We start from the raw sequence: 101056 nt of genomic DNA on the forward strand, positions 1-101056 counted from the left end.
TAGTAAATAACCCATAACCGTTGATTGAAAAATAGTTAATTGAAAAGTGTTAATCAACGGCGTCAATAACAATAAAATAAAATAAATAATAATCATCTAATAATATGTTCTATAGTATGTCTATGAATCAATGAATCGTACTTACTACTTAGTACCTATCGACGATTGGTGTTTATTACTTATTAATCAAAAAAATAAAATACAATTTCCGAAAAAAAAAATATAAAAATCAAATATAACGTTATTTTTTTTTTGATATTTCCGGTTTTGTTGAATTGTCCGGGTTTTATAAAAAAAAAGGTTACCGTTACACGTTACACCTTAATTGAACTTGGTGGTTATCGGTAATTGTTAACCGCTTCTCAAAATTTAAACTTACAAACCGGGAAGCAGTTACCAGACCCAAAATTGGTCATGGTAACTGGTTTCAATCCCTGGACTGTAAAGACTAGCCTCGATTCTCGAATTTAAGTATTGAAAAAAAAGATGCATACGCAACAAGTTCCGGGCCCTATAAAAATAGTCATAAATATTACAGTTCATGAATTGTATTGTATTGATGAATGAAAGTCTTGTTTAAAATCAAAATACTATTATTATGAAGTATTCTGAAGTTAATTATTTATAAATTATAATAACACTATAATAAACATAATGTGTTTATTTTCTATATACATAATCGTAAAAAAAAAATAAGTATAATAATAAATAATAATATATATTGTACACTATTTATGTTCCTAAATTACAATGATTAGACGGCGTTGTGGATAGGCTACAATAAGGTTACTGCATGATGTAGATTAAATATTATCGAGGGCTCAATCGCCTCAATCTGAGATTGACAATCTTCAAGTGCTAAATACATAATATATTATAATATTATATAAATAATAATATAGTAATATATATGTTTAAATTGTGTCTACCTAGTAGAATATCTATATGCAGTTGGAACTGAGGACGAATCTTTTTTTTTGATACATTTTGATTATTTTTATAATATAGATTTTAGAGGATTAATATACATAGTCATAGTGACATACAATTAATATACTATGGAAGAAATACAGACTACTTTTTTGATGAAAGATGCTCTTATGAATCATTTACATTAGTATTTACTATTTAATGTTATTATAATATTATAAAAACTAAACATTTTAAATATTTTATTTACAACTACACGTCATGTAGTTGTGGAATGCGTGTGATAACTGATAAATCTACACAATTTTTGACAAAACTACTAAAGGATAAAAGAAATTAAAAGTCCCAGTATTGCTGTTAAATTAAGTTTAATTAGATTATGTATATTTTAAATTAGTTGGTTTATATATTTTAGTTGATCAAGATGTATTCTATATTAATTTTCAATTTTGTGAGTATTATACCATTTAAATGTTTATAATAAAAAAATACGGACAAGTGGATACCTCTCTGCTGTATAGTAGTTGTCGAGCATGTCATTGTAAATTGTAATAGATGTTATATACTTTAATTCAATGATAAATCATTGCATAGTTGCATACAAACAACGATTCTGAACAGAGGCGTTGTGTCATCCAAGCATACTTGTATAAATAATCAAATTTAATAATTAGAAAAAATTTAATAAAAATCAAAAATTAGTTAGATGTACATTGTACACCGTTGAAATTCGGGCCATATATAACAATTTTATCAGTATTTATTGTGTGTAGGCATATTATTTCATTTGATTTATGCGGTGGTTTTCTAAAGGCAACTTAATAGTATACCTAAAATATCTTTTCTATGATGATTTGTTAGTTGTTATTAATTATTACATTACAACTATTATATTATATTAAATTAAATTAATTGTATTATAGATTGATATATGGTAACCGTCTGTAATAGGGTCATAGGGATAGGATATTTAAGCATTCATGTGTTCAAAAATAATAAAAACATACTTAAACTATTATTAACTAATATTATGCAAGATACAATTTAATTAGAAATTATAATTCAAAATTTTACATTCAGAAGGCTTTGTTTGCACTTTGCATTACAATATTGATTAATCCATAATGTCAATAATAAAAATGTATTTAGTAAACCTTAATAATATTAATTATTAAAATGGTTTACAATAGTTATATTATATTATATATAAATGTCATAAACTATGTCATTTAAAAATATTTAAATAAAATATAACAGCATTATCTACAAGGAAAATGTAATACAAAGTAAGTATAATTAAATAATAAAATAAAATTGATTTATTATCATCACAGAATAATAAATCATATTATATCTAAAACATTTTTAGGCAGAAGATTAAGATCTGTATCATCTTCCATTTCTTGGTCATTAATTTCTATTTTTATTTTTATTTCTGGTACTTCTTCATTCTCTTCATCGTCAACACTTAAACTAGCCATTTCTTCCATAAGATGAGGATCAATTTTTAAAATCTATCAAGTACAGATATTAAATAAATGTTTAGCATGTTTTAATTACTGTTAGCAAATTACTTACCCCATCAGGATTTAACGTTTCATACTGATGTTTTAATGTTTGCAGTTCAAAATCACTTGAGCTACAAGCTGCCTTTAATTCATTCAACAATACAATTTCATTACGCAGATCATTGTAATTTTGGCATATGTCTTCAGTTGGAATGGGATTTAATTCTAAAAAAAAAAAAAATTATAATATTATAATATTATTTTAAATTAATTGTAATACTTACTAATTTTTAGTGACTCCAGAGCCTGTTCAACATTTTTGACTTTTTTTTGACTAACATTAGCTGGTATTTTCATTCTTTGTGAACGAGTAGACACACCACTATTTTTAATATCCGGAAATTTAATAGTAGTAGCTTCAAAGTTCTAAAAATGAATATCTTAGTAAAATTATAAGTTTACGAATAAATTAATTATTAAACATTACATTTGGATCAACTCGGGTTGGCCTGACTGGAACAGTAACGCGTTTACGGTGATGAGTTGTTTTTTTGTCAATTTTCAAACTTTTCCGACTATCATTTTGTTTATCAACAGCACTTATTAATTTTTGAAGATCTTGTGTCTTACGGTCTCTATCACGTTTCCGTGCTTCAATCTTACGCATTTCTTGTATTAACATTTGTTCCTCCTCTATCTAAACATTATCAATTGAAATATTATAAATATATGCGCAAAACCGTACAATGCTATTGTATGTTAATAAATACTTGTTTAGGAGTTCTACTATAAAGCCTTTCAAGTTGTTGTTTTCTACGAGTTTCATGTTCGGCATCATACATTTTCGATTCATTGACACTCCCTCCTCTAATCTAAATTAATAGAAACAAATTATTGGTGAACATGATTCAAAAATAATTTTAGACAACCTTTGTCAGCGTATTACAAACTGAATAATATCTATCTTTCAGATCTTCAGTAGATCGCTTAACAGCCTTCTCATATTCTCCAAGGTTCCATCTAGCCTGAATGATTATAAAACGTAAATCAAACCATTCACACATGTCAAAAAGACGATCAGTCTCTTCTTGAGTCCATGTTTCCGACACTAAGTGTTCTTTATATTCAATATCTGTGTACTTGGGTATTTCTATTTTCTATTTAACAATAATAATATATGTATACATTGAGTAAACTGTAAACGAACAATAATTCAATCTTTACAAATAATACCTTATTAAACTTAGCAAATGGGTACTCTTTACCCTCATCGGCAACTCTCCGCCAATGAGAAAAAGAAACATTATCTGTCCGAGCTGGGTTGGTAAAAGGAGCCCATACCCAAGGACGAACACGTCGCATACCCAATCTAGCTTTTTGGAGCTTATAAGTAGGACCTAAACAATTAAATGTAGACAGTTAACATTACGTAGTAAAATCGATTAAATAAAATAAAACAATTACCAGTTTCGGTTTCAATAACAGGTGGCACATCCTTCTTATCATTATACAGTAAGGCAAACACCTCACGAGCCATTCCTTCTGGTCTACGGGTCTGACGATTACCTGACGGTAGTGAGATTTTCTTCTTGTGTGTACCAAGTATGTCTTCTTTAGATACCTGAGGAGTGGGTCCCCTTTCTATGTCCATAATATCACGAATATCTTCAGTCATCTTGAACGATTTCAATTGGCAAATGTCAAAATATAAAAACTAAGAAGTAGTCAGTACTGTAGTACTATAGTAGTTACTATAAAGTATAAATTATAATTTGTATTATGATATTGTTTGTTTAGTATTTACTATTTACAAACTTTGTATTTTAAATTTTGTAATAATATCAATTCTGTGATTATAAAAAGTTTATCTAAGACCATGAATGTTGTACCAATTGTACCATAGAATATTCTGTGACCATACCACATGATACCATACCATATGATAATCATAGATAATATATTATCTATGATGATAATACGATAATAACTATCTACTAATTAAACTATTACAAATTACAATTAAAGTATATTTTGTCAAACATTTTTTTTTAATTTGACAATTTGTTTGGTATTCAGTAGTTATCACTCTCAAATTTGACACTTGACGTTCAAAATAATAAAATACACTTTATAAAAGTGGCTACTAGCTATACAATTATTATTTAATATTTATTTATATTCCACAAGTCTAACCACTTCAACAATACTGTTCGATTTGTTATTTGTTTTTACGAAATCATAATTTCGTTATTTAACTAAAATACTACGATAGAATAATTCTGTGATACTACCATATAAACATATACAATTATTATAAACCGTCAAATTTGATTTTTTAAAACCATATTTTATATTATATATTTTAATAATGACAGAAATGCACGACCCCGACTTACAAACTAAATCAAGACGTGGTATGTAAAATGTACATATTATATGTTTGTACTTTGTAGTAATCAAATTTAATTATTTACATTATTTTATGTTTGTTTTGTTTCAAAATAAGCCACTGGAATTTTGTCAGAAAATCTTCATTTTGTTGCAAACGAACCATCCTTGGCGTTTTATCGACTTCAAGAACATGTACGGAAATCTGTACCTCCCATGATAGAAAAACGAGTACAAGTTCAAAAACTTCATAAGGAGTTACAGGGGCACTATTATGATGTGGAATATGCGATAGGGTAATAATACATTTTTTCACTTTTAGATTAATTTATAATATTATATTTTTATGACTTATATTATGCATTGATTTTGTAAATTAGAGCTATCAATTCGATTAAGAACTGCGAAGAACCATTGAACAATATTCAAGAACAACTTAAAAATGCTTTATTCCTTAGTCAACAAATCAAGTATGAGCATACTAGGCGGTGAGTCACATTCCAGTTAAAAATATTCATATTTTAAAATGTCAAGTAGGTACTTCTCCAAAGTGTATACTTATACTTATAGGTACTTACAAGTACAACATTCAATGCATGCTTTTATAAAGATTATTTTATGATTTGATTTTGCTTTATTATGATTATCGAGACATCTAGGCATATGTTTTTTTATATGTATATTATAATATTATGTAGATTGAAAACTTCTCAAATAGACAATGATGCACCGTCCAAGCCTAATAAAAATGTACCAGTATGATCGTTTATATAGCGTGTGCTTACTGTAGATCTATCTGGTAAGACATTTCTAGTTGGATGTCGATATTCAACCTTGAGCTTATTGTTGATTTTTTCTTAGAATTACATATTATTCTGTTTTAATAATTGTATTTATTTTTTTTGATATTTTAGCGGGAAATCTAAAAAAGATTCTATGTATAAACGGCTATCTGCACACTTGACTACCACTCTAGACCTACCTGAATTACCAGAAGCTATCAGAGATACTGCCAATAAAGTAGAATCTATGGTGAACAGTGCACGACATTCTAATATATATTAATAGAGCTGTAAGTCTTTGTCATCTACTCATATGTAATAATAGTATTACAAATTTGTAATATTAAGTGTTTAGTAATAATAATAATAAATATGGTAACATAGGTACTGACTATATTTATAGTTATCATAGTCCTAAATATATATGTAGTGCTAGAAGAAACTAGTAAAAAAATTGCCATAACAATAATAATTTTTCGCTGTAGCAGTAATTATTCATAAAGGTTAGATAATAGTATTCGATGGTTCATAATTATTTTTATATTACTGCATTAATTTTATTAGAGAATATACAATCTATACCCATATGCATAATGAGAATATGTGCTACATCATATTAAAAAAGATATGAATAGGGTGAGGGAAGAAACCATCCAGTGATAGCACTTCCTAATTTGTGTAACTAAATATTTTTTTAAATTATTATTGCATTGATTCATAATAAATATTTATAAAATCTATATAAAAAAAAAAATTCAGCTTTTAAAAAGTAATTTTTATAAAATTATGTATATTATTTAAAAAGAGTATAAGGCTGTATAGTAGTAACACCTTTTATCAATTATGAACGTTTCTTATTCAAAAGCGAATTTCACACTGAACACTTGCGTTTAAAAATAAAATCACACAAATCAGTTGAGTACTTGGGTAGAACTTCAGATATAGCTGATCAAATAAATTGTTTTAAATATTTACACACAGGTAAATATATATGTGGAAATTTGAGGCATTTTTTGATCATTTATTAAAAATGTATGTACATTGGGAGCAAATTAAATCACTGTAAAAATTCTATAGTGCGATACCAAATAATTTTTTATAGATCTTTAGATATTATATTGTAAAATCAGTGTATACATTTATTTTACTGAAAATATTCAACAGTTTTATATATTACACTTTTTGTAAAGTTCTAATCATACTAAACATTACACAACAATACAGTTTATGGTCTAATATAAATGTATTGACTGAATCTGTCATTAAAATTTTGTTTATTTTGAAAGTTGGCTTTACTACACAATACATTTGTTTTTATTCTATCTTGTTTATTATAATTGTTAAGCTGCCTTAAAGTTAAATTAGTAGCTAATCCATGTAAACCATTGTTAGAATTGCAACATTGTTTTTTTTTTTAAATAAAAGATTGATAAACAAAAAAAAAAACTAAATAGACTTGTTTTCTTTATTTCAATGCGATTACTAATTTTTAACTTTTCAGTGTCAAACAAAAAATTAATTCATTATATTAAAACTAAACTAAACCATGACATCATAATCACAATCACCAAAAAACAGTATGAGTAAAAACTAAAATACATTTTTTTCGTATAAAATAATATTAAGTTATTATTTTTTTTTTTATCAAATATTAATCATTAATTTCATTATTAATTTACTGAAATTCATTACACAGTGTAGTCAATGACCTATCAGTTATTTGTTCTACAATAGATACCATAGGTTCTACGGAACATTAACTAGATTGAATCTATTTTATTCTTATATAATTTACTAAAAAAATTGAAAGTACCTCACGTGTTAGACTTAAAATTGGATTTATAGACTGTATAATGGTGTAACACGTAGTGGATAGTTGTCAATTACCCATTGAATGGCAATTGACATTAGACATCAATGAACAATGATTAATTATTAAGTCTATTTAAGTCTCTAATATAAATTAAGATTTTTTTGATACAATATCATCGAAATTACGATTTGATAGATATAATGTACATGTTTAGTAGAGGCATAGAACAATAGTAGAGGGAAGTTAATAAATAATGCGCACACTGTAATCTTCTACATGATCCAATACTAAAGTAGTGGTCTTATATCATTAGATGATATAGAATAATATATCATAAACAACTTCAGTAAATTAAAGAGATATTCCACTGTTCCAGTAAGTTCTGACAATTTTATAATTTTTTAATAATAAAATATAAAATACTCTACTGCTGAACATCATAATTCTCTCGGTAAAGATGATAAAAAAATATATAAATATAAAATACAGCGTTATATCAATGTACTTTGATTTGGAACTAGTGATGGTAAATTGCTATTTATTTAGCAATAGGTAAAAGCTATATTATATATCATATATATTGCTTCTGCTATTTGGAACTAATTTCACCAGGGTGAGCAATCCACTTGTGGTGAATTGGATAATATAGCACTTGGTATATTTACAGACGTGGCTCAAACTAAACTTTTCCAAAGTCGCGGGTCGAGTAGTTTTTGAGTCTTTAATAGCTACAACAAGCATAGGGATATTAAATCAGTGTGCCGTTAGTTTTGATTGAGCATTGCATACTCGAACAGAATTTAGTTTGCTTTCCCTTCGGACAGTGGCTTGTCTGTACTCTGTTTCAGACGAACAGGCTGGAGCAGTGTGTACTCGGTCGGTTTTCAGTCTTACTTCCCGTTACTTGTCTGTTACAGACAAATTGGCTTGAGCAGTGGCAGTGCATGTGTGAACGGTTACCATTTTTGCTTCCCGTTGCTCATTTGTTTCAGACGAGTTTGCTTGAGTAAGGCGTACTCGAACCACTTCCAGTGTTATTCCCTTTCCTCGTTTGTTTTTAAAGCTAGTTTTGCTCTTGATGCCTTCTTCCGTTTTGCTTGTGGTGTATATCGACCAATCGCTGTTCGTTTGGGTGGCATAATTGACTAATGCTAAATTCAATATCAAAAGTCAAAACACGATTAAACTTCGCCCCAAAAAATACGAACACACAACAGAATACCTAATGGATGACATAGAAACAATAACTACTTCATGGATGGAGTAACCATATTCTGTGGTAGTGTACTATATTATACTATTACTATATTATAGTGTGGTGCAACTAATTATTAAGTAATAACTTAGAAACCTCAAGTTTCAAGTCAAATTTTAATCTGTTGAGCGTTGTAATTTGTAATGTGTTGTAATATTGTGCTATCAGTAATCAGCATGATGTTTTATTAATATCCTTATACAGCTGATATATAATTATATTTTAAATAACCAGTATCATAATGAACCGATTATAGATCATCACAATTTAAGATAATATACTTAATACCTTTATGAATAGCGGTATATGCCGTACATTGCTAAATTTAGCCATGTAGGGGTATATCTAGAAGGTATATTATCTTAAATCGTGTTATGATATATAGCCATATAGGTGTAAAATAATTAGTTCTAAATGACACATATTGTTGACATCAAGCACTAGTAATTAATTTTTTCAGCTGTTTTGTGCAGTCACTTTGTAAATCAATTATTTATCAAACGGAAATTCTGAAAGCCGTTTATTTATATATTTATTATTTAGAATGTTTTTGTCAATATATACATATATAAATACTTTTAAGTTTAAATTACCAATATTTGACTTGAACTTTCTTAAGACTGAGAAAGGAACTTACTTTTCCTTCTACGATTGTCAGTAACTACATAGGGCACTGGAGTGACTCTACATGCGTGACATGTTGGTTATTTTTCTCAAACTTTGATTTACCCCTAAATAATTTTTACGTAACACAATTTATTGTCTTAGGTATATTTTTAAATTTTTATATTTATTTCTACTAATTATAATAGTATTTACAATATATAGCTGATGGCCACCATTTAGATAAACTAAAAAATATTTTATATTTCTGTGCCAAAACTAAATGTATGTGTGAGCCATCCTAAATGAGTTGAAAAATAAGCTACTAACACTATCAGAGTTTCAAGTAATATATTATAATGATGTAACTAGATTGTCCACACCAAAACTTATTGCAATCGCGATCCTCGTTGTGTCCGCTGCGGCCAAAGTCACCTCTCTGAACTCTGTGAAAAATCAAGGGACACCCCGGCATCCTGCGCTCTCTGTGGGGAAGCACACCCTGCAAACTATAAGGGATGCATCAAACACAAAACTCTGCTGCGATCAAGAAACTCCAAATTCAAGAACCTCGCCCAAACCAACTACTATCAACACTCAAGCAACCCATCTACCACCAGCCATGTTAACCTCACCAGTTCGGACATCTCTCGGCAGACCAACCCTAACCTTGTACAAACCAGTTCGGCCACCCAACAGAACTCCTTCGCCAGCGCAACTAAAGGTAAAACCCAATCCCCTATTAACGACTCCCCTCCCGAAAACCCTCTCTCAAATCAACTGACATCATTCATTCATGAGCTCCAATCACTCATCACACCTCTAATAACCCTCTTCTCCTCTCTCATCAATAAATTAGTTGTTACCAATGACTCTGAATTCTAATCTAAACTCTCCCCTGTCCATAATCTCCTGGAACGCCAATAGTCTTTCCAAACATAAGCACGAATTCCAATGCTTTCTCGAAGCTAAAAATATCGACATCGCCCTTATCTCCGAAACGCACTTTACCCCCACATCTCACTCAAAAATATTTGGATATCAAGTTTATCATACTTGCCATCCGGACGGTACTGCCCACGCTGGTACCGCTATCTACATTAAAAACAATTTATCCCATCATCAATTAGCACCACACTCTGAACCCTACTTACAAGCCACTACAATCCAAGTCAACTTTGTCAACTCTACCCCCATTGCCGTTTCTGCAATCTACTGTCCCCCTGGACCCAAAATTTCGTCTGTCGATTTTCAAACCTTTTTTTCCACCTTAGGTCAAAAATTCATAGTTGGAGGTGATTTCAACTCAAAACACCCCTACTGGGGAAACCGCTCCGCTAATACCAGTGGCCGTGCACTTAAATCTGTCTTAGACACTATGAACTACTCAGTAATATCCCCCCCTTCTCCTACTTACTGGCCTTCTCACTGTAACAGACTTCCTGATATCCTTGATATATTCGTTTCCAAAATTCCAAACCACATACACTCAACCATATCAAACTTAAACGATCTCTCCTCTGACCACACCCCAATTTATCTTGAGGTGGGTGCCTGGGCTACTAAACAAATTAAACCTTCCCTTACTTCTGGCAGAGTAAACTGGCCTAAATTCAAAAAATTAGTAACCGACAACATAAACCTTAAACCCTCCCTAAAAACTACCTCTGAGATCGACAGCGCTATCCTTTCCTTAACTTCCACTATTCAAAATTCTGTCTCCGCTGCCTCGAGTAACCATCCTCCGCCCCGGAATAATACTAATATTCCTGCCCATATCATGCTCTTACTCGCCGATAAACGCAGAGCCAGAACCCAATGGCATAGATTTAAATACCCATCGGACAAAGCAACGTTTAATTATCTGAAAAATAAACTAAACAAAGCTATTCATAAACTCAAAAACGAAAGCTATCAAAACTACATCCAAAACCTCTCAACTAAAGACTCATCTTTATGGAAGGCCACTAAAAAATTAATCCATCACAAGCTACCATCCCCCCCACTCCGTATGCCAAACAATTCGTGGGCCTCCTCTGACTCCGATAAAGCCAGCATTTTCGCCGAACACTTAGCTAACGTCTTCAAACCACATAATATCATCCCAAATAAAATTCATACTCTAAATATTACTAGATTTCTTGAATCCCCTCTCCCCATGGCCCTCCCTGCCAAACATACTAGCCCGGGTGAAATTCAATACATCATCCGCAAACTCCCAACCAAAAAAGCCCCTGGGCACGACCTAATAAGCAACTTAGTTGTCAAACACCTCCCTGAAAAATCTATCATTATCCTACTTTCCTACAGCCTGGAAACATTCAAACATAATCCAAATTCTAAAACCGGACAAACCGCCTGATATCCCGTCTTCCTATAGACCAATCTCTCTCCTCCCCACATTCGCAAAAAATTTTGAAAAAATACTCCTCAAAAGGCTTCTTCCACTATCGGACAAACTCAACATCATCCCAAACCACCAATTTGGATTCAGGTCCAAGCACTCCACCATCCACCAACTCCACCGCACTGTCGACTTAATCTCTACCAGCATGGAATCAAAACTTTACTGTGCGGCTGTACTCCTTGACGTGGCTCAGGCCTTCGACAAGGTGTGGCATGAAGGACTTCTCTTCAAAATCAAAAAATTCCTCCCTGCCCCCTACTACCTTCTCTTAAATCATACCTCGAAAATCGCACCTTCTGTGTCCGCGTTAACAACAGCTACTCATCAAACTTCCAAATACTAGCTGGAGTCCCTCAAGGAAGTGACATAGCTCCCTTCTTATACTCTATATTCGCCCACGACACTCCGACCTCTCCCCATACATCACTGGGTACATATGCTGACGACACGATAATCCTGGCTTCAAACCATGACCCCCAGGTAGTATCTCTCCGGCTACAAAATCATCTTAACTCGATTCAACTATGGTCAAACCGCTGGAAGATCAAAATTAATGAAGCTAAATCATCCTTTATCACTTTCTCTCTTAGACCAGGGGACTGCCCCTCTGTATCGTTTAATAATAATCAAATCCCAATCACCCCGACAATAAGATACCTAGGTTTGATCTTTGACAGGCGCCTCACATGGGCCCAACACCTTAAAATAAAAAGAAAAACAGTCAACTCCAGACTCCATTTACTCCGCCCACTTCTTAGATCCAAGACATCATTAAAAAATAAACTATTAATATACAAAACCATCATCAGACCGGTTTGGTCCTATGGCATCCAGATTTGGGGCTCTGCCAAACCCTCCAACACGAGAACAATCCAGGCATTCCAGTCTATCTGTCTGAGGCAAATTGTCTCTGCTCCATGGTTTATCACAAATAACAATCTCCACAAAGATCTAAATATTCCATCGCTCTCTCAATCAACAAAGTCTCACTACGTCTCCTTTCATTCCAAGTTAATCCAACACTACAATCCATTAATAAAACGCTTATCTTCTCTAACAATCCCTGATAACCCCCAGAGACGTTTAAAACGCTCCTGGCCTAGAGACCTTCTAATTTAATCTGTCGGGTGGCACTACTGAGTGCCCTCCCCTATCTGTTATTCTCGACATGTAAATACCTTTATCTAAATTACTTATTGTACCAAATTGTATAGATTGTAATTATATTTTAAATAAAAAAAAAAAAAAAAAAAAATAAAAAAACTAGATTGTAAACAGTTCAGTAGTTTCTGAGTATATAGAGGACAAAGAAAAATTAGTATTGTATATATAAATTGGTTGATGACAGTTTTTAATATTCCAAAATATGTGTATAATCGACAACCGTGCTCTGCATTACATGCTCAAAGCTGCAAATAATAATAATTATTATGTCTTGGGCCATTCAACCACCTTACTTATGTATCTGTTAAGTGTTAACTATTTTATGTAATTTTTGCACCCGGTTTTCTCTGAATAATAACGGTTGCATCTAAAAATCACACACTTATGATTTTGACCCCAAAAAGGTCAGTAGACAAAAAACCGCACACTTTATTGGTTCACTGTATAGCAAAATACCGCACAATATTTGTAGTGTCCAATAACAGAATAGATAGAATAAGATACTAAATAATAATCATGCTAACACGTTTTAAATCTTTAGTCGCCACTCGTCATTAGTCGGTCTTGTGTTTAGTTTTATGATGTACCAATTTAATGGTTAAAATGTATGCGATTTTTAGAGCGTTTCCATTTAAATATTTTAAATTATAATGGTTGTTAAAATCATTGATAATAATAAAGGAGGCAAGTGTTTAGTACTTGACACAATTATGTTAAGTACAAACCATTATTAGAGTGCATAATAGTAAAAATGTTGAGGAGAATTTTTAAAATAAACTGTTCATTTTACATTTTTTTAAATTGTAAATAGTTTTTATTTTTGAATGAATATAAATAATAAATAATAGATTATACATCATTATGAAATGTGCGATTTTTGTATACAACAATTTAAAAACGCACAGTTTTAACATATATTAAATGTGTGCAGTTTTAAATTACCAAAAGTGTGTGGTTTTCGGGGTCAACGACAAAAACTAGGTTATTGTAACAATAAACAATAACCTACTTATTGTACCTAACTACTACTTCTTACATAGTACATACACTCATACCATATCTGTTATAATATGTAAAATTGCCAATTGGCGTATGATAAACAATAGTAATAATATTGCCAAATAAAGAAATCAGTTGGACTCAGAAGTAATTGAAACTTACTTTTAATAGAAATAATTTATGTTAATTTTATAACTTAGGGAATGACAATGAAAAATAAATAGTAGGCAATAAAAATTGAATGTTCAGTACATTATGAATATGGAACAAACAAACTTGTGTTCTTATATTTAGTGTTTCTTCTTTTTGTTCTGTACAATGGGCTGTTTGAGCAATGAACTGGAATTGTATGTCTTTTGAGAAACATTATAAATATTGTACAGGGCGAATAAAGAAAACAGCAGACTGAAAAATATAAATACATAAATATTAATCAATATTGTGTTATTAATTGTTAATAGTTATTACAATACAAATCTGAGTATTAACTTGCAGAAAAATGAGAAATACAAGATATGCATTAGAATTAGAAAATAGAGAGAATAAATTGTTGGAGGGAGGCGTGGTTCTACTTCTAATTTGGCAATTTATTATATGAATAAATACATTTTAAAATAGAAAATACTTTGTAAATCAAGTCAGAATTTTAATTAATTAACATGAATAAATTTAATAAGAAACAAGTAGGTAAATATGTTAAAAATGTCTTAGGAGCTGAAATTTAATTAGCCCATCTTCGTAGTAAAATGTATAAAAATATTATTATTAGATATAAATAAATCATAATATTTACCCAGTTGTAGCGCATACTCTGTGTATAGAGACACATGTGAAAAAAGTGAACAATAATGACAATATAACTGAAAAAAAAAATCAAATGTTTTAATTAGGAATAAAAATATTTAAAACAAAAAAATCATTTGTTATTATCTAATATTTAAATAAATCACTTAGAATATGCCATAGACATAGCTGATATATTCAGCTATAGTATTGATTTAATATATATATATTTTTCAAATCATATAAGAATACATAACCTATATATAATTTAATATTCAATTGACTATTTATCGTGTAACTTATTTGTTCTAAATTTCTACTTACTTTCTGGAAATAAACTAGCTTGATATCCTTCTCCCAAAAGTAATGTCATTAGATTACTTACAGCCTGAAAATCACATAGTAAAGGAAAAATAATGACAACTTGTTACATGTAAAAAAGGTTATAATACATGCATACTAAGTATTTATTATTATTTTTATTTATGAATAATCTTTAAAATTGTGGGGAGGTATGTTATGATTAATTTCTTTTATATTTGTTGGTATAGAGAAAAATGTTTATATTTTTTTTTCCTTTGGCCCTAATGCATTCGTTTATCTTAGACAAGATCTACTCATTTACATAGGCGCAACTAGGGTTAAAATTCTGGGGGGGCTAGCAAACTATTTATTAAAAATAACCTATAGGAGGCTTATATCTAAATCAATAAACAATATTTTTGGGGAGGCTAAGCCCCCCTAGTTACCCCAATGCTCATTAACTTATTTGCTAATTAATTTTCAAATATGTAGGTAGTAAGTTCACCTTACACAATAATGGCAATCGCTTGGCTACTAGCTTAACTCTAAATCAATTAGGTATTGCTTGTACTTTTTTATTTACTTAAAACTGATAAATTTATTGCTAGGAAATAATTATTTATTTACTATTATTGACTATTAGTCTTAAATGGAACCAAGTAACAAACATGTTGTGGCGGTCAAACAATTTTGTCAAGGGTGGGGGAGAGGATATGGCTGTTTTTTAAACATGCACTATTTGATTGTAAAAAATATCATTTATGATTAATGGTTATCAGATCTTAAACATTGAAAAAGTCATCACCACCACCCCTTTTGACCACCATTGCGAACATGTTAAATGAGTAAGAGATTGTGTAAGTACCTACTTATAAAATGTGTAAACAATAAAGGATACAGTCAAGGATAGCGTAAACAACACTGAGCCAAGAAAACCAGTACCTATGACCAACACTGAACTAGACGTCAACCATTTGCTGTTGAGCTGCATGACCGAGAACAGTGACAATGCTAATAGCGTTGATATAAGGAACGACATGCCGGTGGAAACAGCTGAAAATAAAAAGCAAGATTTAAGACTGCATTGATTGTTATTTTCATTGTGGCTACTGGCTAAGATTAAACGTTAGACTCCAGACGGTTGTCTCTATCAATTTGCATGTTCCGAAATCAACCATAACTATATAAAATCAGATTTACCCATCGCGCTTTATTTTGTTCAAGTTTTGATTACGTAGAGAGGTAAAAGTCGGTGCGTCAACTTAGAATAACAATTTGACGTCACTCAAAGATCGGTGTCTTAATAAAAACTAAAGAAAATTGAAGACGCCAATTTTTTTTTATTCCTCTTGTTTTTTTAAATTTTTGTCAAAACAACATAAGTCGCCGTGTACGGTGTATGTGTACTCGACACTCGTATGCTGTGCGTAACGTTTTGATTTGCCGGGCAATATAATGATTCGAAAATGATGGCCTCGTCGGCAACCGGCGTCACCACTCGCTACTCGCCAGAATGGCAAAATATGCCAATTGCCAGATTTTAGATTCTATATAGAATCGAATTTGCGATAACGTAAAACAATAGCATCCTTATATTATAATTTTTATTCGCATCGAACTCGGTAATGTTGGTTACACTGCGAAATTCCTCACTCTATGTGTTTTTGTCGTATATATATATATAAGAAAATAATGATATGTTGACACAAATTATTACTATAATTACGTTATCAATAGACAAATTCCATCAATATACGAATACGATAGATATTTCGCGTAATTGTTATTCTTTTAATCGTTTCTTGGTTCTTCTAGTTATTCTTTTTTTTCTTGCCTTTCATAATTATGATTGTGGCGTAGATTCTGTACGTTTCTATTACCTTTTTGTAGTTTACGTGTTAAGTATACTCTGAAATTCTTGTCGAATCGCATTTGTTTGAAAATACTAATTAATACTACGATAAGGTAACTTAAGACTATATATTTATAGTAACAGTCATTTAGGTATAAAAACTCAAAAATGTACATTAACCAACCGTGATGATTGACATTATGAATTACGACACAATAACGGTAATCAGTTCTGTTTGCAAAGCAATCCTTCAGTATTGTGCCAACTCGCATCCGTTTGAAGAGCGTACACTCGCCCTTGATCAACCAGTCAAGATTGGACGTCTGTTGGCTAAAGCCAAAGTAAGTCCTCACAATGGGATTTTTGATTGTAAAGTCTTGTCAAGAAACCACGCCCTGCTATGGCATGAAAATGGAAAATTTTTTTTACAAGACACAAAAAGTAGTAACGGTACGTTTGTTAACAACCACAGACTCAGTAAAAGTGGTGAAGAGTCTAAACCACAAGAAGTGTTTAGTGGAGATGTGGTGCAGTTCGGTGTTGACGTGATTGAAAACTCTAAAAACATATCTCACGGCTGTATTACAGCTGTATTAAAGTTATTTCATGCTGACGGTACAGAGGCTAAATCTAACCCTGTCGAAAATTTTATTAGTGATGTATCTACTCAAGATTTATACACCATAGATGCTTATATACGAGATGCAATGCACAGGGAAGCAAATTTAGAAAACAAATTATTTAACTTGGAAAGGCTGTTATCCAACATAATTGGGGAAACAGATAATAGTTGGAAAGCCCTCGTTGCTGAGGATCGTTTATTATCCAAAATTGAATTTTTAGAAAATCAACTGCAGTACTACAAAAAGGATCACGGGGAAGATGAAATGAAACAGGAAATATGTGATTTAAAACAATATAAATATTCATACCAAGGAATGGCTAAAGATTGTTTAAAAAAAGAAATGGAAGAAAAATTGAAACTGATGCAAAAATGTCAAGAATTAGAAAATCTGTTGAAACATTCCATAACTGAACAAAGTGCGTTGATGAAACATTTGAATGATGCACAAGATGAAATCAAAGAAGTGTGTTCTAAGTTAAATACAGAAGTTGCTAATCATGAAAATTGTATGAAAGAATTTGATGCATCAAAAGAATTACATGTAACCGAATTAAAAACCCTACAAGAATCAAAAAATGAAATAGAAATGAGCTTTAATAATAAATGCGAAGAAATCGAAAGATTACGAGCAGAAATAGCTAAAATGAATTATGAGATCAATACACGCAATGTACTTCTTTTGACCTTACAAAATGAACATGAGCTTACTGAAGATATTTCTCTTAATAAGTACTTTAATAATATAATGTCTTATATTGTACATATATTACAAGATCGTCAGACATATCTAAATCAAATGAACTCCCTACAAAGTCAAATGCAAAAACACATAAAACAAAAAGCTGACTTAGAAAATCAAGTATGCCAGTTACAGACAGAACTTGATCTTAATCATGAATTGTTAGTGAACTGTACCAAGATTAAAAATGTTAATGAAACAGATAATACAGATCCTGATCAACTAAAAATGATTATATTGAATGATGATAGTTTAAAAAATATTGAAGTTATATCTAAAGACATTGAGATTCAGACAGATTTTTATAAACAGAAATCTGATGTCATTGAATTTAGACTATCTGAAGCAAAAGATGTACTGCTGGACTGTATAACTAATTTGGATGATCAAGAATCCACTATTAAACATCTTAAAAAAGAGATTTCTTGTAAAGATATTGTACTATTGTTGATGTCTGAATATTTATGTCAGGTATCAAGTATTGACTCTAATAATATACAAAATGTGCCAGACATACTACAAAAAAATCTTTGCTCTTTTAGTAACTCAAAAGGTCTTGACCATAGTTTAGATGTTTTAAAAGTATCTCAAATTGAGAGTTTAAATACATCCCAAATACAAAAAAATTATATTGTGAACGAAGTCTTGACACAAGAAATCAGCTCTGATACAGTGGACACTAAAGAAGATTCAGTATTTGACCAAAATGAATTAGAACAAATTCGTAATGAATATGATTTATGTCTAACAGAAAAAAATAATCTGAAATATGAATTAGAGCAAATCACATTGAGATGCAGAGAGTTAGAACAAACTCCAAATTTCCACTTGTTTTTCGCGTTACCAGCAATAGTATTATTTTTAGTCTTAGTAATTAGATTTTATTCTTATTTATCCTATTTAACAGGAACATCCGAATAAGTGCAATTAACAATATTATTTATAATTTTATTGTTATTAGTTTTAGAACTGAAATGATTTTTGAGCTCAGGTATTATTGAATATGAAAAAATTGAATTCTATAAACTACCGTCATAAAGAAAAGTTTATATTAAATTATAAATATCCAAGTATATCAAAATAAATCTTAGTTAAAAACAATAACACAATTTTATCAACTGTGAAGCTGGGTCACATATCTTTTAAAATAATTAAATTTATCCTCCAGCTTTCTGTTATATTTGCCATTAGTAGTTATGTATTTTTTTTAATAATTATAAACTGATATTATATGATATTAACTGATATAATATGTGATTCCATCCATATAATATATTTTTTGAAATTATACATGTTTTTTTTACTTAAACTTTAAAGATAAAATATATATATACATATATATATTTATACGTTAATGCTTATTGGTTTTTTCATAAGACATTAATTAATATCCTTACATTTTCAAAGCTATGAAAGTATTAAAATTTATTTTTATTTTTTACATTAATTGTTTAACATTTTGTTATAATTTTCTTAGCTTTTCGTTGTTTTTGTTGTTCCCTTATGCAAAATTGATCTATGAACTTTCTATCCTATTATTATGACGCTAAATTATATTTATTATTTTTAAATAATTGAGTTTTATAGTCTAAGATCTGTAATAGTTTAACCTAAGAATTTTTAAAACTATTTAACTAATATAAACATGAAATATTGTATTGCATTAAATTACTTTTAAATTAAATATTGATTTACTACAATATTTAAGTCCTAGTGATTTCTGTTAGTATCAATACATTTTTAATTATTCAAGATTGTTTTATAAGTATGCGTAATGTAAAATGTGTTATAAAACCATGTAGTGTGTGTAAATTCTATTCTCAAAAATGCTGGGTTATTTCGAAGGCAGGAATACTATTGAATTTTATTTCAGTACTTTTTTTTTAATATTTATTCATCTAATACATTTATATTGCCACATTGTTTTTTTTTTTTTTAATAACTTGTATTTAATGGAAATTATGTACTTGTTGACTGAACCATCGAAATACAATTAATACTGTAAAAATCTATATGTTATAGTTAATGTTGTATGTTATTGAATTATTATAAACATAAATCATTGTAGTCATTAATTATTATTGTTGTAATTTTTAAACAAAAAATAGTACGATTATTAAATTATTATCTATATTGTTCTTTTTTATTCAAATGTTTGTTTCTTTTATTAACTTTATATGTCGACAATCATTTTTGAAACGGAATGTCCTTTCAATAGAAGGTAATCATTAACAGTGATATAATCAATTGTCAGGATATCAAACCAAGGATAACATACAACATTTAATATGTGAAAAATCTTTATGTACAATTTGGTGGAGGTGTTTTTTAGTATTTATATGCAATTTCATCAGGTGTGGTTTGATTCCCTGATGATTGTATATGAGAACATGTTTTGTTAAATGAACAAAAATAAATATATATTAAATCACCAAACAACATTTTTATTTTTCAGTCTTTAATGATGGAATCATTGGATCAGTTAACTATAAATAATTTAGAAGTCATGGATGTAGATAGAGATTCTATTAATAGTAGTGTAATGAACATTGACAGGAACAAAATTGAAGCTATTCCTAAAACTAATCAAGTACTGACAAACGCATGTAAAAATTGAATTATAAATAATATGCAAATGTATGTATATTTTTTGTAGCCTATAGAATTGCAAGATCTAACGGGTTTAACTGTTTATGATGTGAATCATTTTGAACAAGAAGTTTTACAACAAGTTACCAATGATGTATTGGATAGTAAAACTGTTTTTAACACTGGTGAGGTTCCTACAATAACCTTAGGAGCTTTGGGAATTGAAGAAACTGAATATGAACGTAAAATTAGGACAGGAGAAATGACACCATTTGGTTCAACAGATGTTTCACAAAAAAAGTCTAAAAGGTATAATATTATTGTTGTAATGTAGATCATTGCTGTTCATATAATATTTGAAATATTTTTAAAAAATGTATTTGGATCTGACAACTTTCAGCTCTGAAGATATGTTGGAAAAGTATTTGGTATCTCAATCTAAACTTTCATCAATGATTCACAAACCTAAAATTAAATCATCCATTACAAAAAAAGAATTGAAAATAAATATAGAAAGAAAAGAACCAAAGTCAAAAGAATCGGGGAGTGAATATTTTCCATCAACAGATTCTGGTAAATAAAAAATCCATAGTCTATAGTATTATATTTAAATGTAATACAATTATACCTGCATACTATTTAATAATTTAATATTTAATATTATTTTCAATTTAAGAAAATGAATCATCTACCCCGGTTAAAATTAAAAATAAAAAACGATCAAATTATCACAAAAAAATATGTAATCAATATTCAGATGACGATTATAATGATGGTTCTGATGATGAGTATTTCGAACCTAGACGTTGTTCAAGTACATAATTAGAATAATCTCTAATTGGTTTTAATTTTGTATTCAGAACAAAAATTCCTATAACATACACAACATTTTTTTTCAAGGTCAGTACAAATCATCTGATGATGGAATAGAAGAAAACTATGAGTATCGATTGAGAGAGTACGAAAAGAATAATCCTGAAATAGCCACTGATAATGAAGATATATTTCACGCTATTGATGGAGATTATTTTAAAGTGCCAAAAGAAATTTGGGAAAAATTATACAAGTAAATGATTTATATTGAGCTGCATAACATGATCTATAATTATTTATGTATGAAATATTGTTGTTGTTATTAGATACCAAAAAATTGGCATAAAATGGTTATGGGAATTACATCAACAAGGTTCTGGTGGTATATTAGGAGATGAAATGGGATTAGGCAAAACCATACAAATGATTGTGTTTTTTGGTGCTCTGTATTGGAGTCGTTTAAAAGATAAAATAACTGGTATACGTGGCTTAGGCCCTAGTTTAATTGTTTGTCCTGCAACTTTAATGCATCAGTGGGTTGACGAATTCCATAAATGGTGTCCACCTATACGTGTTGTTGTTTTACATGAAACTGGAGCTTATAAAGGTAGGCAATTTTCAATTACATTAGAATAAAAATATATATTTATGGTCCCTTAGAAAATATCTAGAAGTATAAGCCCATTAATTTAATAATTTGATTTGTAGGTATTGAAATGTAAGAACTTGAACACTGAATTATTATTTAATACCTACTTGTTAACTGTTTGTCATCACTAGAGCGTGGATTTGCATTTGCATATTTATTCTAGTTGATCGTATATATGCTAAGTGAGCACAAAATTTGTTTCATGGCGTATAGATTTAAAGAAATGAAACTTTTTTAGTGCGTATGTTCGCATGTTTCCACACTTACCCATTTTTTTTTTATTTTAAGGGCTTATTTTAAAATTTTAATTGCATATTTCATCTTTTAGTGCATATTTCAATGTTTTTTACGTTTTTTTTATTAATTTTTGAAATATATACTATATTGTCATTATATATTTATAGTTTCGATTAATATCAAAATAAATTAATAGGCATAAATGGTTTTCCCAAAAATGGCCTTAGATCAATAATCAGTGAAATAAAATATCTATACCAAGATAAGGAAGACCATTTACCATTGAGATTATTTCTGTAATTATTTAGTTTCCATCATAATTACTTAATATATTGTTTTAATTAAATGTACAAAAAATAAATATTTTTTATTTTTCATGCATATTTCAACATTTTAGTGCATAGTTTTATGCATATTTAAGATTTTTAGCGCATATTTGGTTGGTTTTTAACGCATGTAAATCCTCGCTCTATTCATCACTAATCATTATCTATTTTTACACTTATTAATTTTGGATTTAGGAAAACCAGGGGACTTAATTAAAGAAGTATGGTCTAGTAAAGGAGTTTTAATTACCACTTATAATGGTTTGCTCCAACATATCAATAATTTGTTAAAAAATAATTGGCACTATGTTATTTTAGACGAAGGACATAAAATTAGAAACCCTGATTCTAAAGTAAGTACATTTAATCTTTGCTCTTCATTTTATTAATAAAAATTTTTAAACTTTGTATCATAATTATATAATATTTTCTGTAGGGAAACAAATTTAGTTATTTATTTGATATTAAATACTATTCAATATGAATGTATAGTTAGATATTTGAAGAAAATAATATTTTATAGATAACTGTAGCGGCAAAACAATTGAAATCTAGTCATAGAATCATTATATCTGGTTCACCCATTCAAAACCATTTGAAGGAATTATGGTCGCTGTTTGATTTTATTTTTCCTAGCAAACTTGGGACTTTACCTGCATTTATTAAAAGCTTTGCTGTACCAATTACTCACGGAGGTTATGCAAATGCTACTGAATTACAAGTACATTTTTTTAATTCATTCACTTAAAGAATTATACATTTTTTGATTAATCAATTACATCATTGCATATAAATTAGATAACTACAGCTTATAAATGTGCCACAATACTTAAAGACACAATAAGTCCATATCTTTTAAGACGTATGAAAGCTGATATTCAATCACATATATCTCTACCAGACAAAAATGAGCAAGTACTGTTTTGTCGTTTAACCGAAGAACAAAAAACAATGTATCGAGGATATCTTGAACATTCAGATATAATATCTGAAATAATGAATGGAAGTTGTAAAGTCTTTGTTGGCATATCTCGATTAAGGACAATCTGCAACCACCCTGATATTTTCCAGACCAATTTAGTAAAATATATATATATTTACTATAATGTATAGTATTGATTTTTTTTTATTAATTTTTATTATTTTTAGGAAACTGGGGCTTTTGGTTATTGGAAAAAATCTGGTAAAATGATTGTAGTTGAAGCTTTATTAAAGATGTGGAAAAAACAAGGTCATCGGGTGCTGCTCTTTACTCAAAGTGTAAAAGTAAGATACAATATGTCCATAACAAAATTATTACCTTACTATGTATTCATTTAACTATATTTGCTCGTTTTAAGATGCTTAACATTTTTCAAAAATTTATTATTGAGCAAAATTACTCATATTTGAAACTAGAAGGAGCAACATCCATTGGTTCCCGTCAACCTATTATTAACAAATTCAATAAAGTAACACATTTTTTTAAAAATACTTTTTTCTTAATAAAATATAACAAATATCATTCTTTTTTTAGGACCCTTCTATATTTGTTATGATTTTGACTACAAAAGTTGGTGGATTAGGCGTTAACCTTATTGGAGCTGATCGTGTGATTATATTTGATCCAGATTGGAATCCAGCCACTGATTTACAAGCTAGAGAAAGAGCTTGGAGAATTGGACAGACAAATTCAGTCACTATTTATAGATTACTTACTGCTGGAACTATAGAAGAAAAGGTATATTAATTTTTAGCAAACAAAAATTGTATGTAAATTTTTACTACCTATATTATTTTATATTTTAGATATATCATCGTCAGATCTTCAAACAGTTTTTAAGCAATAAAGTATTAGTAGATCCTAAACAACGGCGCTTTTTCAAGTCAAATTATTTGTATGAACTTTTCACACTTCAAGATGTGGATGATAATGGTGTGGTAGAAACAACAGATTTATTTGCTGGAACAGGCTCGGAAGTAATTCAATTATGAATTATTTAATATTTCTTGGACATATTTTATGGACAATTTTATTTTTCTAGATCAATTTAAAAAAAATGATAACAGCTCGGCGTGAAAGAAAAAAGTCTAAAAAAAAATCTTCAACCTGTTCATTTTCTGATGACAAAATCGAAGCTATGAAACAAAAAGCACGAGAACTTAGTAAAATGATTGGTCAAAATTCAAAAACAGTTATAAATCAACAAAGAACACCATCAGAAATGTGTATTAATAGTGAACATTGTGCTGATGCTGATATTATTAACCCAACTCAAAAGGATACTGAAACATCTAAAAATAATGATAAACCTTTTACTTTTGCGAATAATGAGAGTTTAAATATTCCATCTTGTAGCAAAAGTGCAATAGAAAATACATCACCTGAAATGATACAAGCACCAAACCCTGCCTTTAAAAGAACAAAAAGTAAATATTTGCATTCCAAACACAAAAAACCTAAAATACCATATTTAGTGAAATGTGATGTTTATCAAGAAGAACATTTTGATGATCTTACATCCAAAAAACAAGATGATTACGTTCTTGAAAAGTTATTCAACAAATCAGGTAGGTTTTATTAAATAATTATGTATGACAATTTACTTTTCCAAAAAATAAATAATATAATATAATTTTTATTTAATAAAGGTGTAAAAGCAGCGATGAGGCATGATAAAATTATGGAATCTTCAAAATCTGATTATGTTATAATTGAAAACGAAGCTCAAAAATTAGCGAAAAAAGCAATCGAAGATCTTGAAGCATCCCGTGCTCAGTGTTGGGAGTCAGGATCTGGTAGGTTAAACTGGACTGGCAATCAAGGAACAGTTAGACCTAAATTATTTAACAATACAGAAACTAAGTAAGCAAACTATTTTGTTAACTTTTTCAAAATGATTTTCATTAATCTATATTTACATTATTATTATTTACCTACATACCAACATCATGTAGTTATAATTATCAAGTTTTGTTTTTTTTTTTTTTTTAATGTTAGTGATGAATCAAGTAGTCCATCAATACTTTCCTTAATGAAAAAGCGTAATGGCTTCGTTGAAGCCACACAACGAGAAATTCAGATGTTAAACAGTATTAGAGAATATTTGTTAGATAACAATCAAAGTGTGAATACTGATCAAATAGTAAACCAATTCAGAAATAAATACTCAGCTGAAGATACACCACTCTTCAAGTCATTGTTAAGTGAAGTTTGCACATTCAACAGGTGCCCTGATAAAACTGGTGTTTGGACATTGAAACCAAAATATTGTTAAGCCATTAAAATTAAGTACAAACAATATTTATTTTACTATTAAAGTATACCAAAACAAACAATTTTTAACTGTTACTTTGTTATATATTTATTTTAATTACCTATCCTCGCACGTTTACTTTTTCAAAATTTGTTTGAGGATAATTATTTTATTCAATGTGTCATTATTTAGGTACTTAAATTAATGATATAATCATGGTATAATCGACTGTCTAATATGTACAGTAATACTGTACCTTGCAATATTTGTAACAATGTCAATTCAAGTTTATTAAATAATTTAGGTACCTTATTAGTATGTATTAATTTTAAGATACTATTGCTAGATTTCATGAACAATCACTGAACATTTATTGAACTAATAGTGAGCTAATGGTTCCTTAAACATTATTTAGTGGCCCATGATTGGTCCATTAAATGAATCAATTTGTCATGCAACTCGACATATATTATATTGTTAAATATATTACATTTTATTAGCATTTTTTTTAAATATAATGTAAATTATTATTATAAATTAGTATGAAATAAATAAAAGTTTTATTGTTAAACATATTTTTCTTAATTCATATTAAATATAAACTATATTTTGTAGAGTTAATTGGGTATTGATTTTTTATGTTAAGTCGAATATCAATTTTTTCGAGTTGTGTCTCGGTCGAAACTATTCAAGTACTTGAGAATTGTCAAGTAACCTAACTCATTAAACTTAAGTAAATTACTACAATAATAATATGTTGATAAGCTGAGAATCTATAATGATTTTTATTATAAAATAAAGAGCACTTTATAGAATGATCTCTTTACTATTTTGAGTCTTTCATTGTAAAGTGTAAACTTAAATGATTCTTATTACTTAATTTTTATTTTATTATGTTGTCCCAACTGATGGTGGAGGAGGGTCTTTGTGTTTGTTAATTATAATAGTATTAATACCTACTTCTAATCTCTAAATTATTAATTTAATTTACATGCCAAAAACTATTTCTTGTTAATCTGTATATTCTAGCATCCACTTCTCCAGAAATGAAATTGATTAATAATTACCTATCGATTACCTATAATACATAACAAATTAAAACAATTAAAAAAATAACAAATAATCAGAATACAACTGTTTAAAATTGCCATAGTGGTGTTCTTTTTAATGGGTTTTACATTGACAATATTAATGTTATAATTTTTATTTTTTTTATTTCGTACCAAAAACTTTAAAAACTCCATTCTATGTCTCAGATAAATCCCTCCACTCTGATCTAAAAATATCTACAGTCGTTGGAATTATCGAAACTACATTACAAATGCTTCAATAATCTATTATATCGTCACCCCAATCCACTTATATCTCAACTAGCATCCATATCCATACCTGCATACCTTCATTATCACGGTAATCCCCAAAAAAAGGCAGTGGTGTCGTGACCGGCTCACATGAGTATATAATTCATTTTTTGTAAAATGTAATTGAAGTGCATAAGTTAGCTATTAAAACTACCTATCTATTGACGAAATAGTAAATACCTCCACTAGGCGGTATCTTCACTGTGTTTCCTGTGTACTTAAAAAATATTATCAAATAAGCTTATTGCTAAACTTTGAGCGCTCGCACGGACAATTAAAATCAAAAACATCCCTCGACTTGTTATGTAAAACCACCATGGGTGAGTGTTGGAATTATTTTTGCACCATCATTTTTAAAACGTTAATTTACCTAGATTAAAAAAAAAAATTTTAATTTTTTAAACTTAAGCTCGGTAAACTTTAAGCGTTGTATAGTTGCGTAGAATAGGTACATTGCTGATTACAAAGATTTCTATAAAAGTACATACGATTTATCAATAGACCGTATAGGTATTGAGTATAATATATAAGTTCTATGGATTTATCATAGTAAATAATATATTTTATAATAATATCTAAGGCAATCGTCAATTGTGGACATTCGTCGGAGACGACTAACAATTCTAATAATTTCAGTGAACAAAAAAATAATAAGCCAGTTCGTTAAGCCGTATATATTATGATTATAATGTAAGTTTTAACACAAACTCGCACATTTCATTATGATCAGGTTTTTTCATAAAATACTTCGATACTTTCAAGTTTAAGTTCGGAGCGAAATGAAGATGGATGAAGTCATGAAGATAGCTGTTTCTTCGGCGACGGCGGCACTCTAGCTAGGTTTTACCGGAAGAGTCGATGTTTACGCGTAAGTTTGTTTTCATATTATTACTATTTTATATTTACTTTAAGACTTGATTAAATATTTATTGCCACGGACAATCTGTTAACTGGGTGACGTAGAAGCGTTTATAAGTTTAAATAGTTTAGTCCTAAAAGCGCAATGTATAAAATACGCGAGACCGAACAGTCAAAAGGCCGCGGCCGTCTTCGTTTCACCACGCCAAGTTTAATACGTACTTACCTATTTGCATATACTATACGCCGGGTATCGCCTTAGGTTTGCGCGAAGTTTTTAAAACAATATAATGTTATCAATCTTTATATTTTATATACATAAATACATAATTGTATTTTAATAGCATACTTCCACCTTTTTTAGTGTAGTTTATACCCTAGATGGCTTTATATAGGTATTAAATGTTTTGCAATTATATATTTTACTATTATTATTATATTTTTCATTATAATATAATATAACAATACACTTTTTTTTTTTATTTATTTGTAGTAATCTACAATCTATACATGTTTTTAGTGTAATAAGTAGGTTTGATGAGTGACAAGTAAGAATGATATGTATATAGTAAGATTAGGGAAGTTACCCAATGGTAACACTCTATCAAACAATACACTTTAAATTAAATTAGTTGTTATAATCAAGACAGCCTGCAGTCTTAAAACAAACTCTTTTCTAGACGTTTTCAAAACGGATTATGCTTAAAAAAATTGCACAGTTGTCGTAGCACTCAGTTGCTAGATCAACCCGTGTGTCATAAAATTGGAATTATTCTTGTTTTTTTAAATAATTTTTTCGAAAAATATAATATGTAATATGTATAGCTCATACAATTAAGAATTTATAGTTAATATAAATGCGGATGTTTATACTTCATAGATATTTTTTATTGAAATAATTTAATTAAACAATCGCCCATCACTATAGTACCTATCAATTTTATTATATTATACGTGTAAAATCACCGGTACAAGGTGCAGACTGCATTTTAAAAATTAAAACATAAAATAGTGTTGTAGTAGAAGCTGGAAACTGTAGTTTATTCTAATTTATAATCCAATAATTAATGTAATCGGGTATGTAACTATTAAATTCATCATTGAATGATTATTCAGAGATCACTTTGGGATAAATGCTAAACGTATAAATGTAAATTAGACTAAGAATAATTAAAAAAAATTTGTGAAAAGAACAAGATTACCTATACTGCTAATATTTAAGTCTTAATTATTATTAACAAATAAATACAAATAATATATATTTTAATAGCTTTTTATTATTAACATTCAGTGTAAATAGTTTCTGATCGACTTATATGCAAGTACTTTCTATAAAATAATTATTCACATAAAAATATCCTAACAATTTAATGCAAGGATTCTCATAAATTGATCTTACAGCATCTTACAGCATCTTACACCAAAAATACACGTGTACATCATTTATGCACTACACCTACCAAATTAAAATTGTACAACATTTTAGTTCCCTATTATGGTGTAGGTACTAATACAAACAATTAATTATTATTTGAAAACACAATTTCGTGTACCTATTATTATTTACTAAATATACCTACAACTAAACTAAAAATAAACATATGATTACATTCTGAGTGCCTATAACAGGGGTCGGCAATTAATTTATATGTCGGGCCAGATATTTAAAAAAAAAAAATTTCGAGGGCCAAAAAAATCTTAAACATAATTTTATCATTAATGTATTTATTTTTGTATTAAAAACACATTTTAAGACAAAGTATTTAATATTTAATTATTTATAAAGTAATATATTATTACTGCGGCACGTTCAACAACAACACAGATAATGATAAATCGCTATTATTGTCTCAGCGCCAAAATAAAATCGATTTCAATATTGGTTTAATTTTTGTTATGAAGGGCGGGGGAGTGATGCATAGGATATATAGGAAAATGAAGAAAATTTTTGGCGGTCCATTTTTTTTTTCTTCCGCGGGCCGGACATGGCCCGCGGGCCGCCTATTGCCGACCCCTGGCCTATAATATAATATTATATATGAAAATTGAATTTTTATTACAAATACTTATCGTTTACACAGACCACAAGAAAAAATAATTTAAAAAATTTAAAAATTAATGAACACACTGTAAAATTAATACAGTCATCGATCTGCTCAGAATCTAAAATATATCCCATACATTTAAAATTAACATTATAAATCATTATTATTAATTTTGTATTCAGCAGTATTCGGAGAAAATTATAGACTTGGAATTTTACAATCTAGTTGGTATTATAGTCGGTACTGTAAATTTGATGCATTTACTGAGTATACCTTTATGTTAACTCTAAAATCCAGTAATCACATTTTTATTAATTTAATGATTCATAAAATACAATATGCTCGTACTTCTGATATCTATTCACCTTCTTAGTCAATAATTAAATTAATAAACGAAAATAGTAATTTAAATAGTATCTATATCATATTATTATAATTCAAATTCAAAATTATAAACCATTTTGGTTTATTGCCATATCAAATTTCAATGAACAAATTGTTCCTTAACACGGAACTCTTTGATATAAAAAGTTCCATTATATTATATCCGTGGATTCATCAAATTGACGTAGGTACTAATAGTATAATATCTATCATTTATATTCTATGGCAAATCTCAAATTGGTACTTTATAACGACTTTCATAAAATACAATATAACATTAATGACTTCTATAACTATATAATGATGAATTCAATGTTTATCTCATAGTAGTATATATTGCTATAATTTATTATTAATTGAAATAGTAAAAAGGTTTTATCATGGTGCATTTTGACCCTGGGTATAATTTATAAGATCCTTTTAAATTGTATCTATTCAATAAGAAGCATTTGTTACATTGTATCGCAATATTTTTAACTCTTCCTCAAAATAAATTTTGTATTTGTTGTTATACAATATACTAATATTCATTCACAATATAAATTATTGACTGTCCGAATTAACCAGATGTCCGGACTACCGAAGACCGAATTAGCAAGATTCTACTGTATATTATGTTTTTAAAGATGTATATTTTATAAGTATTGTACATAATATATTCATTACTAAACTTAATCTTTTGAATTATGAATCATAAAACGATTAAATTGTGAACAGTTTCACTTATAATATTGTTAAGTTAGGTACAATTATTAATTTATTAATCAAAATAATTAAAGTCTATATGGTTTATATTTAGATATAATGTAAACCATTTAAGCCTAAAATAAATCATTTATACATAATAAATAACTGAAAATATATTGTACTGATATAGGTATAGGTACAGAAATATGGAGATACCTAACACGAGTAGGAAAATATCTAAATGTTTTAGTAATTACAAAAAAAAAATAAATATTAATAATTTTAAAATTGTATCGTTTAATATTAGGATTTTATTAATACTAAGATTTTATTAATATTAGGATTTTATTAATATTGATATTTTATTAATATTTGGATTTTATTAATATTAATATTTTAATATAAAATATTAATTGATATTTTTATTAAATTTTTTTATTGATTTTTTATTCAATTTTTTTTTATCAATTTCTTATATTATTTTTTATAACATTTTTATCAATTTTTTTAAAATCATTATTTATAACATTTTTATTGATTTTTTTATCAATTTTTCTTATAGATTTTTATCAATTTTTTATAACCTTTACCAGAGGATCACCACGAAATGGTGCTTGACGTACCTTATTACCTATTTCATCAACGTGAATGTAGCAACGTCGCATTTAATATTCTATGCCCAAACGTATTGCTAAAAATGTATAATATATTAATATGCTCAATTGTGCCTTACCGCATAAAATACCTCCATCATGGACCTCACAGCAAGGGTGATGCATACTTGCAAGTTGCAGCTATAACTAGGGACGTGCATAGGTGAATTTTATGACCTATGTGCAAAATTTAATCTCTGAGATATAACAGAGAAATCCCATTGAATCATGAGAGGTTGTGTTTTTGTGCTCAATGACCACCCAGAGATGTCACTGGCACGCTTAATGCCCAGTCTCGCGAAGTTCTGCATGCGATGTCGCATTGTAACTTCCATGCGCAATCAGGTTGAGATTCATGGGATGGGACTACCCATTTTCATCACACTGACTCCGCATAGAGTGCACATGCAAAGTGAATATCCAGAAAAAAAAAACAGGAATTACCAATTTCAGCAGATTTGTACCTGATACCCCTAAATTATTTGACCTACGCCTAACTTATTGGGACACGCTACTGAGATCTCAATTGTATTGTAGTGTATTTAGAGTAGAATAATCGGTTTTTGTGATGTATATGCGACTTCTCAGAGAGTTAAATGATTAATAATTAAACCATGTAACTTCTATATTAAGTCACACAAGTATTATCTTGGGGATTTTTTACCGCGAGTTCTTTGGGACATCAACAATTAATTATAATTATATGCAGTCTATTTTATGGTACACGGAAGTTCAGATGTGCACTTACATTTTACATCACTTTGGGACGTAGCATAGATGTAAACCTTGCGTTATTGATCATAGGGATGTACGATCGTACCTAACAACGGAGGTTAACTTGAGACATTGGCAACATTTTAAAACTGTAAGGCCGGGGCTATACACGGCGTATTCCGCAGCGTTTTCCATCGAATTAAAAACGCATTGGTTTAAATCGGAGCAGCTATACACGATGGGTGTAATACGTAAGTCGACCGGCGTTTTTTGCTGCCGCGGAAAATGCGTCGTGTATAGCTGCTCCGATTTTAACAAATGCGTTTTTAATTCGACGGAAAACGCTACGGACAACGCTGTGGAATACGCCGTGTATAGCCCCGGTCTAAGTCTATATAGATTTGTTCCTACCTGTACCTACATATTTTTAAAGAAACTATCCAATTATCGAGCGGGGATCATGAATATGAATATAGGTTTTCTCCTACAACCCAACTTATAATAAATATAGGTACCTTATTGGTACCTTCCTATTTAAAATTAAGCTCTCATCCCAGCACGGACAACAACGTTTAATCAAAATTATAAAACGGTCGGGTCTATAGTGCACCATGAGCTGCAAAGAAAGGAAAAACTAGACACGCCCCATGTAAAAACAGGTAATCTTTAATCAATTGTAAAGGTATACTTCGGTATACGTCTCGGCGATATAGTATGTCGAATTATCTTCACGCCTATAGGGTAGGATAAAGTATAGTATTAATTATTATTTATTGCATTGAATTGTAAGCCATAAAAAAAGCAAAATCGAAATGTACGATACCTAACGTTGTATAAATGCAGTAATTGTAAAATATAAGCCCTAACCCCTAACCAAAAGCACCACCAAAGATCTAATAAACGAAGCCCAAAAATGTATACTCTCATCATGGCAAAACCTCTGGGACGACACTCCAACCAGTAACAAACTAAGGAACATCAAAAAGACAGTTACAAAATGGCCATATCCTGAAAATGCTTCTAGGAGAGAACAAATAACTATCAACAGAGCTAGAATAGGCCACTCCAATATCACCCAATGCTACTTAATCACCAAGGAACCTAAACCAATGTGCGACGCATGCAACATCCCCCTTAAATTGAACACATAATCATCAAATGCCCCAAATACACATCTGCACGTCATCTTCTCAACAATTCTACTACACTCGAAGAAGCCCTCAATCTAACCAACAGAACTAATATTGTCAGTTTTTTTAAATTAATTGGTTTAGTCGATAGATTATAATTCTCCTGTATATAACATATGTTTCTTCTTCTCGCTCTATTATTGTATAATTACTTTTAATTTGTAAATAACACTAGGCTAATAATCTATGTAATTGAAGCCTTAACCAATAATACAAAAAAAAAATAATAATATTCTTATGATTTAATACAAACAAAAAAAAATCAAATTATTTTCGGATACCTATAGTGTGAATTGACAATTATTGTCCTTTTATATCGTGGTGTCCTTTAGGCTATAGACATAGTTAAAAATAAAACAATTTGGGCCCAGTTAAAATGTATAGGAATGATTTAATTGTATAAATTAGGGCCCTGTCAACACATGAAATTGTTATCGCCTAAAAAACTGCTCTCTAATATTATAGAAACATAATTTTAGCATTCCCCCTGAATTTCATCTCTAGTTGCACCAATAACAATCATCGCACCCTTTAAAATGATCAATAATATGCATATTAGAAATTAGAATTGATATATTAGAATGGTATACCTATACTTATATAAGTGAAAAACATTAGGTCCTCAATTACTCGCGTATAATATAACATCCGATTATCCGAATATTTGTTCAGATGCAATTATAAGCAAACGAGGGACACTTTTTATATTATACGGGTCCTACGTGTATTATTATTTATAATAGCCGTTTAATAAAAAAAACTAAATTAAATATAATATATTATGTAAATGTCATATTATATTGTTCTGTGGTTAAACATCATAGGTACCTACGTACTGAACTCTAGCGCAACTAATAACTATAATATAACATGAATGTATGATTAATAACTACCTACCTACTATCATGACCTATTGAAATAATTTAAATTATAATCTCACTTGTACAATATTATATTATGTAGCCATGTAGGTACTGTTTCAGTGTTTTTGTACAATTATACCTAGATAAATATATAATAGTATAGGTACGGTATGTATCTATAATATACATAATAAATGATCTCTAATATTTTTGAACGGATTTCCTGTAATAAACTATAACTATTAAAATATATAACTATAGGCTAGCTAATATTATACGTGTTTAAAAATGTTAAGTTACCTACGAACAAACAAAAACTAATAGAAATATTCATGAATATATCACTTGGAATTATACGTGGTACCAATAGCATTTTAAATTCGCGTGCGGCAATCCAGAGGCTCATTTGATAAATTTGGTGCTATGAAATATGAACACAATATTATATAGGTTAAATACCTATATACGATTATAATATCAGAGTATCAGACACAGTAGCGTCGTCTATTCGAGTTGTGTTCATAGGTTAGGTTAGGTTTAACCTAACCTTGTCCATCAAATATCTACAACAGTGCCGGTGCCTATATATAATATACAGCGTATACAGTAAAAAAAAAACGTCCTGATTTGTTAGACTTGTACCAAAAATACTATAGATTATATGCTACTATATGTATTTGCTTGTACCTATAAACCAAACCAAGTAGACTATCAAAAAATGCCATTTATAAAATACCATTTTATTAAATCATTTTTAAAAATTATATCTCTCAAGTGGCGGACCTAATTTTCGATACACCGATCGACTGATTTTTCGGTAGTTGTCTATGACCCAATTGGTAATTTTAAGCGGGTTGATACCAATACCCTGGGTTATCATCTCCTTCAGGTATTCCTGTTAAGTTTGGGGACGATATTGGTAAACTTGAGCTTTGAGATACCCCAGGGAAATTTGGTGAACGTGGTGGCTATCCAATATATGTCTGTAAGAAATCTGTAAATAATAAATATATGTATTTTTTAGGTATAATACATTTTTTAAAAATCTGTATTTTAATAAATGCATTAAATAAAATAATAAATAGCAGGAGGTTAGTCACCCTGTGTAACATTTCAAACCTTGATTTTAAACCATAACCCGCCAGTATAGGCAGTGATAAAAAAATTTGATGCGATGACTACAGTCTATTAATTATATACCATACTCTTATAAAATACAATATATACCATATATGGTCATGCTCCCATGTGCAGTCGACGTACCTACACTTACGTATTTATTATTTTACTAATGTATTAAATAACACAACGGTGCTGCGTATAGCATAATAAATAATATTGTATATAGGTACCTATTATATTACATAATATGTGTATTGTATACATATTTTGTATAGGTACCAGTATTCCTATATATTAATGAAAATAATATTATTTGCCAAATCCGCTGTCAAATTGGACGTATGGCCAAACGGCGGGTATAATACGGCCGTTACTGGGAACTTTATAAATAGAGAGCAATAATGATCATGTCGGGCGATTTTCACGCGCGTCTCTACATTGCCAAACAACGCGGCTATAACTTTTGACGTGTGCATGTGTATAGTACATTAGTACCTATAGTAGTTGTAGTACTGTGGTAGTGGTATGGCTGTGACAAAGTATAATACAACTTTTCTTCACGATTTACATTTTGTTTTTGTTTTTTAACGCACGCCTCGCACGTATTTTTATCACTATATTATTCCTAAATACTCACGGCTATTGTCTTCGAGTTGCGACCGCGTTAAGTATTGTTCAACAATAGAATATTAGGTATTAGGAACTCACCGAAAATGCTTTAATCGCGAGGTTGCATCTGAAAACTGTACACTTATGATTTCGACCACAAAAGGGTAGGTAGACAAAAACCGCACACTTTATCGGTTAATTGTACAGTAAAATACCGTACAACGTTTTTAAGGTCAAGTAACAGAATAGATAAGATATAAGATATACTGTATAAATGTATAATAATCATGCTCACACGTTTTAAGCCTTTAGTCACCAATCGCCATTAGTCGGTCTTGTGTATAGTTTTATGATATACCTATAGACTACATAGTGGTTAAAACGTAGGTACCTACGTGATTTTTAGCGTTTTCATTTAAATGTCAAAACTTTAAAAACAATAATGTAGGTATATTGAAATTATTAATAGTAATAAAGGGGACAAGTGTTTAGTATAAAACATTTGAAATGTATAAATGGGTAATGTTGGTAAGAATAAATTTAAAAAAAAAAAAACTGAATATTTTATGTTTTTAAATTTTTTTTCAATTATAATATCTTAAATGTATATATAAAAAATAAAAAGTCCTGACTGATTGACTAATAATCAATGCACAACTATGATAGCTAGCGACTTGAAATTTTCCGAGTATGATTGTATTATACTATAGTCTAGGCGTACAATATAAGATAGGATTTTGAATAATTTTAATTTTAATGAATTAAAATGGGCGAAAAAAATTTTTTTTTGTTATTTGGTTACAGATAATAAAAAATAATTAATTGAATATAATTTTAGACCTGTATTTTACATCAAAATTACTGCGTTAAAAATGTTTAGTTGAGATAAATAAGACGACATAAATAAACGAACATTAATTATGTTATGATAAATCATAAATGTGTTAAAAATCAAAGTTAAACTTAAATATATTTTTTTTTAAGTTTTGAACCACTATAGTTACTTTGTATAATGATGGTCCTTATAGCCCCTCCACTCCACACAAAAAAAAATCACAAAAATCAACCAAATGTCTGTCTATTATAATCTAATGTCTAAACACATCAAGACTCAAGAGCCTAACATTTGACTTAACCATTGATTTATAGCTGCATATTTTATTTATTATATATGCCATGCAGGGGTGTATTTGAGAGTTCATCTATAAAGAAGAGGATTTTAAAATGGTCGTACATATGACATATCAATATTTTGTTTATAATACAGATATTAACAATGATAAGTCTAATTAGTAGATAATTAAAATATAGATATATATATCGCGTACTAATAAAACGAGTAAACAATATAGGCAATAATATGTTATATGCCATTTTTTTTTTATCATCTATGTTTTTAATCTAACAAATTAATACAACTGCAACTTAACTATAGTACATTAACTTAAGATTAAGATTAGGTGAATCTTAATATATGGGGAGTTAAGAACTAAAGAACTTAAGAACAGGTTTTAAGAAGGATGCACTAATTATGAGGGAGTAAAAGAAGCAAAGTGAAAACTGAAAAGTTGTAAGTTAAATATTTTAATTCAAAACAATAAAGGAAATACTATTTCAGTACATTGTGTAGAAATTAGAAACTTAAAAAGTCTGAATAATTATCCAGGGCTTATTTTTGTAAAAATGAATGCCCAGCGCCATATCATTGCTTCAAAGTACTAAGTAGTTATAATTGAGTCTCACAAATTTCAATATTAATACAATAAAAGTCCATTATTTTAGATCACGACTCACCCATATTATACTCTAGGCTTGATAAATAAAGATTATATGCTAAACATAATTTCATACAAATTAAATGTTATCAAAATTACTATGGATTAAAATATAGTTAAAAATATATTAAAAAATAAAATTATCAACGTAAATCTGTTCGAAATAAAAAGCTCTTAGAAGGAGGGGGTTGTTCCCATTGCACCACTTTTTAAAATGTTGTCAACAGTACCACCTACCTAATATTAATTTTCATTTACTTTAATGCTAAACTATTATGTTTTTTCCTTATTTTATGACTATATGAGGCTAATTATAAAAGAAACCAAGGTCAAATTCCCAAGGTTATGAGTTATGACTTATGAGGGATGGGGTACTGCCCAAATACGCCACTGATAAGTGACAGGGCTACAGTAGGTAGATCAACAATTTAAACATGGTATAATTAAAATGTTTGGTTGATCTGTGAAAATTGTATAATATTTAATTTTTTGAATGAATGTGCACAATATTTTAGCTTTTTTTTGAATATTATATACTATACATTACCTATTACATAATTTCAATTATAAAAAAAAGGTTACTAGGAACTTGGATACCTAAGTATATTACGTTCAAAACTAACTATTGTACATATATGACTATAATATAAACATAAATATGTTATTGCAGGCATAAATTATTTAGAAAATATACTGCACACACATCTAAAATGTAATTAAAACAAAACTGGCAGTCATTTCAAAAGAATACTCTTAATAAGTACCAAGTACGTCTAGTATAAAACTGGATTTATACATATTATTATAATAGTAGATAAATTATAAATTACAGTATGGATAAAGTTATTGCCACATTTTAAATATTTCTTCACTTTTTCATTTATAAATTATAAATCCATAATAAACGAAGTAATTATAAATTTAATGAAACTCGTTTTAAAGTTATATTTTTAAAGATGTATTATGTTCAGTCGAGACATGTAAGTTGTTACAATATGGCATAAGAATAACAAAAATTTTATATTTTATGAAACCATAAAATTATATTTATGATTTACAGTATGTTAGAAAACTTAGAAAAACTACTTATTAAAACGTTTTTTGACATATATTGTTTGCCTTAAATGTTTTTTACTTTTGTTCTTCATCTACTTTTACACGAAGAAAAAAAAATACTGGCTGGTCGCCTAGTACTGTTGTATTTAGTATTTACAACAGACAAATACACGAGTATTCAAATAAAGAACATCATTTTTCTTTTGTGTAAACGTACCTACGTAGGTATCCTAAATAGATTATTTTGGCAAAAACACGTAAAATATATACCTTAAGTGAAAAATGAACAATGATGTTTCTGGTTATAACATTTAATCAAACCCATCTGAAATACGTTGTGGTGCCTATTAATAATTTACACAGTTATAAGCGTTAGAATCTGAGTAAGGATTTTTTTGGAGCCGTACGCGGTTCGCCCAACAAACGTGCGTTTGACAAAAAAAACTCATCAGAGTAAAACAAATAGCTTAATTCTACATCTCAGAATCTTACTTGTTGAATACAGTATACGAATAATAATATATTTGTTGTTAATAATAATTAATCAATAAAATATTGGTAAATAATGAGTTTTTAGTACCGGGAACTTTAAGATATAGAAGGTAAGTACCTAATTTAATAGGTAACTTAATCATAGGTTAGGTTACCCATGTACCTAATATAGATGTTTAAGTGACAGTTTAGATACATATTATTATATAAGTACCAGAAATTGTATTTATATAATATAGGTACTTATAAGTTATATAATATATTGTTATATACTATTAAATATCAGAATACTTGAATATATTGTATTAGGCAAAATTTAATTTGTGTGGATTATTTCGCATAAGCCGTATATTAAAATATAGGTACCTAGGTACTCCATTATGTGTAGGAATACCCGAATACGTATCATTGTGTTACGATTCTATAATTTACTGACTTAGTGTTACATATTTGTATTGTATTTCACTATTTCTATAACTTTTAAAAAATATATTATAATTTATTATCTCATGTGTTTCCGGCTAATTTAATTTAAAATGTAAACACTATAAACAAAATTTACTGTAGGTACACAACAATACCATGATTTATGATAGACCGAATCGTTTTAAATATTTAACGATTCAAATCAAAATATTAGTAGAAAGAGCGTAGGTATAAACTATAACTATAGGTATATGTAACATGTATTATATTGAATGTATGTAATATAAATACAAAAATTAGAAATTTTTTTTTTTGAAAATATTGTTTAACACAATAAATTACACAAACATACTTATTAGTTATTACTATTACAGTTGGACAACAAACTACTTTAAATTGAAACTCATATTTATTTATGTACCGAACTATTTATGTAGTAAATGTAATTTTTACTTACATTATTATATTTTTATCTCGTCAAATTGTTTAGTTAATATATGATTTTTTAAAGAAGAAAATTAAAATTGTATGTTCTATAATAAGACAAATCTATAATTCATGCCACCAAGCAAGCACGGATTGTAAATATTATGTAATACATGTATTAAACATTTTAATTTAATTAAATTCAATTTAAATTTAACTGTTCTATAGTTCATACAATGCCATTTTGGTTAACCTTATTTTTTAGTGTTTTACAATTTTCAGACGTTTATGATACGCATTATCTACTCTTTTGAGTTTATTATTTGATTCTATTGTCATGGTTGAAATGTGTAACGCGATTTTTAAGTAATGCGGATAATTAAATGTTGTAAACTATAATATGCACCTAATAACAGTAACAAAGTTCATTTTGTCATGTAGCAGTTGTTGGTATTAGGTATTGGAGTACAACTGTTACGGATGGGTGGATTAAATAAAATTATAATTCTACAAACGAAAAAATTCGGGATGATCCCACATTTGTAACATGAATAAAATGTATATGGCATAAAGTGTATTTTACTATTATCTGTTCAAAGGTCGTCTATTTAAAAACGTTATTGCCATTTGCCATATTATAACGCCGAACAAAAACTTTTGTTTGACTAAAAATCATACATAATATTTATTATTTTATTAGAAAACGAATCCATCTAAATATTCTTATAATTTTATATAATTTGTGTAATACATTTAAAGAATGTACGATGACAGAACAGATTTTCTATTGAATGAAAAAGGTGTCCGTTTACATAACTTCTGCACATTTTTATATCAAAATCTTATAGTTATTAGGGACGATTTTAATAATACTCATATTTTCTAATAATAATATTTTTAAATATTGCACAATAATATACTGATAATACTAAAAACGAATTGAAGAACACTCCACTATATTATGCTACAACTTACAAAACTAGTTAAGTTGTATTATTTTTTAAAATTATTATAAACTTGAATTATTGTAATTCTAAAATTTGCGAACTTATTATGATACATTTTATATGCAAGTCTAAAAAATCCATTGTTAACTTAAAGTAACTGAACCTATTTATGAGAAAATAAAATTAGAATTCTTCGGTTAAGAAGATCCTGAAGCAAATGACAATCCGAAATTAAAAATAAACTTATATAAATGCAATGTTCCATATATATATATAATTGAGAAACTATGAGGTTGTGTACCTACGTTTAATGAATTCTCTGCTATTGTTCTGAATTAATAATATATTGTGTATGCAATGAGTATTGGTTTTCTTTTAACAGAATTGATTGCTTTGTTCAATACATGGAAAAACAATATATAGAAAGAATTTTGTGTTACTTTTAGGAACTTCAATCGCTAGTAAAAAATATATGTATGGCTTTACGCTAAGCTTTTTTTTTATTTTCAGGAATTAAATTTTTGGAGAATCTTTTATTACATTTTCAAACTTGAGGTGTTAAATTAAAAAGATGTTATACATGTATTACCTACAAAATAAAATGCTATTGATAAATTTCAAAATAATAAAATTGTAACTATTAATATGATTAAAAAAAAAAATTGTGACGGTATTTTTTACATTATTTAATTGAAATATGAATACATAATGCGAAGCCATGTATTTAATTTTTAAGATTTTTAAAACAAAAAATTAATCATACATGAATTGAAAAATATTCAAAAATTGTAAACATCTATAATTAATATTAAATACCACAAAATATTTTAAACATTATATTATGTATAATATGTAGTATAAATTATGTGAATATAAATATTTGGTGGAAACTTAAAGTTTAAATTTAAGTATTCATTTTTGAATTACGACAAAAAACAAATATATTATTTTGAAAAATCAGTTTGCTTAAAAATTAAAAATGCCTATTTTTCAATAATTTTTTTTTTCCTAGATTATTTTTAAATGTGTTGGGACATTTTTTACTTTTGACCTCTACCGATTAGATCCGATATTTTTCTACTATTAAAGTATTAACCACCCTTGAAACATCATTCTAATTAGGCACTCTTAAAGATACAAAATATACAACTATATTATAGTATTTACCTATTTACATAATATTATCGCATTTATTATATTAAATAATAATATTATACATACCTACCAACACCAACCTCATTATAACATAGTGTATAATATAATCAATATAATGATAAACATGATGAAAAATTAATAAACATCATAAGAGTAAGTAAATATTTAAAAATATCAAAAAGGAAATCACTCCTCGTGTCCACAAATATCGGTTTTAGGTGCATAAAAATATCACCCTTTGTGCACCAAATAGGCTATAGAGCTATGTTTATATAAGTATAAACTCGATGTGGAAATATTATAGGTTTTATGTATATATACGGTGAACGTAAAATTGCATGGCTTAGTTCCAATTTGTATTTAACATTTATTGGTTTTATTTAAATATACCAGTTTACGTAATTCACAAACTTTTCACGCCGGCCGATGGTCCACCGAACAGCCGTGGTCAAAAGAACCAAAACAATAAAGCGTTTCAACATCTTATCGTATCGGTGAGAGTTAAACTAGAAATCAATGTATCAAGTATAAACCGCCAAACTACACGTGATTATGATATTTACGATACTCGTACAATATTGTGCAAATATTATACAATGTGAATTAAAATAATGTATAGGTACCAATACCAATTGGTTATTATCAGCAATCCAACGATATAATCTATACACAGTCGAGTCTCATTAATTAAAATCTTAAGGGGAATAAAACTAAATTTTACTTTTGTATTTTTCAAATTATATAATACCTCAATTTAAAAACACATTAAGGGGCAATACAAAATTCGAGTTATTGAGATTCGACTGCATCTATACTATCAATACATATTATATGACCCAAGGTACATAACAGTCGGTGCCGTTACAACTATTTTGGCAACATAAGTTACCGCCCCCTCCTGTATACTTACCTACCACCTTTTACAAAATAAACCATCATTATTATTAATGTTATTTTTTTTCATCCTGTCAAGAAAATCCAAAAATGTTTTAGTTACGAGTGTAATACCTATTATAAAATAAAAGATATTATGGACAGGTGCTTTTATTATGTGTTTGTGTTAATGAAAACTTGAGAAATATATTGTTTTCAAACGATGCATTATTATTCATCGACATTTTTAACATTTCGATTGGCCATTATAATATTATAATGTTAAATATTTGTTTTCATAGAACCAACCCATTTAATTTTCAAAAATTCTACAATATACATAAGATAGATGATTCCCATCGCTTTTACTCTAAAATGCCACTGATATTTTTCTCTCTGCAGTACCTATCTATTCACGTTTTTTGAACCAGCTACGCACCTATCTATACCTACATGGCTACATATTAAAGGATAGTAATACAGACACACGGTAGTGGGGGTAGGTATAACATACATAGCATATACATGCCTATATATTATATTGCCTTATCATTAATTTAACCGAATCATTTCTTTAGCATTCGAAACAACCAGAAACGGTACACGATGATCTAAAAGTAATGTACCTACCTAATTATAATAATACATGATTTTTCAAATACGAAAAAAAAACTAAAAAAATCGGCTGTGGTGTATCAATACGAATAATATCAATTATACTTTGGTTGTATTCTGCGTCATTGCAAATCATTATAGGTTCTATTATATTAGTATACATACATTTTAAGCATCTATATCTTATAGTATACCTATCACCTATGATATATGCATATTAATATGTTATTAAGTTCTGTACTATAGAGTACAGACTGTAATTTATTATTAATTAATATTGGGGTGAATGATGAGTGATTTAGCGAGTACTACCTAAATCCTCGAATATGCCTCACTATAATATATTTGGGCATAATACATTTCAATTATACGTTTTAATCGATGTAATCGGAATAATCCGTGGAGGCACATAGTAATTTTTTATACTATCATAGTATAAAAATAATAGAACAGAATAATATAGTGATGAACGATAACGGCCGTGGTTCATATTATTGTGATGATATATATTATTATCTAAGTATCTAACTTTCAACCGAAACGTCTCCGTAATGTAAACTAATAATACAACTTATGCGCTCGCTTCTTTGCAGAAACTGCAGCTTTGGGATCTTCCGCATCGGTTACAATTTTGTACGTCACTAAATTTGGCTGAATAGACGTATTATGCAATTATGAATTATTATAATAATGTGATGCACACCTATACCGGGTTAGGTGGAGGCGTCTCTTGGCACTCTCACACACACACACATATTATTATACTCGGAGCATTGACATGTGCATATACCAAATATAATAGACCATTTATAAATTACTAATACACTGCAGAAAAGAAAATAGCAAGTACTATATTATTATGTTATATTTGTCGCGTTTTCCCTGAAAAATGATTTTCCGGTACCTCGTGCCAATATTATACTCAGTATTTGTTTGGACCACTATACAGTTATTCGCTTAGGTAATATCTATATAACATAAATGAGACACATCCTCTATATTTTTTTTTAGTTCTTTGAAATTTACGAGGAGTTTCTTTATTTTCTTGGTACATTTATATCATTCATGTAACACGTGTTGTAAATATTTTTTTAATATATGATTTGAAGTCATTATTGTTACAAAATTCACAACACAACATTTTTGAAGAAAATATTATAATTTTTTTTTAAGTTTTAACATTTTAAATTGCAGTTGTTGATTGATTTATTATAGAAAAAATGTTATTAAACAAATTTGAATCTTATATGCATTCTAGGAACTTATGTATCTTTAGTTGCACAAACAAAAGGCAATATATGTATATTATTATGTATGGTTACTAGTTAGAGTAACAATAACATTTAAAATATTGATAAGTGGCGTGTCATGTTGTTACATAACTTTGAGGGGGGCTATGGAAAGATCGTCTACCCTTGGTGGAGTTAGGAATTTGTTTTTTCATTATATATTTATAATTGTATCAATAGATATAATATTAACTTAAGTATTTAAAAATTCACTATCTCTTACTTCGGTAACGCCACTTGGTGATGATGATGCAAATTTATTTGCCTATTCAATGTAAGATTTATTTTAAAAATAATTAAGCCCTCCCAAAGTTCGATTAAATAGTCCACCAGACTCCTCTACAAAAGGTAACACATATTATATCCGTTACAAATATAATATAAAATAAAACATAATAATTTATATTGTATATCATAAACTCATAACAGTACTCGTGTAATACGTATTAAAAATTTATATATATTATTTATATATTATTAAATAGGTATTAAACACACTATATTTAGGTACCTATACCTAATACTTACTATGTATAATTATAATAATAATATATTTCGTACGATCTGGGCTGGCTCTATTCCCCCCCCCCCCCACACCAGTCGGGCGGGCGCGCGCACACTCTCGCACGCACATGTATATACGGGGGTCGACGCCGCCGCCGCCGATGTTAGCCGTCGGCTGCTGCGCGAATCCGTCGCCGCGCGTTATTAGTGCACGTTAATCTCGGGTCGACGGTCTTGTTAATCCGTTCGTCACGTCGCGTGTACACATCACACACACACATACACACACACGGTCATGATGTTTTAGAATTTCGCGACGTCAAACAATAATAATAATAATAAGAAGAAACCGTTTATTTTTTATTATTATCGCTTTATGAATTATTATTATTTTTTGTCGCGATGAACGGCCGGAAGAAGACGTCGTGTCCGTCGTCGTAGTGCGGTGTCACGGCTGCAATAATATACATTAATAATAATAATAATAATAACAATAATTATAATTATTTTTATTACGATATAGTTCGCCGTCTAAGTACCAACGTGTAGTGCGTTCACGTGCGTGCGTGCCAGTTTGTGCGTGTGCGCGAGCGCTCCCCGACCGCCGCGTGCAGTGTGAATCGCGCGTGGAGGCGGACCCGCCGCGCCGGGACCGCGGTAAATGCTCGTGGCCGCGGTCGGCCACCGGTTGCCGGATGTCGACGCCATGGGAACAGCTGATCAGCTCGACGATGACGCCGACCACCGCGGTGGCGGTCAAGCTGGCCGTCACGGACGAGCCGCCGGAACCGACGGATCCTAACGGCACCGTGCTACCCGGCGGTTCGGCGGCATCCGCCAGCACAGCTGGTGGCATATTCGGCACCCTGCACAGGCACATACCCATACTGTCCAGGCTGTCCAACAAGTCCGACAAGGCGCACTGCAGGTTAGTAGGTAACTACATACCTAGCACGTTCCCATTGCACGTAACCCTCCCCCACAACCTAACCCCTTCGCGAAACTTATTATTATCCTTTTCCCTTCTCCGGTTTTGGTTTGATTTGACGAAATACCGTACCTATCCACAGTCGTTCTATTATTATGCTTTATGGAGAAACTTTTATTTTTCTATGTATGATTTTTTCTGGTTCAGTTTAAAACCCTAATGATTTTATCGTCGCCCTCTCATTTATTCAAGGGCTCTTTTACCGGTTTCAAATCTCATCCTCACATTTTAACTCTAACCTTCATTAGCGTGGGGGGGGGAGTTAAAATGTTTGATCATAAACAAGGCTGTGGTTTTCTGGTTGCAAAACTGCAACTATTAGGTTACGGGTTTTTGGGGTTCATTAATTTGGCGTTTTAATTCACACCGCAATTCAATAAAAACTTATAAAAAAAAATATGTAAATTTAACCATAAAGATAAACTCTTAATATTACTGTAAGGTATATAAAGGTTTATTGAACCCCCACAGTACCCACATTATTGAATGTTAAAATATTTTTTATAAAGTTACATTAAAATCCTAAAACGAGTTAATCTTTCTGATGAATCAAATCTATAAAAAATTAAAAAACAATAAATAATAATATGACCATATGAGTTTCAATATTCGTCATGACTGATGAGTAACGATGAATCATTATGTACCTTTATGTATTATTTATTAATTTATATTTATATTACTCGTCTTTGTATTACTTATTTTCTTTTATACAGTAATACTGTCTAATAAAATACCTAACATTAATACATAAAAATTTAAATAATGAATAAATATTTATTTAATCTACGAAACATTGTGTAATGGTGCAAAAAAACGATAGTGGTTAGTTTTAAAGCTGGCGCATATAGCTGTAAAACAATTTCGGTGTTACATATTTTGAACAGTATATCGTTTATAATAATTAATACTTATTAATATTATATGCATTTCATAAATCCTCGAGCGATATATTTTTTTTGCCATACTGCAAAATTGTGATGATAGATGTATTATATTATAGTGATTGATTTGCGTCAAGTGAATTGCGATTTGATAGTTAAATCATGCAGATTGTAAAACCGGAAACTTGTCTAACCGTCACTATGGTGTGTGATGTAATTTACTAAAACACGATGACAGTGATAGTGTTGCATTACAATGAATCTAACGCTCTCCCCTTTTTTTATATTATCAAATAACACCTATACTGTAATGGTTTATATAATTTAAGATATTTTATTGATCCTCAACTAGAGAAGTGTATTATTTTGTAAGCCAACAATAATATGTGCTTCAGTTACAAACTATCGGTACTCGGTTTACAGGTTAGTTGTAGCTTGTAGTTATATTTAAAATCAAACAAATTGTCAACAGCCAATAATACAACCTATAATACATTATATGAACCATGGAAATATTATATAAAATCGTTTTAAATCAATTTAATAACCGATAACTAATAATAAATGGTACCATAATTGTATTCAATCCATCAGCTAGAATATTGTTCACTTAACATTTTGATTTAATTTGAATATACAAAATGATACGTGTGCAATTTTTATGTTTATAGTACCTAAGTACCTTTCTACGTTTAAAAATTTAAGTACAGATTTTCCGTGTTCATAGTACAGCGGGGTTTCCTTTGAATAGCTCTTTTTTTTTTACAGGGACCACAATGCTAATCATTTCTTTACCGTTACAATTTAAACATATTATGTACTGCAGATGAAGAAAGTAATTTTAGATTCGAATTAATTTTTTATTGAATTTGAAAGAATCATCTTCCGTGTTTCATAATAATAATTGACTTCTGGACGACCTAGGGTATAATAACATTATGTCTATAAGGTGAATATTACGAATTCCGTTGTGACGTTGATTTATTGTGTATTGTTTTTTTATTATTATTATTATTTATTAGTAGTAAACTCATTAAATTTTAAATTCGTTTTTCAGACAACGTACAATTTATATAATAGGTATACATGAACCTGTAGTAAAGACTTCATTGTTTTTTTTTATATGTACCTACCTACTTTTTATCTTTATTTTTTTTTGAAAACGTCCAAAGTATAAATTTCAGTGACATTAATGATGTGTAAAATATATGAATTTTACATAACGCGTTTCTTGATTTTACAGGTCATTGACACATGTTAGTGCCTATACGCGGTTTTCAGTTAAAAACATTAATTTTTTGCTTGGAGAAATAATAAAATTGACACAAAAATGTACACATAATACAATCTTCTATAGTATGTGGTTGATATAAAAAGTGATTATCTTAAGCAGAACACTCATTATATATAATCCTATATATTTTTGAATTTTTGGAATAAATAATTTTGTGTAATTATTACGTTTATGTATAGGTATATTAATTTTTTTTTGCATGTTCATGGTGATTTTTTTATTTTTTTATTATATTACATGTCAAGTTAACTTATATTTTTTGTTTTATAATATTCTGAAACAAAAAAAAATATATTAATTATCACAATCATATACAAAATAATAACATTTTATTTTATTATTTTCAAAAATACAATGTTTACCAAAAATGCATGTTATTATAAGTACTTAAATTTTTTTAAATATTTGTCTTTTTTTAAAACACCAACAAAAGACTTCTGTTTTTAAAATTATCACTTTATTTATGATTGTAGGTACTTATGTAATAAAATAATAACTTCTCAAATTTTATTATAATATACCTATTATACGTTCATGTTTTATTTAAATTGTATCCAACAATACTTCAAAATTCTTTATCCAAGCCGTGTTGTACCATATTATTAAATTATTTTCATACCTAACTGTATATCATTTTTATTTAATTCTTTTTTTTTTACTATTCCTAGTTGTTTCACATTTAGGTTATAACTTATAATTCCACACCACAATTATCTTAACCGTGGTCTTTTATTTTGGAGCAAACCATGTATCATGACATCTCTTTTTTTATTATAAACTAATTTACTATATAATACGAATAATGTCTCTATAAATACATAAACGTATACTGTAAAACACATTTTAATAAGTAATAAATGAAAATCACGACACGCGTGAATTATATAGTATAACTAACCGAATGGGTACCATATATATATGATATGTAGTATTATATACTATATAGGTATCTAATAATTGTGGGACTCAGGCATAAATAGAATATTATGTCGGATACATAATTTGATATACATCATAACGATGTCCTCAAACAATAGTTCTTTATTAGGTTACACAATTATAAATGATTATGTTACATGCGGCGATACATCTCCGTTTTTCGGTAGGTCGAACGTTAGATCGGATCCTTAAATTTAAAACGTAAGTTATAAGTTATCTAATGCTGCTATTAGTTAACAAAAAGAATAAAATAATATTATTAGTTATCACGGCTTTTATAAATTAGGTAGGTATAGTACGCATGATATTTAAATAGGAAAAAAAAACACGCAATAATTTACACTGACTATATACTGACAACACTGACAAATTTGTAAATATAAGATTTCAGAATATTATTATAAACCCTTAAAAATTTAACAAACTTACAATTAATTAACTATAAGTAAGAACTACATTCGTATATTGTTCACATTGGCTTTATAAACGGGTAATTTTAAGAAATTATAGCTGCAAATTATTTTAAATTGTAAAATGAAAAAATAATTACTATAGTAGTCATTAAGTTTCAATTTAATTACTTCTTTAAATAATGAATACCTTTTTATCATCCTTTTATTTCATGAGGACTATATCGAATTCATTAGATAATAGAAAGTACTTACATAATTTGGTTTCAATTACAGTGCCTAATGAATAATGATTAGGGTTATTAATTATTGATATTTGATGTCGGTAAACATCTTTTTATACTCGTACATATTGCTAGGTAATAAATAATAATATAACAATAATATTATTGAACTAAAATATTTGTCCTCCCTCATTGTAGAAAATAAGAAATCGTTTATTATATTTTTTTCACAAAATACTATACGGAAATAAAAAATGTACAACTTAAAAGTTTAATTGTGTAATAATAACTTGATCAAGTTTCAAAAATAATAAATTTAGGTATAAAACAATTCATAAATTAGTTTAACTGTTGAAGTCTAAGTATTAAAAACATTAAAATTATTATAATATTGTAAAAAAAAAATTATATGATTTTTCGTTGGATAACATCAAGAATAAAAGTAGGTAACCTTAAATTTAAAACTGTCATTTAAGATTTCTAACCTACTAGCTAACCTTATAGTTTATATTTAGAATCTACTTACTTGATTAAACGAAAAACATGATTTATCGGAAAGAGATACAGTTACTAGACATAGTATATACTGTTGTGTGTAGTCTAGACATTGTAATAGTTAGGTACCTAACGTATAAAATGTTTAGTATTTATTAGTATATGCTTTCAAATCGATAAGTTCTATTTATTTTACAAGATTATAGAAATGTTACCGAAAATTTGAATGTATTTGAATTTGAATTTCGACTCTTTTATGATGTACCTACAACAATAACTGTGCGTTTGGGTTCAAAAATATATTGCTTTTATTTATCGTGCTAATAACTGATTGCTATAATGTCAGTTGCAGTCTAAAAACGTAAGTGTATGTTGCACACAGTGGCATATTTACAGAGGGATAGTCAAGGGGATCAATCCCCCCTATAGGCTGTATATAATATGCAACATTTTTCGGAGTCCTAATATGTAGCCTCTACTTTTAAAAGCGGGGCTACTGGATAAAATCATATCCCCCCCCCCCCCCCCCGCCCCCATGACAAATACCTAAACATGCAACTGGTTGCACAGTGAATTTGCAGATCAACACTTCCTCGTTACCAAACAAACCGCAAAAGGTCATACTCATACACCTCATAATTAATAGAACGAGAAAAGACGTCAATCTCAAATAACATATTTTTAAACAATTAAATAATTTAATATTCATACGTATATTTACTTATTACAATATGTGATGGCAAATACGATTGAATATATTACAATATAACATAGGTACCTATTATATTATAATAATATGTTATTGTAGACTTTGCTCTTTCCGATAGCGCTTTGTGGTTAATAAAAAATAATCAACTATTGGACTACCTATTGTATTGGCGGTCAATATGTATATAGTGCCAATTATATATTTAATCTGAGCTACGAAAAAATAGATTTTTTTATCACCATTGTCTACATTTTATTAGGTATGCATAATATACTATTGATAATCCGGTCACTGAAAATATTTAAGTATACGTTTCATATACCGATTTTCCACGTACATGAATAAAATATGACAGTTGATAATGTGATAATAATTATTATATACCTACCAGTTTACGATTTCTAATTAGTAATTTCGTTCTCTTGTCTATACGACCCATTGCATGGTTTCGGTTTTGTTTTCAAACGCATAAGTTTGTTTTTTATTTACATTTTTTAACGACTGCTGCAGTTGTTTCCTCGCTCTATTAGTCGTTACATTACAGACTGCAGAGTTATAATAAAATTACCATACGTCATATTATTATTACATGTATATTCCTTGTGACAAACGTATCACACTAATGAGTAATTTGTGTCAAAACGATCGCCCCACGTAATGATCGCACAAAACCCATTCGCCATTGCTACGCATAGTTAATTTTCTATTCGATAAGTCAAGTGCTGAAATAAGTATACAACTTTCCAGTATTAAGCAATAATGCGCCAATTATAAGATCGATATTTTGTTAAAAATGTTATTACAATTGATTGTAATTATATGGTAAAGTTTGACAGATTGACATGTAGTTTATAGTGAGTTGCTATAATATTGTCATTGACTTTTTAAATATGACAAATTAGAACGTTTTGTGCAGGTCTCCATCAAAAAAATTAAATCCAGTTCAGTGGCCCACCAATGTGCCACCCACCATCATTATAGTGTAATTTCAGCTGCAGAATTACAACAATTATATAGGTATATACTATATAGGTATGTTACAAAAATACAAAATATACGATCAACTTTTATACTATATAATAATTGTCAGATGTAAATTATACGTAGGTTGCTAAGAAAAAAAGAAATGGCTCCTCGTAGGCTTTTGAAAACGTGTGAGGTTTTCCGGAATCACAAAATTTAAAAAACAAAATAATATTAGGCTATAGGTTAGCTACGTGGCGAGGGCATTCATTAAACGTTTTTTAACGATGCTGGCATTAATATGGCGTATAGATAGATAAAATTATTAATTTCCATTCTATTACAATTATAACTTTAATATTCTTTATTAAATGTATATTTTTTAAATACCAAATTATTTATTATTTATTTTTAATGCTATATTATTTTTCAATTACCTAAGAAATTATTTTGAATTTGTAAAATTAAGTACACCAAAACAGTGGCGTAGCCAGGGGTGGCTAAGGGGGCTATAGCTTCCCTCTCATTGACCGTGTTGACCTTAGAATTTTATCAAGATTAATAAAAAAATAAAAAGTGTTAATAAAATACATATTGTATTTGTATACTTAGCCCCCCCTCCTCTACAAAATTCCTGGCTACGCCACTGCACCAAAATATTATACTTATTTATTCACCTGCTCTAAAATTATTTTTACCCTCCCAAATAAAATTTGTTGGGCCATGGCCCACTGGTCTGTATGGCTAAATTCAATCTCATCACCCACCCCCTTGTCAATGACAAGTTGTCATGGTCACACAAGAAACAAATTTTCACTACAAACTTTTAAGTTACCCTTTTGTTGGTGACTGGAAAATGTAAATAATCAGTTTTCATTATTTCATACATACAAAATTCATCAATATTGATTTAAAATTTTAACCAAATATAATCTAATAAAACAATTTATTCAAAAACGTTCAAAATATAATATATAATATTAAAAATTGTCAACTAACATTATTATAAATTATTCATGGGGAATCGACTTTAGGTCTATTAGTATATGAGATATAAATAATTACAGTTTAGATGAGCGGAGTAGTGGACATAAATTTCGCAGAGTAACCCCGTACCACTCAACTCCGCTAATCTAAACATTAAATACTTATAACGCATAATTAAATACTCACAATAAATTTGATTTTTATGTATCGAAAAACGTAGAAAAATATCCTGCTTTGGAATATGAAATTAAAACTCTATGTTGTCATAAAAAAAAAATTTAAAAAATTAGAAGAATTAAAAATATTTAAAAATAGAATTTTTTAATAACAAAGTTGTTTTGTAAACGACTTGAAACTACGTAAAAAAAATATTTTCAAAAACAATTACACTTTTTGAAATAATGAGTGTTCAGTTTTAAATGAGTCTCCCTGTATAGTCTCCCTCGGGTAAACACAAAGTTTAAAAACTAAAAGGGCTATACCTACTTTTAGTCATATATTCATAATAGAGACCAACCCACCCACGCAAAAAAATCTCAGGTGGGGCTAAAGCCCAATCAGCCCTACCCATGCGCACGCCTATAATGATACATCATACATATAGGTAGTAGGTACGCGTCGATCTGTATTCTGTAATATCTTATAACAAACGAAAATAGGGCTACAATAATTATGTGTTACGTAAGTATTTTGTTTTTTTCTTGCCTAATCGTCGACAGACGATACTATAATTTATGGTAAACGGGTATTATAGCAATATAGCCTATAGGCACCTACTACTTGTTAGTTAATATTATACTTAATACGTGCGTATTGTTTATATTAAACTGAATACAACGAGCAATCGCGGATAATGATTATAGGTTTGCCGTCAAGTCACACAACAGCAACGATTAAGGAACATAAAAAAAAAATTGAAATAATGTATTTATACGATCAATCACGAGTTTATTTTATTTTAAATACCTACGTCGTGTTACGGCGTGCGTGTCACTTTCAATCATTGCCGTGCCCGCTGCAGTTAGATTGTTTATACAGGGTGATTTGCCAAGCAAGCTCACCCTCAGTTTATCCTTTAATAATGGCATAATCCATGAATTTAAATTCACATTTATTTAATTTTTAGTGAGTAACCTTATAAATAATAGAAAAAGTTAAAAACCATAATATATTCATTTACACATAGATTGTTTATGATTTTTAAGGATTATCGTGTGGCGATATAACAACACTCATCCATTGTTGTAAATTGTTGAATCCATAGTTTATTTATTTGATAGGTACATCAAAATGTATTTTATGTATCAAAATACAAATTCAAACGAGTATAAATTTTTATGTATCAAGGATAATAGTCCACAATAATAGGTTTATAAGCTTATATAATAATGGGGGCTAATAGCTATAGTTATGCATAAAATATAACTAGATTTATCTACCGGATACATATATTTTACATTTTAGTCTGGTACCTATACATATTACATACGTAAAATAATTATATTCGTTAGACAATGTTTATAAATAATAAAATGCAAATAGATTAATATTGATGACTATAATTTTGAATTTTCAAATCATAATAGTCCCTATATTTTCTAAACATATTATCATCGACTATTATTATTAGTAAATGGACATTGTATAAGCTCAGAAACTACTCAATTGCATTTCGATTAACGTACATTTTCAATGAAAAAAATTACATCTGCTTAACAATTATTCTTAGTAAAAAGGAATGTTCTCATTTGAAAAAAAGAAGTATGCATTCTTAAATGTCATAAAAAAATCTAAGTATTTGAAAAATGGTCTTTTGTATAAAATGTTAAATTGAAAAAAAAATAGAACTTTCCTATGCACAATATATAAATGATAAAATAGGGTTGATCGTGCTTGGTTAATCACCCTGTATCTATAATATAAAAACAGTTGAACACTATCATTATAATTATGTATACGTATTTAAATAATCCAACCCAGGAAAAACGAGAGTATCTGAGGAATCTATACATATACAAGAATAGCTATTTTGTTTATAATCATTATAAAAGAGGCGTTTGTTACTTGTTATGTAATCCGTAAGGTACCTAATATTATATTTAATATTAACATATATATTATATACCTAAGTATATATAATACAGGTATTTGAATATTTGATGATGAATTCCTTGTGATTTGTAATGTGCAATTATGGATATTTTTTCTTCTGGTTTTTTTTTTGTTTTTTACATCCAGTGTGATAATCAAAGAGGATACGTACAATTATTATTACAATGTGCATCCAGTGTTCTAACCATGCGCATTCGCGACGAATGTCAAACATAGTACCTATACAATTATATAGCGTGTAGGTATAATGGTATATATATTAAAGGTACTAGTGTACTACCTAAGTAATTCATATAATATTTATAAATATTACAGTCTTGTTAAGAATACTTTTCAAATATATTTAGAATACTATCTTTTAAAAGTGTTTAAATAAAAATACAAATACCTTTTGAAAATATTCAAGATACTTAAACAAATACTTTTTTTTAAGTTCAATAACATAAATCTTATCTTAAAGTTGTTAACTATACTACCACCCATTTTTTTTTTTCGGACGCCTGTTTGGCAGAATTTATTTTTGGGCACCTGTAGGTTTCTGCCATGCCTGGTTGGGGGATGGCGGTCTCACCGACTAGACAGTTGCCTGCCCAGAGAGCGATGCTACCCATGGCTGGGATTCGAACCGGCGATGGTGCGCATTACAGCCGACGCCGTAGTCCGCTCGGCCACTCCGTCCCCATTAAGAGGACGCTACACCCTATAATGTGCTGTCTCCGTCTTACAAATGTACAATATAGCAAAAACTGTTTTGCACGGTAAAGAACCGAGAAAGCTACAGTCATAAATAAGAAACGAAATTTTCACCACATAAAAAGGAGAACTTAAGCTGTGTAATATCATTTTTATTTTTTTGATATCACATACAAAAATAATTCTCATTGCTTCAAAGTCCATTATTGTTTGTGTTTTTTTAAACTTTAATAACTTTCTTTGAAGTTCCGATATTGAAAAAATAAAAACGATATTGCACAGCCAAAGTACTCCTTTTTATGTGGTGAAAAGGTCGTTTCTTGGTTATAACTGTAGCCTTCTCGGTTCTTTCCCATGCCAAAACAGTTTTTGCTATATGTTTTAAATTGGTAAGACGGAAACAACACATGTGGGTGTAGAGTCCTCTCAAATAAGAAGAAAGACTATTTAAAGATTCAAGATAAAAGCCTATCTAACCAGTGGTGGTCACTGGTCAGTGTCTCGTATGCCATGGTAATGTGAGTGAGGAGCTGACGGGGGTTTCAGTGATCAGTAATTCTGTTATCTGCTTGTATTTTGGCGAAATATTAGTTATAAACTCACTAAAGTTAGAACAATTATAAAATAATATTATATAAATAAAATTTAAAATTTTCTATTCCGAAATATTGGTAGTTGGAATTTGGAGTAGACTACTACAATGATAAAAGTATTTAGGATTCTAGAATAAAAATACAAACAAAAAGTATTTTTTAAGTATTTAAAAATTTTAAATATTGGTCAAAAAGTATTTGAATTTCGAAGATTTTTTTTAATGCTTTTCGCAGAATTTTGGTTCAGTATAGGAACCTGCGGCAAATATAATTGGTAGTTAAGATTTAAGAAATACCTACTTGTGCTGCCAAAATAATGTTCAGTCAGTCGAACTTTAATATTCTTTTAAATCATTATCCATTCACTGTAGGTACTTATGTCTTATACTTGTATACAAGTCACAATACATCACAGCGATTCGTGCCAAAAATAAAATTATTCAATTGAATACGATACAAAATAGTAATCGCAGTAATCACTCAAATTGTTCTTGTTTTCCTTACATCGACTTGATTGTAAGTTTCGGTTCTAGCACGCACATCGGTAAGATTAAAATAGGTTGGCGAGTAAAATATATTTTTAATTCGGTACAATTATTTTACAAATTACGTTTTTATAATCAACTTGTTTTTTTGTTGGTTATACATTTTTTTTTAGTAGCTATGTTGTTTTTTATTTTAATTAATTATCTATTATCTCGAGTAAAAGAAAATATTTTTCTACATACGTTGAATATTATCATTGAATTACTTGGCTATATAACCTAATAGCCAAAAGGTATATATTTATATTTAACAAAAGGTCCTTGGTCTTGTTTGTAGAAACTTATTACAGATAACCAAGTCCGTATTTACAAATGTTTGTACAAAGAAATATTGTTCATTCAGTATCAGTTCTTCCGTCGATTTCGCCACATATATATTGTGTTCCATCGTTAATTTATGCATAGGTACCTACAGTTAATTACAGTTAATTAGTGTCTAGTGCCCAGTCTAATGATTGATGTTGAAAAAAATGGTAAATGAAATTTCTTGAGACATGGATGGGACTCGGTGAGTTTAAAACACGTATTTTTTGTTTTAATTATTTCAATATAATATTTTATAAACGCGAATATAAAACAAAAATTCAACATTTTTTCTAGCAAAAATTTGAACTGTCCGTCAATTTTATGTTCTCTATAAGATGATTACTTGTTGAAGCACCTACACTAATCCACGGTGTTTTGTGTAGTATGCACTCGTCGTAAAATAGTTCATTATAATACTTACTAGCTATTAGAACACATTGTAATAAATATATATTTAAAAACTGTACTTAATTTTTGAGTGGTTGCAATAAAAAAATTACAGGAATTATCATTAAGACCATATAAATGTTTGTTTAAAAGTCATTATTTTCTGGTTTCAGAAATGTGGATCACGTCAAGTGTAATGGACAATCTCAACCAATGTGAGTCCGCTTTCAATTGTTTTGCGCATTTTGTCTGTATTGTCTTATGCTTGAAAATTATAAATTATGTAGGTACGACTGGCGTATTTTCTTGTTGCCTATAAATATGTCTTATTTTAACTTTTCTGCTGTTGGAGTTACAGAATATGCAAGCTCATTTGCAATTGCTATATTTTTTTAAAAGCTTTAACATTTGATAATGCATAAATTACACTTGTAGTGACAAATTTTAGCTCATTAATGATACGTTGTAAACACTATTGTAGGTTTGCCATATTTAAGGTTATGGTTAATTAACTCAAATTTAAAATTAAATTAAAATTTTTATTTGTAAAGCAAGTGACAATTTCACAAAAAATGTAATAAATCAAAAAAATAAACGATTTGTAGGTAAAAGGCATTAATTACAAAATATTTATACTTACTGATGCAAGCCATTTGACAACTTAAAAATAATACCACTTGTTTGTAGACTAGGTAGGTACGTTATTTGAGTCATGAAATTTGTACTACTTATTGACCAATATTCGCATTCGCATGTTATCACTTATCTATTTTTTATATTCTATTGTGTACCTATATTTTATCGTATCAATAATTTTTTTATAGGTATTTTATGTACCTTTTTTTGATACTAATTTACTACCTATTTATTATTATTTGTTCTATAACATTTTGTAGTTGTTTTATTATTTTTGTAAATTTTGTGATATACATTTAAGTACATGTATATCAATTGGAATAGATTTATAGTAATATATAAAACTGTATACATATTTGATTGGATTTTTGGATTTTATTTTGAAACCATTAACTGCGTAATTATTTACACATTATATTTTTAAAATATTGGAATATTACTATTAAATAATGAAGTATTTTTTTTGCCAATCTATTTCAGCGTCGAAATAGTTATTAATTTGCAATGCCATTTGCGCGATAAGTACTTCTATAAGTACTTTCTATACCTATGTGTTATGATTCCACGGTGCTAATCTTATAGGAGTGGCTCAATGTATTTCTTAAGCCTATAGTGTATACACATATATGTTCTAATTATAAACCTCATATCAATGAAGTTTTCACAAATACTAAACTTTTTAGTAGATTTTAAATTTTAAAAAAATATGCGTTTAATAAAATGTTGACAATTTAAAGTAAAATGGATAGACATTTTGAGTTATTGATAAATAATAATATTTTGTACAACTTTTTTAGTTTCAAATTTTTGTTATTATTCCGATGGAAGATGTTATTGTTTGTACCATAATTATAATATTTAATATTCGATCTAATATAACTTTATATCGATGTATCGTTCATGATTTTTTGCTACATTTTTTTTTCTGGTAATAAAATTACCTGTTTACAAAAACCATCATAGCATACAATTTTATCCATAAAATGTGATTTGGAGTTTAATAAACAATCATTTAAATTATTTGTTTAAAGAAAGGCAATTATATAATGTAGGTATTTATGACGTTTATGTACCTCTACCTATACTGCTGTAATATATAAAATTTAATTTCTATATTAAGTATTATAAACATTGTATTGCGAAACGTTAATAAAATTATTGATGACTATTATTAATGATCTTTTTCTCTTAAACTCAAATTCATATGCATATACGGTGCAGAACATAAATGCTCATACGCAGATGTGCGTGATAAAATTTTGTTGACCTTGGCATTGGCGTTCAATTGAACAAAGTTTAAAGAGGAGAGGAAAATGCAATATAATATTATTACATATTACCCTTTTTATTGGATTTTAATCATGTTGTATTTATGTTCATAAATCATAATAATTTCTTAGTAGGTGATGCAAAATTATTGATCGTTAAAAATTAATATCATGATAATAAAAAGAAATTTAAAATTAATGTAATCGTCAGTTGATAAATGTAAGGTTTCTTCATTATTGTTCAATTAATATAATATATTAATTGTAATGATTAATTTTAATGATAAATTATAATAAAATTACAATATATATTAAAATTAAAACGTGGTTATAAAATATTAAATTCTATACCTACAATAATTATATATCTGTAGCTTTAACAATAAGTACATGCGTACAATATCACAATAGGTAGGTACAATTGTATACAAGTGTGCAATTTATACAAATGTGTGCTACAAATTGATATGGCGCATTAGACAAACTTGAAAAGTAAACTTTAGTATTATTACAAGTTATAACTCATTGGACAGGATATGTACTTTATTTTAAATATTTATTTGTAGGCACTTTGATTTATATCTATATAAAATATATAAATAATATAATACCTTCTCTAAAAATGCGATTTGTGTCGTAGGTACCTAAACAGTTTTTATCTGAAAATAATCTCTTATAATGAAAACTGCATAGTACATAACGTTCAACATTGTAAAACTATTACTAGGTACACAATTTCCATTTTAAATCGGGACATTAAATTCAAATTTTGATCAAAATATACTGTATAGAACATATTATAATTCGTTCAAAATCTGCACTGTAGCTTTGCCAAGACACCGCAGTTCGTTTGAGTAGGTATGTTACTATTAATACAAACAAAGTGAATATAATAATAATATTAAAATTGTACAATGATATTCGATAAGTTAGTATTCAAAAGTCAAAACCGATATACTGTACCTCATAAAATAATACCTACTCAGTTGTAGGTACTATAATAGTCTACAGGTAGGTAAACAGTTCTGTTCGAGGGATCAATGATTATTTGTTAATATTTAAACGGCCTAGAATGATTAGAAATTACAATAATATAAAATTACATTGTTGCAATATTATGCACAACCTAATCTAGTGAAACGTGACTAGGTTTGCATTGTTCTATTTTCTGTGATATTAGAAAAGGCCGCCAAAGTTCATATTAAAATATATATTTTTGTATTTTAAACATAGGTACGTAAAATATTAAAATATTAACTATTTTAGTTTAATTTAAAATAAATGTGATAGTTAATTAATAGGGTTTATATTATATATATTATAATACTTAATAAAATGTGAGTGTCAAATTATTTATTTATTTTTCTTGATTAACTTTCTAAAGCGATGTCAATATCTACGTATTATGATAATACAATTTACAATAATTCTATACATCGCAGGACGCGATCAAATTTTGCGTAACGAAACCGATAGACACGTAGGCACGTAGCCATGAATCTTTTTTTGGGGGTGCTTAAGTTTTTAACTTAAATATAATACCATGCACCATGATTACACATTTTCCATTGTAGTCATTTAAATAATATATTAAACATGAAATAGAACAGACTACATATTTTGTGGAAATCTGAAACATATAGTACATAAATTATATATCTACAGGCATACATATATGTTCTGATCATGGGGGGGGGGGGGTCTCGCGGTAATCGGGTAATGTTACACTGCAGTCGATTTTGAGTTTTGACGATGACCCTTTATAATATTATTATATTATGCGTATGTGGTCGGTATATTATTATATTGTATACAACACAAATAAATAAGATTTCTAGTGTGAAATGAACTAATGAATAGAGTGGTATACGCCCGCGAAAAACAGGTAACCGATAAATGGGAAAACGAAAAAAATCCGACCACGTGCCGAAGGGACGTAGTCATAGGCATGTTCCGTAACTTATATCAGTGGTCTCCAACCTTTTCCAACACGTGAGCCACAATAAAAATGTTTAAGTATCTGGTGATCTACCACTGTTTGTTCGGGTATACTATTCATTATATTACCTATAACATGCAGCATAATAATAAATTGTATGATAATGTTCATCTATCGTTATTCATTCTCCATCGGAAAATCGCATATGGTTTCCTTCACTAATAAAATATATACCTACTTTACTTTGCATATAATATAGCGTAAATGTGTGTTATTCAAGTGTTAAACTTCATAAGATTACGAACGTGATCAACAGATATTGGTAAAATTAATTTTTAATTAGATCAACCAATATTTCTCTAAATATCGATCAGTCTATCGCCATCGATTGGTTGGCGTCCCCTGACCTATATGGACGCCGCAGTGACGGTTAATACAACGACCACATTCTTATAAAATCTCAATAATTTAGTCATACACTATTATTAACCTTATAACCTTAGAGATGGGTAAATTGTACCGATATTTTTTTTACTCGGTACTGTTTACAAAATCGAGTAACCCCTAATTGCAATTGTTTTCATGTGCGCAATCAGTGATGTGGTGAACGGGGTAATCGAGAGGTGATTATTTGATTATTTAAATATTTGGTTCACGAGTAGAGGTACTGCAGGTGAACGTGTAACACTGTAACATTCCAAATAATATTATCTAGCTACTTAAAATAAAAATAATAGAATAATATTACGCTTGTATTAATATATATTTTATAATAGCAACATAATATTGCTTTTCATTGGTGCACTATGGTCATCCACTGATGCAAAAAATTATAAAATATCATTGAAACAAAAACATCATACATACCAAAAAAATTTTTAAAAAAATGTACCAAACGTTTTTTTAACGGTAAGCGTAATACTCCCAACACCAGGTATTATATATTATCATGGTATACCTACATAATATTATATTATGTAACGAAAACACGAAATTCATTTGATATTCGTCATCTGTCAAAGGTGGGTTTTATAGAATTTTTTTTCTACTGTTTTCGAGGTTCCGCGGACGCCCGCGCGATGGAACAGACGATCATTGGTCCGGCTGTAGCTGCAGTAGACGGGCGCCGCGGACGTTTCCCGATTACGTTTCGTGCCCGAAATATATATTTTTATTTGCGTCTTGCACGAGTATACTATAATATATATATATATTCATACAGAGTGGTCCATTTGACTGACTGTCACTAATTCTCTCAGTGACTTTGAAAGATTAATAATTGTATATTATAAGTATTTATGAAACGGAAACTGCAGTAGAACAGTAGATATATATATACCTGTACCAACCTACATTTCTAAAAATATTGATGTTTAAATATCGAATAGTTTTTTTTTATTCAAAATAGCATTTGAAGTTCAGATTAACTAACCACACATTTTACTGCGGGTATACCTGCACTTACCGTTTTATACTTCACTCGTTTAAGAGTTAAGCTATGCAATATATATTATAATATTAGGTATATTATCATAACAAAAAAGAAAACTATATTTGTCCGGCATATTTACACAAGTCACCTTCTTCTGTAAGTAAGTCTTCTGATATCAAGAACGCGGGTTGTTTAAAAAAATAATTTTAGACTTATAGTAAAAAATAATAAGTTTTTCATCAAATTGCATATTATATATTGCATAGTTTTGTTTAAATAAGTACTTCAATCTTATTCAACAGTATAATAATATGACAATGTATTTTCTTTTCACTACAATGCATAACGCAAATATCTTTCACTCACTATGACGAACTTGTGAGGTTTTTAAATATAAAATTGGTGATTAGTTCTGAATGGTTGTTTCATGAGTTGAGAATCTAGTGATACACTGATACTGCAGTTTTTCAGTTGTATTGGTATCTTTTGTTAATCAATATATAATAAGTGACTTCAAGGCTCTACAAGCTAGGAGATTCATAATGATGAATTATTTGGAATCTAACGATCCATTGTGCCTTTAAGTTCTGTATTAAAGTCCTTATCTATAGTAAGGTCCAAATTAGAATACGGGTCCATGATTTGAAACCCTTATCAGAAAGTTGAGCACTTTAAGATATGTCTTATACGCCGTGTTCTAAAACGGAAATTTGGCAGGTCGGAATTCTTATGATAGCTTCGACGTTAATATGCTATCGAATTTGAATTGGCCAATTTAGAGTTAAGAAAGGCAATTTATGTGTTATGGACTTATAATCTTTTGAATGGTAAAATTAAAATAGAGTTTGCTCTGAAGCCTTAGGGCTTATACCAATTAATGTTCCAAAGTGTTCCCTACGTTCTCTTACATTGTTCTATATATACCTTCACATTTTTGTAGCGGTACTTATGGGCTAAAGTCACCAACTAATAGATCTCTTGCGACAAGTTAAAAAATATTTTGATTTTTCTATGATTCTGAAACCAAGTTAAGGTCACACATTTTTTTGTTGATATAAGGTAAAATTTGTAATTTTTTTAAAATTTTTTTTCAATGTTATAAATTTTAGTGTTTTTTTACTGTACTGGTTGCCTTCTTCGGCGTTATTCTCACATAATAAACAAATAAATACAATCGCTTCATAGAATAAAATCGATTCTAGACAGCTTAACGGATCACTCCGTACAACACTATTATAATAATATATTGTATATTATTATTGTGGATTTATACGCGTGACACATTGTGTGCATGTGTACAGTATAGGTCTATGCCGCATCGTGCAATATACATATTATAAGCGCGTGCAGTGGGTGAGAACGGAGTGTGTGTGTGTGTGTGGTTGTATATAGTGTCGGAGGAGGGGTGTTTTGTCGGCCGAGGGAGAGGGGAGGTGTTGTTGGGCGAGAGAAGTAGTCGCACAGAGTCCTCTGGCCGCCGTCCAGGATATGCGCGACATTGCGTGCGTCACAGGCTGTCTCGTTTGTCCCGTTTCCGAAAGCCAAGAGTCTCGAAATTATAACAATTTGGCAACCGGCGCGGTGCTATATAACGAAGCGACTGCTGCTGCAGTATAACAGTGTACAGTGGGCCTATATCGGATTGTAGGTTAATCATAAATCGAGTGTTGAACGTGAACTAGGTCGACCCCCCTTTGATGTGCTCCTTGCATATTATTATTATTATTATTATTATTATTATTATTACTATTTAAGTCGGTGCGAGACAAAATAAATAAGAAAAAACGCCTGACGTTTATGCGAATATGTGTAATTGCAATATGTGTGCACATTATTATTATTACGATGTGTGCAGACTGCAGAACGTCTCGTGAAAAATGCGCGTGCATCGCATATATTATATTGTGCACTCACAACTCGAATTTATCGTTTTTCATAATTTGTAATTATTACGTACACCGCGGTGACGTACAAAACATGGTGATGAACGCGAGTTTCGATATAAAATAAAAGTTGCTCCTTTCGTCGGGACGACTATGATGGCTTCTATATACTATATAGGGCTAGTGCAGCAGGTATCTTATCTAATGGTATATCGTGGACATTTTCGCGGTATTTGGAAAATATAATAACCTTTTTTTAAACACTGCCACTCTTGAAATCAATATTGAACATGATATTACACAAGATAATATCACACTATCAACGCAATCGATTATATAAAGAGGTTCAACCCTATATTCGAGTCAACGAGCATAATAATTAATAAACGTGTTACAATTTTTCTTCCGTTATAATAATATATTGACCATCCATACGACCATAGTATGTTAATGGCTACATTGTACATTTTTAATATATTTATTTGTATTTATGTATTGTACGCTGGACTTTTGAAGACCACGACACGCCAACGACGTCTGATTGACCGCATGTAGACACGTAGACACACGCAAAAGATTCACGTGTCCAACGGATAACGTGCAGACTACGAATGGTTTTGAAACACTACATAGGTGATAGTCGATAGGTATAATTTTATGTTTTATACTGACGAATATAATATCTACGAAATTCAAATTGGTATATTATAATATTATCAGCATTCGATTTTTCAATAAAAATTTACGATTCGTTGATGTAACATTTTGAAATTTTAACGAAATATATTTTATTTTTTTGAATTCCCGTTTAATTACTCCATCATACCATGTTTAATGGGCGAACTCGCTACAGTTTCATATTATAATCATATGCCTACCTTCGACATTGTGATAAGATTAAGTATGCCCTTTCACTTCGTTTTTTATAAAAATATTTTTTTCTAGCACCTATAATTTATAGTTTATAAGTTACAAGCCGTAACTATAATATATCACTACAATTTATATATTTTATACATAGTTTCAACAATTTTAAATCTCGTCAACACGAGCAGTATGATATTATTCAGTTAAAAGCATTCTCATCTGATCTACTGGGAATACCGGATGAGTAACGAGTGATACACTGGAAAGTCAATACATTTTAGAGAAATACCGAGTAATAAAATAATTTCCTATTGAATCATTGCGAGAAAATGTGATATACATTTTAAGTATTTAACACGAATAGATAATATTGTATTAAAATGTATGGACTTTTAATTGCAATGAAATAGATAACAGTTACTTTTAATAACGTCCATAAGTTTTTTTTTTATAATATAATTAATAGTGATTACTAGTAAAAATGTACGATGGTTAATAAATACTTTTAATTCTCCTAAGTATAAGCGAGTACACAAATTATTTAAATGTTTTAAATGCAAAAGTATACTATATTTTTAAAATATTTTTTATACTCATTATGTACTACATGATGTATACAACTGTCAATTAATTATTATACTTTATACTAATTTTTTTTTTTATTAAAAATATTTAATTACAATCTATACAATAAGTAATTTTGATTTAAGATATTTACATAGCGAGACTGACAGATAACTGATAAGGGAGGGCACTCAGTAGTGTCACCTGACAGATTAAATTAGGAGGCCATGATCGTTTAAGACGTCTCTGGGGTTTATCAGGGATTGTAAAAGAAGATAGGAGTTTTATTAATGGATTGTTGTGATGGATTAACTTAGATTACTTTTTATTAATTTAAAAATTATTTATTTTACACTTTTGACCTGTAAGCTCCTAGCTCCTAAAGATATCTTGTATATATTTCACTATAAGCAGTCAGTATATTATTGCACTTTACATTTTATTTTAATATTACCTATAGTATTTTTTAAACAAAAGCATATAAAAAAGAAACACTTTGTTGCCGTCCAATTAGGTTATGATGTAGGTTAGTAATATTCCTATATAGGCAATAAAATAACAGACCAGACCACGATTATTAAAATTCCATTGGTATAAATTTCACATATTGGTGAGACAGTATCTGACCCAAACTAGAACAGAACTTTCTATTCTTCTTGAAAAGTTTTCAAATTAATATAATATTATATAGTTCTAAATTTACATTAGGTTAAACACATTTCGTATGGTGATCGTTTCTGTAATTTCCGTGACGTGAAAATTTATGTTTGTGAATGAATTGAATACTTTCCACTTATTGATGGATAGCATTGTGACATATCGCATATCGCATACATACATAATAGTATAATACATTATACAAAACATGTTATAAATATATTATATAGTACTATAGTAAGTACTAGGTATTTATTTGTTATTTTATAAATAGCTCGTTTTATCATAAGGGAATAATCTACGAAATTAGCGTCTACTGATATAGGTACCTAGCATAATTTTAATTTAAAGAATTATACAGACGTGTCATGGGTAGTTTAACTTAGATTTAATATTTAATTAATGTTATTTTTAGAATATTTTCATTAAATGAAAAAATAAAACTATATGTAACATCAGATAAGTATTAAATAGAAATTTGTAAATGTAGGTATTCTGTAGAAAATGTTATAATATCTTTTACAAATCTTATGATATTGCGATCATTACATAATCGCGTCTAATCGTCTTCGAGAATAAAATCCTTATTTATTTATTAAAATAACACTAAATATAATAAATTAATCGATTATGTATGTATTTAAAAATAAAATAATTGTAAAGTGATTATAATTACAATATTTGACCAACAAATGAACTATAATATATACATATCCGATATCGTGCGCACAGTAAAACGTTTTCCAAGTTCTATTAAAACATAGAATTTAGTCTATAGAATAATTAACACATGGGTTTGTTATTCTTGCCTATTTTTTCCATGGACTTTTCCAATATTTATTTTAGACTTTATATTATTTATGAAATCAATTTAAAATTATTTTAAAAAGATTGAATGGAATTGGTTTTGTTTTGTTTCGTGACAGAGGGACAGGGTTTAACACTTTTGGTGTGGTAGCTTCTTAAATGTATTATTTATAAATTATAATATACCTAAGCACCAATGACGTAAGAGGTAATAAAATGTATTAGAATTTATTCAAAGACCTATGCTTCTAAAAATGTTTTACATTAACTTTGTTATTGCCTAAAAAAATATACATTAAGTATCATGTATGTTAAAATAAATGTGTGTTTAGCTAGGTACATACAAACATCACATAATTTAATATTTTAAGTTCTATAGATTATCTAGGTAAACCGTATATATACATACAAGTATATAGAAGTATAGAATACACTGTACATGTTTATTTAATATTAAATTAAATGGTTTTTTGACTATGCAAAATGTGTGTAAGCGTACCAATTCATAATTTTTAACCTATTTCGTGCAATATTTTGATAGTATACATATTATATGTTACCATAAAATATTATAATAGGTACATAATATTGAAAAACCATACTTTTATTCTAAATGATAAATGCGATCATGTTCGTGCATAGTATTATATTTAAATCGACAAGATTAATATTACACAAAATAAATTATCAATTTTTGTATTAATGTAAAAATGTAAAAGCTGTTACATTATTAAAAAATGACTTTAACCCGTTTAAGCCACTAAAAGTAATACATTTTCGCAATGAGGAAAAAAATAAGAGATATTTCAAAAAATGGAAATTATCAAACCCATGCAACGGTCATTAATGCGTCATTCATCGATAGTTTCCTTATTTATTTATATTATGTCTGTTAATATTACATAATTTAGCTTATTCATCAAATATTATTGTTATCATTTTATTTATTAGTATATAAGAGTGTGAGGATGATTAAAAATATGACTTATATACAATAAATTGAATTATTCGTTCAAAAATATAAACAAACTATAACGATTGTTTTATAGAATACAGATTATAATTTAAATAATATTTTAAACAATTATTTATAATTTAAAATGTATCTATAAAACAAAATGTCTGCAAATAAATTTCATGAAAAAAAAATGTTCAATGTGACAATATTGCGACTAAATCGGATGATTAAAAATTAAAGTGAAATGTGCGTTATTTAATATTTTATAATAATTAACTTTATTTTAACTTGTTATAAATAATAGAGCAACAAAAGTATACCGATAGGTATTTTGTATTTAATACCCAAAACACTCTTACTTTGTACTTACGCAATATGTTAAGATAAGGTAAATTACTTCACCAGAAATTTAACATTTTCATTTTTTACTCATGACATAATGAGTTCGTTGGGTCTTACTCAAATAAATATAATGTAACTGTCTCGGTTCATTTAAAATTGTAAAGCAATTTAGTATGTTTTCATTACACGCAACCTTTTAAACATATTTAAAAATATACTTACTCTCATCTTATGTAAAAAAATAAGAACTCAGATAAAATAAAAGTGACAGTTTTGTCAATGTCCTTGTGAAGTCTCATAAATGATTAACATATGATTTCATTTGAACGGACCGTGGGAGGACAAATTAATATTTTATGGAACTGGATTATTAGTTTGTATATAAACTATTGAAAACGTGGGAAAATGTTGTTCATAACGTGGGCAAATTACCAATAAAATTTATGTATATTATGTTCTTTATTAAATTATATCGGTTTCAATAAAAACATTAAAAATGTGTATTGTTTACTTTGTCAAAAAGTTAATTATAATGTTCATAATTTAGTTTACCTTATCTCAAAAAGAATATCACCTAAATAAATAATAGTTATTAACGCGCTTGTTAACGTCTTCTTGTATGAGAAAGGTAGCGAAAACATCTGATTAATAAAAAATAATAATATATTTGTATTTAAACTTTTTTTTTAATTAAGCTTCATAATAATATAACAAACTATAAAGCAGTCGTTGAATAAAGTATTGACTTGTTGAATAATAGTTTTAAAGGTAATTTAATAAAGATCCAATGGGTAGTATGATATTTAAGTTTAAATAATATTATTTTTGAGCGTCTATTAACTATTTCGTTGTAATATTCTATAGTCTTTAATAAAGTGGTCTATGTGTTCGATTAAATTGTAATTTTAATAAAACATATTTTTGGTATTGACAGGTACAGACAACCAAGATTCAGCTCTAGAAGGCAGTACAGAAGAGTAGTATTCAAACACGGTGAATGTAATGTTGTTCAAGGAAAAGTAGCTAAAAGAAGAAGAAAATATTTACAGGTGAATAATTTTTAAATTTTAAATACAATTTAATAACTTTATTATTATAGAATATAGCCTATAGAGTAAAGGTAGATAATATTGGTTTATATATCACATCATTCGTTTTAGTAAATTTATCTAAACGTTTTTCTAGTAAAGAAATTTGAAACATAATTTTCAATTCTAATTTAGAACAAATTTAATTTGAAATCATTGTACACTTGCACCATAGAACTTTACTTACCAATGATATACATATTTTTTATAACCAATATAGTTAAAGGTGTAAACATTTACGTAAATAATTAAAAATACCAAGTAAAATATACATTGCATTATAATATGCTAATTAATTTGGTTAGAAAAAATAATAAATAGGTAATTAATGTGATAGGTATGTAATTTATAGTATAAAGGTGCATAATTATTAATACCTGTTGTATTTTTTAATTACATTTTTCTTATTTATATTTGTGTTCCAAATAAAATAATGCTAGTAAAATGTGTTACTATATAATTATAGTTTATATATTAAAAACGTGTCTCCAATTGAAATTGTGCTATAGTAACCTGTTGATTTGTTAAAAAAATGTTCAACAATTTTACATCACTCCGTTTGTTATATCTAATAATTTTATTATATTTAATATGCATTAATCTATAGTATATAACAAACAAATTGAATTTTTAATTCCATATTACACTGAGCAGTGAGTACGTATGAAATATGTGACTTCGATTATATATAAAATATATGTTCAACATTGATCTAAATCAGTAATCACTATCAAAAAACAAAAACGCATTCACTTGATTCATTATCAATTCTGAACCCTAATACATAATGAACTGTAATAATAAATCATATTAGGTACCTATATTGTATAATATAATGGTACATATATATTGCCTATTACTATTATTTATTATTTTCTTTTATCAAAAAAACGTTAAAATAGTTCATTTAACATTAAACATAAATATTATTTTATGTAAACGCCTATATACATGCCTTCATAAGTGCATAGACAAACTACACGAAACTTGCGAAAGTTGTGGAAATGAGTATAGGAAAATGCGGGTTTAAGTGATCTTTGATGGGAATTATTTTTGAATGCGTTGTTTTAACATTCAGCTTTTTAGCACAAACGTACCTAACATACCCGTCCTAATAGCCCACACCGAGTACCCTGACCCTCATAGTTTTTATTTTTAATTATATAATATAAAAAACATTTAATGTCTTCCGACTGAGTACGCTGTGTGCCGTGCACTGCTCACCAATTTCCTTGTCATCTTAGTGTCTAAATCACTAGCCTATTTTTAGTGTTGACATCGCACACTATTTTTTAAATGTATTTTTTTTACCAGCCTGCTGTCACTGCTGTATTTGAAATCTAGAGCGTGACAATGGCCGAGTGTAATAAAAAAAATCATTTTATCTCGTCAAACCTCTACAAAATGAAACCAACAAGTACCCACATAATTTAAAGCACACACAGAATAATGTATCAAAAGAGTCAATATATTATTATTCCACTCTAAATCGTTTTTAGATTGACGCGATGGAAAATAAATTTCTTAACTGTATAATATGATTGTGATGGCGGTATCCCAATATTTATACCTAACACTAACACATATTACCATAATTTGCCGTTATTCACGTATACGTTTTTAGAAGAACTTACGTTTCGTTTGTATAGGCGAATAGTAAATATACATATAGATATAATAAACATTAGTTAGGTATATATCTTTATATATTATTCAGGCGCTATGTGGGATTTTAAAATTAAAATTACCTATTTAATTATTGTGTTGGATCTGCAGCTTTCTCTTGACACTCACAACTTTGTAACGTAGGCACAAAATAATTTATCACCGTTCATTAAAACCAAAATGGCACGTTCAGAAATAATGTTGGGCACTGATGACTGATTTGTATTACACAAAATCAAGGAAGAGATATTTTGGTTCATCTTATAAATTTACTTATAGTTTTTAACGGAGGAAGTATTTTAGATATATTGGTTTTACTTTAATGCGTAATTTTTTTCACTCAAACCCTTTACTGTGATTACATTAATAAATTGAAGTTTAATAAAAATAAATATTTCATTAAAATAAATTTAGCTTAAAATAAAAAATGTAAAAGAACAGCTGTTTAAAATGCAGTATCAACGTTATAATAAATGGATACTATTTAATTGAATATATAAATTGTGTTCATTGCGCATTGCATATTATTGTTTTAAAACAACAGTTTGCTTGTTCATATTGTGCACTTATAATAGTGACAAAAATTATTTCTATGACATTTTTCTATGCTCCCACGGGTTCACCTTGAACGCAAATAGTTATGCTTAATATAAATTACATAATCTATAACTTACTACAAGATACTATTTTCAAATTATTTATTAATAGGATAATCACTTTTAATACTTTTAAAAATGTATTATTCTAGTTTTAAAAATTAAAAATTTCTATTAAAAAAATATTCTTCACGCTGTATGATTGTATTCTATACGCCGCTTGATTACGCATTTTTATATTATTATAATTACGAGTAATAGATAGTATTATACAATATTATATTGTAACATTTTATTTGAAGTTAATTGATTGATTTGCTCGTTACAAAATAATATGTTTGATGATGTTTACATGAATATATTTTTTTTTATATTTTTCTAGGACATATTTACGACACTCGTCGATGCTCAATGGCGATGGACGTTGTTAGTGTTTTCAATGAACTTCATGCTCAGCTGGTTAGGGTTTGCCATCGTATGGTGGCTGATCGCACTAAACCACGGCGATTTGGAATTCTCGGTAAGGGATAATAACTCAACGTGGGTACCATGTGTTCGAGAAATGTATTCTTTCACCTCGTGCTTTCTGTTCAGCGTCGAAACTCAGCACACAATAGGTAAAAATCTAAACCGTATTGTTTGGACGGATATGGACGATGATGATATGCTATTTTTTTCATCGTTTGCCTTAAAACCTTGCGATTTTTTTTTGCATATAATTGAGACTATAATATAAAGCCCACCAACGTACACGACCGTTACCGTTCTGTGATGATGGTCTTGACATCCGACAAACACAATAATTATAATAATAATAATAATAATAATAATAATTTGTCTGTAATACCAACTTGTGCTGTATATATTATCAGGTTATGGTTCCAAACACACGACCGAAGAATGTCCTGAAGCAATATTCATTATGTGTCTACAGAGCATAGTAGGCGTTATGATCCAGGCATTTATGGTGGGCGTGGTGTTCGCCAAGTTGTCCAGGCCGAAAAAGCGCACGCAAACGCTGTTGTTCAGCAGAAACGCTGTGATCTGCCAAAGGGATGGCATTCTGTGTCTCATGTTCCGCGTGGGTGACATGAGAAAATCTCACATTATCGAGGCACACGTCAGGGCGCAGCTAATAAAGAAAAAAGTAAGTATATCCATATCAAAAATGTTGCAACTTGCAGCAGACAACGACCCAAACGATTTGCATCATGAAATACTATGGAAATACGCACGGCTATACAATTATATTATTATACTCCAAAATATTATTGTCTACGGACAATTTTAGGAATGCGAATTAAATACAGAAAAACCTACTTATATAATAGAATTGGTGCTCGGTATCAGCTGATTTTTTTCGTCATAAAGGAGTTTTCGTTATCGAGATGCTAAAATATACGTGCGGACCTGGTTACATTATTGTTTATACACTTATACAGGACTAACGGGACTGATTGTTATTTTCCGTTGTAAGGAAATGTCCGTGTCTTATAGGGGGTTCGTTATAAGGAGATTGTATTGCGCATATATATTATATAGATGTAATAATACATTATAGGTAACATTAAATATTCTACACCATAATATATGATCAAATATGATCAATTGCCGAATTGCCCACTAATTTGAATTATTGTACTAGATGACAATAGAAGGTGAGCTATTACCGTTCCATCAACAGGAACTTAAAGTCGGTGGTGATGGTGAAGAGGACAGGATATTCTTCATATGGCCTACGACTATTGTTCACAAAATAACTCCACAGTCGCCGCTGTACATGCTTTCGGCTGCTGATTTCCTACAACAGAAGTTTGAAATTGTCGTCGTCCTAGAAGGTAACTATACTGCTAAGACAAATATAACCAGCCGATTAGAATACTTTTTCAATTTTAGTAAATCCAATTTTAGGAGCAACATTTTTCTTGTTATTGCACAAAGATAATATTAAAACTAAAATAAATCAATTTCCTATTTATAGAATATTAAATTTCATTTTGATCAATGTAATTACAGACGGTTTTTGATAGTTAGTAAAATCCATACATATCTGAAACCTTAAACAAGTATTATGTGCCTATTACATTTTTGTTTTATAAAGGCTTATACTATAATTATAATTAACTCTGTCGAACGGAAAAAAGTTCGAGACATCGAGCTTTATCGTAATGGTAATTATTTCAAGTGATTTCATTGAGTTCAAAAATGTCATATACCTCCTCATATACAATTTAAGATACCTATTGATGTTCGACCTAATAAGAATCTACTATATACTTTATTTTATTTTTAAATTTGCAATTAATGATTTTATTGCAAATATTCTAAACTTTATTAAATTTAAACTATATTTCAACTCCATACATTTAAAAACACGTTCAACACTTTATCATCGAATTCCATTAAATATGTAAACATTTCAACAAAAAAAATTATAATAAAAAGTAAAAGATACACAAACACAATACTTAATTAACTAACTACCAAAAAGATTTAATTTAGATCATAAACACTTTTAATGTAAATTCAAGAATGCAGATACATTATGTAAATTTATCACTAACTTACACAATTGTACTAAATAGGTACTGTTTTTATGTGCTGTCAATTAATTGCAATACATCAATAACTAATACTTCTTCTAAGTACACAAATAATTATGACATTTTTTAAAACAACAGTTGATTATTTCTTAAACCATTTATTAAATTTTACAGGAGTAATAGAATCCACGGGAATGACAACACAAGCTAGGTCATCGTACCTGCCAAATGAAATACTTTGGGGACATAGGTTTGATACATTAGTGTCATTCAAAAAAGAAACTGGTGAACACGAAGTGGATTATAGTTTATTCAATAATACGTATGTTGTAGACACGCCGCTTTGCAGTGCACACGATCTGAAAAAGCTCATTTCGCTTCGGGCTCATACTGGTAAAATTGACGATTCGTTTTTAGAAAAAAAGCAAAAAATTAACCTCTTCCTACAGCTTTTTAACGTACCCATAAACTACGTAACATGAGATGCATTTTATTTCATTTTCTATCATTATATCTTTTTCAAAAATATAGAGTTTGTAAATTTTTTTTTTAAAACCAATTATTTAAAAATACATAATATATTTCATAAACAGTTATCGTGCAAACATATTTTAAACATTCCAATACAGAGTAATCACGATAAGTTAACGGATAAGTAACCTACCTACATAAATATATTAGGTGAACATAATACGTATAATATCGAAAGAATAATGTAAGTGTTATTTTTTCATACGAATGCGTTTGTTTTAAGAGTATAATACTATATACCTATATTTTATGTAGGTATATATTTATCTTGATCGTTTGAATCAAAATACTTTTTATATACAGCATTATAGCCATATAGATAATGTAATTAACTATAAAAAACATTAATTATTTTTAATTATGACAATATTATCATATTTCATAAGTATACTGAAGTAATATTATGATACCTATCATATTTATTGATTTAACCAAATAATTACATATATAGTTTTAGATATATAAATCTTTATCTTCACACACTAAAACATAATTATTCCTTTATACAAGCTATTATAAAATTAACCAATTAATTTTGTGTACTTTCAAATATTCTAGAAAGTTAAAATTACATTGTACGTATTTTAATATTTCATCACTAATAATAAGTGATGTATAATATGTTTGTTTGCTTGTTAAAGCTATATGTTTTTAAACTATTTGATACAAGTATTTTACTATAATATTTTTGTTTCAATGAATAAATAAATACTAATTAACAATAAACTTTTAAAATAACTTTTATTTTGTTATTATTTTTTTAATTCTTAATTGTTAAGAATATAATATGTTATTCATTCTTATATTTAATAAAATATTAACTATCTATATGACTATATATACTTTCACATATTATATTTCTTATATTTGTGCAATCACGATATATATGTACAATAATAAAGTGCCTATACCTCTAAAATATAATATTACACGATATTATTAAATTTATGTATTCCATTACTGGACTATCGAAACTTCCTTATAATAACTATAGTGGTAATTTTGTGTTAATGCTGCATGATTTCATCTGAACGAAAAATATTCGAATATGCGATCCTTATTAGAAACTGTCATTGTCGGTTTACTTTCAGAAATGCACCATATGCAACCCCTGCAAGACCACTCCACCAACTACAGCGACCCGTCGGACAGTACTTCCGGGTCTAGGAATTACAAGCCCCGTAGTGAACTACACGACAAGCAATTGTCCACCAGTGACCTGATGATGGCCCAACTGGAGCCGTTCCTCATAAAACCCGGCGAACTGCCCGGGCCAGAATCATTCCTGTGACGATTAATGATCTACAACGATCATTTGCTGCCACCTAAGCTGAACACCGGAACCACCATCGTTTCGTAATAAGCAGGGGCATCCCAATCATCTTCCACTCCCAAAAATTATTGTGATCTTCTTAGACGTTATTGATTATTATAATATTTATTGTACTTTGGTTTTTAATAAAATTAGTTTAATTTGATGTCATGGTTCTAATGTGATATCAGTTAGAAACGTACTCTCGTTGTATAAATATTATTATCTACAAACGGGTTACTTTCATTGACTGGAAGGTCCTAAATCTCAATGCTCCTTCTTGTAGTTTTCACTTGGTACATTTTTTAAATTTTCCATACGTTATCCTTATTATATATGCATTTAAATTTTAAAAACAGATCAATCCAAATGTATGTTTAAAAAATATATTAATAAACACATTTTTAAAGATTTTTCGTTTATTTTTGGTAACTGATACGAATTTATCATAAAATGAGTAGTTCTGCAATTTAACTGTACTTAAAATAACTAGATACACACATCATACATAATTAAATGTGATAGCATCAAACTTTTTTTTTAAACTAACTATTTAGACATTTTACATTTGTGTAAATTATTGTAAGCTAACCTACATTGTGCAATGAATGTGGTTTTGTAAATTGTTATAAAGCCTGAATTTCCCAAAAATACTAGAAAAATTTAAAAAAAAATGCATTTATGTATTAAAATAAAAATTAAATTTAGGGTTTATTCAAATACAGTTCAGTGTGGACAAATGAACAATAATTGTTTTTTTTTTAAATTAGTATATATTATGATAATTTCCAATCTGTAAAATTAAAAACAATATCTAAGTAAATATTCGGTGTGGATTATAAAAATTAGATAACGCGTAAAAAAGGGGTGTCCAGTGATACAACACTTTATTGAGCTTGACTATCCTATATTATAATAGTATGAAAAATATTGAATACAAATCAAAAACATTACTTTGCTAGTCTGTTTTTAGCATCTTGCAACATTTGTATATAACACTGAAGCTTTCTCATTTAACATCGACTAAATTGTTTTCGACTTCATACTAAATATTATACTTTATAATATAAGATACACCTTATTCCCACTACCTCAAAATATGTGTCCCCAAATCCTTAACATAATTCAAATAATTTTAATTATAAGAAAATTTATTGATGTTTTACAGTACACAATTATTGTTTTTAATATTTTACGCATTGTTAATAGTTTTGTGTTATTTTTAAAATAGTTCAATACATTTCAAACCATTAAAAATATAATTTGGTGTATTATGCAATCGATTACTGAATGCTGAGCGTAGAGCATATATGATCACAGAAAAATGTCATACTTTTCCTGATAGGTATTAGTTGATTAACACTTAAATTTTAAAAATTAATTTGTATTTATATGTTTATAAATTATACTAATTTTCGACTGATTACATAACGAATTCCTATGTTTAAAATCAAAATCTACAAACATTATTGAGCAATTACTAAAATTGAGCATGATGTAATTGTAACCTATTGTATTTAATTTATTTTGAATAAAAGACATAATTTAAATTTCCTGAAGATTTTATTTTATATAATGGCATTTTGCAGATATTAGTACCTACATGACGTATTGACGTAACGTACTGCAGTCTGCAGTGCTGGCCGTTGTGATTATAATTCTTTTTTTTCTCTAGATAAATAGACACCATTAATTAATATAACGTAGGTTATAACCAAAATGTATGTAAATACTAATAATATACGACTGCATTTATATTTATCTAGATAAATATGGAAATAAATATTTGTTCTATATAGTTAAAAGTTAAGTATTTAAGATTCCTATAACTAGTAATTTAGTTAAAACATGCAGGATGTTATCGGCATTCGACAATGATAGTAATTGGACATTTTCATGAAGTATAGGCAAAAATGAAATTACCTGCTGTACCTATGTAAAAAATGGTAATAACTATAAATTCATTGTGATCAATAGCTTATCATCTTTATAGCCAATGTGATAATAAAAGAGCAAATATTTTTTATATAAATTAAATTAACTATTATTCAAATAATCAAATGTATTTGCACTCAGCATGCTACACAGCGGTGGAGTATTTAGGATTATGGCGCCCCACCCCCACGTACAAACATAATGAAGTGTGGTGCCCCATTTCAATGAACATTTAACATTATATAGACGTAATATTATTGGCAGTGGTGAATTGTGGCCTAATCCCTAATCCCTAATCCTAGTTGGGGCCCGGGTTTATGAGATGTACGTTCAAACGCTTAATAATGCTGTAACATAATAATAAATTGCCACTAAATAATATTATCAGCCTATTAGCGTTACCCCGGAGACACCACGGGGAAGTCGATGAGTCGTCTTTCAACAATTTATTATTTTTACTATAGGTTTTTTGTTTTTACTATTTATGTTTTTTTTCCGATGAAGGCACAACGATATTATGGCCGAAAGAAATCGCATTCTCGACCAACTTGATGATTTGGAGAAAGATGGGGCATTTTGTAATGAGAAAATTGTTGAAGATATTGGAAAATTACAGAAGGACTTAGGCCCGATTTCACCAACACAGTTAATCACGGTTAACGCTTAATCGGCTGATAACAGATATTTAACCAGCCAAATTCGGCCGATTAAAACTCCGGTTAACTTTAACCGTGATTAACTGTGTTGGTGAAATCGGCCCTTAGAAAGTAAATTATGTTTACGTAAACATCAAAGTAGGACTTGAAAAAAAAATTTTATTATGGTGTAAATTATGTGAAAAAAATACCAGCAATTATTATTTTCTAGATACTCATTGTTTTTACTTTTAAAGTTAGGAATCACCCAGTACCTATAGATAGTATTATTTTTATATCTACTGCAATTGTACAATCGTGCTACAATCTGACGATAGTTCCCAAAGACAGATATAAACAAATAATAATATTATGTTCGTTTAAATAATTATTTGTGATCCTTCCGGATTGGTTAGCGAGGCGCGATCTCACGGTCAATAAATGTTGGTAGTTGGCTAGTCACAATATTAAATACATGAGTGAGCCACAATACTGCACGAGTGCAACACTCCGATCACGTCAAATTGTTTACTGTTTCATCATAAATGATTTAATCTAAATTACGGTGTGTAATAATTAATATTACCTATAATATGTAGACAATAAAATAAATACATTTTAGATTCTGAGCGAAGCGATGAATGTATTGATTTTACAATGATGTGTGTTTTTTTTTTTATTTTTGTGTCTGTCATCACCTTTTAGGACAGTAAAAGTGCTTGGATTTTCTTCAACAGTAACTTTTCTGATAGGAAAATGAATCTACTTGGTACCTTGGGGGGTCAAAGGTACAAATTTTCCAGTAGTTTTCAAAAGCAACGTGAAAAACCAAAGAAAAATTAAGGAAAAACGGGAATTTTTACGCAAAATCTGTTTTCGAGAAAATCGATTTTGGTTTTTGGTGTAACTCTTAAACAAATGACCGTAGGGACATGAAAGTTTGACTGAATGCTTATAATTGCATTTCCTATACACCATAACATTTTCAAAATATTTTGACTTATTTTGAGTTGTTTACGGACATTGTCAATTTCCATTTTTTTTATTTTTTTTTCTATAAATATCAATACAATTTTATCTGTTGAGTAAAAAAGCTTGAAAATTAAATAGAAGGCACCTAGGTTATTGTTTCAAAGGCAGATGAAAAAAATTAAAAATCCTTAGTCACAGTTTTTATTTATAAGCATTTAAAGTTAAAATTTTGACAAAATACGGAAAAATCACGAAAATTAGAAAAATTATTTTGAGTTGAGAATTCATAAAAAATTTTCTTTTTAAATCTAAGATTTGAAAATGTAATATAAGATTACTCATAAGTTTGTCACCTTTATCAAAAAAAAAATGTCTAGAAGAAACTTAAATTAAATTTTTATGAGCATCTGAAATTTATATTTTTACAACATTTGATATTTACTTGATTTCTCATGTAACAATTTTCTTATTTTATTGTAATTAAAAAACGAATGACTGTAGATACTTGAAAATTTCACTGAATGTTTATATTAGCATTTTCTATACACCATAAAATTTTGAAAATATTTTGACTCTTTTTGAGCTGTTTACGGACATTGTCAGTTTTCAATTTTTTTAGTTTTTTTTTCTATAAATATCAATAAATTTTTATTTGTTTGGTAAAAAAGCGTGAAAATTTAATATAAGGCTCCTGATATATCGTTCTAATAGCAGTTGAAAAATATTAAAAATACATAGGCACAATTTTTTTTTTATAAGCATTTAAAGTTCAAATTTTGACAACATTTATCAAAATTATAATTTATTAATTATTTTGTAGTTAAAAATTTATACATTTTTAACTTTTATGGCTAAGGATTGAAAATTTAAAACAAGGCTCCACGTAAATAGGTTATATATAAATTACTTTATTTACAATAATACCATCAAATATACTTGGTAAAATCATAGGCTGACTGACCGTTTTCGCTCAGAATCGTTTTTCTTATACAATGATATTATATCATTGAATTCAAATTTAACACCATCCATTACAGTGACCCACTTGTAACCTACTGTACAGCAGAGTGACATCCACTTATCCACCTTTTTTTTAGTTTTTTTTTTCTATAAATATCAATAAAATTTTATTTGTTGGGTAAAAAAGCGTGAATATTTAATATATAAGGCTCCTGATATATCGTTCTAATAGCAGTTGAAAAATATTAAAAATACATAGGCAACATTTTTTTTTTATAAGCATTTAAAGTTCAAATTTTGACAACATTTATCAAATTTATAATTTATTAATTATTTTGTAGTTAAAAATGTATAAAATGTTTAACTTTTATGGCTAAGGATTGAAAATTTAAAACAAGGTTCCGCGTAAATAGGTTATATATAAATTACTTTATTTACATAATAGTATCATATGTATTTTACCACAAAACAATAACATCGCTATTTAAAATAAATTTGCATGTATATTTGATGATACTATTGTAAATAAAGTAATTTATATATAACCTATATACGTGGAGCCTTGTTTTAAATTTTCAATCCTTAGCCATAAAAGTTAAACATTTTATACATTTTTAACTACAAAATAATTAATAAATTATAAATGTACAATAAAGTGCACTTTACCAACCCCCTCACGATTTAAATTTTTTTTTCAAACCACTTTTTTATGCTTAAAACGATGGTGTAAATTTATTTTACCGGAAACTATTATTTTAGAAGTTATAGCCAAAGTTGTCGATTTTACGTTTATATGTGCTTGCGCACAACGCTACTTGACTGTCACGTGCAATGCCTATAATAAATTAAAATTTTTTTTTACGTATTTTAACAAATTGGGACATAGTCATTTTTTAATATAATACAATGTTTTCGAAGCCGGCCAGAGTAGAGATATAGTTTAGGTCACCCGTTGAGTAAGCTTAGATATAGTATATATAGGTTAATAGGTAACCATCATTAGCCTGTCATCTACCTGAAGATAATTGTTTTTTAACAACATTATTTAATTCCGAAGCCTACCCAAAGTAGTTTTACATAGCAAATCGGAGGATATTTTCGATTTTTTAGTCCGAGCGCAGCACAGCGAACGATCGCCAACGCTAGCAGATTGTGTGCTTTTTAGTTTTTAACAACTTTGTTTAATTCCGAGGCTTACCCAAGGTGGTTTTACACAACAAATCGAAGCATATTTTAGATTTTTTTGTTAAAAAACGTAAAAAAAATTAACACCATTGTTTTAAGCATAAAAAACATTTGAAAATCGTAAGGAAGTTGGTGAAGTGCATTTGTTCCAAAGTATTTTTATTGTTTTGACAATGGTTGTACTTTTTGATAATAATTTAAAAATATTTCTACATTGGTGAATTTTGTAACATAAAAAATGAACTTTTCTTCATGTCTAAAAAAAAATAGGTCCCACAATTTATTACAAAGTCTGGACACGCCTATGTTACCTAGTAAATAGTGATTCAAGTAGTTGAAATAATAATTTATATTTACATAGTAGCCTATATAGGTAGTAGGTATTTACATATTATATAGTAGGAGGTATAGTACTTACATGGCTACATCATGGTTTAACAATAATTGTGATGTACCTATGCAACTATATATTCGTTTTAATAAATTAAAAGCGCAAACTGATCTGAGCCAACACAAAACCTATTACCTACCCACTACCCATCAATAATCTAATTTTCTAATTATATTAGGTAAAATAGAATTAATACTACTGAAAATGTATAATTTATATTAAAATACACGTTTGAAATTCTTTACTGCAGGTGTAAAAAGTTACTTTTATTTGGTTTCACAAAACTATAAAAGTACCTACTGCTAAATTAATAGTATTACAATTTATATGCTTCATTTACTCATGACTCATAGGTATTCTCAAAGTTTAAAAATAAACGACTTGAATATTTATAAACTGATAACTCAATAAATACTAATCCACTATAATATAAATCCATTATTGAATAATGTTAATAAAGTAATTCAGCCTAACGTTCAAACTTGATTAGCAAACCTAAATTTTACCAATTTAATAATAAATACCTATACATTTTAAATTTCAGGTTTTTAACAATTATTTTTTTTAAACGGACTACTTTATATTAGTCACTATACATTAGGTAGTCAGTATAAAACACATAAATTAAAAATTAAAAAATCACAATTTCCATTTTAATTTCAAATTAAAAGTTGTTTAATTACATATATACCTACCATAATATACTGTAATGCATTAATACAGTAGGTGCCTACATATACTATATAGGTACCATATATTGGTAAACCTTCCTATAACTGATGCCGTTTTTAGCCTAAGCCTCAAGCTGGTTTTAAACTGTTGGCACTATAAATCACGCATTCACAACTAACATATTATGACACCTCTATAAAAAATAATAATATTAGTTATTAGTTATTGGTTTATACTTTTTTATTAAATAAATGTATAAAACCAAGTTATACTATCTTATAGTTATAGATGGCTTAAGCTAATATTATCTTTGAAATATATACGTGTATTGTGTACATATTTTTTTTATCGATTTTTGTCAATTTTCGATCGAATTTGTTATATCTATATATAGTATCTATACCTACAGTTTAAATCCTTATACCTATAATTCCATATTATGTACAATCAATTTAATTTTTCCCAAATAATTTATTATATAGTATCGGAAGACAAAATATGTCGGGCAACTTATAATAATTATTACTGTTAATATTAATACTTCGTCGTCGTCGTCGTCGTAAAGAAACCGTGTCAACACCGTTAAATTGGCCTCGACTGGCCGGTAGAAAGGTTGGCAGCAAACACGCCACCGGAAGATGACCAGACGCATTAGCGCGCGCTAAAGCAACTGTAGTGTGTTGTTTTCATTAAACCTAGCGCCATAACGTCTGCGACAAACGCGTGTATTTTGTGCTTCACATGAAAACCAGGTCACACCGTCCGTCTTATACTCGTATTGCCCGTGTACGGTATGTATTGGCAATTGATATTTTGTTACCTTCGGTAAAAATATTATTATCGTCTACAGCATACGCACGACGATTTCCTTTGAAATATCGATTTTTATCGCTATATGATAACATATGCTCGATGGAGTAGAAGAGGGCCTTACCCGATAAAATGATAACATTTCAATGTCTACGATACTATAAAATATACGATTTGATCATGCAAAACAATACAATATTATTAAGTATTGACGACTTTATTCATAGGTAGGTACGAAATCTGTATTAAATTCGGTATTAATGATGTCCCTAATTTCCGATTGTACAAGAATACGATGTACAAGTAATTTAAAATTTTTTTATCGATAGGACGGTAATAATAATTGTCGATAAAAATTATTTTTCAGAATCAAACTAAACGAAAATTGAATACAAGATTCCTCTTGAATAGTTATTGATTATTGTTGGAATTATAAAATTTGGACGTAAATCCACAATTTTTTTTTAATGAGTGAAATTTTAATGTTGACGAAATTGGATATTTATGCGTAAACTCACGGTTACCATCAAATAATTGAGTAAAATACAATAAAATATAGACTAGTAATATAGGCTGATAGGTCGTCTTCGCATAGAATCGTTTTTTGAATGCAATAAGTATTATTAATTAATAATTATTAATATTAAGCTAGTCGCGAAGGCCGACTGCAAGTTGATGGCGTCCAACGGTCGGCAGGCATTGGACGAGTTGGCCGCGTGGCAATTGTAAACTCCGCTAGAATACCGGTTAGAATGTTAGATAAAAAAGTAATGAAAAGGTCTAATGTAAACTTCACCAGTTTTATTTTCTTACCAGTAATGGGTATATGGAAACTCCGTCAGTATTAAGGCCTTGTTTGTTTTGTTAAACTAAATAAAATTTAAAATCTCAACCAAATAAACTCAAAAAATGAAAATGAAAAAAAATGATGGTGTGAGAACGCATATATAGTTTAAATAATGGATTTATATTAGACTTAATAGTTAGAATGTCCACAAATTTATATGGTAGGTATTACATAATTTTATAGTTCACAGTTCAAAATATTATAACATAACATAATAACATACCTAGTACCTACATATTTTATAATTAATACAATTATCTATCATGATTTGTTGACGTAATTCACATTAAAATTTGTATGATTTGTTCAGACAATTATTATTTTTATTTTGAAGTGTTATATACTTTTAATTTTTCGACGTATACGCATACCTAACTATTATTTAATAAAGACGATACTGTTACATGATTTGCTTCACTGGCGGAAATTAAACGAACCAAATTTTACCTGCTTTTTTCCCTGGCGGAGTTTACACTGAAAAAAAAGCTACTTGAGGCGTAGTTTACTTGAACCTGGGCCGCGGCAGTCGTGGTATCACGACTGTATCAGTTGATTTCGATGAGTACCCGTTTATACCCGTTAACCGACGAGACGATCGACCGTCCACGATCGTGCAGTTCGTTTATGCTAAACGAGACATTGTGTGCGTACAACAACCGACAGCCTACAGCACACCTCTCCACTAACCATCTACACAGCTGATTAGCCTGCAATCCCAAACACTTGCTGCTTGGCCCTTCCCGTTTGACGTTTTCGACGAATTACGTCCTCCCCTCAGCCATCACAAAATTCCCTCGACCCTTTAATAATAACATTTTCCCGGGCCCTATGATTCATATAGGCTATGACAAAGTCTCCGCTCTACCCGCCACTAAAATTCGCTTTCTGCCCAACACCGAAACCAACTCTCCGATAGTCTCATATCCGAAGTCATGGCTGATCGGTTAATTGTCAAATCGACCTCGTGTTCCATCGTCGAGCCGACTTCACGTCATGTCACCGACTCGGTTTGACCAGTGAAAGACGCCGGGATGACGTAGCCATCGTGTGCGACAGTAGCCCATAAGAAACTTGAAGTTGGTTCTACGAAGGCGGCATAAAAGCCGACGACGAGGTGCTCAGTTAGATGTTCCCGACCAACAGTCCTCGAACGCGTTAGTTCTGCTAGGTAATCAAGTGCAATGTCCAGGATGCAAGTGACTTACGGCCACTATATAGTTATAATTCAATTGTATTGAGGCTTTGCCAATAGATTGATAAACGCTGGGAAGCTTATTAAAACCGCATTATATAACCTATTGTAAGTACCTTCTCCTTCTATACATAGTATGATTAGTTCGTTAAATTATTATTTTGTTTGTCTATATTATATTAAAAACGTTTGTTGAAAATATAGTAGATTTGATTTAGTCAAACAAGATAGTATTATTTTCTTTTCACCCTATTTTTAAGTTACTCCCTACAACTTTTGATCATATGATGCACAAGATAAAAATACTTTTTTTAAAAACTTTACAATAAATCATTTGATATATTCTATCCAAAGACTAAAAATTATGTGCAGAATATAACGACCTTTATGTGCAATATAAAAGTGAAAACCGTTATCATCTTTCATCTTTTTTATTTTCAATTCATATTACTCTGCCCTAACATTGATGATGGAAAAATTATGTTTTCCACGTGTAATAACTATCAAATACTTTTGGATAATAGGCACCAAGTGCGTGGTAGCTTCAGGGATCAAGTACAACAGCTCAGCCTCAACGCACCACCCGTTGTATTTATAATTTTTTTAAATTAACACATTATCTTTATATTATACTACACTATAAAGTCAAAATAATTAGATTATATAACTAAAGTAAATATAGAAAATTAAAACACCACTATGCACTTACTTATTATTATAATAGCGTTCATAATATCAATAAAACTCAAATTCAACATAATATTATACCATAAAGTATATACTTTTAAATTGCTAGTAAAATGCTTGTAAATTATAAATTATAATAAAGTAAAAATTAAAATTGTAAGTGTGAAATTGTATTATATGTATACACATAATTTAAATCATTTGTATTTGAGTATTTAATTACATTTTACCTTGGGCGTCCAATGTACATTGATTTTTGAAATCTCGGCACCTATATGTCAAATACTTAAATGAATAGGGCCAGGATTTAATTTAAATAAAAACTATCAAAATATGATTTGAAAATAGCCAAAAATGCCTTTTGACCGTATTACTGCCCTGCTAAGCAAAAGTTCCGTAACTAGAAAATAAAATGAGTAGATTATTTGGCATCTGATAGGTATACTTTGTGTGTACACCAATATTATACACATAATTTTGTAGAAAAAATACCCATGAAATTACATTAAACAGGCTATAAACACAATTATCGATCTTTGGAAATACCATAAGTATCAAACTAACAAAAAAAAGTTAACAGTAGATACTAAGTATAAGAACGAAGAACGCCATATTATCTTACATGAACCAAGCATAAACGATGTAAATATTTTACCTACGGCGTTTTGGCTTAACATCTCCATTATCTACCAAGTTACCAAAAGTTTTATCGTTATTGGATTATTGCTAAGCGTTAAATATTTTCTATATTTTTTCTGTATTAACGACATTGTAAATTAATAGTTTCTAAATTGTTAACTTCATTATTATTTGGAAAGTTTATTATTTTGTTATGTGCAATACGTTAAGATATTTTATTTTAGTAAATAAATGTACAGATGATTTATAATTATTAAGAAATAATACCGTAAAATTAAAAAAAACTACCTTGGGCCGCCACTATGTACCTATAAGTAACAATTGCCGGCTACCATAAGATTTAAAAAGTATAAGGTTGACCATTAAAATAAAACTGCAATAGGACTTAACATTTTTATGATATAATGACATTGTGTTACTCTAACTACATTGCAAAAATATCAAAAACCTTTATTCAGATATTTTTTTTCAACAAGGTTTGATTTGTTATTTTTATTTAATTTGACTAAATGTTTAGTTTAAGGTTAGGTTTAATTTGTTATTAAATATTAATTGATGTGTAAAAAGTTAATTTAAAACTATTTAATTATAATATTTATATCATGAAAAAATCCAGTTTTTTGAATAGATATGTATAGTGTCTCTTTTTACATAATACACACGCATGCATAATATGGCTATTCAAATTACTCCTTCCTGAGTTTTAAGATTTACAGTCCATATGGAGTTTAAAAGTCGTATATACTGTATGAAGAACATAGGTATAAATATATAATGGGGGCTATGATGATTTGAAAATTATAGTAACCAATAAAAATGTTTTAGTTTTTAATAATTGTCAGAGTATTAATGTATAATATTAAGTACCTATACATATTAGATTATAATATATTAGTACATCTACTTATATTCAAGCCATATAAACCATTTATAAACCATTATTAAAGATTTTTATCTTAAGTACATACAGTTTAATAAAGTTCATTCAAATTTGATTTGATAATATCAGTAATCTACAGTAATCGACTTTTCTGGTATAATTCGAAAAAACTAAGTTAATATTACCATGGGGTACTCTTTAGTCCTTAAATTGTATAAAAATTCTAAAAATATGTTATTTCAAGTAGGTATAAAATTGTATATACGCACCTAGGTACTTATACTTATAAGCTACTTTATAAGCTACTTTATAAATTCCAAAAATCAGAACTAGAATAAATTCATTATAAATAGAGGATAAAATATGGGAGTGAGCATGAATGGTTAATTAACCTCTACATAATTATTAACAGCCATAAACAATAATTTAAGTATTATATTAGAATGTATTTACTACCAATCACCATAATAATATGTAGGTATACAGGTATTGGCAGTATAAGTAATACATAAGTACTAATAATAGTAGGTGCCTGCTTAATATAATAATATATAAACTATATGATGACCTACCTAAATCTATAAAACATAATATTATATTCAATAAGCATGTGTGATATAAGGTATGTAATCGTCAGACGTTTAGAAATGTTACTTAAATAGATTTTTTTTTAATATTTTTATTTGACATATTAAACAATCTATACAAAATATTAACTCAATAAGTTTATAATATGATAAGACTACTACATAACACGAAAGATATGATTAAAGTAGCCACCCATTAGTGACTCTTGGTTAGTTTATTATTTTTTAATAATTATTGTTATATTTTTAAAGATGTTAGATGTTTAAGTTTTGCAAAAGGTCACGGCCCTCTATTCCTTTTTAACCTGCGGTTAGGATTTCCTACTTAATTAGATAAATAGTCAAATTATACCTAATATATGAGTTATACCTAATTTGTTTTTAATTCTTTAATTCTTTCAATTTCTATTACTTTAAATAATTTAAATGTTGTAAATTAAAAATTAGTCTAACAATTATGTGATAATTATAACAATTTTATAAACTATTCAACCATATAATAATTAATAGCATACAATGTAGTATGTGGTCATGTGGGACATTAATAACAATTTTCTCAGCCCATTATACCTACTGAGATAACTGTTAATACATTCTTTGTCGGCAAACATTTTTCTTAGTTCTTATATATTACCTCTTATAATATGCCTATATAGAGAAGCAAAATAGTTTCCATCATATATTTTTAAAATGTGGCTAGATAAAATTATAGCTGGACAATTATTTGTTTTTGTAGTTTAATTATAATATGAGTTTGTAATAAATTTATATTATGGTTGTTATGGATTAAAAATAATTTTATAATAACTACAATTAATAGGTATAGTCTGTAACCATTACATTGTCTAGTTAACAAGGTAATTTTTATATTAGGAATATAAATTGTATAGATATACTAGCCGACCCGTCACAGCTTCGCCCGTGATTGGTTGTTTATTTTGTTTTCGGACAATGATATGTATAATTTTTTATTTAAAATTTATCGTTTAATGTGATCTGCAAGTGAATATAAAAAACGGTTAATGAAAACGTATTGAAATGTTTCTAACGGTATTAATGGTATTAATTTTTATAGTACTTCATTACCCGTAAAAAAACGCAAATCTTAAAAAAATTATGATTGTTAATCTACTTTTGAGTGTAACATGCTGCAGCCTGCAGTAAGTGCAACTCAACCACCCTGGTAGGCAATCCGACTACGTCGGATCGCGGACAAAGAGCAACTCTTTCACCAATCACCTTGGTAGGCAATTTTCAATAATTCGAATTGATGCAAGCTTGTACTTGATCTGCCCAAATGGCAACCGATAATAAACAAACACAAATAATTTCTACTGTTGGCTGTAACTAATGGGAACTACAGCAATCAGTGACTAAGTGGTATTTTGATTTTATATTTATAGATTAGTATAATAGTATATTCTCTAAACTATGTTTAATATTGTAAAGGTTAAAATTTTAAACATTACCTACCCATACATTATTTGTACCTATACATTTTTACAACTCGATTTTATTTTTACTTTTTTGACTTCAAACTTTTAAACTAGTCTTTAAACTTTCCTGATATCTCCAAAACAATTTACAATTTTCTCAAAATTGGTTGAGTAATTTTTGAGTACCTATATATAAGTTACAAATATACATTCAACTCTTATATTTGTTTTAAGATATAATTTCTTTATTCGAAACCATAAACGCGACCATTTTGTGCATGTTTTACCTAAGAAACCGATGGCAACCATAAAAAAATAGCACGCTACTAAAACTTTTTCCTCCACAAGTAAAATATATGAATCACAAATATGTTTTTTAAAGTAACCATGACAACGAAAACCTTTCAAAAAATCGGTCAAATTTGATATTGTCTGTTAATAACTCAAAAAGAGTTAAAATATATTCAACATTTTATGGTGAATAAAAAATGAAAATATAAACATTAAGTGACATTTTCGTGTATCTACAGTTATTAGTTTTTGAATTAGGTACAACAAAATAAGAAACTCGCTACATAAGAAATCGAGTGAAATCCAATGTTGTAAAAATATAAACTTCAAACTTCAAAAGAGTTCAGTTACAGACGTATACAGAAGAATTATATAGGTACACCTACCTACCTAGAACCGACCTACCCATAAAGAATAATGATAATTATTAAATCCGTATCAGTATATTATATCAATATACTTAAGGCTTAAAATAATGAAATATATTTTGTGGGTTTAGGACAAATTACAATATATAAATATATATTATAGCTACTTTACAGAGTAGATTCATTTGTATAGGTGCCTACTTATGAATCCTTTGTTTATTAATAAGATTCACAATAAAATATAATCGACTTTAAATTATAAAGTTTCTCGATTCTCACTAGAAAATACTTTACATTATTTTATACTGGCTATTGTAATTATTAGTTTATTACAAGAAACGAGTAGTAACAATTATTATTTTATTCGTTGCAATAATTTTTTCTAACAAAAAGCTATGCTTAAAAGTTCTAAGCAATTTAAAAAGAAAAAAATGTATTTTTGTAATTTTTAGCTATAAGTCTTCAGTATAATGTACAATATTATACAGTACCAATGAGTAACAAGTAAAAACTAACAAGTAACAACAGTCATTTTTATTTACTGGTTGAAATAACGGTATAAACATAAACTTTTCTTTTATATAAACAAGTTATTTGAGTACCTATAACCATACATCACTATTTTTTTTTTAAAAATCAATTGTTTCCTATATAAATAAGTACTATATATAGTGATTGCCACTAATTTATCTATTTAATTTAATGACTCATTACAAGTTACTTATCTATAAAACGATTAACGAACAATGTTTATTTATTTTAGATTCTGAACGGAGCGATCATGATCACAATCATTGCACACAAATCGAATACTGTAATAATACACTATCCTGTCCGAGGACCGAAGGGACAATGGATAAATTTGCCACCGCTGACCTACTCCACCCCATAGCACTTGTTCGATTTTTTTTATACTTGTCAGTTGTCGTACGACGTTTAATTAAATTAATATAACTTATACTAGTATAACTATATATAGAGATTTTTTTTAAGTGTTTTTTTCAAAACCTTATACAATAATATAGAGTTAAATAAATAAAATAAATTTTCATTAATTTGAACTACAATTATAAGCATTGCTTGTAGATATGAGATAGTACAGAGATACATAGGTATTTACTATAAAACAAGAAATATTATTAGCATGAAAAAGATACCTATTAGTGATAATTATTTGAAACTATTATTCCAAAAACTGATTTATTTGTTAAAAGATTAATTGGATATTAAAAGAAAAAAAGACAAAATATTTTGTGAATAATTAGGTAACTGACAAATTACGTTGCAGCTTAATACTAAACGCGTTCACTGTGGTTTGCTAAGGCCTAAGTGCAGGTCATCATTAATATTAGTACCTACCTATATAATATAGTAATATAGATTAATCTACACTCGGTTATATACATTTAAAATATTCCTGAATAATGTATAATATCATAATTTATCTAATCACAGTAAATAATAATAATTATTATTAACAGCCACATAACACGATACGCGTATAAACCGCGCAATGACATATTATAAAAACATGGCAAAGTGCCCGAAAATATATTTTCAAATTCATTTTTATAAGTTGTGCCGATATAAGTTGGCTTCGAGGTATATACCCATATAAGAACGTGTGGCAAAATGCCCATTATATTCTCTGCACCGAGCCCGGACGCACGATAGATAGGCTCACAGGGTTTTGATGAACTGTGTGATGATGATTGGGACAATTCTGCAATCCGTTACACATAAATAAACGTATCGTATATTATAGCGACATTGCCCCCCTCCCCCACAGGTTTTTATTTACGTTTATAATGTACAGTCGAGTCACGATAACTCGATAAACATGACAACTAGATTTTTTTTTTATTCCCTTCGAGGTTAGGTTAAATTCGAGTTACTGAGTTAGATATCTCGAATAATACACATTATCTTGAAGTGGTTTTTTTGTCTCCCTTAAACTTCGAGTTATCGCGACTAGACTGTATTTATATTAACACGATTAATACAAAATAATATATATAATATTTGTACATTTCAGACCTGTATGATATGATAAAATATTATATTAAGGTTAAGAGCTTTTTTTTTTATAAAAATAAAAATCGTTTTTTATATTTAAATATTTTAAATCATATTTGCCCCCCACTCAATAGGAAAAATTGTCAACCCCCACCCATTATGCTTATAAGACGTACATTTCCTCTGGGCACACACCGTTTCCGGCGATGTTATCTGCAATAATCATATTATTATTATATTATTATGTGCATACCTATACGCTTCAAACTTGATGGTAGGTACTGAAAAAAAAAATGTGCGATAAAATTTTGTAAGCACCGCTGCATATATAGTGGCCTGCAGTTTAGCGTAGTACATAATACATACATATATATATATATTGTATATATCGTATATGTATTTATCGTATATATATGGTGTATTATATAGGTACTCATATAATGATTAAACAGGTTTTTACCCCAGCTCGTAGGTAATGATTTCGCAGAAAGATTGGCGTTTAAGTATAATATATAGAGACGCACATAAGGCAGGAACTGCAAGGATAATAAAAGGGGGGGGGGGGGTAGCCACAATAACGGCAGGTAAGAAAAAAAAACGGGGCATATCATAGACATGTCGTGCCTGTGACATTTTCCAAGCGATCGGTCATAAATCTGCAGCGTTGAATATTTCTATACAGTATAAGAGTAGAAGCGACCACGGCTGTACGTTACTGTTGCAGCTGATTACTGCGCGGCTCGTAATAAATGTAATATTTTTTTTTCCTACACTTATTCTCGGATTCTGCACAACGATAGAATTCTTTGATTCGATTCGTCGTTGCCTTAAACAGAATCTTAACGAAAACTTCATAATATCATACATAGTCGTATTTCCAGTGATTTTGTAAACATATAGGTAGGAACTCGTGCTGACATATTATTATGCCTACTGCAATAAGCGTGCATGATAAACTTGATAACATTATTTATTATTTTAGACCTATTTATATTGATTTTCAAACAGCTAAAATTAAGTTAGACCAACGACAACCGTTTTATACCGAAAACATCGATTGCAATCATCGAGCACATACAAATATACAAATTAAAAATATATCATCTTATTCATCTTAATAGTATACCAAGGTATTTCATTAACATCATAATTTTTATAGATATTAATTTTAAAAAATGTTCACGTTTTTCCTAAATAACAAAAAAGGATTAATTTACATAAGACATATAACATATAGTAGGTAAAGACGATTTCTTATTTAATAAACTATTAAAATTATTTAGTAAACTTTATATGTTTTATATTTTTTATACACGTTAGGTATAGCAAAGAAACTTTAATACTATATTGGTTTAATGGAATGAAAATACTAATTTTAATTTCAAGGGGTCCACTGTTCGGATTTTCAAGGATTTAATTAGAAGTAAAATGTAAAGATCAAGTTACTTACACGGTATATATACTTACCTATACCTACATAGTTTAATTAACAGCATAATGTATTGATTTCACAACGATGTTATTTTCAGAATTTTTTTTTCTATTTGTGATTTTAGTAACTTAAACCCGCTCGAGATCGTTTTTCACGAACTAGAAGGATATCTTTGTTTTTAATTTTATTAACGTTTGCAGTTCGTAATATTTCCTTATTTTTAAAATAAAATTATTCTAAGTAACCTATAATTATGTTATTTACCTAATGACAAATTGTATATGTAGCTGGTAGATATAATATAGATGCGATATAGAAATATTCATTGTTGTTTAATTTTAATAATTGTCAAATGGGAAAGTACATAAAGTTAGTCAAAATTAAAAAATGTCAAATACATTTCTTAATAATTGGAAAAAACTGACATTTTTACTCAAACCCGGTATTTAACAACATCGATTTTTCTTATTTTTTTGTAATTCGAAAATAAATAATAAAAGATACTATTGACATATTTACCAAATGTTTATACTGGAATTTTTTATACATGAAATAATTTTCAAAATATTTTTACTCTTTTAGATTTATTTTATTTATAAAGATGTCAAATTATCGATTTTTTTTTTTTTTAGTTATTATCGATAGAAAAATGTAGATCGGTTAAAAAGCTTAAAAACTTAATACAATGTTCATCATAAGTACCTAGTTTATTCAGAAACCAAAAAATCCAAAAAGATAGAATCGCAATTTTTTTTATAGACATTTGATGTTCAAATTTGGACAAAATTAGATATATAAACTAAGAAAACCAATTATGTTGTAACTATAGTACTTCAAATTATTATTTATGAGGACTTGAAACTTTTACGTACATTATTATATTTATAATTTTATATACACAATGTTAATTTCAAAACATTTAGATTAATTTTAAAGTATTGCCTATATTTTATACCACGAACCTTTTCACAACGTTCTATTATAGAATAGTAAGGCAGTATACATTTTTTTTACCTGTACAACCGACAGCAGAGGAAGCTCTGTGTGTCCAGTGTCTAAACATACTACTCCTCTGCAAGGCATTATTCACTTGAGTATAGTTGAGTTGAAAGTAATAATAATAATCAATTATATAAATTTTAATAAATTCAATGTTTTCGCAAACAATAATTCAACCTACCATATTACTTGTAAAATAAATCAGTATAAACATGTACCTAATTCAAATATTATATACTTATCTTTTAATATAGATGGCAGACAGTCTTCGCTCAGAATTGTTTTTCATATGTAATGAACGATGATTTATTATTGAAGTCAAATCTAACACATGCATATTACAGAAATAATTCCCAACCTGGATGGCGCGACTCCTTGGAGGAGGGGGTGAACACCATTGCTAGGAAAAGCTAGCAAAAGCTGTCATTATGGAGACCTTGTCTTAAATTATTTACATAAACAGAGAAAAAACAAAAAAATAATGTTCCGCTTAACTCTAGTGTCTCGTAATCTTCGCCGGGGTAGGTACCTATTATATGAGAGTTTCCCAAGTGCGTCTCGAGAAATAAGGTCATATACTTTTATAGCGGCCCCAGTGCGTCCCAGTTAATTTAGAGTTACCCAGGGTGCTTCCAAAATTGTATATTAATATATATCGTCGGTTAAGAGGCTTTTAGCTGTAAGCGAAATGTAGCGTTGTAGGCAACGCTTTACCGAATCCATACATGGACACATAGTTTTAATTTAGTGATATTTACCATTATTTATAACATGTTACCAATGATCAAACTTTGTGCTGTAAACTACAATTATGAAAAAAAAGACGGAGAAAACGAAAAAAATTGATGTAGGTGCCTTTTTTATTAGTTGAGTGACTAGTGAGTTGTAAGTGACGCAATAATTGTTGTGTTAAGCACCGTAATATTTTTAATATTGACGTTAACAGTTAACTAGACTTAGACCTTATTTACCGTAAATTATTAAGTTGTAGTTGTGTTACAGTGTTATCGAAGTTAAAATAAAATGCAGTTTCCCCGCCGTTGCGGCGTTAGTCATAGTCATAGTCGTAAAAATTACATATAAAGATTTATATATGTACATTTGAACCATCATAGGTCACACTCAGGATATTCAATATAATTTGTCAATATGACTGCGGGACGTACTCGGGTGAAAAAGATAATTATCTTTGTTAACAATTAAAAACGGGACGCACTCAGGATATCCCCTATTATACATTTTAAACTTAATTTTTACCTAATAAAACCAATACAACTTTTTTACATTTTTAATTTGAATGGGGGCATGTGATTTTTAAAAATATACAAGAGGGGCGTGGAATAAAAAAGCTTGGGAAACACGCATTACAGTCACTTACTTAATGACTAGGTACACATCTATTGTACAGCAAAAAGATTTATACCTACTTTCCCGCTTTTTAAACATGACAATGCTAGTTATGTATATATTTATATATATTTTGTATCGAAGTAACTGTCTACATTGGGTGACAAAAATATAAAACAACCAACGAGTAAATTATTAATCATATATTCTATGATGTACTTACTGCAAACTACAGTCGTAGAATTCTCTTGTGAGTTTGTGGTTATGTTACCATATATAATAATGTTATACATTTTTATTTGTTGGTTAGAAGTAACATGCCTATAAGAAACTCGTTGAAGTGGAAATGATCTGCAAAAATAAAATTATATGAAAAGAGAGTTATTTCAGAATATGTTGCTGAAACATGAATACATGATGATAGTGTAATATACTCTGGCTAAAAAATAATGAAAATCAAAAAGAAACGTATCATATATTATAATATATGTTTGCATTACCTACACATTTAAATGTGTGCGTGTGGTGTATCATATATTCGTCAGAAAACATGACGTAGAGCTATATTCTTGTTAAACATATTATTATAGCCTATAAGTATTATGATATGATTCATAAAATAATTTTAGACAGAAATATTGTGAAACAGACACTAATACCTACATATTTTGAAAAGTATATATAATACTGGTATCTTCGCATGCTTTGTATAAATAAATAATTCAAACAATTAAATAAGCAGTATTATCCTAATAATAACCAATTTATTTTAAAAACAATTTAACGTGTACATATAACCAAAATTATATTATCTAGATTTCATTAAGGTAGACCACATGACATTACACCTAATAATAATATAAGGATCCCTTATATTAAGAATATAACAACAATCACTTGACAGTTGACCTGAGTCTTTATAAACAGCATCAAGCACCTATTCTCATTCTACACAACAATAAGTACTAATAATACATTTATACAACAATATAGGCAACTAATTTATTAGACTACGACTAGTTGTAATAAACTTACAACAATCGCAGGGTATGCTCAGGGGTAGATATATGCTGTAAACCATTAGGTGGTAGTGTACTAGTGTGGTACAATATGCCCAGTATCCTAAACTATTTCCTTATTAATCTATTAGTCGTTGTAGTTGTTACTTACTGACCAAAGAAGGCCAAAGCCCCTCTCGGTATTTGGATAATTACATCCGTTGCCATTATTTTAAAATTGACCAATTCCGACCTTAGCAACCATAAGTACTATAAAGTATATATAATATTCAGTATACTATAGAATCATTCATCCCAATGAACTAAAACCGAAAACCGGATCTTCAAATTCACAGAGTATCATTGTTAAAAAGATCCCCATCTCCCTAAATTAATTATATTATAAAATAGAAAGCTATTACTTAAGCATACATAAATGTCAAGAGGTAAGTTTAAAATAAAGTAAAATAAAAGCCACATAGCAGTGTTGATGGATGTTTTCTCCATTCAAGTCTGCAGCCCATTTAGTCGGTATGGGGGACGGGGATATACCTAACCCTTAGAGTTCTGAGTTATTAACGTTTGTCATTGTAAAAATAAATTGCAGTTATAAATTAAATATCTTTTACGTTAAAAAAAATTACAATTACATACATTTTACATGGCTTTTTCTAAATTCGAAAAATTAAAAGTTAGATTGGTTAATTTGTTAATACCTATTATATGCATTTGTATTTAATGAATTTAACATTTTAACAATATTAAACCTATTATTATGATTATGCTTTTTAACTGCAGGAATTTGTGAATTGTATGCTATAATATTATGATCAAATTTATTAGATTTAATATTATATTTAAATTTTTGATTGTGAAAGAAGTATAATAATGAGTAGGTACTTAATATACTTAATCTAAGTATATATTTTTAATATGGATAATTTTGGATAGTAATATATAAAAAAACAAGAGAAGAATATTACATTTTAAATTTATACGATAGTACCAAAAGGTATAGTATATTAAGCTAAAATTTAATTTTACTCCGAAGAATTAAAAATTTGACTGTTGGTTATTCAAAAATGTATCTATTTACTATAGTTGTTTATCAATTCTTGAGCTAAAATTGAACTATAACTTTTTTTAAATATAAAAATACATTTTTTTATCGTCAACATTGATTTATATTTAAAAATAAAAATAATTTGATAATTCAGTGCAATTCTGAATTTCCGATATTTCCGTATATCTTAAGTAATAAATGAATTGAAATTTACATATAAAATAAATTAATAATGACATTTTTATACAAATATTTTAATTTTATAATTTAAAAACAAATATTAGGTACCTACTGATTAAATTTTGCTCACAAATATGTAGTTGGAAGTATTGGTATCACAATTTATTCAACAAACCTATAAAAACATAATGATATTCATGAATTATATTTTTTATTTATTACATTAATGTGTAGGTATAACGTATATACAATAGCGATTGAAGTGATAAGTAAGTACTTATTTTTGTACGTATACTATACGAAATGATAATGTGTTAATAATCAATAATTAATAATGCGTCAATTTATTCGTATTTTGCGGTATACATTTATGGTATTTTTACATTGAATCATTAAAAGTGCCCATTAAAAACTAATGCCAAATCACAAAATTAAAATAATTACTTATATGCACCAAGTATACGTCATATGCATTCTAGAAGTCGTTTCTTTATTCAAAAAAATATTATAATTTAATCAATACTAATTAAATTAATTATGTACAATTCTTAGTCCATTGTTATCTTATACCAGTTTTGATAAACTAATTCCTATCAATATCTAATTGCTATTGGTTCTTTAATTTATGTACTTAATTGAAATCATTAATCGTGAATCGTGATACTATTATTTTTAATGATTACAGTACTATATTATGTTTAAAATACCTATTTAACCATATAAATAATATAATTGTTATTTTTGTAAAGAAAGAATTAATTAAAATGTGTTTATCGTTAATAGAAGTACATATAAATTAAAATATTAAAATATTATAATTTAAATTGTATCTATGTCCTTTACTAAACTCAACGATGTTACTGTATAACTAT

At 28.6% G+C, this 101056-nt stretch overlaps 6 protein-coding genes across 10 annotated transcripts; 4 read left to right on the forward strand and 2 right to left on the reverse strand.

Annotated features, from left to right (window-relative positions):
* Window positions 1-717: 717 nt before the first annotated feature.
* On the reverse strand, window positions 718-4284 carry LOC132939130 (DNA methyltransferase 1-associated protein 1). The gene is made up of 8 exons (XM_061006155.1): window positions 3903-4284; window positions 3672-3835; window positions 3368-3595; window positions 3209-3310; window positions 2926-3135; window positions 2723-2864; window positions 2509-2663; window positions 718-2444 (listed from the first exon to the last, which is right to left on the reverse strand). Exons 1-8 carry the CDS (start codon window positions 4111-4113, stop codon window positions 2274-2276), a joined length of 1383 nt encoding a protein of 460 aa, XP_060862138.1. The 5' UTR covers window positions 4114-4284; the 3' UTR covers window positions 718-2273.
* Window positions 4285-4456: 172 nt separating this feature from the next.
* Window positions 4457-12949, forward strand: LOC132939131 (BLOC-1-related complex subunit 8 homolog). 2 transcript variants are annotated; one of them, XM_061006156.1, is made up of 5 exons: window positions 4457-4852; window positions 4945-5122; window positions 5207-5314; window positions 5741-5898; window positions 9652-12949. In XM_061006156.1, exons 1-4 carry the CDS (start codon window positions 4807-4809, stop codon window positions 5889-5891), a joined length of 483 nt encoding a protein of 160 aa, XP_060862139.1. In that variant the 5' UTR covers window positions 4457-4806; the 3' UTR covers window positions 5892-5898; window positions 9652-12949. The 2 variants fall into 2 exon arrangements, with proteins under 2 accessions (XP_060862139.1, XP_060862140.1); XM_061006157.1 differs by lacking the exon at window positions 9652-12949 and adding an exon at window positions 5525-5625 and having other exon boundaries at window positions 5741-5879.
* A 1048-nt stretch (window positions 12950-13997) lies between these two features.
* Window positions 13998-16512, reverse strand: LOC132939132 (protein KRTCAP2 homolog). Its single transcript, XM_061006158.1, has 5 exons — window positions 16136-16512; window positions 15834-15988; window positions 14957-15020; window positions 14643-14709; window positions 13998-14254 (listed from the first exon to the last, which is right to left on the reverse strand). The coding sequence occupies exons 1-5, from the start codon at window positions 16137-16139 to the stop codon at window positions 14140-14142; spliced, it is 405 nt and encodes a 134-aa protein (XP_060862141.1). The 5' UTR covers window positions 16140-16512; the 3' UTR covers window positions 13998-14139.
* A 475-nt stretch (window positions 16513-16987) lies between these two features.
* LOC132938182 (sarcolemmal membrane-associated protein) lies at window positions 16988-19082 on the forward strand. Its single transcript, XM_061004882.1, has 3 exons — window positions 16988-18312; window positions 18403-19003; window positions 19059-19082. Exons 1-3 carry the CDS (start codon window positions 16988-16990, stop codon window positions 19080-19082), a joined length of 1950 nt encoding a protein of 649 aa, XP_060860865.1.
* Window positions 19083-19087: 5 nt separating this feature from the next.
* LOC132939128 (DNA excision repair protein ERCC-6-like) lies at window positions 19088-26792 on the forward strand. The gene is given in 17 exon segments (XM_061006154.1): window positions 19088-20372; window positions 20607-20741; window positions 20808-21049; window positions 21141-21313; window positions 21417-21554; window positions 21641-21806; window positions 21880-22160; window positions 22961-23118; window positions 23289-23486; window positions 23564-23845; window positions 23915-24031; window positions 24106-24216; window positions 24282-24485; window positions 24554-24724; window positions 24790-25315; window positions 25397-25610; window positions 25746-26792. Coding segments are annotated over 17 exon segments (3411 nt in total). The 5' UTR covers window positions 19088-20354; the 3' UTR covers window positions 26023-26792.
* Window positions 26793-46242: 19450 nt separating this feature from the next.
* Window positions 46243-77828, forward strand: LOC132938607 (G protein-activated inward rectifier potassium channel 3-like). 4 transcript variants are annotated; one of them, XM_061005530.1, is made up of 8 exons: window positions 46244-46973; window positions 58748-58789; window positions 70862-70976; window positions 73659-73893; window positions 74149-74423; window positions 74922-75114; window positions 75994-76212; window positions 77442-77828. In XM_061005530.1, exons 1-8 carry the CDS (start codon window positions 46741-46743, stop codon window positions 77639-77641), a joined length of 1512 nt encoding a protein of 503 aa, XP_060861513.1. In that variant the 5' UTR covers window positions 46244-46740; the 3' UTR covers window positions 77642-77828. The 4 variants fall into 4 exon arrangements, with proteins under 4 accessions (XP_060861514.1, XP_060861513.1, XP_060861515.1 ...); XM_061005532.1 differs by lacking the exon at window positions 46244-46973 and adding an exon at window positions 58200-58389; XM_061005531.1 differs by lacking the exon at window positions 58748-58789 and having other exon boundaries at window positions 46243-46973.
* The last annotated feature ends 23228 nt before the right edge of the window (window positions 77829-101056 follow it).

Source organism: Metopolophium dirhodum, chromosome 2 (genome assembly GCF_019925205.1).
Source record: "Metopolophium dirhodum isolate CAU chromosome 2, ASM1992520v1, whole genome shotgun sequence".
Taxonomy (NCBI): domain Eukaryota; kingdom Metazoa; phylum Arthropoda; class Insecta; order Hemiptera; family Aphididae; genus Metopolophium; species Metopolophium dirhodum.

Bases quoted from the DNA above. Each gene is read 5' to 3' on its own strand.
- LOC132938182 (XM_061004882.1), top strand. From the start codon at position 16,988: ATGAATTACGACACAATAACGGTAATCAGTTCTGTTTGCAAAGCAATC. The intron at 18,313-18,402 runs GTTAGTGAACTG...GAATGATGATAG, and splicing joins CTTGATCTTAATCATGAATT to TTTAAAAAATATTGAAGTTA. The intron at 19,004-19,058 runs GTATTATTTTTA...CCTATTTAACAG, and splicing joins TTTTCGCGTTACCAGCAATA to GAACATCCGAATAAGTGCAA.
- LOC132939131 (XM_061006156.1), top strand. From the start codon at position 4,807: ATGACAGAAATGCACGACCCCGACTTACAAACTAAATCAAGACGTG. The intron at 5,123-5,206 runs GTAATAATACAT...TTTGTAAATTAG, and splicing joins GATGTGGAATATGCGATAGG to AGCTATCAATTCGATTAAGA. The intron at 5,315-5,740 runs GTGAGTCACATT...TTGATATTTTAG, and splicing joins AAGTATGAGCATACTAGGCG to CGGGAAATCTAAAAAAGATT.
- LOC132938607 (XM_061005530.1), top strand. From the start codon at position 46,741: ATGTCGACGCCATGGGAACAGCTGATCAGCTCGACGATGACGCCGACC. The intron at 46,974-58,747 runs GTTAGTAGGTAA...TTCTGGTTTCAG, and splicing joins TCCGACAAGGCGCACTGCAG to AAATGTGGATCACGTCAAGT. The intron at 70,977-73,658 runs GTGAATAATTTT...ATATTTTTCTAG, and splicing joins GAAGAAGAAAATATTTACAG to GACATATTTACGACACTCGT.
- LOC132939130 (XM_061006155.1), bottom strand. From the start codon at position 4,113: ATGACTGAAGATATTCGTGATATTATGGACATAGAAAGGGGACCCACT. The intron at 3,596-3,671 runs GTATTATTTGTA...ATTGTTAAATAG, and splicing joins CATTTGCTAAGTTTAATAAG to AAAATAGAAATACCCAAGTA. The intron at 2,445-2,508 runs GTAAGTAATTTG...TGTACTTGATAG, and splicing joins AAACGTTAAATCCTGATGGG to ATTTTAAAAATTGATCCTCA.
- LOC132939132 (XM_061006158.1), bottom strand. The intron at 15,021-15,833 runs GTATCCTTTATT...TGTGATTTTCAG, and splicing joins TGTTTACGCTATCCTTGACT to GCTGTAAGTAATCTAATGAC. The intron at 14,255-14,642 runs GTAAATATTATG...TATATTTTTCAG, and splicing joins AGAGTATGCGCTACAACTGG to TCTGCTGTTTTCTTTATTCG.